The sequence below is a fragment of the Triplophysa dalaica genome, chromosome 21 (assembly GCF_015846415.1).
Source record: "Triplophysa dalaica isolate WHDGS20190420 chromosome 21, ASM1584641v1, whole genome shotgun sequence".
NCBI lineage: Eukaryota > Metazoa > Chordata > Actinopteri > Cypriniformes > Nemacheilidae > Triplophysa > Triplophysa dalaica.
Genome location: NC_079562.1, coordinates 20,122,858 through 20,267,036, shown reverse-complemented (window position 1 = coordinate 20,267,036; position 144,179 = coordinate 20,122,858). Strand labels below are relative to the sequence as shown.

The 144,179-nt window shown below is 41.2% G+C and overlaps 3 protein-coding genes across 11 annotated transcripts; all 3 read right to left on the bottom strand.

The window, feature by feature from the left end:
- Positions 1-26,740: 26,740 nt before the first annotated feature.
- On the bottom strand, positions 26,741-61,006 carry arfgap1 (ADP-ribosylation factor GTPase activating protein 1). 6 transcript variants are annotated; one of them, XM_056734345.1, is made up of 14 exons: positions 60,725-61,006; positions 60,356-60,417; positions 49,272-49,381; positions 42,992-43,163; positions 41,011-41,111; positions 40,850-40,939; positions 40,644-40,755; positions 40,356-40,412; positions 40,180-40,212; positions 40,048-40,077; positions 32,414-32,470; positions 28,176-28,235; positions 27,842-27,918; positions 26,741-27,599 (listed from the first exon to the last, which is right to left on the bottom strand). In XM_056734345.1, the coding sequence occupies exons 2-14, from the start codon at positions 60,413-60,415 to the stop codon at positions 27,368-27,370; spliced, it is 1,191 nt and encodes a 396-aa protein (XP_056590323.1). In that variant the 5' UTR covers positions 60,416-60,417; positions 60,725-61,006; the 3' UTR covers positions 26,741-27,367. The 6 variants fall into 6 exon arrangements, with proteins under 6 accessions (XP_056590323.1, XP_056590325.1, XP_056590326.1 ...); XM_056734347.1 differs by lacking the exon at positions 28,176-28,235; XM_056734348.1 differs by lacking the exon at positions 28,176-28,235 and having other exon boundaries at positions 27,842-27,912.
- A 3,546-nt stretch (positions 61,007-64,552) lies between these two features.
- LOC130410728 (putative nuclease HARBI1) lies at positions 64,553-66,164 on the bottom strand. Its single transcript, XM_056735559.1, has 4 exons — positions 65,427-66,164; positions 65,205-65,317; positions 65,007-65,118; positions 64,553-64,929 (listed from the first exon to the last, which is right to left on the bottom strand). Exons 1-4 carry the CDS (start codon positions 65,863-65,865, stop codon positions 64,553-64,555), a joined length of 1,041 nt encoding a protein of 346 aa, XP_056591537.1. The 5' UTR covers positions 65,866-66,164.
- An 11,444-nt stretch (positions 66,165-77,608) lies between these two features.
- Positions 77,609-120,877, bottom strand: cdk4 (cyclin dependent kinase 4). Of its 4 annotated transcripts, XR_008904968.1 has the most exons (9): positions 120,719-120,877; positions 119,951-120,171; positions 107,518-107,653; positions 107,251-107,418; positions 106,968-107,077; positions 103,754-103,804; positions 103,504-103,639; positions 100,299-100,445; positions 96,609-98,259 (listed from the first exon to the last, which is right to left on the bottom strand). XR_008904968.1 is itself a non-coding variant. In XM_056734353.1 (8 exons), exons 2-8 carry the CDS (start codon positions 120,166-120,168, stop codon positions 78,260-78,262), a joined length of 897 nt encoding a protein of 298 aa, XP_056590331.1. In that variant the 5' UTR covers positions 120,169-120,171; positions 120,722-120,877; the 3' UTR covers positions 77,609-78,259. The 4 variants fall into 4 exon arrangements, 3 of the variants coding, with proteins under 3 accessions (XP_056590331.1, XP_056590330.1, XP_056590332.1); XM_056734353.1 differs by lacking the exons at positions 96,609-98,259; positions 100,299-100,445 and adding an exon at positions 77,609-78,337 and having other exon boundaries at positions 120,722-120,877; XM_056734352.1 differs by lacking the exons at positions 96,609-98,259; positions 100,299-100,445 and adding an exon at positions 77,611-78,337.
- Positions 120,878-144,179: the final 23,302 nt, after the last annotated feature.

Genomic DNA, 144,179 nt, shown 5'->3' with positions numbered 1-144,179 from the left:
TCAACTTTATATTTCCTCGATGCCTCATGAAACCCAGCAGTTTCATCGAATAAAGGATTGCATAGTTGACTTAAAAATGTGGATGAGTAACAATTTTTTACTACTAAACTCGGACAAAACAGAATTGTTACTTACTGGACCGAAAACTGCTATGCGTAACAACCAAGAATACTGCTTAACGATTGACGGATGCTCCATAAAATCCTCGTCATCAGCTAAGAATCTTGGCGTTGTATTTGACAGTACTCTCTCATTTGAAAGCCATGTCGCAAACACCTGTAAAATTGCATTTTTCCATTTTAAGAATATATCTAAATTACGTCATATGCTGTCACTGTCAGATGCAGAGAAATTAATTCATGCATTCATGACATCAAGACTAGATTACTGTAATGCACTTCTAGGTGGTTGCCCTGCGGGCCTATTACAAAAACTGCAACTGGTTCAAAACGCGGCAGCTCGAGTTCTTACACGTACAAAAAAGTATGAGCATATAACCCCGGTTCTGTCAACCTTGCACTGGTTACCTATAAAGCATCGCATTAACTTTAAGATCTTGCTTATTACCTATAAAGCCCTACATGGTCTAGCGCCGCAGTATTTGAATGAACTTCTATTGTATTACAGACCACCACGTACATTACGCTCTAAGGGGTCCTGTCAGTTGGTAATACCTAGAATTTCAAAATCAAGTGCAGGTGGTAGATCCTTTTCTTATCTAGCGCCTAAACTTTGGAATATTCTTCCCTGCACGGTCCGGGAGGCAGACACACTCTGTCAGTTTAAATCTAGACTAAAGACTCATCTTTTTAATCTTGCATACACTACACCTCCATAATATTAATCCTCAGAGGATTTAGGCTGCATTATTTAGATCAACCGGAACCAGGAACACATCCAACAACAAATGATGTACTTGTTGCATCAAAGAGTGCAGAACAGTACTCTACTCTCAGCCAGTCTTGTCTCTTTGTTCCAAGGTTACCGCAGGATGCAGTTCATGCCCAGACCTGATGGCAGAGCTGAGAATGGGAAGCGGTGACCTGACAAGTGCTAAGAGGATAGAGCTGGATAAAGGACGCGACAACTTTGTTTTTTTCTACAACATTTCAAATGCTATTAGATTGTTAATGATAATCTTTAATTTTTATATTTTTATTAAGCCTTGTTGTGCAAGCACTGATGAGCTTGTGCAGAGGCAGCAGCTTTTGCCAGAGGGGAACTGGAATCCCCTGGTTGGGCCTGGGTTCCCCTGAGGTTTTTTTTCTCGATGGGAGTTTTGGGTTCCTCACCACCGTTTGCATATTGTTTTGCACTATCTGCCTGGCCGGGGGGGCTGCTTTAGAATTCATACTTGTATTAAATGTGTCTCATGTACAGCTGCTTTGTAACAATGAAAATTGTAAAAAGCGCTATATAAATAAAGTTGAGTTGAGTTGAGTTATGGGCGTATACTGCCCATATGGTGAATGATGCCCAGGAGGTTGGATTGTTTGCTGCCATACACCTCAGAGTGGACATCGGGTCCTGGTTTAGTCTCTCTGTTTGGCCATTGGACTCTGGGTGGAATCCAGAGGACAGGCTCCTTGTTGTCCCTAACAGTTGACAAAAAGCATGTCAGAAATGGGAGGAAAACTGCAGTCCAATATCCGTGACAATGTCCTGTGGAATTCCAAAGACTTGAAACACATAGTTAACCATCTCAGCCATCTCTTCAGTAGAAAGTAACTTGGGTAGGGGAATAAACATGAATACCTTCAAGAATCTGTCCACAATGACAAGGATGGTGGTGTTACCTTGAGATGGTGGAAGTCCTGTTATAAAGTCCATAGAAAGGTGAGACCAAGCCTTTCGTGGATTGAGTCTTTTGGCTTGTTAGATATACTGCAAGTTCTAATGGTCAGTAGGACTAAAAAAGGGGGTTCAGCCCCCTCAAGCCAATGCCTCCATTATTCGAGAGCCAGCTTAACTGCCATAAATCCCCGGTGTCCTACATCCTAATTCCTCTCAGTGGGTGATAAACCATGGGATAGGAAAGCACATGGGTGTATCTTGTCGTCCTCCCCTCCCTGAGAGAGATTAGCTTCCACACCTATATTTGAGGCATACACCTCAACCACAAAAGGCTTCTCAGGATCTGGGAGAGTCAAATGGGGGCAGAGATGAAGCACGACTTGAGTTCCATTTTCTTTCTCAGAAAAGGCATTTTCTGTCTCAGAGGTCTACAGGAATTTCTTATCCGTTCCCTTAGTGAGAGCCGTAAGTGGAGCTGCTACAGCACTGAAATTGCAAACAAATCTGCGGTAAAAGTTTGAAAATCCTAGGAACCGTTGGACATCCTTGACTGCGGCAGGGATGGGCCAGTCAGTGACAGCTGAACTGTCTTTGGATCCATTAGGATGTTACCCTGGCTAATAATGAATCCTAGAAACTGTACTTAGGATACATGAATTTCACATTTATCAGGTTTAATGAACATCTGGTTATCCAGGAGGCAAAGAAGAATCCTTTGGACATGCCCAGTGTGCTCTTGCAGGGACCCTGAGGAGATCAAAATATCGTCTAGGTAGACAAATACAAACTTGTTAAGCATGTCCCGGAGGACATCATTGATCAAGGCCTGAAACAGGGCCGGGGCGTTGGTGAGGCCAAAATGCATGACAAGGTTTTCATAATGGCCTGTGGGACTATTGAATGCTGTTTTCCATTCATCCCCTTGCCTTATGCGCACTAGATGGTATGCATTGCACAGGTCAAGCTTGGTGAAGATTAAGGCTCCTTGAAGCAATTCAAAAGCTGTGAACATTAGAGGTAATGGGTAGCGGTACCCGACGGTTATCTTGTTAAGGCCCTTTGAAATCTACACATGGTCGCAAGCCAGCATATTTTTTGGTCACAAAGTAAAACCGTGCACCAGCAGGGGAAGGGGAAGGCCGGATGAATCCTGCCGCAAGGGATTTCATGATATAACTGTAAATGGTCAGTCATTCGGGAGGGGATAGGGAGAGAACACGGCCTCTAGGGAAAATGGTACCAGGGAGCAGGTTTATGGTGCACTCATTAGAACGGTGAGGTGGTAATGTGGTAGCTCTAGATTTACTAAAAACTTCCTGAAAGTCATGATACACCTAGGGAACTCGAGAAAGGTCAATCGGTTACTTGAGATTCGGTAGTGTTACAAGTGAAAAATACAAGTGGTGTGTCAAGCAGGTCCCCATTCTAGGACTGTGATAGTGGATCAATTGATCTGGGATTGTACTGAAGGAGCCAAGGGTGACCTAAAATTACAGGGAAGTGAGGGGACTGGATCAGGTTGGAAACTATCTCCTCCTGGTGTTGGAAAGGCGTAGAGGGGATGTTTGATAGGTTACCTTTCTTTGGCCTAAAGGACGTCCATCCAGGGCCATAATAGACCAGGGAGAAGGAAGATACTCACACGGAACATTGAGCTTGGCAAAAGTAAGGAACTGTCCATAAAATTACCGGCTAATCTTGAATCACCCCCTGGCGCAATCAGTGTCGCCATGGAATCTGGAGAAATCAGAGTGGCTCAGCTGGCGCTCATCAGGATCATTACGAAGGGTGAGCAACACCAACGTCATTTACCATGAGCTGTTTAACGGCGTAGAAGGAAATAGATGGCGCCTCACAGGGGATGGTCTATATATAGGAAAAAAGGGGATGGTAGCACAGATTACTCTGACAGAGGAACAAAAACAGTCGTATGAAATGACAGACACAGCTGCACCACACATTTCCATGGCACTGCATCCAGGCCATGAAGCAAGAGAGTTAGGAGGGATGACCAAACGATTGAGAAAAGTTACTGACTGGCAACTAACAGGGTATGACATGGTCTTATATTCACCAACCACAGAATCATATTGGGTTCAGGCGACCACTGAGGACGTAGGTATTTTGACACATAAACAGATCTCTAGGAGCCACAGCAGAGAGCAGACAGATGGCCCGGAGCTGAACAGTTGATTGCAGCACAGCCATCTGACTTGTGGTCTCAGGGACATACAGATGTTGGTCTGTGCCATATGACACCTGTAACATTTCAATTGACTTCCACGGACCCAGTTTGGGTACCTCAATATCGTAGTAAGCCAGAAGCCAATGAAGGTATTGCATCAACTGACCAGGGACTGCTAGAGAGGGGAGTGATCACCCCTTATAGGTCTCCATGGAACACCCCCATTTTTCCAGTACAAACACCAGGCATCAACAAGTACAGACTTGTTCATGACCTCAGACGAATAAACAGTATGGTAGTGACGCCCACGTTAGCGGTTCCTAATCCATATATTACCCTCTCAAATTTGACCCCAGCTCACCAGTGGTTCACATGTATTGACCTGGCAAATGCATTTTTCTGTATACCACTGTCTGAGGACTGTAAGTCATGTCTGGCATTCACCTACAGGGGGCGCCAGTACTCTTATAACAGACTTCCCCAAGGGTTTGTTTTGTCACCAGGAATATTTAACCAGGTTCTGAAGGAACAATTGCAAAATTGTGTACTTCCCAAAGAATGCGTGTTAATAATGAACGTTGATGATTTGTTATTAGCCGCAGAAACAAATGCAGACTGTCTGCAAGCTACAGAAGTAATTTTGCAACAGTTATATATTTCAGGTTTCAAAGTCAGCAAGGAAAAGCTACAAGTCAGTAGGCAATCTGTGACCTTCATGGGAAGACTGATCACACCACAGGGCTCTACTCTCTCCCATCGTCAACGTTACAGCATTCTAACACATTCCAAGCCAACCAATGTAAAGGACAAGCTTTCCTTTCTTGGCCTCACAGGTTTCAGCAGAAATTACATCCATATGTATGATTCCTTAACCACGCCCCTTGAAAAATGTAAAGGCTGAATTAAAATGGACCCCTGAAGCAGAACAGGCTTTTATCACATTGAAAACACAATTGGCACATGCAGCTCATTTTAATTGTGCTGACTACTCTCTAAGTTTCTTCCTAGATGTCTCTGAAACAGGAAGCAGTGCACATGGGGTGCTATTCCAAAAGCAGGCAGGAACGAGGAGGATTTTAATGTATATCATGTCCTCCTGGATAGCATTGAACAACGACAGCCTAGTTGTGCCAGGTTTGCTGCAGGTTTGGCTAAAATCATTGAAAAGACATCTCACATTGTCATGGGCCACCAATTGACGGTTCTCACCACCCACTCCACTATGTCATTTATTAATTCAGCAGCATTCACTTTTTCACCTCTGAGGCAGCGAAAATTAGCAAAATGTCTTGCAGCACCAAACGTCACGTATACACACTAGGGTATTAACATTGAGGACCTCGTAACTGATGGCTTGCCCCATGACTGTGCACCGATCATGGAGTTAGCTTCCCGTGTCAGAGCAGATCTCTCTGCTTCTCCACTGACGAGTCCTCCACCAGTTATGACCCATTTCAAAAATGAACATTTGAAGGTGGTTGAGCAGTCTATGGGTCTCACACATGCTTTCGGTTCTGTCTACCACCCACAATCCCAAGGGAAGGTCGAACGGATGAACCTTACATTGAAACTAAAATTGGCTAAAATCTGTGCACAGACCAAATTGTCCTGGTTATCTGCCCTTCCTCTTGCATTTATGTCTGTACGTTTCTCTGTTAACAGGATTTCTGGCTTTACACCATTTGAATTGCTTACAGGTCGATCATTTCCTTGACCAACCACACCTCTGCGCCCAGATACCATCAAGCCTCTGTCACTTTGTGCCTATTTTGACAAACTAACTGCTCTGATCCAATACTTTTCCCAGCAGGTCGCACCAGGACCAGAACCAGAACCTATTCCACCACCCACGGAATGGGTACGACTGAAGACCTTCCGCAGGAGGTGGAGCGAACCACGGTGGTCCACACTACTGCGTGTCACCTCCCAAACGACCCATTGTGTCCGCCTAGCAGGAAAAGGCGACACATGGTATCATTTGTCTTCTTGTGTTGCTTGTGATCCCCCAGGCAGGTCTCTTGAGCAAACGGCTGTGGACCTGAGTTCTCAGGTCCAAGAGAGGGAAGGTGTTGAGAGTGACGTACAAAAAACTTCAGGGAAACTTCAACTTTTACAGGTCATACACAACAAAGGTGACATTTTTTCAAGTCCACCAGAGGAATCTCTAGCGCACTGTGTGAAGACTGTGCATACGGAGCAGGTATTGCAGTGACATTTAAAAACAGGTATGGGGCGGAGAAAGTGAGACAGCAAAACAAATGAACAGGTGACTGCAGTAACTCACGAGGAGGACGGTAGAACTATTTTTCACCTAATCACAAAAGTAAAATCTACTGATCTCCCCACATACGAACATTTCACCAATAGTTTAAGACACATGAGAGACTGGTGTGTAGAACATAGAGTGAGAAGTTCTTCTGGGGTGTGGTCTGGACAAAATAGATTTCCAAAGAGTCCAGAGCATCTTAAGTGAAGTGTTCACAGGAGTGGACATAGTCATAACCATATATTCATTAAAAGCATTATAAGGGTATTTCATAAGCTTTAGATAGGATTTTTCTACTTTTTCTGCTTGATTTTTCTACTTGATTTTTCTACTTTTCTACAGATTGTTTTAAAAAATATATACTTTTCTACAGATTGTTTAAAAAAAAAAAACTTAACCATGAGGCTGTGGGAAAATTGGCCATGTATGGGATTACTCCTCATCATCACCATCACCATTGTGGGAATAATTTTTGGAACAGAAAAGTCTCAACAAGAATTAAATGTAACTAGGCATAAGAGATCAATCCCCATAGATTCATGTTTGAAGCAATATGGGGGCATGGAATTGAATTTCACTCAGGGGTCTACCACATCATATGCATTTGATTTATGTAGTATAATTGATTGCCAAGGTAACAATGCTAGTTACAGGGGATATGACTTATATCTCTGTTCATTTCCATCCCTACGGACAAGATGTGAGAAAGGAAATAACCCAATGAAATATTGTCCCTCATGGGGTTGGGTGGTAAAGTATACAGGGCCATGGGTCCCCTCAAGCAACTTCTATGGTGCTGATGAAGAAGGATGGAAAAAGGTCTCCATTCAGCGGGATTACAGCACCACCCAAAATCCCATAACATTGTTCATAGGTCACTTAACAAAAAAATTATATAGTAGAAAGAAAACTGTCATGTATATTCCCCTAGGAATGGATGTGACGGGTAAGGTTCCCATAGGACTGATTAAGAAAAATATAGTGCAACCCCCTGTTGTGATAAATAACTTGCAATCACAGCCATCACCTCCGGTGAAATGTGAGTGTGCCCTGCGATGGGTTGGCACTCCATCCAGGGTGTATCCTGCCTTGATGCCCGATGACTCCTGAGATAGGCACAGGCTCCCCGTGACCCGAGGTAGTTCGGATAAGCGGTAGAAAATGGAATGGAATGGAATCTAATGAATCAAAGACAGGCCCATTTACGCCCAGAAAAGATAATTACACCAGCTTTAACTTTACAGTGCAATCCCCGATTATTAATTATGGACAGATTAACGAGGATTGGTGTAACTTTATCATACCTGACAATGGAACATTGATAGGGCCATGGGCAAGAGCAGGACTATATTATTATTGTGGTGACAGACGACTGTTCACTAGAGTACCAAGGAACACGAAAGGCCTTTGTGCTATGGTTAGGCAAAGAGCGCCTCTGACATTAATAGGTGAAAAAGCAATAAGTCTAAACAAAGGAACCATTTCATTAGCTGGGCGCTGATGGCGGCATGTCATTAACAAACAAGCTACTAGTATAGATTTGTCCTAAAATAGTCCCATTTACAGTTGAAAGAAAAAGTATGTGAACCCTTTGGGCTTACTTGGATTTCTTCATAAATTGGTCATAAAATGTGTTCTGATCTTCATCTAAGTCACAACAATAGAGAAACACAGTCTGCTTAAACTAATACCGCACAAACATTATACGTTTTCATGTTTTTATTGAACACAACATGTAAACATTCATAGTGCAGGGTGGAAAAAGTATGTGAACCTTTGGGTTTAATAACTGGTTGACCCTCCTTTGGCAGCAATAACCTCAACCAAACTCAATTCAAGTTTATTTATATAGCGCTTTTCACAATGTGTATTGTTTCAAAGCAGCTTTACAAGGGCAAACAGGAAAAACAGAAAAGTTAAAACACAGCACAGTGCATGGTATTTATACAACGAGTAAGTTCATTCTAATAAATAACATCTAATTTCTAAATAAATAAATAAATAAATGAATGAATGCAGTCTCCCGGTGAGCAGGCCAACACTGCCCTGCTGTGGCGAGGAACCCAAACTCCAATGATTGATTAATGGAGAAAAAAACCTTGGGAGAAACCAGGCTCAACCGGGAGGGCCAGATCCCCTCTGACGTGTCATAGCTGCACTCAGACTGGTGACATGTGATTTTAGTTTAGCATTTAATACCAAATATTGTAACTTCAGCATTAATAAGACAAATAGTCCGTCTTTGCTCTTGGTTGGGGATGTAGTGGTCTGAGCAGGGATGGTCCGATGGTCATATTTCTCTTGGCAGCTGGTGGAATTGCCTTAGATGGAGCTGGGATGGTCAGTCAGTCTGCAGCTGTATCTGGTGTAATCTCACATTGGGGATGGGCATCTGTCGGTCGTCTGGACATGGTGGAACTTCTTCCTACCTCGGGATGGGCATGGGGATGGGCATCTGTCGGTCGTCTGGACATGGTGGAACTTCTTCCTACCTCGGGATGGGCATCCCGAGGCAGAGGCGGAAAGAGAATAAATAGAATAATTAGCGTAGCTGCTGTTCATTAACTATGCATTAAGTGAAAGCTTGGCTGAAAAGATGTGTCTTTAATCTAGATTTAAATTGGGAGAGTGTGTCTGACCCTCGAATAGTATCAGGAAGGCTATTCCAGAGTTTAGGTGCTACGTATGAGAAAGCTCGTCCACCTTTGGTGGATTTTGTTATTCTAGGTATTGTCAAAAGTCCTAAGTTTTGAGATCTTAGAGAGCGTGATGGGTTGTAACGTGATAAAAGCTCGGTTAAGTAAGTAGGTGCTAAACCATTCAGGGCTTTGTAAGTCATTAAAATAATTTTAAAATCAATGCGATACTTAATGGGTAGCCAGTGTAGCGATGATAAAACTGGGGTTATGTGATCGTATTTTCTTGACCTAGTAAGAACTCTGGCAGCTGCATTCTGAACTAACTGTAGTTTGTTTATCGATGATACAGGACAACCACTAAGTAGAGCATTACAATAGTCAAGCCGTGAGGTCACAAATGCATGAATAAGCTTTTCTGCGTCTGCAACACATAAACTATTTCGTAATTTGGCAACATTTCTAAGGTGGAAGAAGGCTGTTTTTGTGATATTTGAGATGTGATTTTTAAATGACAGGTTGCCGTCTAATATAACGCCTAGGTCTTTAACTGTATTTGTGGGAGTAACAGTGCAGCTTTCAATTTGCAGGCTGTAATCGGAGATATTCGGTTTACTTAATTTTGGTGCTATAAGTAATATTTCTGTTTTGCTAGAGTTTAAAAGGAGGAAATTACTAGTCATCCAATGTTTTATGTCCTCGATGCACTCTGCCAGTTTGGATAGCTTAAAGGAATCATCTGGTCTTGATGAGATATATAGCTGAGTATCATCTGCATAACAGTGGAAGCTAATTCCATGTTTTCTAATAATGTTGCCGAGGGGCAGCATGTAATGGAGAAAAGCAAGGGTCCTAAAACCGATCCCTGAGGTAATCCATAATTGACTTGCGTAAGATTTGACGATTTCCCATTTAAATGGACGTATTGATATCGGTCTGTTAAGTAAGATCTGAACCATTGCAGTGCCTGTCCCTGAATACCGATATAATGGTGTAAACGATCTAGTAGTATTTTATGGTCTACACTATCGAAAGCAGCACTAAGGTCAAGCAGGACTAAGAGTGAGATGTTACCTTTATCTAAAGCAATAAGGAGGTCATTTGTAATTCTAACGAGCGCAGTTTCAGTGCTGTGATGCGGTCTAAAGCCAGACTGAAACTTTTCGTTCATGTCATTATTTTGTAGGAAGGTACACAGTTGAGTTGACACTACTTTTTCTAGTTTTTTAGACAAGTACGGTAGATTTGAAATCGGTCTATAGCTTCCAAGTTCATTGGGGTCTAAGTTTGGTTTTTTGATAAGCATCTTAAAGGGCCCTGGGACATGTCCTATATTAATTGACGAGTTGATTATGTTACAAATGGGCTCAATTACAGCAGGTAGTAACTCTTTTAATAAAGTAGTCGGAATGGGGTCTAATAAGCATGTCGTCGGTTTGGATGTTGCAATAATTTTAATTAAATCTTCCTGATTTATAGGAGAAAAACACTCTAGCTTTTCTTTTTGGGTGACGGTTGAAACTAATTCTTCCGACAAACTTGGAGGTTTGGTTTTAGCTATGTTGTCTCGTATTATTTCGATTTTCTCGGTAAAAAATTTCATGAATTCATTGCTACCAAGGTGCGGCGGAATACCCAGGTCAGGTGGAGTCTGTTTGTTTGTTAATTTAGCAATTGTACTAAATAAAAACCTTGGATTGTTTTTGTTATTTTCTATGAGGTTACGGAAGTGCTCGGCTTTTGCTGCTTTTAGTGCCTTTTTGTAACAGCTTGCACTCTCTTTCCATGCAATTTTAAAGACCTCTAATTGGGTTTGTTTCCATTTTCGCTCCAGTTTACGCGTTTCTCTTTTTAAGGCGCGAGTGGTGTTATCATACCATGGTGCTATGTTCTTTTCATTTATCCTTTTTGACTTCATAGGTGCGACCGCTTCTAATGTATTAGAGAAAATAGTGCCCATGTTGCTGGTCATGTCATCGAGCAATTTTATATTCGTTGGAAAGGTTATTAGAGAAGTCAGATCTGGCAAGTTCTTTACGAAACTATCTTTAGTAGTTGAGGTGATTGTTCTACCTTGTCGATAACGAGATATACAACTGATTTCTGCAGTGCGCAGTGTACATATTATAAGATGGTGATCGGAAACATCGTCGCTTTGAGGTATAATATCGATATTGGTTAGATCGGCTCCGTGAGATATAATCAAGTCTAGGGTATGATTAAGGCGATGAGTAGGTCTATTGATGTATTGTGTTACACCACAAGAGTCTAGTAGTTCTTTAAACGCCACAGCTAATGGATCGTTAGCACTGTCTACGTGGATATTAAAATCTCCAACAATCAGTACTTTATCGACGTTAACCAATAGATCCGATAAGAAGTCTGCGAACTCTATCAGAAAATTAGCGTAAGGCCCAGGGGGTCTATACACAGTAACCAATGTAAGAGAGACCAATGATTTTTTACTTTTGTTTGGAACTGTTATGTTCAACGCAAGCATTTCAAATGATTTAAATGTATGCATTGTTCTCCGAGTAACGGTAAGAAAGTCTCTAAAGATTGTTGCGACACCACCACCTCGACCAACCGGACGTGGCTCATGAATATAACCGTAGCTTGGAGGAGTAGACTCATTTAGACCAAAATAATCATTTGGCTTAAGCCAGGTTTCAGTAAGGCATAGTATATCAAAACTGTTGTCTGTGATCATTTCATTTACAAAAACTGCTTTTGGGTTTAGTGATCTAATATTAAGTAGCCCAAACTTTAGGCGTTGGTTTTGCTCATTAAATATATTGTCTTTTGGTTTAATCATGATAAGATTTTTTCTCTGACTTTTAAATAAATTATTATTTGGTTGTATTATTCGGGGGACAGACACAGTCTCTATGCATTTGAAAGCAGTAACATTCTTAACAGTTGGGTGAGAAGAACACAGACTGTAGTTAAAATTTGTACTTACTAGTCAAATGGTGTGTAGCGTCTTTGAGATGTTGTCAGACAGAATTTCCGCTCCAATGCTGCTGGGGTGCAGCCCGTCGGGGCGGAAAAGCCTTGGTCGCTCCCAGAACAGATCAAAATTATTTACAAAGAGCAGCTTCTGTTCAATACACCATGACATTAACCAATTATTAAGCATAAATAGTCTACTGAACTTTTCGTTCCCTCGTCGGTAAGTTGGAAGCGGCCCTGATACGATGATCCTCGCCGTGGGCGATGCGTTGCGAACAGTATCGACCAGACTCCTGAAGTCCCTCTTCAGGATCTCCGACTGCCGCATTCTCACATCATTCACCCCCGCGTGCAGAACTACGGCTCCTACTCTTGCATACTCCTTCAGAATCGCAGTTACCTGCGCAGACACATCGAGAACACGGGCGCCAGGAAAACAGTGAGTGCGCACCTTACCTTCATTGAAGGAGGCGCGTACGTTCCGGACGATTGAGTCTCCGATGACCACAGCGTTGGATTTCGTCTCGCAGAGGGCAGCAAAGCGATTTCTCGTAGAAATCTCGAAGACCGGTCGCGGCGGTGGGGGAGAGGTCATCGCTCCGGTCCTGGATTTCGCCTTCCGCCGTGTGTGTGCAGGTGCAGGAGTGAAGTTCATTTCGACTCGTCGTGATCTTGAAGCCTGGGCTCTGTGCATAGAAACACACGGAGTAGAAGTGATAGGAGTATTACAATCACGTCGAACACTTACCGCAGCTTTGCGAGCGTCAGCCCGGGATGTTTCCATCGCCGTTTTACGTTCTCGCAGACGTGTTTGCCTCTCGAGTAGATCGTGGATCTGCTTCTCCAATACTTCCAGTTCTGACTGAAGTGCGAAGAAAGATTCATCATCTGCACTCAAAGGTAACGTTAAACACATATCTGAATCATTAGCCATTAGTGATGTCATTATGAGAACAGTGAGTTAAGCAGTAAGGGCAATATTCAGAAACTAAAGGCTGGGAATGCTAACAGCCTGAGTGCTAATAGCGAATGATCGTATAAAACAAATCTATCGGTGCGTTATATGACGATATTTGGTATGGGATACACTTAAGGATAGGTTTAACCCTCTGTGAGTTATCAATTTACAATATAAATATTAAGAAATAACAGGAATAAACGATATATTTAGAAAAAGTTTGACGGAGCTCTGTCTCAAACCACGCTCTCTCAGCAAACAGGAAGTGATGAGGTCCAAACGTTTCCTATAGTTGCAGATCAGACCTGCACAACGATCAGGAGAAATTTTGGACCATTCCTCTTTACAAAAGTGTTTCAGTTCAGCAATATTCTTGGGATGTCTGGTGTGAATCACTCTCTTGAGGTCATGCCACAGCATCTCAATCGGTTGAGGTCAGGACTCTGACTGGGCCACTCCAGAAGGCGTATTTTCTTCTGTTGAAGCCATTCTGTTGTTGATTTACTTCTATGCTTTGGGTCGCTGTCCTGTTGGCAGACAGATGGTCTTAAGTTTTCCTGCAAAATGTCTTGATAAACTTTGGAATTCATTTTTCCATCGATGACAGGTCCAGGGCCTGAGGCAGCAAAGCATCCCCAAACCATGATGCCCCCTCCACCATATTTCACAGTTGGGATGAGGTTTTCATGTTGGTGTGCTGTGCCTTTTGTTCTCCACACATAGCGTTGTGTGTTCTTTCCATACAACTCAAATTTGGTTTTATCTGTCCACAGAATGTTTTGCCAGTAGTGCTGTGGAACATCCAGGTGCTCTTTTGCAAACTTCAAACGTGCTGCAATGTTTTTTTTGGACAGCAGTGGCTTCCTCCGTGGTGTCCTCCCATGAAGTCCATTCTTGTTTAATGTTTTCCTTATTGTAGATTTGTCAACAAAAATGTTAGCATGTGCCAGAGATTTCTGTAAGTGTTTAGCTGACACTCTAGGATTCTTCTTCACCTCATTGAGCATTCTGCGCTGTGCTCTTGCAGTCATCTTTACAGGACGACCACGCCCAGGGAGTGTAGCAACAGTGCTGAATTTTCTCCATTTGTAGACAATCTGTCTTACCATGAACACATGGACATCAAGGCTTTTAGATATACTTTTGTAGCCCTTTCCAGCTTTATGTAAGTCAACAATTCTTGATCGTAGGTCTTCTGAGAGCTCTTTTGTGCGAGGCATGGTTCACATCAGACAACGCTTCTTCAGAACAGCAAACTCAAAACTGGTGTGTGTTTTTTATTGGACAGGCCAGCTTTAATCAACACATCCAATCATCACATTGATTGGACCCCAGGTTGGCTGACTCCTGGCTACAATTAGCTCTTGGAGAAGTCATTAGCCTAGGGTTTCACATACTTTTTCCACCCTGCACAATGAATGTTTACATGTTGTGTTCTATAAAAACATGAAAACGTATAATGTTTGTGCGGTATTAGTTTAAGCAGACTGTGTTTCTCTGTTGTTGTGAATTAGATGAAGATCAGAACACATTTTATGACCAATTTATGAAGAAATCCAAGAAAGCCCAAAGGGTTCACATACTTTTTCTTTCAACTGTATATTGATGCTATTGGAGTACCAAGAGGTGTTACGGATTAATTTAAATTTGCTGACCAGATAGCAGCAGGGTTTGAGAACATTCCTATTTTGGCAGCTTTATTTTCAGTAACCCCAAACAAGAATGTTGACAGAATAAATGACGTCCATTACAATGTTATGAGATTGACTAATATGACTAGAGCCGCAGTAGACGGTCTGGCTGAGCCGTTGGCCCCAACATCTCTCATGGCCATACAAAATAGAATGGCACTGGACATGTTGCTGGCAGAGAAAGGAGGTGTATGTCACATGTTTGGACATATGTGCTGTACTTTCATCCCTAATTGTACTGCTCCAAGTGGGTCTGTAACAAAAGCATTAGAAGGTCTGAGAGCCCTGGCCGTGGAAATGAAAGAAAATTCTGGTATAGACAATCACCTTGCAGATTGGTTAGACAGAGTATTAGGTAAATGGAAAGCACTGGTCATGTCAATAGTGATATCTATTGCTGTTTTCTTAGCTATCCTGATTACGTGTGGATGCTGTTGTATTCCATGTATTAGGTCCTTGTGTAACAGATTAATCATTACGGCCATAGAAAAGAAAGATAATACCCCACCTCCTTACTCTATGCTGTTATTAGTGTCAGGGAACATGGTTGATGATGATGATGGAGGACCAAGATTAAAAGGTGACCTCTTTCAGAGGTCAAGAGAGGGATTGAAGGATTTAATCATTTAATCAGTTACGTAATTACATTTAATTAGTTTTGTCTTATTTAGAGGCTAAGTCATAATATTGTGTTTTAATACATGCATTTGATACCCAAGCTATGTGCTGATAATGAAGTGCTTGCAGCAGGGGAATGTGAGTGTGTGGGGGAGAAGGGGCATCTTCGGCTGCAGTTATTTAGAAGGTTGGGGGAGGTATGTGGTATTTTTTTTTAAGGAATGTTTTCCAGGAACCAAAAAGGACACAGCAGGAGTTGATTGGTGGAGAGAGGACAAAGCAGAACTTGATGATTGGTGGAAACAAGGGAGACCCTCGCCCCCTGCAGAAGAGAGATCGTCGAGACATACCATATATTTGTGTCATGATTTTTTTTCTGGGTTGTTCTTTGTGAGACGTTGTGTCTGAGACAACCCAGCGCTGTACTTTGATACTTTCTGACCAATAAACTTCAATACTTGTTAGAGATTGCCTTCCTTCAATTTTTGAACATGCAGGACGCCTTTAAAGTCCAACAGTACATATTTTAATTTGCTAATTGAGGTTTTAGATACTCCAGCAAGAAGTGCATTACAATAATCAATACGTGAGAAAACAAAACAATTTATAAACCTTTCAGTAACTGAGAAGGACATTTACATTTAGACATTTAGCAGACGCTTTTATCCAAAGCGACTTACAAAGAGTTTAGGAGCAATAAGCGAAAGTTCATACAGGAGCCATAATACATTAGGTGCCAATACAAAGTTACTGGTTTCAACAAAAGCTAGACCACTACCTGTTGAGAGAAAGGGTTAGTGTATTTTTTTTTCATTTGTTTGTCAAGTATTCACAGAAGAGATGGTTTTAAGTAGTTTTTTATATGTTGTGAGAGATGTGGTTGAACGGACAGAGTTAGGAAGAATGTTCCACCAGGAAGGAGTTGTGAATGAGAAAGAGCGGGAGAGCGATTTACTGTCCTTATGGGAAGGCAATACAAGCCGCCGCTGGTTTGCTGAAGGCAGGGATCTTGATGGGGTGTAGGAGTGCAGGAGAGAGTGGAAGTAAGCCGGTGCAGATCCAGTGATAGTCCTGTAGGCAAGCATTTGTGACTTGAATCTGATACGGGCTGCAACCGGTAGCCAGTGAAGAGAGATGAAAAGGGGAGTCACGTGAGCCCTTTTGGGCTGTTGGAAGACGAGGCGTGCTGCTGCGTTCTGAACCAGCTGAAGTGGTTTGATAGCCTTTGCAGGAAGACCAGCAAGGAGAGCATTGCAGTAGTCCAACCTTGAGATTACCAGGGCCTGGACAAGGAGTTGTGCCGCATGCTCCGTGAGATATGGTCTGATCTTTCTAATGTTGAATAAGGCATATTGGCATGATCGTGTTGTCTTTGCAATGTGATCATTGAAGGACAGTTGTTCTTCAAATATGACTCCGAGGTTCCTGGCTGTTTTGGAATGGGTGATTGTGGTATTGCCAAGATGGATGTTGAAATCGTGTTGGACCGTAGGGTGTGCCGGAAACACGAGTAGTTCGGTCTTGGCAGGGTCCAGCTGGAGGTGATGGTCTTTCATCCAAGCTGAGATGTCCTCGAGGCAGGCTGTAATGCGAGCTGCTACAGTGGTATCGTCTGGGTGAAACGAGATGTAGATCTGAAGGATCTGTCGGAGAGGTAGGATTTGAACCAGCAGAGGGTAGAGCCTGTGATTCCTAGTGATGACAGGGTTGCTAGCAGTATCTGGTGATTGACAGTTTCAAACGCTGCAGATAGGTCTAGCAGAATCAGGACCGAGGATTTCGATTCCGCCTTGGCTAGCCACAGTGCTTCTGTGACCGATAGCAATGCCGTCTCAGTGGAGTGTCTCAGAGGACGTAAAGGAGCAATATTTCTCAAGTGGAAAAAGGATGTCTTAACAGAGTTCTGAATAAAAGGCTCAAGTGTTAGCGAGGCATCAAAGATGACTCCAATATTTTATAGTTTGCTTTGAAACTCCAGAGCAACACCATCAGTAGACAATAGGGCCGCAGTTGATGGGGAGAGCCGATTAGCATTATTTCAGATTTGGAGCGGTTTACAAAAAATTGTCAGACATCCAGTTCTTGATCATAGTAACACAGTTATGTGTTATGTGCACAGAGATGCACAGTGTCCACATTTTGGCCTGATCTTGAATGAATATAAATCTGTGTGTCATCAGCGTAAAAATGAAGATTAGGCAAGATTGAGCGATTTTAGTAATTCACCAAGTGGATAAATATACATGCTGAAAAGTAGGGGACATTAAGATAAGACCTGAACCAGTCTAGGACTGTCTCTGATAGACCAAATACATATTCAAGGTGATTAAGTAGCACTGCATGGTGAATGGTATCAAATGCTGAGCTAAGATCCAAGAGAATGAGAAGGGATAGAGAGACAGAATCAGAGGCTATTAGTAAATCGTTAGTAACTTTTACCAATGCAGTCTCGGTGCTGTGAGATTTCCAGAACCCAGATTGATGGGGCTCAAGTAGATTATTTTCTATTAGGTGCTTGTTCAGGGCCTCAACTATACACTCTAAGAGTTTAGCCAGAAAAGGAAGACTCGAGATCGGGCGATAGTTGGAAAGAGAGTTCATATCAGTGCTTTGCTTTATTAAAATGGGAGTGACAGCAGCAGTCTTAAGTGCTACAGCCACAACACCAGTTGAAAAAGAATCATTTATTCTAGCAAGCACTGAATGATAAAAATAATCAAAGCATGATTTGAAGAGACTACAGGGCAGAAGGTAGAGTGTGCAGGTGCACATTTCATTCAAGAGACTTGCCTGCAGAGTGTCTCAGATTGTACTGGATTAAATTTAGTAAATGGCCTACCAAAGAAGGTTAATGAATTAACAGTTGAAATGCAGTCTCCCGGTGAGCAGGCCAACACTGCCCTGCTGTGGCGAGGAACCCAAACTCCAATGATGGATTAATGGAGAAAAAAAAACCTCGGGAGAAACCAGGCTCAACCGGGAGGGCCAGATCCCCTCTGACGTGTCATAGCTGCACTCAAACTGGTGACATGTGATTTAAGTTTAGCATTTAATACCAAATATTGTAACTTCAGCATTAATAAGACAAATAATCCGTCTTTTGCTCTTGGTTGGGGATGTAGTGGTCTGAGCTGGAATGGTCTGATGGTCATATTTATCTTGGCTGGTGGTGGAATTGCCTTAGATTGAGCTGGGATGGTCCGTCAGTCTGCAGCTGTAGCTAGCGTAATCTCAAATTGGGGATGGGCATATGTCGGTCGTCTGGACACGGTGGGCATCCCGAGGCAGAGGCGGAAAGAGAATAAAGAGAATAATTAGCGTAGCTGCTGTTCATTAACTATGCATTAAGTGAAAGCTTGGCTGAAAAAATGTGTCTTTAATCTAGATTTAAATTGGGAGAGTGTGTCTGACCCTCGACCCTCGAATAGTATCAGGAAGGCTATTCCAGAGTTTAGGTGCTACGTATGAGAAAGCTCGTCCCCCTTTGGTGGATTTTGTTATTCTAGGTGTTATCAAAAGTCCTAAATTTTGAGATCTTAGGGAGCGTGATGGGTTGTAACGTGATAAAAGCTCGGTTAAGTAAGTAGGTGCTAAACCGTTCAGGGCTTTGAAAGTAATTAAAATAATTTTAAAATCAATACGATACTTAATGGGTAGCCAGTGAAGCGATGATAAAACTGGGGTTATGTGATCGTATTTTCTTGACCTAGTAAGAACTCTGGCAGCTGCATTCTGAACTAACTGTAGTTTGTTTATTGATGATACAGGACAAACACTAAGTAGAGCATTACAATAGTCAAGCCGTGAGGTCACAAATGCATGAATAAGCTTTTCTGCGTCTGCAACACATAAACCATTTCGTAATTTGGCAACATTTCTAAGGTGGAAGAAGGCTGTTTTTGTGATATTTGAGATGTGATTTTTAAATGACAGGTTGCCGTCTAATATAACGCCTAGGTCTTTAACTGTATTTGTTGGAGTAACAGTGCAGCTTTCAATTTGCAGGCTGTAATCGGAGATATTCTGTTTACTTGATTTTGGTGCTATAAGTAATATTTCTGTTTTGCTAGAGTTTAAAAGAAGGAAATTACTAGTCATCCAATGTTTTATGTCCTCGATGCACTCTGCCAGTTTGGATAGCTTAAAGGAATCATCTGGGGCCCGTTCTTCGTACGTCGCTAACTCTGTTAGCTGGATTTGACTGTTGACGATTTGGCATGATCTTGGATTGTTTGGTTCTTCGAAGCTCATCCTAGACTTGCTGTCATAGCAACAGGTCCGTAAGCTTGAACCTGCTCGGGAACAGGCTTACTTCATGTAAACAGGATTAGATTGCGGCTTTATAAGCGGAGGTGATATGGGAAGTCTTCCGCAGCCTTGTCTTGTCCGTTTTTACGTCAGGAATGCGTTGCTGAAGGTATCAGAATAATTCAAAGAGGTTTTCGAATTAATCGCGTTTTGCAATATCGACAGGATCATTTAGCGCTGCGCGATAATCTACTAATGGAGAGATATTGTTTTTCTCGGGAGGGTGTAATCTACATTAGCAACTTGTTGGAGCCACACGTTAAATGTTCGACTTGTCGCAGTCGGGCTTTAACAACTGCACAAACAGTTTGTATAGCTCTGCGATTCTTTGCGAGTGGCACTTTCCTTTACACTATTGGAGATGCAGAAAACTTGTGTAAAAGTGCTGTATGTCGTGCCAATCGCAAAGTTTATCTGTCACTCAAACAGTTTTTAGGGGGCTTTGAGGTATTTCAAAGACATTTAAGGCTGTGAAGCAGATTTATTTTGCCATTGCAGGTATATTTTAATTGTTATGACGATCAATCAATCATGATCATGCCAAAAAGTAGCCTAGGACTCACAGTATTTGTTCCTCAGGCTTCCCACACGTTATTGGTGCCATAGACTGCACACATGTCCCCACCAAGGCCCCACCTGGCCCCAATGAAGGGGATTTTGTGAACCGAAAGGGATTTTACAGCGTAAATGTGCAAGTAAATTACTATTTCGATTATTAATATTCCAGATTAGCAATAAATAAAAAAGTATTGTAATCAAAAAGTATTCAGTTGACTGATTTCAAATGTTTAGATGGTGTGTGACTCCATGTTCCACATCACAAATGTGGAAGCCACATGGCCTGGTTCTGTGCATGACTCCATGATTTTCAGAGAGTCACATTCATGCACATTATTTGAACGTGGTTAAAATGATTTAAAACTCACTGTATTACATAACTTTATTCTGAGCCTAACAAAACTGCATTTTTCAGGTGCTTACGATAGGGTCCTGCTTGGTGACAGGGGCTATGCCTACAGGCAGTACTTCATGACACCATTCCCTGGACCACAAAGCAGTTACAATTCAGCTCTAGCCAGGACAAGGGCACGCATTGAAATGACCTTTGGCCAACTAAACGGAAGATTTCAGTGTCTTAAGGGTCTGAGGGTTGCACCTGACAGGGCCTGTGACATTATTGTTACATTGTGCCATCCTCCATAATATTGCCACCATCAGAAAGGAGAGGACCCCTGTGGTGGAGGTGCAGCCTGATGATGACCTCCAGCCAGTGCACTTGGACCAACCGAGTGGCAGAGCTGCACAGGACAGAATCGTGGAAAACCATTTTTGAATTCTTTTTCACACATAAACCTTCATTAAATTAATAATAGAAGACAAGACAACATGCTTAGTTCATGGAGTTTTATTTAAATTATTGTTTCTCAAGAAAAGCCAGTGATGGTCATCTTTTGCCTGCAATAAGATATATTGTTATCCAAGGGCAGCAATAGTGCTCTTTGTGAAAAATAGGGTTTTTAGCACTTACTCTGAAGTTCCTTTTGAAGCAACTCAATCTCTAGTGCCAGTTTTTTTTCTTCTTTAAGGTGCCAAGTTCAATTTCTCCCCTTAATTTTTGCTTTTTAAGAGCAAAATACTAAATTTTCTGTTGAAGATTCCGTTAATATAGGGTACGGATATCCCCCTGTGCCATTAAAAAAATAAACTCAACACAAGCCTCATGTTAGAGAAAAAGGAAAAGTAGACTGCCCACCTCTGTATCAATTTGTGCTGTAGGCGTTTCCTCCTGAAACTCATATTGCAGTCAGAAATAATATGTCCACACCTATAAATTAAATAAAGTTATTTGTGCACTTACAAGTAATTCCTACAAAGGACAGTCATCTGAGAGGGTTTCTTCACTGTCCTGTGCAAAAGAAAAATGGGTATTACAAAGTGTTGCACTTTCTTTCCTTTTGATGTAAAGTTATAAATGTCCACTTACTGCACATATTTCAGACACCACTTTCTTGGGAACAGGTAAAAGTGTTGGTGTATAATGCAAAACTACACAAAAGAGGAGAACTCAATGGCATTACAATACACTAGGAAAAAAATATGATCAATAACATATTGCAAAATATTTTTACATTTGTTATGCAATTTTCACCATCACAATTCAAAGCAATTGACTAAATATTTATATGTTGAAATGACTGTACCAGCCATTTGGATTATAGACATAATTTAAAGCAGCAACAAATTATTTACAGTGTAGCAAGATGATTTAAAACTCAATTACCTGTAATTAAGGTGTTGCTGTTACTGGTCTCTGGCTTTAGGTCTAAGGAAGAGCCCTTCACAATGGGTCGGTTCTCATTTAGCCCAAGGGCCAGCTCTTCTGCAGGGGTATAATGTGGGGGTGCAGGACCACCACCTGTTTTTTTCTGCTCCGCCTTTTTTTTTTTTGCTGATTATAAACATACAAACACATTATTTAAAATGTTTTTGGTAACAGATACTAAACAGTAGAAGAAGAAAGGATTACCAGTTTGAAGAATATTCTTGTACTTCACTATTACTTCTTCCCATGTTCTAGTGGGTCCTGAGCTGGCTCTGACATTAAGCAATTATTAAATTATTAAAATAAGAATACTGTAATAATAAGTGATATAACCATAACATGGAACACTTACGCATTTAATTTGTCTGCTACTTTTTGCCAGCCCTCTCTCCTGTCTTTTGCACACTTTGAAGTGTTCCCTGGCGTTTTTTTTTTTCAAACTCAGCAAACCCTTCCAGTAATAAGTCTTGCTGTGTTGCGTTGAAAAACTGAGCGCGCTCTTTTGCCATGTGAGCAGCCAATAGCAGCGTTGCTGATCATTGTTTCTACTATTGATACATATCCCCTTATAAACAAGCGCATGAACGCGCAATTATCTCAGATAACTCAATCCAGCGATACTAATCATATCCGGCAGGTGTGTTCGAAGAACACAACTAGCCGGATCATGATTAGCACGATGATATCATCTCGGATGTGTCATTTGATCTCGGATATAATAAGCGACGTACGAAGAACGGGCCCCAGGTCTTGATGAGATATATAGCTGAGTATCATCTGCATAACAGTGGAAGCTAATTCCATGTTTTCTAATAATGTTGCCGAGGGGCAGCATGTATATGGAGAAAAGCAAGGGTCCTAAAACCGATCCCTGAGGTAATCCATAATTTACTTGCGTAAGATCTGATGATTTCCCATTTAAATGGACGTATTGTTATCTGTCTGTTAAGTAAGATCTGAACCATTGTAGTGCCTGTCCCTGAATACAGATATAATTGTGTAAACGATCTAGTAGTATTTTATGGTCTACAGTATCGAAAGCAGCACTAAGGTCAAGCAGGACTAAGAGTTAGATGTTACCTTTATCTGATGTAATAAGGAGGTCATTTGTAATTCTAACGAGCGCTTCAGTGCTGTGATGCGGTCTAAAGCCAGACTGAAACTTTTCGTTCATGTCATTATTTTGTAGGAAGGTACACAGTTGAGTTGACACTACTTTTTCTAGTATTTTAGACAAGTACGGTAGATTTGAAATTGGTCTATAGCTTCCAAGTTCATTGAGGTCTAAGTTTGGTTTTTTGATAAGCATCTTAAAGGGCCCTGGGACATGTCCTATATTAATTGACGAGTTGATTATGTTACAAATGGGCTCAATTACAGCAGGTAGTAACTCTTTTAATAAAGTAGTCGGAATGGGGTCTAATAAGCATGTCGTCGGTTTGGATGTTGCAATTATTTTAATTAAATCTTCTTGATTTATAGGAGAAAAACACTGTAGCTTTTCTTTTTGGGAGAACGGTTGAAACTAATTCTTCCGACACACTTGGAGGTTTGGTTTTAGCTATGTTGTCTCGTATTATTTCGATTTTCTCAGTAAAAAACTTCATGAATTTATTGCTACCAAGGTGCGGCGGAATACCCAGGTCAGGTGGAGTCTGTTTGTTTGTTAGTTTAGCAATTGTACTAAATAAAAACCTTGGATTGTTTTTGTTATTTTCTATGAGGTTACGGAAGTGCTCGGCTTTTGCCGCTTTTTCTTTTGACCGCTTGCACTCTCTTTCCATGCAATTTTAAAGACCTCCAATTGGGTTTGTTTCCATTTGCGCTCCAGTTTACGCGTTTCTCTTTTTAAGGCGCGAGTGGTGTTATTATACCATGGTGCTATAATCTTTTCATTAATCTTTTTTGACTTCATAGGTGCGACCGCTTCTAATGAATTAGAGAAAATGGTGCCCATGTTGCTGGTCATGTCATCGAGCGATTCTATATTAGTTGGAAAGGTTATTAGAGAAGTCAGATCTGGCAAGTTCTTTATGAAACTATCTTTAGTAGTTGAGGTGATTGTTCTACCCTGTCGATAAAGAGATATACAACTGATTTCTGCAGTGCGCAGTGTACATGTTATAAGATGGTGATCGGAAACATCGTCGCTTTGAGGTATAACATCGATATTGGTTAGATCGGCTCCGTGAGATATAGTCAAGTCTAGGGTATGATTAAGGCGATGAGTAGGACTATTGATGTATTGTGTTACACCACAAGAGTCTAGTAGTTCTTTAAACGCCACAGCTAATGGATCGTTAGCAATATCTACGTGGATATTAAAATCTCCAACAATCAGTACTTTATCGACGTTAACCAATAGATCCGATAAGAAGTCTGCGAACTCTATCAGAAAATTAGTGTAAGGCCCAGGGGGTCTATACACAGTAACCAATGTAAGAGAGACCAATGGTTTTTCACTTTTATTTGGAACAGTTATGTTCAACGCAACCACTTCAAATGATTTAAATGTATGCATTGTTCTCCGAGTAACGGTAAGAAAGTCTCTAAAGATTGTTGCGACACCACCATCTCGACCAACCGGACGTGGCTCATGAATATAACCGTAACTTGGTGGAGTAGACTCATTTAGACCGAAGTAATCATTTGGCTTAAGCCAGGTTTCAGTAAGGCAAAGTATATCAAAACTGTTTTCTGTGATCATTTCATTTACAATAACTGCCTTTGGATTTAGTGATCTAATATTAAGTAGCCCAAACTTTAAGCGTTGGTTTTGCTCATTAAATATATTGTCTTTTGGTTTAATCATGCTAAGATTTTTTCTCATACTTTTAAATAAATTATTATTTGGTTGTATTATTCGGGGGACAGACACAGTCTCTATGCATTTGGAAGCAGTAACATTCTTAACAGTTGGGTGATAAGAACACAGACTATGGTTAAAATGTGTACTTGCTAGTCAAATGGTGCGTAGCGTCTTTGAGATGTTGTCAGACAGAATTTCCGCTCCAATGCTGCTGGGGTGCAGGCCGTCGGGGCGGAAGAGCCTTGGTCGCTCCCAGAACAGATCAATATTATTTACAAAGAGCATCTTCTGTTCAATACACCATGACTTTAAGCAATTATTAAGCGTGAATAGTCTACTGAACTTTTCGTTCCCTCGTCGGTAAGTAGGAAGCGGCCCTGATAAGATGATCCTCGCCGTGGGCGATGCGTTGTGAACAGTATCGACCAGGCTCCTGAAATCCCTCTTCAGGATCTCCGACTGCCACATTCTCACATCATTCACCCCCGCGTGCAGAACTACGGCTCCCACTCTTGCATCCTCCTTCAGAATCGCAGTTACCTGCGAAGAGACATCGAGAACACGGGCGCCAGGAAAACAGTGAGTGCGCACCTTACCTTCATTGAAGGAGGCGCGTACATTCCGGACGATTGAGTCTCCGATGACCACAGCGTTGGATTTCGTCTCGCAGAGCGCAGCATACCCAGACCAAAATACCCTTCCTCCACACAACAACAATTTACATTGTAAAGGACTCTGTCCTGGATCTGATCAGGCCACAAATGGGCATTTGCATGAAGACACAACCTCAACAGTGAGGAGAATATCTTAAAGCCTCAAACCTATGTTATGATCTGCTCCACTGCTGTGGATATGAGACCATTGTACCAATCGCACTGAGAGATTTCAAATGATACCAAATATGCATATGAAGATTCTTTGTTCTTATAAGATATGGTATTTGTCAAATCCAGTTCATGGGTGAGCTTTGAATTGCTCTGAGCTCAGTTGGAGAGAGATGAGAGGGGGAGAAGAGAACAGATGTAAAGGTGTGAGTTGGTAATCATCATTCATTGTTATAAGCTGTCTGAGATGGAGATGCAAACTCTGCGGGGAGTTCATTGTATTGGATGAAGTTCTGTGTTTCCCGGGATATGGTGCCCTTTTGGTGCGGACACCTTGGCACCAGCCTTACAGCAGGTGCAGGAGTGAAGTTCATTTCGGCTCGTCGTGATCTTGAAGCCTGGGATCTGTGCATAGAAACACACGGAGTAGAAGTGGTAGGAGTATTACAATCAAGTCGAACACTTACCGCAGCTTTGCGAGCTTCAGCCAGGGATGTTTCCATCGCCATTTTTCGTTCTCGCAGACGTGTTTGCCTCTCGAGTAGATCGTGGATCTGCTTCTCCAATGCTTCCAGTTCTGACTGAAATGTGAAGAAAGATTCATCATCTGCACTCAGAGGTAACGTTAAACACATATCTGAATCATTAGCCATTAGTGGTGTCATAATGAGAACAGTGAGTTAAGCAGTAAGGCAATATTCAGAAACTAAAGGCTGGAAATGCTAACAGCCTGAGTGCTAATAGCGAATGACCGAATAAAACACATTTTTCTCTGCGTTATATGACGATATTTGGTATGTGATACACTTAAGGATAGGTTTAACCCTCTGTGAGTTATCAATTTATAACATAAATATTAAGAAATAACTGGAATAAACGATATATTTAGAAAAAGTTTGACGGAGCTCTGTCTCAAACCACGCTCTCTACATAAGACGTCAATCATTATGAAGCGGGAATTACATTCAAATTGAACGTAACAGCGTTTTAAACTTTCAAAGGCGTCTCAGGATGCGCATTTTTTTAAGCAAACTGTTCTTAAAGTCTCTCCACTTATTTATTGATTGTGAATGAAAACACAGGCCCCTCTCCTTACCCGAGTTGCTCGTTTGGTCCGCTCTAATGATGGTAAAGTTGTCCCGGCTGACCTCTTCATCTGGAACAGAGTTGTTCAGCCATGTCCCAAACTGCGAGCGCAATAATGCAGACGTCTGCAGCTCCAAGCCCGATCAAAACACAGCTGAAGCAGCTCATCCAGGTGTGTGCTAACAGGGTTGGAGATCCCTGTACTAGAGCATCATCCTACTCTTATTTCTAACACACAAACATGCTTCAAGCGCTCATAACTGATAGAAAAATCAAAAGTCAGAGTCAAGTGTCATTGAATAGACTTTATTATAGCATTTATCAGAAGAAGCTGTCACTCATCACAACATGTGTTGTGTTCTGGCTTCACCACGGAACAAGATGGTACAGTCAGTACGTCCAGATGTCTCATCAAATAATACACATCTGGGACACAGAGCATGTCCATGGTATGTAATAATGCCAATATTAAATATCATATAGCCCATCAAGGGTGTATTTTACAATAAAAATACAGCAAACAACCCAAGAGTACTGTTATATAGGGAATAAAAAACGAACTGCTCTTTGCCACATGAGCTCACGGGCCTTTCCATGCTTTGTTCTTGATTTAAATCATGTTTTTATGAGGAGAAGGACTGTGATAGAAACAAAATAAGCCCACCAAAGTAAAAAAAAAACGGATCTAAAAATAAAAAAAAAAAGTCAATACCTCATGCTTATGAACGACTGCTGGTATACTGTGAACAGTGTTAATAAATGAACGGGTTTCCATCAAAAACATGTTTATGAACTCTAGAGGAAAAGCAGGTGAAGATCCACTCAAACTCTGAGCACACTGAAGACGACGTCCAGAGACACAACAAACACACTTCACAAGAGTTACACAAGCATTACACAGCGAGCGTGTTGTTCATCTACCAGCCGCTGTTATCCCAGGTCTCTTCAGCAGGTTTGGAGGGATTCTTGGTGCTCTTGTCCCAGTCGTTGTCCCAGCTCTCCCAGCCGTCTGCACTACTGTTCTTCTGCACAGAGGCGCTGCTGAGAGCAGAGTTACTGCCGAAAGTCTCCCAGAAATCCTGCTTACAACCTCCGGCATCCTGACTACTGCAGGAATCTTTGCTCTGATAACCTTCCTGATATGCAGAACTATAACAAAAAACATTGTTTCTTTCAGATCGATAGCATGAAACATCTAATGTAGCAGGTACAGAGAAGAGGTCGTGGATGCTGAACTACAGGAATGTTGGAGTGAAACAGTGAAAACTAGTTTTGTACAGGACAGGAGAGGGTGAAAAAGCCGTTACAGACAATGAAAGGTTGTGGTGTTTTCTTTACTCTGATGAATGATGCTCAAAAGGAGTAAAGTGGAATTGAATGTATGTATTCACCCATCATCGGCGGCATCTGGTTTTCCACTGAAGAATGACGTCACATCATTCCAGCCCTTCGCACCGGCACCCTGAACCTGATCCAAAAAAGACACACGGCCACTTTACTTACTGCGCACATTGACATCAGCACAGCCGCCGCCGTGTATTACTGTAAAAGATTACTTCTGCATCTTGACTTTACTCACCACCGTAATCACAACGGCAGCACAAACAAAAGAAACAGAAAACAGTGAAGCGAATTCATGTGTAGAAGGGTGAGAGTTCTGAAAGCGTCTGCTGCGAGTCAATCTGATCATCGCATACGCTTTGAGAACCACACACCGACTCGTACCTTTGTGGCCAGACCTGTGATGTTGACGGCCATTTCATCAAATAACTTTCCTTCCTTCACCTGAATGTGATGAGTCACAGCATCAGTAACGGCAGCATCATTGATGTTACGTTCAGACACACACAAACACCAGATGAATCAATTGGTGATGGAATCAGATTGATGGACGTTTTACTCTTAGCAAGAAATTTTGAATGAAAGCTTTGAGATTTTACAGTAAAGGAATCATAAGTCCTGTCATAAAAGAACACAGCAGCTCAGGTCTATTTCTATTTTCAATCTGCATATGTCATCGCTGTGTTGAACTTCATCATTTGCTTGATCTCGTGTCCTCTCAAATGTGCATCAGTTCAGTTCTTCAGCCAAATACAAAGCTACTCTTCTTTGAAGATCCGTCGTTGTGATTTAATGATGGATGTTTGTGCTATGTGCAGCTTCAACATGTTGATCCCCATATCAATTTGTTTGTGTTTCATGAAATTGAGTAAATGATCAGAGAATTATCATATCTATGTAAACTGCCCCTTTCATCCAAAACGTAATTGTGTGTTTTTCCTCTGGGTGTGTCTCAATCAGGTCTCTTGTTCAGTAGTCAGGGCACTCTCATTTACAAAATGCTTCCAGTGCACTAAAAGGTCCATTTCCTTTAAAAAATGTAATGCAATAACCAGGGAGCATCTGTTCCTTTACTGAAAATCGTACAAGACTACTCAATGAACATCATGAACTTTTGAAAAGACAACCGTTTATATTATTTTACATTTAAACACACATTGCAGGGATTTACTAGTTGACCACATCTATTCATTGACATGTAACAGAATAACGAATGTACATAGTGTTCTTTAACTAGTATTATGAAATCAAGTCAGAGTGATTCAGTTGTTCAGTAACATGTAGGCTGAAGCAGTTAGGTCTCAATATATAGTGACCTAGGGTCCTCACCCAGTGCCTGAACCCACGCGCACAATATATGACCTAGAGAGCTGATTGAGACACGAGGTCTAGCTTTGGACAGAGGCATGTTTGTTTATTTTACAGTTATAAAATGAATATTGTCTTAAAGTGCACACTCTCAGCTTTATTTAGAGTATACCACACCCAAACTGGCTGAACAGCTCTTTAAATATGGAGTTGACCCCTTTTTCAAGAGACCAAAAGTAATCTGAGACTATATATATATATATATTTTATATAACACTGTGCTCTGAAAAACTTGATTCTTAATTGGTCAGCCACAAGTTCTGCATTTGGTGAAGTCTGCATTTGGTACAAGTTTTTTTACAAGTTTTTATCATTATTTCGTGTCAAATATTTATGTGATAAGTAATCATGTAATAAGTGGGATAATGTCCAGCCAGGTCCTGTTATCACCCTGTAGGCTGAATTAGGGTTTAAATTTACAGCCATGAAAAACACTGAGAGATCACTCCCCAAATTTTTTTTTCTGAATTTACGGTTTCTAGGTACAATTCCAACAGCAACGAGCCCTCCGTGCACAAGAAGCTGAAGAAATGTGTGATTCACCAGTACGAACGACCCAGGGCTTATGTAGAAGCTGCTCACCAGCACTGACCTCGTCCTTTGTGCAACGAAAGTGTCAGGACAGACCCTGGGTCGCACATTGTGGACACAGACAAATTGCGCTTTGTACCCACCTCACATTATGTTCTAAAATATATTTTATCTTAAAAACAGACTTATAAACATAAACGTTCAAAACAGAGTTAAATTAAACATGCACTATAGCAACACGGATGATGTTAGACCATGAAAGGACAAAAGATTCATTCCATCTCATTTCAACTCAATTGACTCGTTTCCATTCAGGGCGTATTCATTCATTCAGTTATCGTAGCATATAAACCAATTGTGCTTGCATTCACAATGAGTTTAGGAGTATCTCACTTGCAGTCACACGCTTCGCTTTTTCGAATAGCCTGACCACTTTCATGACAACCCGAGGTTAGTTTCACTTTCATTGCTGCTCCGTCATGTTTTCCTGCTTTTGATTAATCCATATTGAGTTTAAATTAAGGCTGCAACGACACGTTGACATATTCAATGAAGTCAACTACGAAATTACATTGATTTGCAGTGAACACTGCTTACATTCAATCATTTGAAATGATGGCAGCTTCAGCTCCAGGACATGCAGACAATCAGGCGTTATACCAAACAGTCAGACCGCGTTCAAAAGTGTGGGAATATTTTAAGCAGAAACCAAATAAAACTGTGTAAAACTGAAATGGCATACCACAGCTGCAAAACATCTATGCATGAACATCTTAAAAGAAAACATCCCTGGGCTCTCCGACCTCAAAATGACGAGACGGCAACGTAAGTATTTGAACTACTACAGTACGGAAAAGAGCAGTGCTGAAATCCCACGGGAAGGGAAACAATACCACTTATAATCATGTGACTAGCATGGGACAGGATAATAAATCAGCAGAAGTGGGCGGGACAAGGGAATTGAATACACAAATATGACTATATATTTTTGAAGTCAATTCTAGTGGCGCTGTCTCTGTACTCTACTGTTTGCTTTGGTGTGGGTAGTTAAGGGAATGACGCTCTCCACATCAGTAACAGTTGGTGGCGGTAATGCACCAAGTCCAGATCCAGACATTGGCTTTGTTCGATCGGGACAGTGAGACTTAATGAACCATTCAAAACGTCTGACTATTTCTTTAGTTTCAATTGAGCAGCTTGTCTACATAACCAAGCTGTACACATCACACGCACTCAGGGATATTTATGTTGATGATCATGCTAACATATCCTCTCATATCTTTATTTAGTGCCAAATGACCTTCAATATAACCCTTCCCATACCACACGCGCTTATGCTCCCACCAAAGTCGTGTGGCATAAAGACCAGAAGATATCAAGAGCAGGTAAATAATAAACATAACACGGGAGTGGGAGTCATTCTTCAGGGATTTGGACGGGACAGGATTCTCCCTCAGTTTATTGTGGGATTGGGATGGGACGGGAAAGCTTTAAAAATCCACTCCCGTATCACCCTTTTGCCCACAGGTAATTGACATATATCTGTAAATGTGTGAACCAAATGGCTTAAGCAATCAGATAATCAATAATCAGGCCTTCTATTATGTCCATTGTAAGTTCTTCAGAGGAGGTCTGGTCACATAAAATGAAAGGTAAAAGGTTGGCATGAGAGCATTGCAACAGGAGAACCAAGCATCACTAACACCTTCGAGAAATTCTTCTCTTCACAAGCAATTTGTCCTGCTCTCTTCATATATCTACTTGCAAGATCTGTTGTGTAGGCACAGTGACCTGGTGCTCCGGCATCTAGACCATTTGAGACATATGATCAACTGGGAAAAGAGCAAGCTTTCCCTAATGCAGTCTCCATGGCTGCCTGCCTTACCAATGAACACACCCAAGCTGGTGCTGAAGAGTCGAAAATATTTCAGACAGAAGCTAGCAGTCCGTCTGAAGCTTTTCAGAAGCTCCTGGGACACATGGCGTCCTCTGCATTGGTAATTCCCCTCAGCACATGAGGCCACTTCAGCACTGTCTGCAGTTCTGAGGAGAGCGAGGGACAGCGACACCCGGCATTTCATCATGCCAGTGGACCGACACACTCTCAGCCCCTGTCCAGACCTGACTTTCATCAGTTACCCCTTAGTGTTGGGTCAATGGACGGGTTCCTGCCTGCAATGGCATTTCAACTGCCTAAAAATGCTGGATGCCTGTGTTCCTGGAGATGCTTCCCAGTAATTTCTTACGGTACCAGGGTGTATTTCTTGAGCTCTTGGAAAAAAGGTCTACCAACTGAGCTACCTAGGTTAAGAGCCCACTCCACCCAAGTAGGACCAGAGGACATCTTGCTCCATACACTGGAAGATTATGATGTTGCATGGTGTTGCCGTCTCTGCTCAACGTCATGATGCGGCTCTGTGCTCATGTTTAAACACCACAATACAAATGTTTTACATGTATTTTAGGATCAGTTCAAAAATGAATATATGACGGAATAAGGCAAATTTTGTATAACTTTCATGCGTCCCTGCGTTCTCTTAGTCTATCACATTGCTGTTGATTGACTTCAAGTTGTTCCTGAGGTTGGTTTCTGTTTAAATGTTTGGATTGACACAATGGAGTGATCTCTTAATGTTTTCTGCGTATGTATATGATGTATAAAGCAGAGTAAATTATATCTCTGAGAGATGTGGACAAATATCAGGGTCACATTTGATCTTTACCTTCTCCTGTGTGGGTTTGATAACAGATTCATTTATTGTTTGACCCAATTCTGCAGCCTGACAGAGAGAAAGAGAGACAGAGAGAATGCATGAATATCAACATCACACATCATGAAAACATTTCAACATGTCAACAACCAACAAAAACACATGCATCTCTTACTGTTGACATTAGGCAGAAAGACACACATTTACACACTCCAGTCGTTCATGACCGGTTCATGACCAAGTGTGATATTATGCACTGTATTGAAAAAGCATTGCACTAGTAGTCATTCTTTTATTATGAGAAAGGGAAATTGCACTTAAAGAGTAAGTAGCATTTGATCATGAAAATTACATTTCATGCAGTGTGTTATGTTGCCGTGTTTGAAAGTAAGCAGTCTGCCAAGTTGTAAGTCCTAAGGTGAATAAATAACACAGTTATTGGCTTGTAAAAAAGGGAGTTGACTCTGAATCACGCAAATGAGATGTGTCTCTAACCGCCATATCTACGTGACTAGACATAGACCCGCCTACGTTTTGCTGAGACTGCCGCGAAAACTTCACTCACTGTAGCTCGTTTGTGATGCGTGTGTCGTCTAAAACCTGTGTTCTACGTTGTGAAACTAAGTGCATCTAATTTAAACTACCAAAGGAAGACCTTCGGAGGAAACAATGGTAGTAAATTCATTTTCATACGACATCAAAGGAGTATAACCCCAGGGTTTTACTGTGCGCGCATCATTTCACCAAAGATTGCTTCAATAATCTTGGCACGTTCACTGCAGGATATGTTAAAAGACTATCATTGAAAAGGGGAAATACCAAGCTTATTTGGAACTGTTAGCTTCACCGAATCACAACCTGTAAGTGTTGCTATTTATTTTTGTCTGAACTTCAAGAAATATTTGTGTACCTTATGTCTGTGTTTAGCTAATGCATATAACGCTAACGTTAACATGTACCGTTATTTCTGGGGTATTACAGTTTGTTTATCTATCTATGAACCCGGCTAATTTAAGTGTTCAATCTTTTATCGTCTATCGTCTTCGAATGTTTCTTCGTCAGATTCGGGCTCAAACTGGTAAAGTGAAATCCCTGCCATCTCTATCTATACACCGTGTATAATATATAACCTGTAAACCGTAATCCAGCAATGATGGTAGGTTTCCATTTGCAACATATGATGAACGCTGTTACAAGTTCAAGGAATGGGAAGAAGGAGGCGGGAACTGGCAAACGTTCAACAACTTTCTATAATAAATAAAAAAAACACAAAATGAAAGTAAAATACCGCCAGATCCCGCACGGTCGACTGCCGGCCACACAAACATAAAACAAAACTTAAAATCCAGGCCTGGTCCTCTCTTTGGTCGCTCGTCCTTTCATGCTTCCGATCTCCTCCAAAGAGGAGATACCCGTGAAACGCGCAGCAGACACTCATTATTATCACTCGCTCTCGTCCCAGCATAGGCTGTGCAACTGTGCGCAAGTGTTTAAGGTGTGAAGGGGCGTGTGTTCTTACACGTACAAAAAAGTATGAGCATATAACCCCGGTTCTGTCAACCTTGCACTGGTTACCTATAAAGAATCGCATTAACTTTAAGATCATGCTTATAACCTATAAAGCCCTACATGGTCTAGCGCCGCAGTATTTAAATGAACTTCTATTGTATTATAGAAGAGACACCTGTTGCACACCTGATTGCATCGCTGCCGGCGGCTAGTTTGTATCCTCTGACACTTGCTTCACATCACATTTGTTCCTGGTCTAAATATTAGTGTATTTTACTATAGTTACCTATCATTGTCGTTGCCGAATTATTTATAACTTTATTTTCAAAATCTATATTAATTGAAGCGTAACGCCGCTAGCATATTAGCGTGTTAGCTTGCCTTCTGTTTACAGTGTGAAATATCATCTCCCCCTATTTGTCTTGTGTGCTAACTGTTTCTCTTTTTAAGCGTATATACTAAGACTCATCAAGCAACCTTGGTAAATTAGGATTGCACTTCATACCGGTGAGTTATGGCTTCTATTCCTATTGTTGTTACTTGCACCCCATGTCATATGTTTAGCTTAGCTTAGGCGAGGGTTTTACATGTGATAAATGCAGGGAAGTAGTTAGGCTGACGGAGAAGATCTTAGAATTAGAGTCTCGCATCCAATCTTTATTTGAGGATAGTAAGAGTGTAAGGACTGTAGAAAACACTTCGGATGCGAGCAATGTTAGCGCACACAGCTCGGTTCCGGTTGAAAATCCCCTGCAGCTGGGAAACTTTGTGACGGTGAGACGGCATAGTCGCAGGACAAAACATCACTCAACCGTTCCGATTAAAGTCTCGAACAGGTTTGCCCCGCTCAGTGACGCACCGACTGAGAAACCTGCTGAAAGTGCCCTAGTGATCGGTGATTATATTGTCCGGAACGTTAATATAGAGGCACCAGCCACAATAGTCAAATGTTTACCGGGAGCCAGAGCGCCTGACATCAAGTCAAATTTAAATGTGCTGGCTAAGGCTAATCGTAAATACAGTAAGATTGTTATTCATGTCGGCACAAATGATGTTAGACTCCGTCAATCGGAGATCACTAAAGATAATATTAAAGAGGTGTGTGAGCTCGCAAAAACGATGTCAGACACTGTAATATTCTCTGGCCCCCTTACTGCTTACCGTGGTGATGAGATTTATAGCAGATTATCATCACTAAATGGCTGGTTGTCTGAGTGGTGCCTGCAGAATAATATAGATTTTATAAATAACTGGAAGAGTTTTGAGGGCAGACCTAACCTGTTGAAACAAGATGGTCTCCATCCCTCCTGGGATGGGGTTTCCCTCCTCTCTAGAAATTTGGCACACAGTCTTAATAATGCTAAAGTCTGACTACCTAGGGCCCAGGTCATGAAGGAGACAGAATGGCTTAACCAACTGAATACACAAAATATACAACATGTAATAATCCCTTCTTACAAACAACATAAAATAGAGACAGTGTCTGTCACCCGGATTAGCAAACATAAGATATTGCGTAAACCTCTTGAAAGTAATTTATTAAATGTTAAACAAATCAAACATGAACAAAATACAGATAATCAACGGTTACGACTCGGATTGCTTAATATTAGATCTCTCTCAAATAAAGCACTTTTTGTTAACGATTTGATAACCGATCATAAAATAGACATGCTCTGTTTGACAGAAACATGGCTAAAGCCAGATGATTATATTACTCTAAATGAATCCGTTCCCCAAGATTATTACTATAAACACGAGCCTCGTCTAAAAGGTAGAGGGGGAGGTGTCGCTGCACTTCACAATAATTCTTTTATCACCTCTCAGAAGTCTAATTTTAAATACAATTCTTTTGAAGTCATGGTACTTCACGTATAGACACATAATACTAAGGACAAAACATTTTTAAAATTTATTCTAGCTATTGTATATAGGCCTCCAGGGCACCACACAGATTTTATTAAAGATTTTGGTGGGTTCTTATCAGAACTAGTACTGGCCGCAGATAGAGTCCTTGTTGTCGGTGACTTTAATATCCATGTAGACAATGATACAGATGCCTTGGGACTGGCTTTCAAAGACACTCTTAACTCCATGGGCGTTAGTCAACATGTGTCAGGACCCACTCACCTTCGTAATCATACTTTAGATTTAATACTTTCTTATGGTATAAATGTGGACGATGTTAAAATCGTTTAGCAGAGTGAAGATATTTCGGATCATTATCTGATATTATGTTTGCTTCAATGGCCTACGGCTGCAAATCAAACTCCTTGTTACAAATATGGTAGAACGATTACTTCAACTACCAAAGATGCTTTTCTCGATAATCTGCCTGAATTGTATAAATTATCTAGCATGAGTAAAAACGTTGACGATTTTGACACTACTATTGAAAATTTTAACTCTACTTTCTTGGAAATATTTGACACAGTTGCTCCTCTGCGTTTAAAGAAAATTAAAAATAGCAGCCCAACACCGTGGTATAATGAACACACTCAGACTCTAAAAAAGCATCCCGTAAAATGGAGCGCAACTTTAAGAAAACGAATTTAGAGGTATTTCGTATAGCATGGAAGGATAGTACTCGAAATTACAGGAATGCCATAAAAACGTCTAGATCCACCTACTTTTCAACACTAATAGAGGAAAACCATCACAACCCTAGGTTCTTATTTAACACCGTGGCTAAATTAACAAAAAATAAGTCGTCATCGACGTCAGATTCTGATTATCAGCATAACAGTGATGAATTTATGAACTACTTCACAAGTAAAATCCAAGATATAAGAGAAAAAATTATAACAACACAACCAGAAGTGAAATCCGCTGAACAAACTAACTACAGCACCCCTAAGGAGAAATTGCAATTATTTTCTACAGTAGATCACGATGAACTGTCTAAAATCATTAGATCATCTAAATCAACAGCATGCATGCTAGACCCTATACCTACAAAACTACTGAAAGAAATGCTCCCAGAAATTATAGATCCTCTTCTTAGTATTATTAACTCATCTCTGACATTAGGACATGTGCCTAAAGCATTTAAGGTGGCTGTTATCAGGCCTCTTTTAAAAAAACCCAAACTCGACCCTAAAGAACTAGGGAATTACAGGCCTATATCGAATTTACCTTTTATATCTAAAGTTCTGGAAAAGTAGTTTCAACTCAATTATGCTCCTTCCTCCAAAGGAATGACATTAATGATGAATTCCAGTCTGGATTCCGAGCATGTCACAGTACAGAGACTGCTTTGATCAGAGTTACAAATGATCTGCTTTTAGCGTCTGACCGTGGCTGTATTTCGTTATTGGTGCTGCTAGACCTCAGTGCTGCATTTGACACCATTGACCACAGCATACTTCTACATAGACTCGAAAATTACGTCGGCATTAACGGAATAGCATTGAAATGGTTTAAGTCTTATTTATCCGACCGTTTTCAATTTGTAGCAATAAACAATGAGGTGTCCCGCAAATCACAAGTCCAGTACGGTGTACCACAGGGCTCAGTCTTGGGGCCTCTGCTCTTCGCATTATACATGCTACCTCTAGGAGATATAATAAAGCGACACGGAATTAGCTTCACTGTTATGCTGATGATACTCAACTTTATATTTCCTCGATGCCTCATGAAACCCAGCAGTTTCATCGAATAAAGGATTGCATAGTTGACTTAAAAATGTGGATGAGTAACAATTTTTTACTACTGAACTCGGACAAAACAGAAGTGTTACTTACTGGACCGAAAACTGCTATGCGTAACAACCAAGAATACTGCTTAACGATTGACGGATGCTCCATAAAATCCTCGTCATCAGCTAAGAATCTTGGCGTTGTATTCGACAGTACTCTCTCATTTGAAAGCCATGTCGCAAACACCTGTAAAATTGCATTTTTCCATCTTAAGAATATATCTAAATTACGTCATCTGCTGTCACTGTCAGATGCAGAGAAATTAATTCATGCATTCATGACATCAAGACTAGATTACTGTAATGCACTTCTAGGTGGTTGCCCTGCGGGCCTATTACAAAAACTGCAACTGGTTCAAAACGCGACAGCTCGAGTTCTTACACGTACAGAAAAGTATGAGCATATAACCCCGGTTCTGTCAACCTTGCACTGGTTACCTATAAAGCATCGCATTAACTTTAAGATCTTGCTTATTACCTATAAAGCCCTACATGGTCTAGCGCCGCAGTATTTGAATGAACTTCTATTGTATTACAGACCTCCACGTACATTACGCTCTAAGGGGTCCTGTCAGTTGGTAATACCTAGAATTTCAAAATCAAGTGCAGGTGGTAGATCCTTTTCTTATCTAGCGCCTAAACTTTGGAATATTCTTCCCTGCACGGTCCGGGAGGCAGACACACTCTGTCAGTTTAAATCTAGACTAAAGACTCATCTTTTTAATCTTGCATACACTACACCTCCATAATATTAATCCTCAGAGCATTTAGGCTGCATTATTTAGATCAACCGGAACCAGGAACACATCCAACAACAAATGATGTACTTGTTGCATCAAAGAGTGCAGAACAGTACTCTACTCTCAGCCAGTCTTGTCTCTTTGTTCCAAGGTTACCGCAGGATGCAGTTCATGCCCAGACCTGATGGAAGAGCTGAGAATGGGAAGCGGTGACCTGACAAGAGCTAAGAGGATAGAGCTGGATAAAGGACGCGACAACTTTGTTTTTCCTACAACATTTCAAATGCTATTAGATTGTTATTGATAATCTTAAATCCTTAATTTTTATATTTTTATTTAGCCTTGTTGTGCAAGCACTGTTGAGCTTGTGCAGAGGCAGCAGCTTTTGCCAGAGGGGAACTGGAATCCCCTGGTTGGGCCTGGGTTCCTCTGATGTTTTTTTTTCTCAATGGGAGTTTTGGGTTCCTCACCACCGTTTGCGTATTGTTTTGCGCTATCTGCCTGGCCGGGGGGGCTGCTTTAGAATTCATACTGGTATTAAATGTGTCTCATGTACAGCTGCTTTGTAACAATGAAAATTGTAAAAAGCGCTATATAAATAAAGTTGAGTTGAGTGTGTCCGGCATTAAGGACACTTGTTGGACGCAAGATTAATGTTACTGTGTGGCGTTGTTTTGCTTGGTAGACTGCGATTCGACAGCTGTGCCATGCCGGGGGATCTAGGCCGGTGTTCTGACATTTTGTGCTACCAATAGAACGTGCTACCCCCACTTACCGACCTTAGGTTTAGGTTGGGGATGTGTTGCTTTTGGTGCTAATAAATAAACGTTTGGTTGAGAATTGGCCGCATCTGATCCCTATCTTTTGTTGGTGGTTAGGTGGCGTTCATAGAAAGGACTGTAAATAACAAAATAGACACGCATCAGAATCGATGTGTCGATTGTGATGATTAATTGGCTGTTTTAGAGCCTTGTCTATAATGGCGATTAATTGACTGTTTTGGTGCCTTGTCGATTGTGACGATTAATTGTCTGTTTTGGGGTCTTGCCGTTTGTGGCGATTAATTGTCTGTTTTAGGACCTTGGTGATTATGACGATGAATTGTCAGTTTTAGGGCTTTGACATTTAATTCTCGTACATTTTTGATTAAGCTTTGAAACAACCATTTTTTCTGAATATAAGAATAAGACATTATTAAAATAAGACATGTTTTTTTGGGGAATTGCATCGGAAAAATGGGTTTAAGCTTTAGCATGTTAAAAATACAACCGCCAAATACTACAGAAATTAATTTAACGTGAACGCGGGACGACGGAAAAAGCCCATTCAGAAGTTCTCAAATATCTGGAGGATGAAAGAGGAGTAAGAAGACCTATAAGATAAGATGGGGCTTGACCACTGAGAGCTTTAAAAACTAACAGCAAGAATTTGAATTGAATTCGATAACAGACAGGGAGCCAATGTATGGTGGCCACGATAGGTGTTATATGATCAGTTCTCTCTATGTGAAATAATTGCAATGAAACCATCATAATGAGACGATTATTTCATTATCGTGACAGACCTACATTTACTCTAATACTTTACACACCACTGCCTCTTCAAGGCTTTTGAGTCCATAATAGAATGATTGGGAAAATGAACACATGATGAACACACACACACGAGAGAGAGGAAAATCAAGCATGCAGGAGTATTACCGGCTCAGGGGGAGGCTTATAACCACGTAACTATCATCCGCAGCATTGAGAGGAGAGGAACGCAGCATATATAACAAACACACTTCACCCATCAGCATTATCATCTCCATTCATGTTAAACATCACACGTACCTTCAGAGTGGCTTGGCCGGCCAGTTTTGAGGTCTGTTTAAGGAGAGAAGGACAAAAGTGAGTTCTAGTTTATAAAAAAAGCTAGTCTGACGGGTGTTGATCTATCATTTCTGTCAGACTTGTCATGTTTTGGTGCACTTTAAAGACATGCAATGGAGCATCAGGAATGTACTCACACTGTCTTTAGCAACAGATGCAAATTTACTGGCTCCAACAGCGAAACTGCTCCAACCCTTCATGACAAAAAAACTGAGTAAATAAAACACAAAGACCCAGACATGACAGTGTATATACACAGGGGATCATGACACGAACATTCTCCTCTCAAGTATGCTCAAGAAAACACTGTTATATAACATACTGTATTCATGTCCCATTCCCAGAATCCTATTTATCAGACAGTGTTGAAATAACCTAAAAGAGGAAAAAGTAACGGGCAAGAACCTAATGGCTGTGATCATTACCGAGTAGATGGAGGACATGGCGTTATTAATGAAGTCCTCATCTTTCTTGGGTGGGTTTGGAGTGTTACCGAAACCCACGTATCGATTCTCCTGCGGCCCACAACCTCCAGCACTGAAATCACACACACAGCCCTTCACATGGAGTCCTGTGTCTCTCATCAGGTTTCACTGCGCAATGGAGTCAACACAAAGACAGATGAACTCACTTTTGATAAGAGTTGACATCATCTGTTAGCCAGTCCTCAAAGGCTTTATCAGTGGAGCGAGCGTTATTCTGAGCCACCCCGCCGCTGGACCTGCAACAACACAACACACATCACTCATAATAGAGACACATCACTACATCCACTGACGGTGTCTGCTGTACCGGTGGGCGGAGCTCAGGCCTGTCTTTGCTTGAGGAGGCGTCCAATCACGAGCAGGGGAATTCTCAATAGACCATTCATTTCCTTCAGCAAGAGTGGCCACCTTCAACACATACAGAACAGAACAACCCATTGATTCATATGTAGCTATGTTCGTCTTCATGTGGCTCTGCGCAGGCTTATCGACGTGTGTGTGCGTGATTGTAAGAAATTTTGACCCGGCACCGTCGCCACATCACATTGAAGTATGTAGCTTTAGGCCCGATTCACATTTCGCGTTCACCCCGTATTTCGGCGCCTGTAAAGCCTGTACATTTAAAATAACAAATATGCGTGCGGAAAAGATGCGAAATGAGAATCGGGCTTAAAGTACCTCCGAGCATTTCCAGAGCAGCTGCAGCAGGCTGTGATGATTGGCCAGACTCACTGATGACATGATTATTCCAACATCTTCACTTCAATTTATACTTAACTCTGTTTTAACTCCGTTCATATAACGGTAACGTGGTATATTGTGTTATTGGTATTTTAATAGAATAGGGCTTCTCTTTACTATTATTTTTGGGCACACAGTCTTAAGCAGCACATGATGTATTCAGGGTTCTTCTTGGCTTAAAATGAGGTGGAGCCATCCTGATCTTGTACACACATAGGTACTACCGTACCTCAAGTGAAGTGACTTTGACATATTAATAGCTCTAATAAAATAAGATAAAAATGACAATTATTACGTTATGTAAAACATTACTTTTATTTAACCAAACAGAAATGTTTTTATTAAACAATAGCCAACTGAAGTAATCAGTCTTAATAAATGATCAAAGTTCATTCTCATCTTGTATTCTCTGTGGTTAACTTTAAATGATCTTGTATATTCACTAGTGACTGGAAAGTTCAAATCTATTAAATTCAAGCAGCATTTCTTGTGAAGACTCCCAACATAATTTTGATGAGTCTCAGGCAGCACGACATTTGACAGAGACGGCCGCCTCCAATTTCTCGATGCAGGAAAAACCTTGGACATATTCAAAATGAATATTTTCAAGCTTATAGTTTTTCATTAATAATGTTTGTTTGTTGGCTTATCTAATCCACTTCTTTCATGACACACAGCAAGTGTCCCTTTTTCTCAGCGTTGCACATACAATGCATTTACTTGGGCCGTCCGCCCAGGTATATTTATAACCGCCAAAGTACCTCCACCCATGCTAATGGCAGTATCTGTGATTGAACAACTGGTGGATAAACAGCGCTTACGCATCTTCTCTCCATCTTTCACTTTCAAAAACTTCTGATTGCATTTCTTTGTAGCTTTCCTGTAGCTCAGTGGTAAGAGCATTGCATTAATAACGCAAGGTCATGGGTTTGATCCCAGTGGATTGCAAGTATAAATGTATAGGATAAAGCAATGTAAGTCGCTTAGGATAAAAGCATCCGCCAAATGCATAAATGTACATTAATATTGAGAAATGAGTATTGTAGTTTTTAAATATGTGCTTAGTTATTGCAACTAATTGCTCTCTGTTTATAATTCAAATAGACTTCAGTTACGCCATGTGTTGGCGCTATGTTTCTCTGGGCTGCCTCCATGCGCAAAGCCACTTACAGTGCACTTATTACAGGGACAATCCCCCTGGAGCAACATGGAGTAAAGTGTCTTGCTCAAGGACACACTGGTGGTGGATGCTGGGATCGAACCAGCAACCTTTTGATTTGACAGTTCAGTGGTTTAACCCACTAGACCACCATCTCCATCACCATCACTGCGAACGCTTTTTTACTAAAAAAACTCTTTTTCTCAACGTTTTCTTGTCAAAAATAGTGCTTACACCAACACGGCGTGATGGCGTCATAAATATGCCAATTAGTTTCTCAAAATCCTGTTGGAAAAACTGTCCCTTGACTGCAAATCAAGACCACCTGTGATTTGCCAGATGATTCATTCATCTGTGTTTAACATCAGTATTCATGATTGGTGTTTACCTTGTCTCTGAAAAGAGCAGCAGCTTTGCTGTTGTATTTTTCCTGTAAATTCCAACTGGGATCATAGTCGCCTTGCAGCTCGAGAAACAAACGAAACTTTCCGTTTCCTCCAGCTTTCATCTTCTCCAGCTCAACGTCCTTCCATTTGTCCATTGAGACTGATCGTACAAAGCTATAGAGAACATGAATAAACCAAGAGAAAGACTTCACAATCAGCTCGCTTCTATCATAAAGCTGACAGTGTTCTTCAATAACTGTGTATTAAATGATATGGAGCACAGACCATATAATCTTCTGTTCATATGAAACCTGTTGTTCTTATATTTTCTTTCAACTTTGCGTATTACGGAAGAGCTTTAGAGAAATGATACTAAAGATTTCAGACCAGTCTAGGGCCCTGAGACAGATCTCTTTTATTTTGTCCCACATTCTGTTTATACCGTTTTCAATTTTCTGGATTCTGTGTTTACAGTTTTTTACTGTACACTACTAATATATTTGCCCTCATGAAAAAATACTTTGGTATACTTTAGTATTCACTTAAAGGGACAGTTCACCCAAAAAAGAAAATTCTGTTACCATTTACTCATCCTCAGCTTGTTCCAAAACTGTTTTTTTTTTGTTCTGCTAAAAACAAAGGAAGATATTTGGAAGAATATCAGGAGGGATGCATCGAAGTGAAAATTCTTGGCAGAAGCCGAATAAAAATGAAACACATAACATGGCTTTTCGCTATTCTTCAATTTATTTATCAAATTTTTCCACTATTGAATGTGCTTTATGTATTAAGTCTTTCTTTCAATATAAAACAAAACCACTTAAAATAAAATTGGGCAAAAAAAGTCTGCTAAATTAAAACAGAGAATGTTGCCCTCTCCCTTCTTGAATAGCCTATTTCAGACCTGTGACTGACTGCTGAAAGACTGTACTCTGTACCCTTACAACAAAACTCTTCATTAAAAGTCTCATTCAACATTATAAGCTAAGGAAAGGAATAAATAAAAATTGTTGTAATATTATAGGCTACACTGTAAAATGATTTGAAGAAAAAAAACACAAGCAAGCAATTCTAACTGAAAATAGACAGGCTCGTAAAAAATCTGTCATAAAATAAAATAACTTAACCCGTCACCATGGTGCAATGTGATATTAAACGCCAAATTAGAATGTTTGTGACGTCATCAAGACCTACATGCCTTCTTTTAACTTGTATCACACGTCATGTTCTGTAAAATTTATTTGGCAATTTCACTTATTCGGCCGAACATGCTGTTTTTGCTATTATTGGACTAATATTTTCGGTTGCTGAACATTCAGTGCATCCCTAAACGTCAGTAACCAAACAGATCTCATCACCCATAGATCTGTTTTGTTACGAACATTCTTCTTGATCACTAAAATTAAATGTAACTTTCAGGAATATTAAAACATACTATACATATTAATGTCACGGTTACATTCTGATGTGTTCTGTTTAGATTCAGTTTCTGTGTTTCTGTTCTCCTCATTTCTAACTTCGATTCAATACCTTAAAAAAATATAGATATTTGATTCCTTCTTCGATACAATGGGGAAAAAATAAGGCCCTACATTTTTACCATCACAAAAACCATCACAACCCTAGGTTTTTATTTAACACAGTGGCTAAATTAACAAAAAATAAGTCGTAAGCGACTTCAGATTCTGATTATTAGCATAACAGTGATGAATTTATGAACTACTTCACTAGTAAAATCCAAGATATTAGAGAAAAAATTATAACAATGCAACCAGAAGTGAAATCCGCTGAACAAACTAACTACAGCACCCCTAAGGAGAAATTGCAATTATTTTCTACAGTAGATCACGATGAACTCTCTAAAATCATTAGATCATCCAAATCAACAACATGCATGCTAGACCCTATACCTACGAAACTACTGAAAGAAATGCTCCCGGAAATTATAGATCCTCTTCTTAGTATTATTATCTCATCTCTGACATTAGGACATGTGCCTAAAGCATTTAAGGTGGCTGTTATAAGGCCTCTTGTCAAAAAACCCAAACTCGACCCTAAAGAACTAGGGAATTACAGGCCTATATCGAATTTACCTTTTATATCTAAAGTTCTGGAAAAAGTAGTTTCAAATCAGTTATGCTTCTTCCTCCAAAGGAATGACATTAATGATGAATTCCAGTCTGGATTTCGAGCATGTCACAGTACAGAGACTGCTTTGATAAGAGTTACAAATGATCTGCTTTTAGCGTCTGACCGTGGCTGTATTTCGTTATTGGTGCTGCTAGACCTCAGTGCTGCATTTGACACCATTGACCACAGCATACTTCTACATAGACTCGGAAATTACGTCGGCATTAACGGAATAGCATTGAAGTCTTATTTATCCGACCGTTTTCAATTTGTAGCAATAAACAATGATGTGTCCTTCAAATCGCAGGTCCAGTACGGTGTACCACAGGGCTCAGTCTTGGGGCCTCTGCTCTTCATATTATATATGCTACCTCTAGGAGATATAATAAAGCGACACGAAATTAGCTTTCACTGTTATGCTGATGATACTCAACTTTATATTTCCTCGAAGCCTCATGAAACCCAGCAGTTCCATCGAATAAAGGATTGCATAGTTGACTTAAAAAACTGGATGAGTAACAATTTTTTACTACTGAACTCGGACAAAACAGAAGTGTTACTTACTGGACCAAAAACTGCTATGCGTAACAACCAAGAATACTGCTTAATGATTGACGGACCATTTTAAGAATATATCTAAATTACGTCATATGCTGTCACTGTCAGATGCAGAGAAATTAATTCATGCATTCATGACATCAAGACTAGATTACTGTAATGCACTTTTAGGTGGTTGCCCTGCAGGCCTATAACAAAAACTCCAACTCGTTCAAAACACGGCAGCTCGAGTTCTTACACATACAAAAAAGTATGAGCATATAACCCCGGTTCTGTCAACCTTGCACTGGTTACCTATAAAGCATCGCATTAACTTTAAGATCTTGCTTATTACCTATAAAGCCCTACATGGTCTAGCGCAGCAGTATTTGAATGAAGTTCTATTGTATTAAAGTCCTCCACGTGCATTACGCTCTCAGGCATCCTGTCAGTTGGTAATACCTAGAATTTCAAAATCAAGTGCAGGTGGTAGATTCTTTTCTTATCTAGCACCTAAACTTTGGAATATTCTTCCCTGCACGGTCCGGGATGCAGACACACTCTGTCAGTTTAAATCTAGACTAAAGACTCATCTTTTTAATCTTGCATACACTACACCTCCATAATATTAATCCTCAGAGGATTTAGGCTGCATTATTTAAATCAACCGGAACCAGGAACACATCCAATAAACAAATGATGTACTTGTTGCATCAAAGAGTGAAGAACAGTACTCTACTCTCAGCCAGTCTTGTCTTTTTCCCAAGGTTACCGCAGGATGCAGTTCATACCCAGACCTGATGGCAGAGCTGAGAATGAGAAGCGGTGACCTGACAAGAGCTGAGATGATAGAGTTGGATAAAGGAACTGGCAACTTGACACGATTTTTCCACAACACTTCAAATGCTATTAGATTGTTAATGATAATCTTAAATCTATAATTTACCTTATTAGTAAGTTTATTTATTTTTTATTTAGCCTTGTTGTGCAAGCACTGTTGAGCTTGTGCAGAGGCAGCATCTTTTGACAGAAGTGAACTGGAATCCCCTGGTTGAGCCTGGTTCTCTTGAGGTATTTTTCTCCTGAGGAGTTTTGGGTTCCTTGCCACCGTTTGCATACTGTTCGGCACTATTTGCCTGGCAGGGGGGGCTGCTTTAGAATTCAGAAGTTTTACATAATTAATATTGCATATAAGAATTTATAGTCCATTTAATATTTGACCTGTGGTTCTCTCTCCTTTATCTCAAATGTGTGCTTTCACTGTGCGTGTGTATGAGTGTGTTTGCGTGTGTGTGTCTATGTCAATGTGTGTAAGTATTTATGCGTACTGTGTGTGACGAGCATTTGTATGTTTGTCTTTTGTTGTTTTCACCTTTTTCTTGTTTTTACAGGTATATGACTTTAGTTGTTTTTCTTGTATTCAATGTGTCTCATGTACAGTGGCCTTGTAACAATGGAAATTGTAAAAAGCGCTAGATAGATAAAGTTGAGTTGACAGTCTGAGTGGTGCCTGCAGAATAATGTAGATTTTATAAATAACTGGAAGAGTTTTGAGGGCAGACCTGACCTGTTGAAACGAGATGGTCTCCATCCCTCCTGGGATGGGGTTTCCCTCCTCTCTAGAAATTTGGCACACAGTCTTAATAATGCTAAAGTCTGACTACCTAGGGCCCAGGTCAGGAAGGAGACAGAATGGCTTAACCACCTGTCTGCTTGCCGTCTCACGTTACAGAATACACAAAATATACAACATGTAATAATCCCTTCTTACAAACAACATAAAATAGAGACAGTGTCTGTCACCCGGATTAGCAAACATAAGATACTGCATAAAGCTCTTGAAAGTAATTTAATAAACGTTAAACAAATCAAACATGAACAAAATACAGATAATCAACGGTTACGACTCGGATTGCTTAATATTAGATCTCTCTCAAATAAAGCACTTTTTGTTAACGATTTGATAACCGATCATAAAATAGACATGCTTTGTTTGACAGAAACATGGCTAAAGCCAGATGATTATATTACTCTAAATGAATCCGTTCCCCAAGATTATTACTATAAACACGAGCCTCGTCTAAAAGGTAGAGGGGGAGGTGTCGCTGCACTTTACAATAATTCTTTTATCACCTCTCAGAAGTCTAAATTGTATTTTAAATACAGTTTGACTTGACGGCGCAATCACGCCAGGCCAGGGTTGGCACATCAGCAAATGCCAAAATGTTAAATGACCATAACGCAAGGAAAGCATAGCATATGTTTATGCCCTGTTTTTAGCATCTTTAATTAATTGATTAATACATGAAGTATTTAAAACACTTTTGGACTGTTCTCTGGGCCTGTGTTAATTTAAGACTAGTCAACAAGTTGGTTTCAAAACTTTAGTTTAAACTTGAGCTGCAAGATTAATCGTTAAAAGATTGTGATCTCGATTCTAACAACCACGCGATCTCATTAATGAAAATCAAATATTCTCGTGTGTCTATTAATTTACACCTCGGACTAAAATCATAATGCTTCAATATGTGCTGGTGCTGCCGAAGAGAAACCATTATTATCATAAGGTATGTGAAGACATCAAAACAGTCTTTTCAACCACACACTATTATTACTTCTGTGTCCAATGATGAAGTAACGTTACTGGGATTAAAGCAGAGAGTTGTCAACTCACGAGACGCGTTTACAAGCTTCTACGCTCCCAAATAATCTCACAACAAATAACAGACCAACATATAAAGTAAATACAGCCTGACAAGAAAACTGCTCTTATGAGTGTCTTACATTGTTCTGATTATGCTTCACATCTCAACTCTACATGTTTGAAACGAAACTAACGATTGCAGTTTGTAGTGCGGACAAATCAGAGTGCGCGCTTATATCTGTCATTATGGTAAAACACGTATGAGTGTGTGCCGTTTATTACTCTATTTACGCTAAAAAAGAAGCTGCGCTATTAGAGCTCTTCATCAAGTTGCAAAGCATTTCATGTTTTCAAGTTATTTTAAACTGAATACTGCTTTGTTATGTTTATCAGTAGTGTCTTTCTTTAAAGACCCCTTCAAGCAGTCTGTAGATATCAGGCAAATGTATAAATCTTACTAAAGACCTGTAATTGCAAGTGTCACATTATGAATTTGTTTTACTGAGAAATATTTCAGTTAAACTTTTGCATGTAAAGGGAAAAAAAGGAAAAAACACTTTAGTTTACTTATGGAATTTGTGGTAAAAAAAATTCTCTTCATCTCCCTCCATATTACATAGATAAATATTTTTTAGATCTAAGAGAACTGAATATTAGGCCTTCTGTTTTAGCTTTGTTAGGTTCGTAATTATCCACAGTTTAATATTGTGCAAGAAACCTGTCAGATAATTTCACATAGGTTTGAAAATGATTCACAAGGATCATGTCTAGAACGACTTAGGCAAAATGGAACTGTACCACTTGCTAGACTGCTTTTCATATGTCATACAATTATAGTGCCCACAACATTCAAAAAGTAAAAAAACATCACAATAACAAGCAGAAACTAACTGGAACTGCATGTTCAATATGATACTTATTGCAATATGATATTTTTCTTCTGTTGTATGGCAGACATGATTCTTTCTTACCTGAGATGGACGCCGAGGCCTCTGTGTTTGCCCGAACATTCCAAACAGATCCAGATACCATACGTAACACTCACCCACTGCGGATTAAATGCACCACACTCGAAACACACCTGTCCACCAAATCACATAAACAAAGATACCTTCAGCAATGAAAACACGGCACAAACAAACACTCTCCCTTAATGCATCTACAAGCAAACTATGTCAAATCAAAGTGGCATAATAATAATTTCACTGGAGCCATGCATAACTATACTTTATTGGCTTCTTTTTGCAGTGATGCGGAAAACGGGGACCGAAGAAGGCATAAAACGAAAAAGTAGATAATGATCTACATTCAGTTATGTCAACAATTCACTTATAATAAATATTAACCAAATTAATATTTCAAATGCATGAAAGACGGATTGACGTTATTTGATGTTTTTTAGGACATGTTCTTTTGTCTTGTTGTCTTAAACCTTAATATTTATTATTCTCAGGCTATGTAAAGTAAGTCAAAACCAACCTAAATATAAGTATTTCAAATACTCACAAACTTAACCCAACCGCGAGCCTTTCTCGCTCATGCTTGACCGACAGTTAACTCAATCATGGGCTTCCCTGGACAAGTTCATCCTTCAAAAGTACATGCACATACAACTTTCCTGTTGCACTCATCCTTCCACAGGTAGCCACACCCATACATTATCATTATCTTGCAACCAGTCCATTATATTCGATACACTGGTTAAGAAATAAGCAAAAAACAACAGACAAGTAGGCAAGGTGATTGCATTTTCTTGACATTAAATAACAGATATGAGGAGAATGAGCTGTAAATGCAGTGAATGCACCTTGAGCACTCTATATAAACTGAGATGCGAATGTCTAGATTCTCAGAATAATGTTTATCACAAAAAAAGCACTTGAATAAACGTGATTGCTTAGTACTGCTATCTGTGTGTCCTTATAGAGTTTGCGCAGATTCCTCAGACGGAGTTATTGTTCTCAAACATTGAGCCGACTTTCATCCGAGCCTAATGCTGGCATTTCCTCAACAAGAACATGCAAAATAATATTAACATCATAATCACATGAGGACTCGAGTGTTTAGCTTATGTATGTTCCATAAATGAGTTAATATGGGCAGTCTGCTTTAATAGGGGCTTGTTCATTCGCTCTGCGCAAGATCAAATGTGTTCTGTAGCTTGTTCTGTACTTTTTGTTCATTTGATTTATTTTCGCTTTTTTGTTGTTTTGCTTTATAAATAATAAAAGATTTTTATTAATTGTTGTTAAATATTTTAAGTTTCATGATTTCAGTGTACTAGACACACTTCTAATTAAATAAAAAAACAATTTGATTACAAAAATTTAATTGAACATTTAGAGTCTGAAAAAACAGACTTAAAGGAGAAAATAAAAAGGATTGTGTCTAGGCTACATATTTGAAGCCCAGACAGAGACCAGGCAAAGCAAACAAATGCTCATCGCGTCACTTCTTGTAGCCGTTAAAACGATCACGTCAGGGTTGGCGCATCAGTAAATGCAGAAATAATACTGATCATAACGTATGGAACGTGGAACACAAGTGCCTGTTTTAGCTACATTAAATATTGGATATAAACAGTTTGATTAATAGCCTATGTTCTTTAGTATTTAAAATTGTTAAACTGTTAAACTTGCATTGTTTAGCCGCTGGATGGCTGTAACCCTAGTATAGAAGTTTAAAAAAAAGCATGTTGAATTAAAACTAATCAAAAGTAAATTCAATCAATTCAATATGGTTGTATAGCTAAGCTGTGAATATTTCAAATTGAAACATTTCAATTTCACAGTTTAAAAATGAAATAATAAAAATCAAATCTTTTATATTTGTGCCTCACAGGAACATGCAAGTATGACTACAAGTCAAGTGCTTGAATTGCTGTCTGATAATGAAATGCAAAAATTTCACTCACTCTATTAACATAATTATGTCTTATAAAGTTTGTTGTGAGATTGGATTTAATTTGTGTCTTTTCAGGTCAATTTGGTAAAAGCAAATTTATTTTAAATAAGCTAACCAGAGACCCGATGCCATATCGGACTTGACCCGTGCCCCAGACGATGGCCGATATGTTTGGCCGATTTTCTTTTTTCCACCTTCATCTCATTAAATCTAATTAAGTTATAAGAAGTGATACAGAATATTGCTTAAATTTAACATTTATTGAAGATATGTCTATTCAAATCAGTGAGAAAGATTGAGTAAGTGTCTATTGCAGGGTAGTAATAGTAATAAAACATTGCTCAAAACGTTTAGGCACCTTCTCTGTTCTGAAGCATGCTTTTTGTTTATGTTTATTGGCAGACATTGCTATTAGTCAAATGGTCATAATCTAAGTGAAAACAAACATAAAATAATCACTCATATTACACCGCTTGCTGCTCATAACTAAGTTAATAGTTATAATTAGATTTTTCTTTTTTATAGGACAGTAGAAAGCCTGACAGGAAAGAAGACGCTCTTGTGCGCGTGTCATGATTCTGCCGCATCATATCATGTTTCTCTTGGTCTAGTGGCAGGATCATGACAGAACCTTAAGTTGAATGTGGAGAGAGACATTTATTGTCCTTATGGCTTGGCATACACTCTCTCCAGTCTCGTCTCGGTTCCCGCCCTTCTTGACTCCTCATTTTTGCTCATGAGTTATTTCATGCCCCGCAGCTGTCCCTCTTGATTTGTTCCCTAACTTAATGCTAGGTATTCACCGAATATTCCCTCAAAGGGCCCCAAAAGGGCCTTTACGGTTTTGGCCCGAAAGACTTTTATCAACGAAACAATACGGCCGAAATGTTGTGATGACGCAAACAGAAACCGCGAACTGCACGTACTTGTGTGAAGCGAAAGTCTGCGGTGTGGACGTATTTCAGTAAATCTCGTAAAAACTCTTATAGAGTGTTCACACAAAATGCTGTGAATCGCGCTATTCGCGTGTAGTTGGACGCTTGAACATTTCGTGTTTGCTCGCATCATTCGCGCGTCAAATTCGCTTCATCACAGACGCGAATTTGCGTCATGGGAGGGGCTTCTGCCACACGCTTACGGCCCTACTAGAGCAAGCTCCTGATTGGTTAATGTGCCGCAAATTTTCGCCAAAGTTCAGATTTTTCAACTCGTGCGAATCACGCGAGTGCTCGATTCGCGTCAATCGCATCGCAAGAAGGTCATCGCGATCCGGGCCGCGATGTATGCCGGGAACCCTCGTGCACACGGAGAAGCGCAAAGCGCAGAAGAAGGAGATCAGAGCGCAGAAAAATATACTTGTCTCTCTGCACCAGATGAGGGACATGCACCCTCATTGTCTCATATGTTCGGTGAAATCCTGCAAGAAAGTGCCTCAAATAATAGGCAGTCTATTCTGTTCTTAGGCTTCTATATGACTATAAGATTGTAGCCATATTTCTGCTAGATATTTTTTTATTTGATAAAAATGTTAATTATGCACTGGCCCTATTTAAATACACTAGCTCAAATCTTTCTAAAATGTCAGGCAAATGACAAGCTCAACCGCTCAACAGCTAAGTCCCCATCCCCAGAAGTGCTGTACATTATTATTTAATGAGTATGGTAAAGTTAAACATTGAAGTTTGAATTTTATTTTATACTGTGCATTGTAGCAATGTGCTAAATAAATATTTGCATAATTTGTAATTGATTTATTCTTTGAAACTTTAATATTAATTTATGCAATTGCAATGCCTTGATTTTAGTAAAGTAAGTACAAGGTCATAGGCATAAATGCAATGTTACTAATAATTGGCATAACTTATTTCGGGGTTTCGGTTTCGGCCTTGGTTTCCTCTTTTTCGGTTTTTGGTTTCAGCCAAGAATTTTCATTTCGGTGCATCCCTACTTAATGCATAAATGTAAAAACAGCTTTCATGTAGCTAAGAGCTTTGCGTTAACAATGCAAGGCTGTGGGTTCGATCCCAGGGGATTGCACATACTTAGAAACAAATGTATAGGATAATGCAATGTAAGTCGCCTTGAATAAAAGCGTCTGCCAAATTCCTAAATGTAAATGCCCCTGTGTCTTCTTTCTTGTGCCGGATCATTTTGTAATGTTGTCCTTGTCACCCGCCTTGTCCTTTATTGCTATGTAAGTCTAGTTTAGTTATTTTTAGTCATGTCTAGTGTTGTATTTTAGTCTGGTCTAATTTAGTGTATTCAGTTTATGTTCCTGTGCACCGTTCTTGTTCCAAGCCTTGCTGTTCTGTTGTTTGACCCCCTCGTGGGTTTTCGTTTCTTGTTTTATATGTATTATTAAATATCCTTGGTAATAACCCCTTACCCACTGTCTGCACTTGGGTCCTCTGTCCTTGTTCCAGCAACACTTTCCTGACAGCACGTGTCACGAAATATATGAGCAGAACCCAGATGCAAGGCAGATGGAGGTAACAAAGACTTTTATTAAATAAAACAAAACCCACGATGGGGCAAAACAGAGACTGGTACTAAACAGAAAACTTTCCACGAGGGGAACAAACAAAACAAGGTAGCGAAAAAGTCCAAAAACACGAAACACACCGACAGAAACCACGGGGAGGAAACTCATACAAAACTTCAAACAGGTAACAGGGTAATCCAAATATCCTCCGGAACATGGGGCAAGGCTAGAAAGACAAATACAATACAATGAACCGAACAAGGTGTGAGGGGAGACAGAGATATTAAATAGGGACATAATAACGAGGGGAGATTGCACAGGGACGGAGAAGGGCAGGTGACAAGACTAAACACTAATGGGAGACAGGTGACGGAGATAACACACTAAGGGAGCCTAACGGAGAAACAAGGGGGCGGAGCTTAACGGAACACAGGATGACACGCGGCGAATTATCCAAACATACCTCCACGTGTCTCCACATAAAACAAAACATACACACAAGACATGATACTGTAGGAAACCTGTCCCAAGGCACGAAATCCAAGAACAGAAAGGACAGGATCGTCACAGTACCCCCGCTCCAAGAGCCGATCACCGAGCGGCCAAAAAAAACAAAAAATCAGCGGGACAAAATAGACAAGAACGAAGACAGACACCACACAGACAAAACACAACAAACTAGGGGCAGGGCCGACATAACTATGAAGGGGTTGGGGTTAGACAATAAGATAAACATCAAAGGGAAGGGAGGGGGGGGAATAGGCAGACCAAACTTGGGAACGCTAGGCATGGGTGGGACATGATGAGGGAACCTAGGAAGACCGGACGAGACCGGTGGGGACTTACAAAAACGGGGCGAGGCTGGTGGGAACTTGGGAGAGCTGGGGTGAGGGGTGTGTCCAAACAAATAAGGAAAAGTACAATGTGCCGGCTGGGCGGCCGGCTCAGAATACGGCGGCTGGGCGGCCGGCTGAGAATCCGGCGGCTGGGCGGCCGGCTGAGAATCCGGCGGCTGGCCGGCCGGCTGAGAATCCGGCGGCTGGCCGGCCGGCTGAGAATCCGGAAGAGAATCCGGAAGAGAATCCGGCTGGCTGAGATTCCGGCTGCGAATCCGGCTGGACCGGACTGGACGCCGGCTGGGACGGACACCACGCCTCTCTCCGTTGCTTCTTCCTTTTAAGGCGGGCCACCGGACTGGTGGTTGGCTGCAACAGTGAGACGAAGGGCACGGCAAGCACCGACCGGGATTCCTCCGACGAGGGCCCCCAAGGCCCTCTCCTCCCATGTCCGCCAAGGAGTCCTGCTGGTGGCGGAGAGGAGTCAGGGGGCAAGGTGACAACCGGTACCCCGACTTGAGAGGGGACGTTCTCTGGGGGAGGTCCCGGCCCCGTGAGAGGCTCCGCCACGAGTAGCGCCCTGGACTCCTCATGATCCATAGCGATCCGGAGCCAGTCCACGAAGCCCAGAGCACTCGTCATGCGCATGTCAGCCTGCACAAATTGTTCATCCAGGCAGCCGTTGAAGATTGCCTTCAACTCTGCCTCCGTGAAATCCGTGCTTTGCGCAATGGACAGGAAGTCTGTGGCGAACTCTCTCACGGGGATACCCCTCTGCCGGAATCCACACAGGATACGAGTCTGGTAAGCACGCATGGAGTCCGTTGCTGCCCGCTGGGTTCCTTTGTTTCGGTTCATTCTGTCACGAAATATATGAGCAGAACCCAGATGCAAGGCAGATGGAGGTAACAAAGACTTTTATTAAATAAAACAAAACCCACGATGGGGCAAAACAGAGACTGATACTAAACAGAAAACTTTCCATGAGGGGAACAAACAAAACAAGGTAGCGAAAAAGTCCAAAAACACGAAACACACCGACAGAAACCACGGGGAGGAAACTCATACAAAACTTCAAACAGGTAACAGGGTAATCCAAATATCCTCCGGAACATGGGGCAAGGCTAGAAAGACAAATACAATACAATGAACCGAACAAGGTGTGAGGGGAGACAGAGATATTAAATAGGGACATAATAACGAGGGGAGATTGCACAGGGACGGAGAAGGGCAGGTGACAAGACTAAACACTAATGGGAGACAGGTGACGTAGATAACACACTAAGGAAGCCTAACGGAGAAACAAGGGGGCGGAGCTTAACGGAGCAAAGGGATGACACGCGGCGAATTATCCAAACATACCGCCACGTGTCTCCACATAAAACAAAACATACACACAAGACATGATACTGTAGCAACCCTGTCCCAAGGCACGAAATCCAAGAACAGAAAGGACAGGATCGTCACAGCACGTTACAGTATTATGTCCAAAGGCTGAAAGCGGTCTTTGTGGCTGTTTAAACACATGTGCTCTTGACAGGGCTGACAGTGTGACATATAACTTTATGTTTTGAGATACAGTTTGTCAAGAGCATTAAAAAGAAACGTGAGTTTGTCGTTGTGCTTGTTTCTATGTGACATTATGGCGCACCACTATTTGATTTAAACTTAAACTAATTTAGGTAAACTAAATGCATCACGCATAATCTGAAGATAGTTTTTTACGTTTGAAATTATTCTTTCTATTTTTTTTATGTTTCTTATTTATATATTTGAATTATATTTCATTTTGAATAAGTATAAGTATTGCTCTTTAATAAAGAAAAGTTATCCGAATACTCTCAAAATTACAGAAATGCAGAAGAGCACTGAATATGAACACAAAGCAATAAATGACACAATAAGAATTTTAGGATGTCCTGCCGTATTTCTATGTCGATTGGATATATTCGTGTCTATGATTTTGCAGTATACTAGAATTTCTAACTTCCATACGATACCTTGAAAAATATCGAAATACTATACAATTTTTCGATACCACAGGTAAAAAACTGCCATAACACTAAAGATCTAACATTTTTTATTATTAAAGGTATTATTTGTTAATCTAATGTCAATTTTACTAATTTGATTTTAAATAGTAAATGTATTGTTAAAATGTATGTTGTATTTGTTAATATTCATGGACCAGAGCTTACACAACCACCTTTTGAAAAAGATAAATAAAAACTTGAACAAATGTATTGCTCATTGTTTGTTAACGTAAATTATTACATTTATGGGATGAACAGATTTTAATTTAGCATTTATTTACATATAATCATGGACCTCAAGTGTGCCTGTGCGTGCATTCCAGCCCAGCATAACAGTTAAACAAACCTCCGTTACTAATTCCAAACCATCACATCTTTCAAATGTGTGCAGTGCGGGTTCAGTGAAGTTATAAGTGAGAAATAATGAGGCAGGATGAGTGTGTAAAGGAAAGAGAGACTGTAAAAGGACACTCAGCGAGAATGCATTATTTCCATTGCACTTTGGCACTTTCCTGTTTTTTATTAAGTAACCATGTGCTTGTTTACAGTAGCAATGTCGGGTCTCAAGCGATGTCTACAATCTACAGTTAAACTTTGCAATGCACGGTGACATTGTGTCTTCGATAAAGCCGCGACGTTATGAAGTGAGGAGCGTCTAGGTGCGAGCTTAGCAGAGACACGTCTTCTTTATACAGTGTGAGCTGGGCAGTTATCAATCAGGCATGTGTCATCTGTAGAGTGCAAGCTTCTCATAAACTCATGCGCGTCTTCTTTATACAACACAAGCTGCGCAGACACACGTCTTCTATATACTGTGCTGTGTTTTACCTTTTCTGTTTTCTTGTTTGCCCCTGTAAAGCTGCTTTGGAACAATGCACATTGTGAAAAGCGCTATATAAATAAACTTGAATTGAATATAAAGTTTTAAAGTCAGGCGGGTCTGCGAAAATTGAGCGTCTTCTTTAAACAGCGCAGGCTGCAAAATTATAAAGTCAAACGCGTCTGATCTGTATTGTGCGAGTTCATATGCCCCTTAAGACATGTCTATATTAGTTTACAGTGCCATTTGTGGCACAGAGCATCAAGAGTCATGTAACCAGGCCCAGTTCATGACAGGTACAAAACAGTGACATAGCAGATATCCTGGATATCCTGGATGGGCACACAGTAATATAGACGCCAAAAAATTAAAAGACCATTTCAAACGTTTTTTCTGATAAGAATGTGTTTTGGTAAAATGATCATTTTTTTATTTCTGTGAACTTCTGACAACATTTCTTCCAAATTTCATATTCAAATGTTGCGTTTTTTACAGAAAAAGAACTGGAGAAAAAACAGGTCAAAGCAACAGAAAAGACGATCTGCGATCGCAAACAAAACTAAACAATTTCATATTTAGATTTAAGAAACACAAAACTAATGAAAAGATATAAAAAAATTATATTTAACCCTGATTTTTTAAATTAGTTTATTATAATGCTCTCAGGCTATCATTTTGCTGACTGTCACTCTTAAGGTTTGCTTCTGTTGGAATTCAACAAACACTGCAATAAATGCAGGATTTAAATGATTTATGATGTTATAAATATAAAAACACACATTCATTACAGAAGACTGAGAAATTAAAACAAATATAATTATTGATGATTATTGCCTTTTACATAGTAATTGTGTGCGTTTGATTTCACTGATGTTTTATGCATTAATAAAACGATTATGTAAACTGGACATAAATAGAAGCCCGTAAAGCGACCCAAGAACATTCCCCATCACTGAATGATCACTGACTTCTGTTTCATTTCACAAAAACTCCTGTTTTAATGAATGAATCTAATTAAACTGCACAATGATTACATCATATATCCTGTTGTTTATGAGGTCTGTGAGCGCGCAACAAAACTCTTTTGAGATGGAGGGAGACAGATTTACTTCTGAAGATGGAGCTTTCAGGCATTACTGATGATCAACAGGTTAAAATCTAGCCTATTACAAGCAAATAATAGCTGTTTGTTAACAACAAAAAATCAGCCCGCAAAAACTCCCGTTATAATACATGAATCAGACTTTACTACACAAATACTTTTACTTGCTGTTCAAAATAAATTCAAAACAAGCGTGCAGTGCACCTTAAATTCCTATGCACAGTATTTTGATGCACCATAGCATGCTTCCGTTACAAACTAAAGGCGCAACGTGAGTGAAGAGTGGCGTTGCCTCCAGCCAATTGAAAAATAATGCAATTCTTGCTGTTATTTTTTATTCTCATTGGGTGGGCAAGACAGAAGTTTAGGTGGGCTCAGCCAACACCGCATGTAATGAAAGTGAAAGAGACCTGGGATCACATCAAACAGAACCCCTTCCCAAGCAGTAAGCAGTGATCTTATCCACTTCTTCCAGTTCACGTCTGACAGTTCAGTGTCTGTTTGCTGTTTTGAGCTAGTGGCATGAGCCGGCAGCAAAACAGCCAATCAGAGCAGAGATCAACATGAATATTCTTGACCCTTTCAAATAAGGTAATAAAAGACCTTTTCATTCTAGGGACAAATCTCGGGGTTGTAAATGGACATGTTAAACCATTTCTGGATAATTTTTGCACTTAATAAAGCCACATACCTTCTATGTAGAAGAGAAGAATATAACATATTGTTTCAATTAATTCTTCTTAAGGCCTGATTCGTCCGAAAATCATAAGCAATGCTTTAACACGGAGCCATCAACCTCCCAGGTTATGTTAAGTCCTGGTCCATTTATCTTGAGATCTTTTAAGTTAAAACTTCAGTTCAGTTAAGCACCAACACTTTTTCAGTAAGTTACCTTTCTTGTAGAATTGTGCTTCAAATAAAGAACTTTATGTTGAGCAGAAGATTGTAAGTTAATCATTTACAAGTCAATTTTGCATATATGGACATTTAAAAAAAAAGCGAACTGGTAAAAACAGTTAAATATTAAATGCGTCAAATGCGATGCAGTCACAAATTTGCGTGCACCTAACTTTTGTGCTGGTGCACCTTAGAAAACTATGAGCGCATGAGGAGGAGATGATGTGACTGCATGGATTACAGGAAATACCACAACTGCACAGCACAATGTAAATAAATAACTCAATATATTTTTCTTCAATAGTGCATGATCATCAAATGTCAATGTCTGGAAATATACCATCAAGCTCTCGCCCAATCGCCTTTCTTTAAGTCCTCATTATCAGTCCTAACTATGTTCTTAACAAAACCGGATTGAAGAAACATTTGTCTTTTACAATTATGTCTACAATTGATCTCAGATGAAGTAAACCGCTAATGAATGATGTAATTTCAATGAGGAGTTAATGATCCGTCTAAATGCTGTAAACATTTAAATGCTGCAGAGACCTTCTGCTTTAATATATTTACAATTATAACAATTATTCATTAGTAACTCTTAGTGTGGCCTTCTGTGCACACGTACACTTTTAGTAAGGATCCTATGCACAGTTTTATAAATGAGACCCATGGACACTAACAATAGTTACGGCTGGCCTTATATCAATAGCAAACATGGGGAGTGAGAACACATTTAGGGGGGGCACAGCAGACACTGGGTAAAACACTTATAAGCAAACTTGACCAATCAGGATCCAAAACAATTATATTGAGACTTCTAATGAAATCTTGGGACAAGTAATGACAAATGTCCTAAGATGGTTAATGTCAAGCCCTGGGTATCCATGGAGATCATTCACTCAACATCACAATCTCATTTTTGACAGATGTGGCTTTAGAGGGATATATGATAAAACACTCCGATATGGACCATTGACTCACATTATTTTCATCTTCTGTGCGCACCTCCTTCAGCACGCGTCTTGTTCTGGGACTGGCCATTGCTGTCAAACACACAACTCAACATATTAAAACACATTATTCATGACTGAACGACACACAAGTTGACAGTGGCTTTGTGTCGTGATACACTGAAATGACCGTATACATACATATATTACAGTAAGAATAGACATTATTAGATGACGTTACAACGATAGCTAGTGTATTGAGAGTAAGTTAATTGTATGTGTCTGTCAATCATAACATCACATGAGTGGATGATAAGGACAAGTCAATACTCCCGTCTGATCTCATGTGATGAATGCACGTGTATATGAAGGTGAACTGATGTGACGTGAAGTCTCTTACCTCGCGTACGTGTGTTTGATCAGTTAACGTTATAATAATAATAATGAAGATTACGATGAGAATGATCTCTAGCCGGATTTCATTGACGTGACACACACAGACTGATGACGTAAAAAAGAGTCACTCCGCGTGTCTAATGTATAACTAACTCATCGGTAATTGATCAGTCTCGTTTACTGTTCATTTCTTTCTCAATAATGTAATGTTACTGCTGATCATTGATCACTGCTGCGCTGGCACACAGCGGCATTCTGGGACATCCGCATACGTCACTGCCGTAGCGTAAGCATTACGTCACGAGTTGTAAGGCGGATACCCCACCCACTCAAGCAGTTGTGAATGTATGGAAAGCTGAAAGATCCAAAAAGGCTGCTAAAGGCTAAGACTGTGGCTGAATCCGAAATGGCATACTTCTTTACTATATAGTAGACAAAAGCAGTAGACGAACACATAGTATATCTAAATCATCAGTTTTCACAAATTACCTCACCCTGGTGCACTATTTGTCGTGTCTACTAATGTTGCGTCCGAATACGCCTTCTAATCTAGTGTGTAGTAGAATGTTGTATGTTAGAGTGAGTGCAGAGTTTGTCCAGTAGGGGGAGGTGATGCATTGGGTTGGTGGATTGTAAGCACTGTTTAAAAGAGCAGAAGAGCTCGTAATGAGGGCGCTTGTGATTGTCATGTTTGCTGTGCTGGGGCCCGTTTCAATAAGGAAGTTCAACCAACACCGAGTTAAAATCTGAACTCTGAGTTGATTTACTCAGAGAATCGCTACTCTGAGTTTTCAGTTTCAGACCAGGTGATTTGAGTTAGTTCAATCAACCCTGAGTAAGTTCACTCTAGGTTACGCACGTGCAGCATGGCTATAAAAAGCCATCATCAATAGGTTGGTTTCACGTGACGTCAAGATGCTGCATCGTGAGAGCGCGAAATTCAGATGGAGGGCAGGAAGTAAAATAGCTGAGGATCTGCCAGTGCCGTCTGAAAAAATGCCAATGTTTTGTGTAGTTTACGGCTGCTCCAATCGTTCAAACAGAGTAAAGGATTTTACAGAGTACCAAAGATTGTCACTCATAAATGTGAGAAATGTAAAAAGTTCACAGAACAACGCCGTAAAAAGTGGATTTTTAACGAACTTCTGCGGTCGGGAGGAGCAGAATCTGTTAATGCCCGTGTGTGCAGCGACCACTTCGTCGGAGGTTATGTTATATAGCCAAATTGTTTTTTGTGTCTGTGTTTATATAGCATTCGGTTTTCGTTAAATGCTCTTTACTTAGTAATTATTATAAAGTTAACAGTATGTTTAATATGCAGTTCATTTGGGCTTTTTTGACTGCCCTAGCGCTTTGGGTGACGTTGAGTCGGTAGATTGGGCTCCGACGGTCAACCTAAGGTCCCCAAAAACTAAACCCAAATCAGAGGCATCTCTCAAACGAGAGCAGAGGATGACGCTCAAGGAAGACCAACAAAGACGGTCGAAATGTGCAGAGGCTATGTTGGATCTCCAACAGACAGATGAGAGCCAGGATTTGACACAGACAGCCGAAAGTTCCGAACCGAAGCAGCGTGACTAGTGACCAGTGGATAAAAGTATTACACTTGTGTAAAACTAGTGACGAGGGCTAGTGATCTAGTCCAATTGTACTGGCTATATGTATTATATGTAATGAAATGGAATCTAATCTGTTATTGCACACCATGTTCTTATTATAACAATTGTTGAAAAATCTTATATTGTAAATAAACCACCATTTATAATTCTGTCTTCTCAATGGCATTTAATGTTTGCATTTATATTAAACAACAGCCAGAACTTACAAAGACCACACTTATAACAATAGTCAAAATGATAGATAGTTGGTGATGTCAACAGCATCCACTGTTGGCAAATCTTCAAGTTCGACATAAAAGTTCAATCATCGACCAACATATCTGTTTACTAACTCCTTGTATATTTTGCTTGAAACTGGTCCTAATTTCATACAATACGGACTCTCCGCAACGGTTTCCTCCATAGACGCATTCTCCATATTTACTTCCTGCCCTCCATCTGAAATCGCCCCGCCTTCGAGCGTCATCATAATCACGTGACTGAAACCCAGCTATTGAGCGAAGATAGCACGATTCACCATGGCAACGGCACGTGACAAACAGCGCTCTGTTTATTTCTCGCCAATGGAATTGGAGGTACTATTACAAGCGTACGGTGAATATGAGCACATATTTAGAAAAAAGAGCAACACAGCCGCAGCAGCAAAAGAAAGAGCGTTGGCGTGGGAGAAAAGTGCTTCACGTGTTAATGCGCAAGTTTAAATGTCAATCACTTTTAAATTCATTTTGTTGAAACTGTCAAAATTGTAATTATATTGAGCTCTAAGAGATTTAGTAGAGCTCAATATAATTTAGTAGAGCTCAATATAATTACAATTTTGACAGTTTCAACAAAATGAATTTAAAAGTATATTATATATATTTATATATATTGTACACACACACAAACATCTACGTTTTTTTCATATAGGTGCAATCCTTCTGCAATTAAAAGAACTTGGCAGCAGCTGAAAATGAAATATAAAAACATCATTCAGTCAGGTGAGTTTAAAGAAATAAAATGCTCTTACTAGTATAGGATGCCTGACTGGGATATGTTTCATCTATTACTTAAACAAGCCTTAAAAGTTATGAGGAGAACCGAGCACTATGGTATTCTAAATAATGTCTGTAAAACAGCTATGCACTGGATTTGATAGTCCGTTAAACCACATCCAATGAAAGTAATCAACAGTTGTAATGGCCTACCAAAGAAAATTCTCTCTGAATATCTTAATTAGAGTAATGACAATAATTTGACTATTTCATGTCTACTCAGCCAATAGAAAGAGGGCAGAGGCACGTAAAACAGGAGGAGGTCCTGCACCACCACCTCTGACGGATGCAGAGGAGATGGCCTTGAGCCTCAACACTGGACGACCAGTGGCTGAGGGAATTCCAGGAGGGAGTTCATCAGAACCTGTTTCTCCCCAGGATACAAGTGCTTATATAATATGTAAAAGGCTTGACTATCTTGGTTTGTACAGGCTCTTATAGTTACCATAATTTCACTTTGGCCTTTTTCTTTGTCTCAGCAGATTCTGATGGTAAGGTTAGCCTTGTGGAACTTCTTGTGACAACAGAACCCCAGGCAGTTGTAAGTAGCCTAACCCATGCTGAAAAATTTCAGGGCATTCTTAAAAGGGAATACTAAACAAAATGCACATCTTCACAGGATTAAGGGGATGAAGAAACCTTATCCGCTGACACAGAGAGGCCTACAGAGATAATGTTCATATCATGTATCTCCAAATCACACACTCCGTAGTAGACCTCTAGAGTGCTAGTAGGTATATGTGCACAAACTGACATGCTTCTCATTTTTTGAACAAAACATGGCAGAACAGGAGGAGGGTCCATCAAATTCTGACACACAAATTAATGCAGTTCAGTAAATGTCATTGTTTGAATCTGCAGAATTTTTTCGAACATCAACATCTAACCTCAGTCTTGTGTTTTTCAGTTGCCAGTTAAGGAGCTATATAAGCTCCATCTAATAAAAAATTACAAAAGACGGATAAAGAACTTGTGTACTTGGACCGTCAGATTCTAAAAACAGATTTGGAAATTGAGCTCCTTAGGCACAAACTAGAGGTGGGTGTACAAAATAATGGAACAGTCTTACAACCTTATAGGGAATTTAACTGTTGCTTTTGTATTTGTAGGACATAAAGAAGACAAAATGAATTGTGAATAAATTGAGTTTATTTAACAGTCCTGTGTTGGTTTGGTTCATTATTTTGCAAAGACATTACGGCATATGAGGTCTCTGACCACCCTTCCATCCTGGAAATCCCCAGTGTGTATGAGGTCTGCTTCAGGATCTTGAGTTTGTAGGGCAGGGTGTTGCTCCCCTCTAATAATGGCAATATTATGAAGAACAACACATGCCACAATAATGTCACAAGCCCTTTCAGGGGTCACCCTGAGGTGGCGCAGGCACTGGAAACGTGATTTCAACAGGCCTATGGTCATCTCCACCCGGGCTCGTGTCCTGTTGTGTGCCATATTGAAGTACTGCTGGGGGCCTGGCTCAGGTTCTGGGTAAGGGGTTATGAGTGTAGGTTGGCATGGGTAACCCCTATCACCCAGCAGAAGGCCATCCATCTCTCCTGTAAGGTCACATTGGTTTAGTTTTTTCCACAAACAGACATGACCATGTGTTCAGTCAGTGCATACATTTACTTACCTTGGCCCATTCTGTTGCTCAGAGATGACTCACGATATATCCGTGAATCATGAACTGAGACTGGCCACTTAGCCTCCACATTTGTAATTATGTGTGCAGCATCACATATGATCTTTACAGTGACAAAAAAAGACATTAGTGTTACTGTACTTGGAAAAAGGCCTTGAGATTAGGAAACATTAGGCCATGTCAGTGTACCTGCACATTAATGCTGTGGATGGACTTCCGATTGACATAATCTGCCTCATTTTGTGAAGGAGCGATGATGGGTATATGAGTGCCATCTAGGCACCCAATCACATTGGGAAATCCTAAAGGGGATTTTAATTATTAGCTTACCTCCAGGGGTGGCAGCAAGATGTTATTAGCAGCACAACATTTATTTGATCAGCCTTATTTAGAAAGATGTAGACCATTCACCTGCAATCATGTGAAACTCCTCTTTGATGGCTGCCACAGGTTTGTGGCCAGGAAACTTAACAAAAATGTGCAAAAAGTGCTTGAGAGCGAGGCACACTTTTCTTACCGCTCTGCATACAGTTGCCTTGCTAACGTGTTCTGCATCCCCGGTGTTATAAAGAAAGCTACCATTAGCAAAGAAACGTAATGCCATACACAAAATCTGCTCAGATGTAAGAGCACGGCCACGACGAGTGAGGTTTGTGATGTAAGGATGAAGCAGAGTGTGTATATATGTTATGGACTGTAAAGAAAATCGGTATCGCTCAAATAAAAAATCCTCCGGATATGATAAAACATCCAAACGGGGCCTCACAATTCTCTCTCGACGTAAATGTAACTCTCTGCGAATTAATGCAGATTCCTCATCTACGGGTTCATGAATAAACGGACATGCCATTTTAAGGTCTGTGTAACTTTATTGAGCGCGATTAGGAACGTGAATGAACAAACAAATGGCGTATGCAATTTCAACACCGCTCGCACTTCGAAATGGGGGTGGAGATTGTAACAAACCCTGGGTTTGCGGAATAAAACCTGCTCCCGACCAGGTTAGGTTCATGGAGTGGGTTACTCTGGTTACTCACTCGGAGTATAAGATACCTCGATTTCTGAAATGGGCTTGAATTACCCCGCGGTCGCGGGTTTGACAGACCTCGCGTTCTGAAACCAAAAACCCTGAGTATTCCGTTTTCTGGGGTTGACTTACTCTGAGTTTGCACTTACCCTGCTTTCTGAAACGGGCCCCTGATGGATCCTAAATAAAGAAGAATCATAACGAAGTTTCGTTCTCTTGGAGTTATTCCATTGTATTTGAGATACAACATAGAAGAAAAGAATTCATGAAGTAGGCGAGAGATTCCTGGGTGTCTTACTGGACAGCTCAGATTTAGAAGTACTCAGCAACAGATAATAGAGATGGGACAGAATACCACGCACAGCCCGCAAAACAGATCTCAGCCGACTTTCATGTACATTTAAACATGTTGTACATTAACATTAACCTTGCTTTGTTCTTAAATTGACCATGTTTTAATTCATAGAATTTAAATACGAAGCATTAATATTGTGCTTATTATGTGCAGTTTATTTACGTTTGTGTTTTATATGTATTTTATATATATGTGCCCTTTACAATGTAATTTTGCTTTAATGTTTTTTTTAACTCACAGATGTATCCAAATACATGATAATTATTCTCAAGATATTTTTAATCAGGAGGTTGTAACGGGTATATATATTCAATTCTTATCACATTTGACGAACAAATAATTACAAAACACAAATAAGCCCTAAACTATTAAATACTAAAATGTTAACTTCAGAACACTTCATACGCGGACAAAACTTATTACAGAAGTTTGAAGGGTTATTTAACCGCAATCATGAGATTTGCGTTTCGTTAGTAGTTACGTTTTGTGCACTTCAATGTCCTTTATGTCCACTTCACAGGGCTTTTACGGGCGAATTGAACAACCTCTGAAGCAGTAAGAGACGCATACAAAATATGCAGAGGAGTCGTGAGGACCAGGATTAAGAACCGGCAGTAGCTCAGCGGCTACCAGTCAAAACATTGTCTCACCTTTAACATGACAAGGCAGAGTGTTCGAGGGTGAGAAAAAGTTTCTGTTGAGAAAGGTCTACAAGAACACTACAAGTTAAATGCAGTGTAATGGTTATCTTTAGCAGTCTTCTCATTTTCTTCTCGCTCATCTTTTCGTAATTTATCAAAAAAAGAAACAGAAAATTGAGTGCACCCGCCATCACAGCATACAAATTAAACCCTTGGTGCAAAAGTCAAGATGCTTCGCACAAAACGTGACATAATTAACGGCCCCCTCAGGCCCCCTTGTTGCTACGCTACTGTTACAGTTTTAGTACAGTATTGCCCAAATCATAGTATGCTGTATACCATTTTTTAAAGACTGTTCTCACCGATACTGATACCTATAACTGATGCCTGTTTAATGTACAATTATGATAATAAACCAGTATCTTACTGGTACATTTTCTTTTTTCTTTTGAAGTACTATTTTTTGATTAAGTTCTATTTTTTATGATAAGTAGCACAATTTTACTAGCACATTTACTGAAGTAAACAATATACTCCATGGTCGAATTATAAATAAATAAACGGGGGTGGTTTGGTAAAATGTGAGTCTATTATAGATGTTCAAGTCAACCAGACTTTTATTTTGATGGGATGCCGCAAATGGTGTTTGTTTATTTGTTTGTGTCTTCGTGAAGTGAATGCAAAATTAGTTTTTTAGACGCAACAGCGCCACTCTGTAAAATAAGAAGAAAACCTATTTAAACAATATCATAATATTTTGTTGCTGTTAGCTATTCAGCGCTAATTTCTTGTTAGGATATAATACATTTGACAGATTAAAGCAAATTCAGTTTTTACATTTACATTTATTCATTTGGCAGACGCTTTTATCCAAAGCGTCTTACAAGTAGTAGGGTGCAGTGGGCAACTATCACTGCAGAGCAGACAGGGGTAAGGTGCCTTGATCAAGGGCACTTCAGTTATGTCCTGGGGCCCGTTTCAATAAGGAAGTTCAACCAACACCGAGTTAAAATCTGAACTCTGAGTTGATTTACTCAGAGAATCGCTACTCTGAGTTTTCAGTTTCAGAACAGCTGATTTGAGTTAGTTCAGTCCACTCTGAGTAAGTTCACTCTAGGTTACGCGCGTGCAGCATGGCGATGAAAAGCCATCATCAATTGAGTGAAGATAGCACGATTCACCATGGCAACGGCACGTGACAAAAAGCGATCTGTTTATTTCTCGCCAATCGAATTGAAGGAACTGTTACAAGCGTACGGTGAATATGAGCTTATATTCATATAAAAGAGCAACACAGCCGCAGCAGCAAAAGAAAGAGAGTTGGCGTGGGAGAAAAGTGTTTCACGTGTTAATGCGCATGTTTATATATCAATCACTTTTATATTTATTTTGTTGAAACTGTGAAAATAAGAATTATATTTAACTCTCTCGCTCTCATGTCGGTGATATCCTTCTGCAATAAAAAGATCTTGGCAGCAGCTGAATATGAAATATACGACGGTGTAAAAAAAAAAAAGATTACGAGAATAAAGTCGAAATGTTACGAGAATAAAGCCGAAATATAAAGTCGAAATGTTACGAGAATAAACTCGTCATATTTTGAGAAAAATCACAGAATTGCTAGAAACAATGGCTGTGGAGGATTTCGTTGAATCCTACTTTAGATTAGGATTTAGCAATAAGGAAATTCTTTGTCTTTTGGCGCATCATCACGGAGTTATAATTAGTAAAAGGACACTGCAGCGGTTATGTAGGAAACTGAATTTATTCAGAAGAAAAAATCTGACATGAACTACGAATTAACTCACGGATTCAGATGACGTGCTTAAACATAACTTAAACTCTTCAAATACAACTTTCACGAAAATAAAATACGTATTACGACGAGTTTCTTCTCGTAACATTTCGACTTTATTCTCGTAATCTTGAATTTATTTTCTTTTTATCATGGCACTAAAACGCCGTCGTAGAAATACAATAACATCATTTATTCAGGAAACTTTAAAGAAATAAAATGGTCTAGCTAGTAGGATGCCTGATTGGGAAATGTTAAATATACTTCTTAAACTGGCCTTAAAAGTTAAGATAAAACGTCCAAACGGGGCCTCACAATTCTCTATCGACATAAATGTAACTCTCTGAGAATTAATGCAGCTTCCTCATCTACGGGTTCCTGAATAAACGAACATGACATTTTAAGTTCTGTGTGACTAAATTGAGCGCGATTTGCAACTCTAATCAATAAACAAATGACGTTTGTAATTTCAACACCGCTCGCGCTTCGAAAAGGGGGCGGAGATTGTAACAAACCCTAGGTTTGTAATAAAACCTGCTCCCGACCAGGTTAGGTTCACGGAGTAGGTTACTCTGGTTACTCATCCGGAGTATAAGATACCTCGATTTCGGAAATGGGCTTGAATTACCCCGCGGTTGCGGGTTTGACATACCTTGCGTTCTGAAACCAAAAACCCTGAGTATTCCGTTTTCTGGGGTTGACTTACTCTGAGTTTGCACTTACCCTGCTTTCTGAAACGGGCCCCTGATGGTACTAAGAATTGAAACAGCGACCTTTTGGATACGCGTCAAACTCTCTAACCACTAGACCACAACTGACCCTAGATTTTATGCCTGGATTCCTGGATTCCATCCGCGTTTTCCACATTGCAGAAACCATAGGGCTCTATGTACGTCACGTGAGGTATCTGTAGTGTATTTCGGGGGAAACTATGAGTTTGATCACAGCAAAAGACGTATAATTAATGATGATTAATTATACCTGTTTTATACACTTTATCGGATTCGGCAGACCTGATAATAGCGACAAACTAAATTTACACGTCCAGCGAGTGATCAGCAGATCGTATATCACATCTAAGAAATATTACTTTCCTGGCCTTGGAAACATAACACTCTTACTGTATGTAGTACAGTACCGCTCCAGAAATTATAACTAAATCAAGCAGTTTAAGTGACATTAATATGTGATAAAGAAACACAGCAACAATTCGAGTGTGCAGACAAATGCAGGTTTATTGACCACACAAAAGGGAAAACAAACCGACTAACTAAGAAATAACAAACAAACATGAAACGTAAAAGCAGTAAAGAAATGGAAGAAATAGACAAAGCAAAGAGTGGCAGTATTACAAACAACTATTCACATCTGCATGAACCATCGAGGACAGTCTCCTTAGTTAAAAGGGCTTAAACGCACCTATTTAGGATATAGTTGGTACTTGCATTGGTTTCCTTTTGAGTGTGCTTGGACAAGGTTTTGTGTCCGTGGAAAAGTGTTCTCAAAGTCCTGATGGTTTCAAAGCAAGCGGGTGAGTCCGTCTACTTCTTTCTTAGAGCCGGGATTGGCTGACGAAGTTAGCCGAAGTAATTCTGCCGAAAGGAAAAACTGTCTCCGAAGAGAGAGACAGGTCTCAGGAGGTGTTCTTGAACTGGAACGCGCGAACACACGGAAGAGCTGAGCATCGTTTGCTCAGTTTACAGAAGGTTTAAGCTTGGGCTTCATGCCCCTCTAAAGTGAGTGATCCAATGTGATGAGCTGATTTTTGGGGCGAGATCAAGTTTCTTTGTTCCGCTTATTGGCTCATTTGCATTTAGGATTACTTAGGAGTTTGGTGCTGTAAAACTCTTAGAATTACATAAAATGAGTAGGGTAGGAAACACCTTACTGTGCTATACATCATCTTTCAAGGAATGAAAAGAGAAACATTTAGATATAAAACATGCCAGTGTTTTAAGTACAATGACCTGAAGTTTGTACCAGAATGAAAATATAAACAGAATACAATTCAATTCAATTCAAGTTTATTTAAAAAGCGCTTTTCACAATGTGTATTGTTTCAAAGCAGCTATACAGGGGCAAACAGGAAAAACAGATAAGTTAGAACACAGCACAGTGCATGGTGTTTATACAACGAGTAAGATCATTCTAATAAATAATATCTAATTTATAAATAAATAAATGAATGAATGCAGTCTCCCGGTGAGCAGGCCAACACTGCCCTGCTGTTTCACAACTAAACACACATGCTTTTGAGGTTATAGGCGAGGCCGAATAACATGGGGACAAACATACAATGTGGAGATATAGAGGTATATCCATTTAGAACATTCTTTTGTGGATAAGGAGAAAAGACAGACAATTTCCAGAGGAGATGAAACCTAGGCCACATTCCTTTTAGAGCAAATGGTCCATCTTTGGAGAAGCACCCCATCCTCCCCGTTGGGACTTCTTTGAAGTCCAAGGGAGGTGTTAGAAACTATCCTGACCAAATGACGGATGCTTAAGAGAGAGGAGTTGGATCAGACTTGCTGGCACCGGTTAGACCCCTACAGAGAGGTCGTAGTATTTTACGACGACAAATGGTCACCTTTGATCCGGCCAAGATCCTACATATCGGTCTTGGTATCGTAGTGTCATTACGAGTACGAGTACATGAGCTTGGTATCGGGCGGATAGTGGTATCAGTGCATCCCTAGAAAATAGTATACCAAAAAATTGCCGGATGGTCTTCTACTTCCGCTAGAAATTTGAAGTGCAGAATAATGCACAATCTGACAGCTGATATTACCCATAACTCACCGCGAGTAGGGGGAGTTTAGTCATACTCCACTGCATTAGTAAATTATATAACTGATGGGTCACTAAATTAACAAATGTAAGTATACAGTAAACAGTACATACAAAATAATGAATGAATAAATAGCCTACAGACCACCAAACACAGAGATCTATCAACAAACAAAATGACAGACAACTTCCATTGTCTGAGAAGAAATAATCTATTATAAGAAATAATATTTATGGAGAGCCAACTTTTGATGTTGTTTGGGGTGTGTGTGTGTGTCGTGATTTATAAGGATAGAAAGCAAACTGGGGAGTATTGCACTAAATTAGAATTAAGAAAGCCAGGATAACAGAAAAGGCGGTGCTTGACATAGTTTAATCAGTGCATCCTGGAATAGTCCGTTGCACGTTTGCTGAGTCAGGATGAGAATGTGCAGCTATGTCAAGCCAGGAATAGAGAGTTGGGATAAGTGCACGTTCACAGCATTCTTAAACAGACCCCGAGATCGATCACAGAATCAATGCAAAATTGGATAAAAAAAGTCTCAGTGAAATTAAAAATTACAATGACTCAATTTTGCAGAGTTTATTGTAAACAGTTCATTAATGTGAGTCATTCCCCATTTCATTAGCTCACAATATCAATATATGAGTGTAATACAAGCAGATACATAACAGATGTGCCTGATGTGGTCTCTTATACACTTTATTTTGTGCCAGTTAAGGCTTAGAAATAACGGTGAAGACAAAAACTATTTCTACATAAACTAATCTATTTATATGAATATAATGTGTATTTTCTGGAGGTATAAAATGATTGTATAACATAACTGTGTTATAAACGTATTGACTTGAAATGAATTGGACTATCAAATTTGTGTTAATCAATTATTTGGTCATAATAGGCAGAAGGGGCAATATTATTTTTCTTAAACTGGAAAGTGACTGGGCTTAACTGGCAAGAGGGCAGTGAATGTGCTTGTGTAACTTGGTTTATATGGCTGTCAAAATATTGCGTCAAGATTCAAACCACTTACTTAACCACTCAGGCAGAAGCAAGGCTTCAAATGTCATCTATGACATCAGTGATCTAAAGCGAAGCAAGCCTCGATTCGCGTTTAACTGAAAGTTTCTGGGAATTCTCGACACGCCCCAAAGCCTAGGCACAGAAAGTAACATCTTTAGTTAATCCAGAATCCCAGACCAACAATGGATCCATCAGATTTTGTACCCCCAGGAGCTTCTTTACTAATGCTATGCCAGAGCTGTCACTCCCTTGAGGTCACACACACGATTTCTTGGACCAAGCCCAACAGACTCACTTTCCAGATAAGTCACTCATAGCTTTTTACCTTTGCAGTCTCAAAGAACCTTTTAGAACTCAATTTATCAGTTGTGATCCTCAAAGGAGATTTATGAATTTTGTTGAGCAGGCCTCTGATGGACGCTATGGAGTTCCCTTCCTGGTCCAAGATGGAGGGTTCTGAGTTCCCTGTCTCAGCGCCTCCGTGCCTTCCGTCTCTGCCAGCGCCTCCGTGCCTTCCGTCTCTGCCAGCGCCTCCGTGCCTTCCGTCTCTGCCAGCGCCTCCGTGCCTTCCGTCTCTGCCAGCGCCTCCGTGCCTTCCGTCTCTGCCAGCGCCTCCGTGCCTTCCGTCTCTGCCAGCGCCTCCGTGCCTTCCGTCTCTGCCAGCGCCTCCGTGCCTTCCGTCTCTGCCAGCGCATCCGTGCCTTCCGGCTCTGCCAGCGCCTCCGTGCCTTCCAGCCCTGCCTGCCACGCACAGGCTTCAACCCCAGCCTGCACCTCCCTGGCCGCCATGCGCGCCCAAGTCCGCCTCTTAAGAGGAGTCCCAAACTACAATGAACGTGTGACCTGTCTTAACCCAAAGTAACTTTCCCAGAAATATCATAAAATAACCCCACCGCGGTCCAGGTCCTGTTCCCGTTCACAGACCTGGCCCTCCATCCTACCCCCTGTTCCGCCTAAGCTCCTCTGCCCTCCTGGACTGTTGTTTTTGGCCGTCTGGAATCCTCCATTAGAGGGGGGGCTCTGTCACGATCCAGTCTGTGTTTGCCAGGTGTATTGTGGATTTACACCTGTTTTTCTCTTGCTAGTTATCTGGGATCGTAGATCTGTAAATATGTTATTTTGTTGTTTCTTTGTACCTGTGCTATTTTGGTTTTATTAAATATATTATCTGCATTTGGATTCAGCTCTCCAGTCTCATTGTTACACTGCCAGGTGGATCTTGCGGCGCCACAACTAGTTGAATAAGCCTAATGGCTCGTTTTAAACATCCAATGAAATCGCAGAGAAAGACAAAAGCCACGCCCACTTTTTTACAGGGTGACAAAATGCAGTAGGGAAAACGATCGCAACTTCCAGTTCACAGGGAGTTGAACAATTTGCCTTATATATGACCAGTGGACATGCATGTTACTCAGGAAATGTATCATGAATATTAAATTGAACCACTTATTAGTACATTTACAGTTGCTTTGCTGTAGCTCAGTGGTAAAAGCATCCACGCTATCCGCGCAATGAACGACAAAGCCATGGGTTTGATCCCAGGGGATTGCACATACTTAGAAACAAAATGTAAAGAATAATGCAATGCAAGTCGCTTTGGATAATAGCGTCTGTCAAATGCTGAAATGTAAATATGCATCTATTTTATCTACTTAGTTTTCGTCTATGAAAGATGTCTCTTCTATTTTTTCTATCTAATTGATTTGATCTCTTTATGAACTAATAATTAGATCTATCTTATCGATTCAAACTGTCCCGTCCCAACTTAAGTAAGGATCGACTTGTGTGAAGATTGACAAGTTCTCGTGATGAATATAGCCTTAGGCCCAGTTTCACCGACACTTAGATGCTGGAAGGGTGTTAAGAATTAAACAATAAATAAATAAATATCTCTATTATCTACCTATACGTCTTAAAGAACAATTTTGTCTGGCCTAAAAAGTCAAGATTAAGTAAAAGGACATTTTTCAGGCTGGTAATTGACTTGATTAATTGACTCCTTTTTTTTTTACAAATTATGTTAATAGTGTCTGCTATCTTTTTTTACGGTCTTTACTGATTTTAGCATTTAAAAATAAGGCTTGTGTATCTGGCACAGGTGGTGACCCTCCAACCCAAGACTTCACCACAGCAGAGGAGCTGGCCCTAGAGATGAATAAAGGGAAGCCAGTGATGGAAGGGATCCAGGGAGGGACATCAACTGACTCTGGCCCAGCAGGAGAAACTGGCCACTTCATACAAGGTACATTATTACCATACCATCGCACGTGGAAAACAATAAAATATTTAGATTTTCTTATAGTGACTGTCTTTGCCATACCTTGCAGTGTCTGGACCGATGGTGGTTACTCTTCCCTGACAGAGGGTGGGAAGGGAGCTTTTCGCACGTAGCCGGTGCCGGGGTCTTATGATAACATGAGAGTCTTTAGGCCTGAACTCTAGGCAGTGGACACGGAGAATGCTTGTAGGTTCCCTACGCTCTTGATGGAGGCGAGCGCCACCAGCAGAGCCGTCTTCATTGTTCGAAAGGGGGCCTCTGGAGGAGCCAGACATGGAGGTTCCAGAGGTCTGGTCTTGGATGCCACAACGTTTCCTTCCCCTGTGAAAGAATGTCTGCCTGTAGGTAGCCCTCCGATGCTCCCAGCGACACCTCATCTTCATTCCGAATACATGGCTTAGAAACAAGATGGGAACGTCTCTTGGGGAATGGTCAGATAAGCGAGGCATGGCGTAAGTGGTCCGCGAGCCTGTGGCTGACGGATCAACGCTGACGGTAATCCCCACATTACCCACGCGTTCCACCGTGGTGGATGGCAGGGCCGAAGCCACTGCTATCACGTGACGGGCATCGTCTGGATCATCATCTGCCAGGAGTGCAGGCAGGACGCATTAACGAATGTTGCCTCAGAGTGCCGAAAGATTTGAGGCAGACGTTGTGTCCCTCCCCCTCCTCTATGAGAGTGTTGCACCCATGGGAACAGCGGGCCATGAAGGATAAATTTGCTTAGAAAACACATCTGGAACTGCCAAGACGCCCAGAGGAAGTCACTGACGAAGATGCACAATCCGCTACACCAGCAACTTTTTTCCAGTATATTACATGCGATGCAAAGTCTCCGAAGAACAAAAGGTGTTCCAGGTTCGACACAACGTCGAGAGACCGACAGAAATGGAACTATCAACAAAAGTTATTTTGAATATGGCAGAAGGAAGGCACATCTGCAGCAGTGGAGTGCACTTCTGCCGATGGTGAGACTGTCACTGTCTCCAGAAGGCTAAAGGTATCATGTCAATTTTGTTGAAATAGCCAAATCTTTGAGTCCATAATGGATATGAAGTCAGCGATGTGGTACTACTGGAAAATATCATATTTGCAACATGATCTAGACACTGTTCAGCCTGAAGAAGCCTGGTAACATAGTGAGTATAACCTAAAGTAAATCTATATTATGAATGAACCTGGCAGTGCTAATTGATAGGTCTATTACAGAAATTCACAAACTGTCAGACATCTATACACAATGCATCTCAGATAGACAGATAGAGCTGGTAGAAGTCAAGATCCTAGTGAAGAAGACACAGCAGCAGGACAATGACCTTGACATGGAAATTAAACGCAAGTCACTGAGGAAATTGAACTTGGAAATCCAGTAACTAGAAAGAGAAGTGATTTCAGTTTACACTCTCACCACGACTGTACCACAATGTATAAATCATTGTTATTCGTATTCTCTTCAAAGCTCCAAGCTGACAAGAGATGACAGCAAAATAGTAAAATAATCCAAAAACGTTGTGGTCATGCATATCCACATAGCTATTATTCAAGTGAAGTGGAATGAGAATTTTGGAAGATAACCAGTGTGTGCTACCCATGCCAATTAAAATGTACCCATGAAAGAGTCACATACATTATACTCTTTCCCTGCCAGCCTTTAAAAAAACATTGCCAGCCAGCGCCAGCACTTTTAACATTTCCACTAAATTTTGATGGCTCACAATAATTTTTTTGTATCTATTTTTTTGCTCTTTTTTTATTCACCCCTTAGGTGTGGGTAGGTTTCTTAAAAATTCTTCACTTTGATAATATAGCTGAGATAATTAAAATATTTTGGTCAAAGACTCCACCCAGATTACACGCAGAACAATCATTAAAAATAGATTAAATATATACGTTCTAGGTTCAGAGATTCTGTACTTTTCCCAAAGGTGTGTAACAGCAACACCTGCTGTACAACAGTACAAACACCGATTGCCGTAATAACTCGTCTTTGGCGGGTAACGGTTTTTTTTTAAATAAAATTGTCAATGGCGGAGAAAGAGTTAAAGGATATGTTAAATCAAAACCAAAAGAACTGAAATTATTTGCTATGATTCGTTCTCAGTCTACCATTTATGTCATCTAGGAAGATGGTAGAATTATCCCAGTCAATATGCAAAGCAACTCTGGGAGCACTTTCTTTTCTTAGACTTGCAATATAATGCAACACTGTGCAGGCAACACTCGCATCACAGGCCCGGTCTGTGGAGAACCTCACTTGGTGCAGGCACAGAAATAGTGATTTCGGGAGACAGGAGGTAATTTCATTTTGAGCCCTTGTTCTGGCATGGGCATGATTATAAGCCTGCTGTGCTGGGGCTTGGGGATCTGCAAGGGGAGTCAATAGGAACGTCTCCTAGCAGCACTCCAGAGAACTCACCTGAGAATACAAAACATATTTCTTAATTCTTAAAATTCTACTGGCCCGAAAAACTTGAGAGTCATGGACTGTGCCAGGCCATTTACTTTCTAGCCAGTTAACATCACAGATAATCTGTACCAATAATCTGTAGACTATAAAGGTCCCTTAATACACATAATTAATTTATGGAGCTGATATGAAACATGAATCGGGACCGGCCCGAACCAAGAGCTCACCCTCCAGGTATTGCAGGAGTAAGTGGGCTAGAGGAGAGGAGCCAGGGTGGTGGTAGGATGCAGAAGACTTGTAGAGATAAACTGGAGGTAGGCTGAGAGGGTTTGGTAGTGGTTGGATTGGGGACTGGATCTGGAAAATGTAGATAAAGTGAACTCTCCTGGTCTTATCCATCTTGCTTTGCTATATGAAGATTGACACTCGTTCGTGAGCGTTCGTGGATCGACTTGTCGAGACTGTTTTTCAAGATGGCGGATGTCTGTATATGCGTAATGTACTGTCTTTATAAAGCATCTTCTTATTAAACTGTTTGTACACTTACAAAGTACCCAATGCTTCGGTTTGCATGTAGGGACCCTCCTTATGCTACCGTGTTAGTGTGAGGCTATTTTGAGCCTTGTTAGTGGTATTAACTAACGATTTCATTTTACTTACTCTGTGCTCCATATACTAGTGCTATGAGATAATCTGTTTTAAGAGATAAATCTCTACATTCGTTTCAAACTCTTTACCCCTAGGTTCATTTTTCACCGGAGGTGTCCTTTAAGGTAAGAGATGACTAAAGTGATGGCATGGAGGGAAAACTTGGGAAGGGATTAAAGCTCCTCCATGCGGTGAAGTAGGATTTTTAGTTCCTGGGGGAGACGGCTTGGATGATGGAGTTGAGGGAGGATTCTAGGAGGGTTTGTAGTGGGTGATTTATTTGAAGAGCAGCTCTGAATAGAGAGATACAGGTCTTGGCAGGGGGTGTGCGTCAGATGCCAGCAGCTTGAATTTCTGGAAGGCAAAACGGGAAAGAGCATCAACTATCTGTTTTTTATACCCTTGGACGTGTTTAGCCGTTAAAATTAATTGTTCACAAGCTGATATCCAGAAGAGGCGTCTGAGAAAAGGCAGGAGAGTGGGAACATCTTTTATTAATGCAGTACGCAGTTGCTTCATTGTCGCAATGTACAATGATGCTGGAGGCAGACCATTCTTTTCCCCACATGGAGGCCGCGACGACTACTAGGTAAAGCTTGGACAGGGCTAAGGATGCAATAGACTGAGGTAATTCTATGAGCTGGGGAGGCAGGATAAATGCGAACCAGCAGCTTTGGAAAAAACAGATGGGTGTCGACGGGAAGATAGGCCATGTCTCTGTAGAAAAAGTACAGGCCGTTCCATTGCCTTAGCAATTTGATCCATAAGCTGAGCTCAGTGCAGCATGAGCTAGTTAGGGATATCGCATCCTCTCAGGCATCGTTTCCCAACCCAGTCCTATGTGGCACTTCGACAGAATTTATTAGATATCTCCCAATATATAACACCTCTTTTAACTCATCAGCCTGTTAGTGTGTTCATTAGAGAGACATTTCAAACATTCTGAGGTAAGGTGATGAGTTAAATCAGGTGTTTCATATTGGGCGAGATCTAAAACATTCTGTCAGGGGTGCCATGTAGCACCTGTCTGGGGAACACTGCTCTACGGCGTGAGCGGAGGATGCGAGGAAAAGGATGTACAAGATTAATTGCCGGCCTTGCGGGATGTTGCGCATCGTGAAATTCAGGTGACCGAGAACGGATAAAAGCTTAGAACAACAGGGTTGGTTATAAGAGAGGAAGCAACCAATATACTATCCTATCCTATCCTGTCGATTTTTATTCCCTTGCTCGGCCCCAAGGTTTTTTCTTGTGCGCCCCGCTGAGCTTTGCGAAAACTTCTTGCACTATCGAAAGGTTCATGGCTGGGACAGAGTCAGGAGGTGAGGTATTAAAAGTCGTCTAATAGATGAAAGAGGTAAGGAATTGCGTAGTTGTTAGAGAGGGTCATGCGGCCGAAAGACAGGCGGAAGGAGAAGTAGAATTTCTCGCGCCAGTGTATGCCGAATAGAATAGAATATGCTAGAAGTAGTGGTGGGCCGTTAACGGCGTTAACGCAGTGAGACTCTTATCGCGCGATAAAAAAATGTCGCCGTTAATCTATTCTCAAAGTTGGGTTGGGAGCTGGGTCTATACTACGCAAGCTATGATGACTTTCACCTTGATATTTTAGCGCGGATGTATACCAGCTTAACTGCACTGTACGGGGCGAGAACGAGATTTTTCAACTCGCGTCATTCGCGGAAGCAGAAGCCTCCTCATCATCTCATAACCAGGGCTTCATTCGCGCGATTTGCGCAGCAAGTAGGTCTATTGGCTCTTTGCATTAACATATAAATCACTCGCGCTTGACACGCCATTCGCGTTTGGTCTGAACACAACATAACTTTACTGTGAAATTACCACATCAAACGTGACGTGCTAACATGGATCCAGTTATGAAGCCGCCGGGTTTGCTTCAGGGAATATTAATTTTTAAGAAGCTTCCCAATAGAAACATCGACAAGACTAATGTTGTTTGCACCTTGTGCAATGCGGAATTGGTTTAAAAAAAACACTTTCTCTCAACAGGTAGTGGTCTAGCTTTAGTTGAAACCAGTAACTTTGTATTGAGATCTAATGTATTATGGCTCCTGTATGACACATCTCTTGTTGCTCCCTCACTCTTTGTAAGTCGCTTTGGATAAAAGCGTCTGCTAAATGACTAAATGTAAATGTACTGTAGGAGCTCTTCCAGTCTCAAGTACCACCTAAACGCAAATCATCCCTTAGCTAATGCGGAAGTAAACACAAGTTCATCTTATTGAACATAATTTAATTTTCATCACCAATTATCATAGTAGAACAGCTTTCTCAAGCAGTTTGTGATGCATTTTGGAAACAGGAGATTTGCCCCTGGTCTAATGCGCCACCTGGCTTGAGAAACCCGTTCTCAAAGACTTACTTTTAGTCATTATTTGGGTAGCACACATATTCTGAATGCCTTCGGCAGAATTCAAATGAGCCATTTTAATCTAGATTAAAATAATTAATCTATGCCCACCACTAGCTAGAAGTCTGGGTGAATGGGCATGACTTTAAATTCAGAGGTGATTTCGAGGTTAGCCAAAAAATCTTTGGAGGCAGCTGTTGTTACAGGGTGTCGGGGTCTTTGACATGCTGAAGACTTGTAGAGAAAATGCAGGTAAGACAGCTCGTCTGTTTTTGGGAAAGCTCGCTTGAGCTGATAGGGTACATGCAGTGATTGCTGATTACAGATCAGCCGGGCTGATTATGTACTCCTGCTCCGCCCGAACTTTGTAAACGAAACATCATTAAGTGATTGGAGGCTGACAAGTGAATGAATTTGCTTAAATTTATATTGACAAGCCACAATCCTTCCAGGAGAATGTTATTTGGACAGATGAGTCAAAACTGAAGCTTTTTGGCAAGTCACATTAGCTCTATTTTCACAGATAAAAAAAAAAAAATCAAGCTTTCAAAGAAGTGAACACCATACCTACAGTGAAACATGGAGGAGGCATGGTTATGTTTTGGGGCTGCTTTGCTGACGCTTTTATCCAAAGAACCTTACAGAGAGTTCAGTGAGCCATAATCGATATGTCATACAGGATCAATAATACAATAGGTGGCAAAACAAAGTTACTGGTTTCAACAAAAGCTAGACCAATACCTGTTGAGAGAAAGAGAGGTCCTGGTCCTGGCCTGTTATTGGATATTAACAAAAGTTTGTTCTTTCACTAAGAGTCTTAAATGTGCTGTTGTGATGCCATATCCTAAAAAAACTAATCTGGATCCTTGTTCACTTTCCAATTTTCGTCCTATTTCTAATCTACCCCTTTTCACAAAGATTCTTGAAAAATCATATCAACTCAATTACAATCTTATTTGGCTGATAATTCTGTTCAAGCTTTACACAGTGCTGAATCTGCCCTTTTTATGAGTCTCGATTGATATTTTTACAGAAACTAATTCTGGGAAATCAATGGCTTTAGTTTTATTAGATTTGACTGCTTCCTTTGATTTGGCTGACCATGAGGTCCTGTTGAGACATTTGGAGATCTGTGGGCCTTTATGGAACAGTCTTACAGTGGTTTCGTTCTTATCTGGTTAACAGATGTTTTAGTGTTCATATTGGTCATCAGACCTCCTCTTCATTTTGGAGTTCAACAGGGATCAATGCTTGGACCGGTGTTGTTCACACTGTTCATGCAACCTCTGGCTTCCATTTTTAACAAATATAAAGTATCCTTTCATCTATATGCTGATGATGCTCAGATTTGTTTTCCTTTAAAGTATAATGAAAAAAAATGGCATACAGCCAATGATTGCCTGTTTAGAAGAACTTAAGCTTTGGCTCTCAAGTAATTTTCTAAATTTAAGTGAAAATAAAACTGAAATAATTCTAATTGAGCAAAATTGTGTGTAAGATGCTGACTGTGGCCCCATATGAAACTCAATGGGCGAGAAATCTGGGCATTCTGTTTGACTGTTACTTCAAATTTGACAAACAGATCAGTGCTGTTCATGCTTCTTCCATCTCCGTCAACTTTCTAAAGTGAAACCCTTCCTATCAAGGAGTAACTTTCAAAGAACGATCCATGCTTTTTACAACTCATTTAGATTATTGTAATTCACTTTATTACAGTGTTTCTCAGTCTTCCCTCTCCCGTCTAAAGCTAGTGGAAAATGCAGCTTCTAGACTACTTTCTGAGAATCGCAAGTATGATGTGGCAACTTCTATTTTATCTGCACTGCACTGGTTACCCATCAAATACAGATTTGACCAAAAAATTATATAATTTGTGTACAAAGCCCTCAATAATTTGTCCCCTCAGTATCTGATAGACCAGCTTCATCCGTAAACCCCTTCTAGAACATTGAGATCCAGTTTTCTCAGTCTACTCATCGCACCTAGATCTAGACTTTAAAAACGAGGTGATCGCACTTTTGCAACTGCAGGTCCGAAACTCTGGAACAGTCTACCTCTTCATATTACATTAGCCCCCTCTATTTCTGGTCTAAAGACGTAACTATTTTCTCTAGCTTTTAAACCCCTTTAATCATCTGTTTAATTGTCGTTTTGTTATAGTAATGTTTTAAATTCAATAGTTTTGTTTTATTTATTTTATTTCCCCGTTTTTATTCTACTCTGTACAGAACTTTGGTCAACTTGGTTGTTTTCAAATGTGCTTTGCAAATAAATAAATATTGTATTTTATTGTCCCATTGCATTTATGAATTTGGTTACCATCTCTGTTGCAACCGTTTCATGGACCTTTTCTGTTCCAGACTGACTGTGTGCAAGTCATTTGTGTTGGTTGAAGTGTTCCGTCGGAACAGGCGGGGGAAAACACGGGGCGAATAATTTTATCACATTCCTAAGGTCCCAGAATCCCAGATAGATGATTAAAAAAGACACATGAGAGAAGCACGCGCCTAGTTCCACTGTGCAATCGCAGTGGGCCCCTAACACAACCCTACTGTGTCTGACCACCACCTATGGCTTCAATGGAGGGTCATATAGTTTATTGCGAATGTTAAACTTGCAAGATCAGTGATTTAGCTATGTTTGCTACAAACAAGGACAGCTAGAGTTCACGCGGGACGGGACGGAGAGGCCCGGGAGTGCCGGACGGGACCGGCCGGAGAGGCCCGGGAGTGCCGGACGGGACGGGCTGGAGAGGCCCGGGAGTGCCGGACGGGACGGGCTGGAGAGGCCCGGGAGTGCCGGACGGGCCGGGCTGGAGTGGCCCGGGAGTGCCGGACGGGACCGGCTGGAGAGGCCCCGGAGTGCCGGACGGGACCGGCTGGAGAGGCCCCGGAGTGCCGGACGGGACCGGCTGGAGAGGCCCCGGAGTGCCGGACGGGACCGGCTGGAGAGGCCCGGGAGTGCCGGACGGGACCGGCTGGAGAGGCCCGGGAGTGCCGGACGGGACCGGCTGGAGAGGCCCGGGAGTGCCGGACGGGAATGGTTCTGAGAGCAGGTCCACTTCCAACCGCTCAGGTTGCTGGGTGGTGGAGGAGTGAGGTGTGCATCCGGGATGAGCCGGAACGAACCCTCCGTCAACGACTGGAGCTGGATGACCATCGCCTATGTCCCCATCAGCCAACCCGACGCAGAGTTCTGAGCCATCCGCTTGAAGGACTTGATTTATTAAGTCCTCCAGCAGATACTCTTCTGCGCCGGGGAGCATGATGAGGACGAGCAGATCGTCATCCAGACCGGTCAAAAATACACGGTTAAGTATGGGGTCGCTCCAACTCACCCGGCTACACACCTCAATAAACTCCTCCACGTAGCTCTCCAGAGGCCGTCCGTCCTGCCTCAAGTCCATAAGGATGACCTCTTGAGAAAAAGTATAGTAATCCATTTTTTGTTGGTCTAGTATTCTGTCACGGAATGACTGTATTCTAAATCAACACTCTAAGTAAAATCCAAACATATAACTTTAATCACATCCAGGGAAACACACAAGGGCTGACACACGGTGACATTAACATTAATAATACTAGACAAAGAACTAAGGAACACACAGGGCTTAAATACAAAAGGAAGACACTCAGGGAAAACAGGATCAGGTGCGGGACTAATTAACAAAGATGACGGACAGGTGAAAACAATGAACTAATAATGAAACAAGTGAAAACAGGCAAGGAAACAATTAACTAATAATGAGACAATTCAGGGGAGGAAAAAACCAAACATAACATACACCAACTGTGACAACAGTACCAAAATTTCAGTAGTCGGTACCAATACCAACAAAATTTTACTGTTCTCCATACCAATTTCGGTACCAAAGCAAAAACAAAAGTATGCCAATTGAAGAACAACGTTTTTTTTTTAATAAAGTTAAACAAAAATATAATGTTCAAATACCAATGCCATTCTTTATACTCACTTAAAATTGTGTTTCAAATGTTTCCACAAGTAATAAAACTATCACAAGCAACAATATGCCATAAAAGTCTTCTTATTAATAAACTGAATATAAATAAAACAGAACATGCCAATAATGCTTTTTAATAAACATAATTTTATAAACCTAAATATTATCATAAATTAGACCGAAACAATGGCATAATTCCAGTATTTCATAAATGTAAACATTTTAGTAATTAAACTACAAGCTTTGAAAAGAAAAAATAAACATTATGTAAACAAGTTTTACTTTATGCTTAAAATTTTACACAAAACAAGAATAGCCCACAGTTAGGCTATTTGAAGTTTGATATGAACCTTCCTGAATTTACTTTTGATATTTTCAGATTTTCGGAAAGTCATCATGACTGAGACATTCAAATATCTTCCAAAGAGACTGAGGACAGGGTGGTATGTTTTTGCCCACTTATAGCATCTGTAAATGGACTGAGTGGCTTAAGAACTGCTTTAACAGTTTCTAAAACTGTACTGTTCCAGTTTTTCGGCATCAGATACCATTTTTTCCTGTCTTCAGCCAGCACGGCACAGATAACCTGCTGCTGCTCGAAGGAAAGTTTCATCTTTTCGTATGAATAATTCCAGCGAGTGGGTTCATCGTGTATCAGTTTATGGGTCTGGAGAGGACAAATCTTTCTGTTTTTTGGCAAGCTGGCGTGAAAGTTTTTGTGATCTGGTGAAGGCAGAAATGCTTTTCGAAGCCTTGACTGTGCTGCGGACACCCTGTTGACCTCCAACGACTTATGTACAGCAAGGTGAAGAATGTGTCCAAAACAAGGAATCCAGATGTAGTCCTCGAAGGTCCTTTTGTTGTTTATGGCATTATTTCTTGTTATGCCTGCCATTTTTACAACGTCTAGCTCCAGTCTTTAAGTTTCTCTTCAAAGTCCTCCTTCAAACTTTCAGCAGTGTGATCTGTGTTGAGAGACCACAACTACCATGAATTGGTAATGTACTGAAGAGTTACAGAGATCCGTTGTGCAGCTGGTTTGTCTCGGAGACGTTTGATTGTGAGGTCTCTGGTGTAGATGCGGGGAATTTCAGTGTACATAAAACAATTCTGGCCTGGAAGCTGGTGTTTTGGGTTGAAGTGTTTAAATGTGCACTTGATCCATACATATAAATTCTTGCCTCAGGTGAGTTTTTGTCATATTTCTGCTGCCTTTGAAATGCATCTGTCATTATTGTCTATTTTTGAGCTTGCTTGGGTGTTTCATGATCTTCTTCAGCTTGCAGCTTTAAAATAAAATAAAATATACCAAAGTAAATCAATGGGCTAAGTTTGACCGAATGCAATACCATATGATTGAAAGACACCATCTAAATTACAACTTTTCAGTAGCAAATTTCAACCTTTATAATACATTTAGACGAGATTACATATATTGAGTGTATATTGGTGTATTGGTAATATAAATAGAATATCATAAAAAAAGTGATTTATTTCACTAATTCTATTCAAAAAGTGAAACTTGTATAATGTATACATTCATTCCACACAGACTGATATATTTCAAGTGTTTATTTCTTTTAATTTTGATGATTAGATTAGATTAGATTAGATTCAAGTTTATTGTCATTACACATATACACGTACAGTGTAACAAAATGTAGTTTAGGTCTAACCAGAAGTGCAATCAGCAAGTGCAGGATATACAGTGTGAATAAATACAGAATACAATATTAGGAAAATACTATACAATGGGCATGTACTGTGAAAATATGACAGTCGGTATGTCCTATGAACAATATAAACAGAAGGCTATATACTGTGAACATTAATGTACAGGTGGTTATGAACAGATAACAATATAGACTATATAATAGTGCAAGTGACTTGAGTGTGCATTAGTTACAGACATTAGCTATTAAAGTTACAGTGCAGTAGATGAGTTGATGCGGTTATTAAAGGTACAGTGCAGTACATGAGTTATTGAAGTTATAGTGCAATACATGAGTAGATGCAGTTATACATTTACAGTGCAGTAGATGAGTTAGTGCAGTTATTGAAGTTACAGTGCAGTAGATGAGTTAATGCAGTTATTGAAGTTACAGTGCAGTAGATGAGTTAATGCAGTTATTGAAGTTATAGTGCAGTAGATGAGTTAATGCAGTTATTGAAGTTACAGTGCAGTAGATGTGTTAATGCAGTTATTGAAGTTACAGTGCAGTAGATGCGTTAATGCAGTTATTGAAGTTATAGTGCAATAGATGAGTTAATGCAGTTATTGAAGTTACAGTGCAGTAGATGAGTTAATGCAGTTATTGAAGTTACAGTGCAGTAGATGAGTTAATGCAGTTATTGAAGTTACAGTGCAGTAGATGTGTTAATGCAGTTATTGAAGTTACAGTGCAGTAGATGAGTTAATGTAGTTATTGAAGTTATAGTGCAGTAGATGAGTTAATGCAGTTATTGAAGTTACAGTGCAGTAGATGAGTTAATGCAGTTATTGAAGTTACAGTGCAGTAGATGAGTTAATGCAGTTATTGAAGTTACAGTGCAGTAGATGAGTTAATGCAGTTATTGAAGTTACAGTGCAGTAGATGAGTTAATGCAGTTATTGAAGTTATAGTGCAGTAGATGAGTTAATGCAGTTATTGAAGTTACAGTGCAGTAGATGAGTTAATGCAGTTATTGAAGTTACAGTGCAGTAGATGAGTTAATGCAGTTATTGAAGTTACAGTGCAGTAGATGTGTTAATGCAGTTATTGAAGTTATAGTGCAGTAGATGAGTTAATGCAGTTATTGAAGTTACAGTGCAGTAGATGAGTTAATGCAGTTATTGAAGTTACAGTGCAGTAGATGTGTTAATGCAGTTATTGAAGTTATAGTGCAGTAGATGAGTTAATGCAGTTATTGAAGTTACAGTGCAGTAGATGAGTTAATGCAGTTATTGAAGTTACAGTCCAGTAGATGAGTTAATGCAGTTATTGAAGTTACAGTGCAGTAGATAAGTTAATGCAGTTATTGAAGTTATAGTGCAATACATGAGTAGATGCAGTTATACACTTACAGTGCAGTGGATGAGTTAATGCAGTTATTGAAGTTACAGTGCAGTAGATGCGTTAATGCAGTTATTAAGGTCACAGTGCAATAGATGAGTTAATGCAGTTATTGAATTTATAGTGCAGTAGATGGGTAGATGCAGTTATTGAAGTTATAGTGCAATAGATGAGTAGATGCAGTTATTGAAGTTATAGTGCAATAGATGAGTTAATGCAGTTATTGAAGTTACAGTGCAGTAGATGCGTTAATGCAGTTATTGAAGTTATAGTGCAATAGATGAGTTAATGCAGTTATTGAAGTTACAGTGCAGTAGATGAGTTAATGCAGTTATTGAAGTTACAGTGCAGTAGATGAGTAGATGCAGTTATTGAAGTTATAGTGCAATAGATGAGTTAATGCAGTTATTGAAGTTATAGTGCAATAGATGAGTTAATGCAGTTATTGAAGTTGCAGTGCAGTAGATGCGTTATGCAGTTATTGAAGTTATAGTGCAATAGATGAGTAGACGCAGTTATTGAAGTTACAGTGCAGTAGATGCGTTAATGCGGTTATTAAGGTCACAGTGCAGTAGATGAGTTAATGCAGTTATTGAAGTTATAGTGAAATAGATGAGAAGATGCAGTTATTGAAGTTATAGTGCACTAGATGAGTAGATGCAGTTAGTTATGCAATAGATGCAGTAATGCAATAGATGAGGTAATGCAGTTATGAAAGTTACAGTGCAGTAGATGAGGTAATGCAGTTATGAAAGTTACAGTGCAGTCGATGAGGTAATGCAGTTATGAAAGTTACAGTGCAGTAGAAAGTTACAGTGCACTAGATGAGGTTATGCAGTTATAAGAGTAGTACATTAGTGCAAATGAGCGTTCAGTGTAATATTCCTGGTGTGCAAGTGAGCAGTATAGAGTGCAAATGATGCTATGTGTGTGTAAACAGTCCGATAGAGCAGATACATGAAGTACTGGTGTGTACAGTTCAGTCATGAATGGCAGCCCTGTAGTGCAATGTAAACAATGTAATAGCAGCATTGAAGTTAAAGTTATGAGGGGTGGTGGAATCAGTGGGGGACAGAGTTCAATAATGAAACAGCTCTGGGGAAAAAAGCTGTTTCCTAGTCTGCTGGTTCTTGTCCGGAGGCACCTGAAGCGCCTGCCGGAAGGCAGGAGAATAAACAGTCTATGAGCGGGGTGAGAGGAGTCCTTGAGAATGCTGCGAGCTCGACGCAGACAGCGTTTCTTTTGGATGTCCTCAATGGAAGAGAGTGTAGTCCCTGTGATGCGCTGGGCTGTTTTCACAACCCGCTGCAGTGCCTTGCGCTAAGCAACAGAACAGTTCACGTACCAGACTGTGACACAGTTGGTCAGGATGCTCTCTATCGTGCAGCGATAGAAGTTCACCAGGATAGTTGAAGACAGTTGGTTCTTCTTCAGTGTCCTCAGAAAGAAGAGACGCTGGTGAGCCTTCTTGACCTGGCATGAGGTGTTGGTGGTCCAGGACAGGTCCTCCGAAATATGGGTCCCCAGGAACTTAAAACTGGAAACACGTTCAACAGCCGTCCCGTTAATGTGGATGGGGTCGTGTGTGCCTCCTTTCGCCTTCCTGAAGTCCACAATGATCTCCTTTGTCTTGGAGGTGTTAAGGAGCAGGTTGTTGTTTGAGCACCATGTGGCCATGTGCCGAACTTCCACCCTGTAAGCAGTCTGATCGTTGTTTCTGATGAGACCAATCACTGTTGTATCGTCTGCGAACTTGATGAAGGAGTTAGGTCCATTCACAGGTCTGCAGTCGAGTGTGAAAAGGGAGTAGAGAAAGGGGCTCAGTACGCAGCCCTGTGGTACACCAGTGTTGAGGGTGATGGTGGTGGAGCAGATGTGGCCTAACCTAACAAGCTGAGGCCTGTTTGTCAGGAAGTCCATAATCCAGTTGCAGGTTGAATTGTTAATGCATTATTACTGACAACTAACGAAAACCCGAAATTCAGGATCTCAGAAAATTTGAATATTAGACCAATACAAAGAAAAGATTTTTTTGAAATATTGGCCAACTGAAAAGTATGAGCATGTACAGCGCTCAATACTCATTTGGGGCTGCTTTTGTCTGAATTACTGCAGCAATGTGGCGTGGCATGGAGTCGATCAGTCTGTGGCACTGCTCAAGTGTTATGAGAGCCCAGGTTGCTCTGATAGTGGCCTTCAGGTCTTCTGCATTGTTGGGTCTGGCATATCGGATCTTCCTCTTCACCACACTCATAGATTTTCTATGGGGTTAAGGTCAGGCGAGTTTGCTGGCCAATTAAGAACAGGGATACCATGGTCCTTAAACCAGTTACTGGTAGCTTTGGCACTGTGTGCAGGTGCCAAATCCTGTTGGAAAATGAAATCTGCATCTTCATAAAGTTGGTCATCAGCAGGAAGCATGAAGTGCCCTAAAACTTCCTGGTATACGGCTGTGTTGACCTTGGACCTCAGAAAACACAGTGGACCAACACCAGCAGATGACATGTTACCCCAAACCATCACTGACTGTGGAAACTTTACAATGGACCTCAAGCAACGTGTATTATGTGCCTCTCTTCCTCCAGACTCTGGGACCCTGATTTCCAAAGGAAATGCAAAATTTACTATCATCAGAGAACATAACTTTGGACCACTCAGCAGCAGTCCAGTCCTTTTTGTCTTTAGCCCAGGCGAGACGCTTCTGACGCTGTCTGTTGTTCAAGATTGGCTTGACACAGGAAATGCGACAGCTGAAACCCATGTCTGTGCGTAGTGGTTCTTGAAGCACTGACTCCCGCTGCAGTCCACTCTTCCCCACATTTTTTAATGGGTTTTGTTTCAGAATCCTCTCCAGGGTGCAGTTATCCCTATTGCTTGTACACTTTTTTCTACCACATATTTTCCTTCCCTTCGCCTCTCTATTAACGTGCTTGGACACAGAGCTCAGTAAATGACTCAGTAAATGAAAAGAAGGCATGGTGAAGACAGGTACAACACGAAACAATACACAATCAGTGACACACCTATATCTGCGTTAACTGATGTTAAACTATGCGCAAAACAGATAGTGTGTCAGGATATTAGTGTGAAAAAGTGTCTGTATCTATGCATTTTCGCAGACCAGTGTAATAAGAGTCTTCTCCAAAATAAAAGTCTCTAGTCACAGATCCTCACTGTGATAATTACGTTTGTTAAATAACATATGATAACATGACCTCACTGTTAGTTGATGTTAGATAATGCAAAAGTAAAGTAATGTTAATGTAGGGTATCTTGTTGTATAGTTTGGTAACACTTTACATCAAAAGATAAAAACGTCTTTTGTTTGATTGTATTTTTCTTTAATCCAACTTTTAAACTGAGTTCATATTTTATTTTAAACAGCTTTTAAACCTGCTAGAGTTGCCCAGACAAGAATTAGCAAAACTGCTTTTCTGACAGACTGATATTCAAGACGTATTGCTAATGCTAACCATACATTTGTACATTTTGTAACACACATATTTTGGATTTGGATACACAGGTCATCTTAAATACTCTGGTGTACGAAAGTAATAACTCCTATTTATGTCATCCTGCGGTATTTTTACCCTTATAAATGTTACATGAGCATTTATGGGTTAATAAATAGACTTCATTGTGTTAAGTTAATGTTAGCCACGCTAATGCTAACAATGTTTAACTAAGCAAATGCCAATGTGTATTTCAAACCGACATTTAAATGAAATATATTATATTTAAGGTGTTTTATTAAGTAAGATGTGTTTCCTCCTTTGAGAGAAAACTTCGATGATATTTTTGCAGATTGTTTTTGATGATCTCTGATGTTCCCCTTATTATCAGCCTCAAATCCCAGATATTTTTCCATGTGTGGTTCTTTCCTCCTTTCTTGTCAAGGAGGGGATTTAGAGCCATCGCATCAGAACCATGTCTCAGTTATTTTATGAACAGGACGCAAATGCGCATCTTTCGAATAGCACGTAAAGAACCGGGCTGACCGGGTCCTCGGTACCTCCGGTGCCTAAGAAAATATTGTACTGTAACGTTGTTGATTTTTTTAGTACCGACTTGGTACCGAGGTACCGGGACTTTTGACAACACTACTAATGTTTTCCTTGGTTGTTTTAGTCATATTTTGGTTTTCTATGGTATTTTCTTATTATATATACTTTTTTTGTTTGCATATATTATTTTTTCCATCGCTTGTTTTTCCACATTCTGCGCTTGCTTTTTCAAATGCTGCAGTTAGAGTTTCATGAAATTAGGGGGCGGCTTTAGCATCACCATTGGTACACTAGTTCTAGATTGACAGCTCCTCCTCTAGCCATCATTTTACATTTATTCATTTGGCAGACGCTTTTATCCAAAGGGACTTAAAAGTAGGAGAGCATATAAACATTTAGTCACCAGACTAAATAGTACAGTTAGTTCACAAGGGCTTGCTATTAGGAGGATTAAAGCTGGGGTCAGCAAGGTTTTTTTTTTTGACAGACAGACAGACAGACATAGTTATTGGTTAGCTGGTTAGTCAAATAAATGCTAAAAATGTCCAGACCTGAAGCAGTGAGTTGAGGAAAATGGGCAAATTTCTCATGCTTTACTGGGTGAAGGTAACCCTTACCCTAACCATCAAGAAATGTAGAGCTGGGCTTTGCATTGTATACTACTTTTAAAATTTGCTAACTCACAGGCTATCCAAGATATTACTTTCCTCATCAGAACAGCAACAAATAGCTCCGTCTAATTAAAGTGCATGGCCATCAATTTAAGATGGTCAAAAACACATGTTCACATGTTCATTCTTGATCTCATCAGCGTGAAGGTGTAATTTGGAAGCGATTTCTCAGCAGGCACCATCAGGAGGAAATTGCCTGTTTAACTGTTCTTGTAAGAGCCGTCAATGTACGTTATTGAACACAGCGATTTTTACCGGCAGATCAATTCAGTGTCACAGTACAATTTTGCTGAGCTTGATAATTGTAAACTGCGCGTTAAGGCATATGACTTGGTAACTGGCACGTTGTGGTGAACTATGGTACTTGGCGACTTGGCGTCCGTGCGCTTGTGGATCTTTAATCTTGATAAAAGATGACTGAAAGGAGGAGGATTACGAAGACAAAGCGATCCTCACTCCGACTCTCTCCAGGAACTCACCAGCCCAGGTGAATGACAAAGCAATTCGAGGTAGTAACTTGTTATTGGTAATGCTAGACCTTAGTGCTGCATTTGACACCATTGACCACAGCATACTCCTACACAGACTCGAAAATTACGTCGGCATTAATGGAATAGCATTGAAATGGTTTAAGTCTTATTTATCCGACCGTTTTCAATTTGTAGCAATAAACAATGAGGTGTCCCGCAAATCACAAGTCCAGTACGGTGTACCACAGGGCTCAGTCTTGGGGCCTCTGCTCTTCGCATTATACATGCTACCTCTAGGAGATATAATAAAGCGACACAGAATTAGTTTTCACTGTAATGCTGATGGTACTTTATATTTCCTCAAAGCCTCATGAAACACAGCAGTTCCATTGAATAATGGAATGCATAGTCGATATAAAAAACTGGATGAGTAACAATTTTTTACTACTGAACTTGGACAAAACAGAAGTGTTACGTATTGGACTGAAAACCGCCATACGTAACGACCAAGAATACTGCTTAACTATTGACGGATGCTCCATAAAACCCAGCCAAGAATCTTGGCCTTTTACTCAATAGAATTCTGTAATTTGAGAGCCATGTCGCCATCACTTCTAAAATTATATGAATTAATATTACATATAGTTATTTATAGTCTCTTTAATATTTGGCCTGTGTTTCTCTCTCCCTTATCTTGTGTGCTGTAAATGTTATGCTTATAATCAATATCAATAAAGTTTTACGTAGAGCTGCTTTGTAACAATGAAAATTGTAAAAAATGCTATATATATATTACCACAATAATAAGCACCACAGAATTGTACTAGAACTATAAAAAGGTCGGGCGAAACAAGAATTTGTTACACTGTGTTTTTTATTGAAGAGTTGAGTTTATATTCAGAAAAAAATCGATATAATGTGCTATAAAAATCAATGTATGTTTGAAACAAAACTTGGACATTGGAACCAAACGGACTTCAGCAAACACACATGACCATATACATTCACACACGCCGCTCAACATTAAGAATGATCACGGCCCCAGTTCTGTTAAAGGGATACTTTACTCTCGTTCGAGTTGTTCCAAATGTGTACAAATGTCTGCTCTGATGAACACAGAGAAAGACATTATAGTGGGAAAAATTACTTTATCTTTTTCTTTTGAACATAAAAGAAGACATTTTGAAGAATTTAGGACAGCAAATCGATTTCAGGCACAAAATCTGTCTGGTTATAAGCATTCGTCCAAATACCTTTCTCTGTGTTCATCAGAAAAAAGACATGTATACACATTTGGAGGAACTCGAAGGAGAGTAAATGATGACAGAATTTTCATTTTTGGGTGAAATATCCCTTTAAGACAAGGGAATGATTCTGTGACTAGTTTAAGAACAACTGTTACAAATCAACACAGACACATGAGAAACACAGCACAAGGCAACAGAATGTCATGAGCTCAATGGACAGTATATAATGCAACAACACAACACAGATGATACTGGGATCCAACATAAGTGGTGCACACTGAATACAGAAATATAAGCATTCACCAAACACTCATCAGTGGTCAGTAACAACATTGTTCCACTTCAACTGTAGGTATGACACAAGTAACAATGAAGGAATACATTTTTTGTGGAACTCATGATTGGAAAACTGTCTCGATTTATTTGCAAAAGTTGAATACAATTTTGTATCCTACTTATACCAAAAACTTGGCTGGAATGGCATAGCTTTCATTCAGATTATTTACAGATAGGAAAACAACTGCAAACCCTTGATCTGGATGACACATGGGGTCTGATCTTCATCCATGTCATCTTATAGAGAAATAATAATAACATATTTGATTGAAAATATGGAGTCATCTTGTACATTGCAGTGTACGATAAGATTTGTACTCAAGTCAAGAACAGAACACACTGTTTTCTGTGAACTGATGACAAACTCTGTTTGCATTATCATTGCCTTATGTACGACAGTTCTTTCTGGTTCTTGAATCTGACTAGCTGATAGCAATGCGTTATTCCAAACTGCTTCACCATTTATAATACTCTGTCTATAAGCGAAGACGGACCTGTGAACAAATAAAACACACACACATTTGGCACACTTAAAGCAAGCAATCCAGAGCGCTCAGAAATGGAGATTAACATCACGGATATTGCTGTGTTATCTTGCTACTGTTGGTGCACCTGAACAAGTTGGTTTCGAGCCTCCATATAAAAAGAGAGAGAGAGAGCACTTCAGTGATCAGGGTATAAGTAGCCCATCTGTTGAATATCTGCCAACCCTTTACTATGATGCTCCCTCAAAAGACATTCAACTGCCTAGAAATGTCTATAAGTAACATTGCATTGACTTTGCTTCAAGTAACCTTAACCTAACAGTCTGTTAATACTATAAAGAGAGTAAGTCAAATGACTAAAGGGGACATCTTCACAATGCAGATCTTGAGCTGCGCTGTAAATAAATACTGAATAAAAGCAGTTGTGCATTAGTGGAGTCGCCATTATTAGTTGTGTTAGCATGTACAGTTGAAAGAAAAAGTATGTGAACCCTTTGGGCTTACTTGGATTTCTTCATAAATTGGTCATAAAATGTGTTCTGATCTTCATCTAAGTCACAACAATAGAGAAACACAGTCTGCTTAAACTAATACCGCACAAACATTATACGTTTTCATGTTTTTATAGAACACAACATGTAAACATTCATAGTGGAGGGTGGATAAAGTATGTGAAACCCTAGGCTAATGACTTCTCCAAGAGCTTATTGGAGCCAGGAGTCAGCCAACCTGGGGTCCAATCAATGTGATGAGATTGGATGTGTTGATTAAAGCTGGCCTGTCCAATAAAAAACACACACCAGTTTTGAGTTTGCTGTTCTGAAGAAGCGTTGTCTGATGTGAACCATGCCTCGCACAAAAGAGCTCTCAGAAGACCTACGATCAAGAGTTGTTGACTTACATAAAGCTGGAAAGGGCTACAAAAGTATATCTAAAAGCCTTGATGTCCATGTGTCCACAGTAAAACAGATTGTCTACAAATGGAGAAAGTTCAGCACTGTTGCTACACTCCCTAGACGTGGTCGTCCTGTAAAGATGACTGCAAGAGCACAGCGCAGAATGCTCAATGAGGTGAAGAAGAATCCTAGAGTGTCAGCTAAACACTTACAGAAATCTCTGGCACATGCTAACATTTTTGTTGACAAATCTACAATAAGGAAAACATTAAACAAGAATAGACTTCATGGGAGGACACCACGGAGGAAGCCACTGCTGTCCAAAAAAAACATTGCAGCACGTTTGCAGTTTGCAAAAGAGCACCTGAATGTTCCACAGCACTACTGGCAAAACATTCTGTGGACAGATGAAACCAAAATTGAGTTGTTTGGAAAGAACACACAACGCTATGTGTGGAGAACAAAAGGCACAGCACACCAACATCAAAACCTCATCCCAACTGTGAAATATGGTGGAGGGGGCATCGTGGTTTGGGGCTGCTTTGCTGCCTCAGGCCCTAGACGGATTACTGTCATCGATGGAAAAATGAATTCCAAAGTTTATCAAGACATTTTGCAGGAAAACTTAAGACCATCTGTCCGCCAACTGAAGCTTAACAGAGGATGGACGATGCAACAGGACAACGACCCAAAGCATAGAAGTAAATCAACAACAGAATGGCTTCAACAGAAGAAAATACGCCTTCTGGAGTGGCCCAGTCAGAGTCCTGACCTCAACCCGATTGAGATGCTGTGGCATGACCTCAAGAGAGCGATTCACACCAGACATCCCAAGAATATTGCTGAACTGAAACACTTTTGTAAAGAGGAATTGTCAAAAATTTCTCCTGACCGTTGTGCAGGTCTGATCTGCAACTATAGGAAACGTTTGGTTGAGGTTATTGCTGCCAAAGGAGGGTCAACCAGTTATTAAACCCAAAGGTTCACATACTTTTTCCACCCTGCACTATGAATGTTCACATGTTGGGTTCAATAAAAACATGAAAACGTATAATGTTTGTGCGGTATTAGTTTAAGCAGACTGTGTTTCTCTATTGTTGTGACTTAGATGAAGATCAGAACACATTTTATGACCAATTTATGAAGAAATCCAAGTAAGCCCAAAGGGTTCACATACTTTTTCTTTCAACTGTATACTGACTTCGATCAGGACTAGTCAACTCAGTGCCCTACAAGAGTTCAGTGTCAACCCTTATCAAACACACATGACCAAGTGTTCCCTCACTAGACTTCAGAGGCAGCGGTTGCACATGAAGGCACCTCAGGAAAGCAGTTTCGGACAGGCTTCAAATAAGCCGAGTAAGGGAATAGTACTTGAAATAATAAACGAGAGCATCTTGTTGATTACCTATTGAATATTTAAAAACTAAAAGATTAATTTCATGCCAGAAATGCATTTTAGAGAATTAGATAGTGAAAAGGAAACCTCTGAAGCATTTCACAGCTTTCTGCAGTGGTGGCTGGTCAATAGAGGGCGCAGAGAACAACACTGTTCAAAATATTGGCAGTTAAAAAATTAACAGATTTATTCACACTATATTTGCCTGCTTGTTGTGTAAGTATTCATTGAAAGTATTATTTAAACCGTTTGCTAAACATCTGATGCATATGCCACACTTTCTGGAAACACTTCATCGAGTTCAAAGTCGTCATATGAGACGTGCATGTTGCATCTGCCTGAAAACAACACGAAGCTATCTGATCGAAGTAGTAAGCTGTTGTGTTTACATGTAATAAGAGTTCTATTGACTAAACGGCAAAAAAAAATAAAAGATAAAAAACCCAGATTCATTCTCAAAAGTATGCGAGGTTCACGACATAAACTCGTAAATGTTGTTGCACTTAACTTTGAAATGTTTGTGAATGCTTTTGAAATTGTGAACACCAGTCTGTTACTGTCGGACATTTCCACGTCTCTAAACATGACAGCGCAAAAGGAAAGCGATTTGTTGCTTGACTTGTCAATCATATGACCTCTTGATTTGGGCCAAAGTTACTAGACCTTCATTAAGGAGCGGGTACACTTGACTTGACTGCAACAATGATGGAGGACGAGCTTTACTTGACAAGTGTTTACAATGCTCATTTGATTACAGAAGAGATGCGTGACCAACTAAAACACTGCACAGAGTTTTCCGAACACTCCATACACTTGTACAAAATTTACAATGATATGGTTAAAAACATTGTAGTGCCTAGGAATTTTACTACAGTTTACTATAATAAATAATAAAGTATACTGCAATATTTGTTTTTATTTGGACTGGCACCTTATTATTGTTAATAAACACCATTACATGCTTTGATAGTTAAACCTGATTTTTCAGCTGAGCGGTGATGATAAACTGTCATCACATGTCAAATGGCTTGTTGTGTGCACCGGCCACCACTGGCTTCCAGACTTAGGAAAAATGATTGACTGGTGTGATGGATAAGGGTTGAATCTAAATCCACAGGACTGCGGAGGTAACCAGCCAGGTCTTAGAGTGATGCTAAGCTTCATCATACGGTATGACACTTCAAAGTTCAAGTCAAAAAACAAATGTGAACAATGATCAATACTCCAAAGGCACTGTAACTAAACTCAAGCAAACATTCAGTCGGTTGTATGTGGTCCCATCAGCATGAATGCTGGGAAATTTGGTGCTCATTCAGTGAAGAATGGGTGCTCTAACGCGCTCAATGCAGAGATTCTTCTTGACTGATCAAACGTGAGCATCTCCTGTTAAGACAGAAAAAGATAAAAAGCATAACAAAATTGAATAAAGAAAATTAAAATGAACCAAAATGGTTCTGTTTTTGAAAATGAACTCTTCACATTTACTTCAAGGTGCTACATTCACACAAACAGTTTACAGTCACAGCTCTAATCTAAACATGAACTGTCAAACTCATAAAGTTACACTATTTGCACAGCACGCCTGTAACCATAGTGAAGGGTTTAATTTAGATTTTTACACAAGAGGTTGCATTGTAACAACAACGTTAGGTACGATACTATCAGCAATGATGTACTAAAAACCAAACGCAATACTCACATACATACAGTATGCTGCACAAGATATCACATTACACTGTAACGCAGCTGTATATAGATCGGCTGTGCAAAACATTACGAAGCAGTTTGACATCAGCTCTGTGCTTTTATTATCACATTTAACGTTACGGCGAGTGACGGATGATGTGACATACAACTAGTTGTCCAGTACCATTCCTTTTACACATGAGGGCTTGATGTGACGTGATAGCGATGCTGTTGCAGTGTGTTAACGCACATACCCCATGTTATGTTTATTGGGTTTGTTCCATTCCTTTCAAGGCAAACAAACCAGAAATGCGCAGTCGATTTGCTGCGTAATTCGACAACATCTACTATTGATTCATGAGTGGAGTATCATTCAAAACATAACCCGCAAACTGGCTAGTGATTTGACATAGTTACCAAACCACATGGACATGATTCTCATAATTTTATTCACTGCGACCGCATCCAAAGATTAATAGACCCCCGTCAGTCCCCATTTTCAAAAACTCATAGGATCTACACAAATCACAACCCCGGTTTGATCTACGGGTTAGTAAAACAGCAGACATTCACAGGATCATTTTGCGCTTTCCTCCTCATTTCTTTTGTTCATAACAGACATCACTTCATTTTTAAAACGTGTCTCCCCCATCTTGCCCAATATTTGAAAAAATTTTAATGGAAGATGGCAGCAGGCATAGACGTCAGTATAGTCTCCACTACTTTTTGTGGGGCAAACAATATCTACGGCCGAAACTTTCGGCTAGAATTTCTTACAAGAAGCCTTACAACTGAGTTTCTTCACTCACACAAAGTACCGGAGGAGATAGCGAGGAGTCCTGGTTGCCCATGGATTACCATCCCCGCGGGTAGGAGGCGGATGTGCCCCAGGGAGAGGAAACAAAGGCGAGGCTGCAGGGCCGGCACCCTAGCGAGGCTAAGATGGCAGGCACATCTTTGCAAGCCAAGAAGTCTGCCATAACATTCAAACCCCCTGCTCTGTACCGGACCTCAAATTTAGAAGGTTGAAGGGACAAATACCAACGCGTTATTCTAGCATTAGTGTCTCTTATTCTATTGAGCCATTGCAAAGCTCTATGATCTGTTTCAAGTACAAAGTCTTTGCCAATCATATAGTCATTCAGCGTGTGTAAGGCCCATTTGATGGCTAGAGCCTCTTTCTCAATAGTAGAGTACTTAGTCTCTCGGGGAGAAAGCTTTCTGCTAATGTACTGTACAGGATGGCAATTTTCTCCTTCACCCTGTAATAGTACAGCACCTAGTCCTTGTTCATAAGCGTCCGTTTGCACCAGAAAAGGAAGATCAAAGTTTGGTCTCGGATCCGTACACAAACCGGAATTAAGGTCCTGAAAAGCTTGATCACATTCAACAGTCCATTTAACTTTGGAGGAACTACTTTTCTTTGTGAGATCGGTTAAGGGCTCTGCTGGGAAAGAGATCACCGCATGGTGATCTCGTAATTTGTGGAACTTAGCTGTTGAAGCAGTTCGTATGGTCCTTTCCACTTAGCCAAAAGTGAACATTCAGATGTAGGAAGTAACAAAAGCACTTTCTGACCTACAGTCAGCGTTCTCTTCCTACTCGACTGATCATACCACATTTTTTTTTGTTGTTGGGCTGTTGTCATATTAGCCTTCACCGACCTGTCATTACATTGAACTTTTCTCACATCTTCATTACATATGACAATATGTTTGTTTGCTCATGTGCATTACCTCCTTCCCATGCCTCCTTTAGCACATCCAATGGACCTCGAACTTGTCGTCCATAGAGCAATTCAAATGGCCAGAAACCAGTTGAAGACTGGGGAGCCTCTCGGTATGCGAACATCAAATATGGTAACCACTGGTCCCAATCTGAACCTGAATCAGACACAAACTTGCGTAGTATTGACTTCAATGTCTAATTAAATCTCTCCACCATACCGTCGGTCTGAGGGTGGAAAGGGGTGGTCTGTTTCGCATGTATACGTAACATTGAGAAAACTTGTTTCATCAACCTGGAGGTAAAGTTTGTCCCTTGGTCCGTAATTACTTCCCTCGGCAAACCTACTCTAGAGAACAGTTGAATCAATGCATTCACAACCCGTCTTGTCTTAATGTTTCGGAGAGGAAAAACTTCAGGGTAACGAATGGCATAATCAGCAACGACCAAAATATACCTATTACCAGATCTACTCATTTCCTACAATATTCATTACAATGTGAGAAAAGGGTATGTCAATAATAGGTAAACTTACTAAGGGTACTCTGTCACTCTTTATAGATGGTTTAACCATCTGACATTCTGGGCATGATTTACAAAAATTGAGAAATAGCTTTCACAAACAGTGGTTTAAGGGTTTAATCTTGCCTTTACAACTTTACAGTATCATGTGGAATTCGTTCGAGATCATCCGGGACCGGTTTGTGTAAAATTTCAATTACTTGTGTACCTACCATTTTATCATAACGTCTTTACCTCTTAGACTTTCAGTCTTTTGACACATTACACGGTAAGTTTTGCAAATATTGCTTATTGCCCTCTTCCTGCTGTGCCTCTGCTCGAGTTACAACCATCGCCTCAGCGACATCCTTCTCATTTTGTAACAAATCCACTAACACATGTACATCTCTGCCCAGTATCACCGGATAAGGTGCCTTGTCGACAACACCGACCATCAAAGTGTAGGCTTGGCCTCTAATTTCATTCACCTTTCGGGTACTCTTTTTCATCACCATATATGCAACATACTGTCAACTTGCCGTACTAAAGCATATTCAACCTTCTCAAACATTCAGACTTGAACCAGAATCGATCAATGCTTTAACCAACTTGCTTCCTATCTTCACATCAATTACTGTGTCGGAAATGATATCTCATTTAATTTAAATGATGATCTTATCTCATAACTCAAGCGTGTATTAGTCCCAGCTTTTGCTAGAGGGGAACTGGAATCCCCTGGTTGGGCCTGGGGATATTGCATATAGGAATTTATAGTCCGTTTAATATTTGACCTGAGGTTCTCTCTGCTTTATCTCAAATGTGTGCTTTCACTGTGCGTGTGTGCAAGTATGTAAGTATGTATGCATATTGTGTGTGTGGAGTTGTATGTATGCATTATGTTTGTCTTTTGTGTTTTCACCTTTTTCTTGTTTTTACAGGTATATGCCTTTAGTTGTTTTTCTTGTATTCAATGTGTCTCATGTACAGCGGCTTTGTAACAATGAAAATTTTAAAAAGCGCTAGATAAATAAAGTTGAGTCATGTTTTGCCCCTGGCAATCAGCGTTATTATGCCCTGTTTGTTGCGCGTGTCTGTGCGTGCGCGTGTCTGTGCGTGCGCGTGTCTGTGCGTGCGCGTGTCTGTGCGTGCGCGTGTCTGTGCGTGCGCGTGTCTGTGCGTGCGCGTGTCTGTGCGTGCGCGTGTCTGTGCGTGCGCGTGTCTGTGCGTGCGCGTGTCTGTGCGTGCGCGTGTCTGTGCGTGCGCGTGCGCGTGCCTGTTCGTGCGCGTGCCTGTGCGTGCGCGTGCGCGTGCCTGTTCGTGCGCGTGCCTGTGCGCGTGTCTGTGCGTGCGCGTGCCTGTGCGCATGCCTGTGCGCGTGTCTGTGCGCGTGTCTGTGCGTGCCTGTGCGTGCGCGTGCCTGTTCGTGCGCGCGCGTGCATGTGCGCGTGTCTGTGCGTGCGTGTGTCTGTGCATGTGCGCGTGCATGTGCGCGTGGATGTGCGCGTGGATGTGCGCGTGGATGTGCGCGTGGATGTGCGCGTGTCTGTGTGCGCGTGCCTGTGCGCGTGCCTGTGCGCGTGTCTGTGCGTACATGTGCCTGTACACAGAGGTGAATGCTGAATAGGATTCCATGCAACCAGCACGAACTTGCAGGTATGTGCTTTAAAACATCAGGCCGTTCCTGTCGGAGCATGCCTCTCAGCTGCTTATCCAAGCTATGGTCATTTCAAGACTGGACTACTGCAATTCTCTACGGGTCAGCCTTCCAACCGATGCAGTCAAGCCCTTGTAAATGATCCAGAATGCAGCTGCACGTCTAGTTTTCAATGAGCCTAAAAGAACCCATGTAATGCCCCTCCTGATTTCACTTCACTGGCTGCCAGTTACCACCAGCATCAAGTTCAAATCTCTGACACTGGCCTTTAGAAAGATAACGGCAAATTTGGCCATTTACCTCAACCCACTGCTTCAGGTCTACATCCCCTCACGTCATCTTCGGTCTGAAGCAACGCCAGTAATTCAAGACTCTTCTTCTGGCCTACAAGGCCACCACTGGTTCAGCACCCCCTTATCTTCACTTGCTAATAAAAGACGTATGTACACGTCTTGTGGTGTCATCCCAAAAAGGAAAAATATCACTCGAAATACCTTCTGTGGATCTGTTTCACAATTATGGAATGATCTGCCTGCTGCAACAAGATTAGTAGATTCTGCAGCCATCTTTAAGTATTTTCTGAAACACATTTCATGTGTCAACACCTGATCCATCAGTTCTGACTGATCTCTTTTCAAATTTTTCAAATTTTTTGGCTTTTTTGCCGCACAAAGACTCTCTGCGCCGTGTTTCTTATATTTATCAAGCGGTTAAAATGCTAGATTGTGCACTGATAACAAGGCGTCTGTGGATGTGCTTCTGAAACAAAGATTTTCATTCGGATTGGACTTTAAAAGCCATGCTCCATGTAAAGGCAGCCAGTGAAGGGGTTGATGACTCAATCATAGCCAGTAAGAGAAACGCTACCTCCTAAAGGATCTCTTTCAGAAGGTGTTACTTTTGTTAATGTTGTTCACACTAATCAATGTCATTTGACATGATATCGCTTTCATATCATTTAAATGGAGGAGGTACTGCCTCTTGGAGGAAACGCCCCTGCTCCATCTGGTGTTTTTACACACACGCCTCTGATGTATGATGTGATGTCGATGTTAACGTACCAATAAGAGCTTTGTTGCCATCTCACTGATCTCTGGAACACAGTCTGTGATTGACTGAGGCTTCTGAGGGCTGAAGTTCTGGCGGGACAGAGTGACATCAGATGGCCACTCCGCTTCAGACGGCAGACCTATCACACTGTGTGCAGAAACAATCCAAACACTTTTCAATACGATTCAATGATGATGGACACAATCTGTTCTAAGTAACAGCACACAGTCAGATCTCAATGATGCGGTTAAATCCACATACGCGAAAATCTTGGCCAGCTGGTCCACCTCTGAATCTCCACAGAAGAGAGGTCTGAAACACAAGACATCAGAGAGATAAGTCAAGATCGTTAACAACACCTCGAAGTAAATCAGTCCTCATTGAGCCGTGTGTGATTATGCCAATGTCATCTAGAAATACACCGGAGGTCTGATGTTCTATTTCAAATCTGCAGCTGAAAGATCTGGAGCTCAGTGGTACGAGCGTGGCGCTAGCAATGCCAAAGTCAGGGGTTCCATCCCAGGGATGCACATAGTCAGAGACAAATGTGCGTTGTGTAGTATAATGCAATACAAATGGCTTCGGATGAAAGTGTCTGCCAAATGCAGAAATGATCATTCTCAGAATTCTATGAAATGTTTTGACATGCAATACGAATTTATTTTACAGAAGACTAATGCCTCATTTCAGTTTAACATTCAGAATAAGCTTCAGAAAAACTGCTACATTTGATAAGAGTCCAATCTTATTTGTATAGGCCTGTGCCATCACTTTGTGTCATTGGCATCTTGTAACCATTAAAAGAGAGAATACTAAAACATATTATAAGTAGAACAGTATTTTTATTTCAAAAATTTGTCTAGCAAAACGATTGATCATTTTCCTAGAAAACTAAAAAAGTCTAAAATACATTTTAAACACAAATACACGGCTTGCACTGCCACTGCGCTGCGTGTCCACGTCTTCTGTATGACGCAATCATGTTTGAACAGTCATGCATGACGTAGATTTCAAAAGATTTCAACATCCCTCATCAACCACACAAACTGACCATTTTAAACAATTATCTTGCACAAATAACGTGTCATTCAACATCCAAGAACTTTTGAACGTTCTTCTTTCTCCACACTCATACACACTCATACACACTGGGTTCAGTTATTTTTCAATTTTATTAAGGGTTTATTCGTTTTGGTTTAATGATATATCTATTAATGATATTTTTTAGACGGCTCATTTGAATGCTTGATTGCTTGATTCCTAACCCTTTGTGACTTTTGAACGTCGTTTCTTACTTTAAAACTGAAAGTTAAAAGCTTTTCCTCACGGAAGGTCTGCATTCAATAAGAATGAGCTAATAAAGTAATTCAAATTCACATTTCATGTCCAGTTTTTTTTCTCATGTGGCAAGTAGCCGTGTTATAAGCGGGATAATATTGACATGTGTCAATAAGTTAAAAACCTTGCTTCACTCCAACTCTTTCAGTTTGAACTTGACAAAAACAGAAGTTTTACTTGAAGGTCCTCCAACTGTAACAAAAAACACAACTTACTCCCCTAAAATTGACCTTGAAGCTACATCAATTTTTCCAACTGCCACTGTTAAAAACTTGGGTATCATTTTTGACTCGTCACTAAATCTAGACATTTATTTTAGCAAACTCTCATAAGCTGCATTCTTACAACTTGGACGTATTGCCAAACTCTGTCCCTTCATGAGCCCAAACGATACGGAATCACTAGTACATGCATTTATTACATCTCGCCTTGACTACTGTAACACTCTTGTTTTCTGGTTTACCAGCACGCTCCATCTCCCATTTGGGAGATTTTCAAATATTCAAAACTCTGCTGCAAGAATGTTAATGTACACCAAACGGTCTGCTCATATCACTCCTATTCTTTTTAACCTTCACTGGCTACCCGTGTCCTCTCGTATCATTTATAAAATTCATCTGCTTACCTTTAAGTCACTTCAAGGTCTTGCACCTACTTATCTCTCTGACCTACTTTCTCCATATACTCCTTCTCGTTTACTTCGATCATTTTGAGGGGAACTTCTTTGTGTTCCTAGATATCGCCTTTCATCAATGGGAGGGAGATCTTTCTCTGTTATGGCCCCGAAACTTTGGAACTCATTGCCCTTGTGTCTCCGGTCAATAACCAAACTACACAAATTTAAGTCCAAACTCAAAACATATCTGTTTAACCAATATTATCGGTCATCACCTGTTTCTTCTTAAACTGCTGTGGTGTAATGCTGTATCTGATTGTTTGTTGTACTTGACTATCTTTATTACTACTATGGTTCAAAACTGCGACCGCATGTCCTGGACGTGGCAAATTTCTACTGTCCATCTTTGTATTGATTGATTACTTATATTGTTTGTCATTGTGAAGTGCCCTTGAGCTTGGGAAATGTGCTATTCAAATTAAACTTATTATTATTATTATAATGTACAAGCAGCCAGCTGTTATAAACAGATTTAATTTACAAATCTAAAAAAACTCTTATTCATATAAAGGCTTTTAAACTATTAAGGTGTGATTTGAAATGGTTGTATTCACACGTCAGTATAGATTGACAGCTTGTGGCTGTAGAACACGGCTCAACGCAACGACACAGAGGTCAAATCTGGTGTAAAGCTGCGTCAGAATCTGTCAGACAGCACAGCACCAGTATTAACAAAAGTACATTTTGTCTATTTTCGCAACCACAATCTTAAACAAATGAAATAAAGTATTTTATGAAGAGTAGTGAAAATAGGAAGCACAGTCATATCTGCAGGTCAGATCAGAGTCAGAGTGGCAGTTCTTAAACCTAGTGTTGTGACTCCTGTCACTCATGTTCATCAAAGAATAAAAAAGTAAAGACGAAATCAATGTAATTTTGTAGCTTTGATGAGGATTCTTCTGTATTTCATGTATTCAGTAGTAAAGACTGTAAGTTGTTTGAGAACTTTATTTTTTTCTGTAAATTTCCTACCGGTCAGACCGACTCTGGTAGGAAGGGCACACTTATTGTAATGCGTTTGATTAGAAGAAAATATATATATATATTAAATAAAGACATCAGTTGCAAAGCCAACGATGTTAGAATGTTGGCTTTCATTCATAAAATGATGCTGTTAAAGAAATGTGTTATAGTTTCTTTATTCAATTGGAGATAAAATTTGAAATTATTAGAATGTAAAAGTATGTTTAAAAACATAAAAGCTGTGTGTTATTTTTTTAATCGATTGACAGCACTAAAATAAACATGTTAAACAAAATAAATAGTGTGTAAATAGCGTTAGCTCATCATTATTTAAAGAGACCGGTCACTGTGAACAGAGGGTTTTGTCCGTGTTGTTTTACACAACCATTTTATGCAATGGTTTAAGTATGTATGTATGTAACCGTATGTAACCGACATCATACCAACTCGTGAAAAATGTCCGCTATAATTTATTTTAACAACATTTCTTCTACTCACTTGCGTCTAAACAACTCAGCAAAGATGCATCCAGTGCTCCAGATGTCTACAGGTGTGGCGTAAGAGGTCTGAAGCAAAACTTCAGGTGAGCGGTACCACAACGTGACAACCTGAACGGAAAGCAATTGAAATGAGTCAATCTCAAGTTGTGCGTCATGTGTGCCATGATGAATGAGAAATGAAAGGCATACACTTGCAACACCGTTCTTTTGATAGAAAAATCACACAACAAATACTGCTGCTGGAAAACGTACTCCTTTATAATCAGTTTTTGTGTTCTTACCACTGGGCTGAGCGCCATGTGAAAGCTGTAGATTCGTGCCAAACCAAAGTCTGCCAGTTTCACCTGCCCTCTGCTGGTCACCAGGATGTTCTCTGGCTTCAGGTCTCGATGAAGAACTCGATTCGTGTGCAGAAACGCTAAACCACACAACAGCTGCTGCATCAAGTCCTGTGTAACACAAGATCACGAGACCATAACTCACACCGAATCATGTGTGGTGCGTTCAGTGAAGAGCGGATGAGGATGACTGATGTTGAATGATCTTACTCTGATCTGGCTGATGGGCAGTCCAGGCGCAGGAGCTTTCTCCAGATACGTCCTGAGGTCCTGATCCACATGTTCAAACACCAGAGTCACTTTAGTTTCATGCTCTGTTCTCAGTGTGGCACACACGTCCATCAATCTGCACACATTCATGAAGACATAAATCACAGCCGAAATCAATGTTTGCACCCAAAGAGCACCCTGTGCTGCCTTCTGTATGTGATAACTAGGACTGTTGAATGCAATCGTTTTATGATGGATTGGATGATGATGTGAATGATTCTGCCTCCACGCATAAAGAAATCATTTGCTATTTAAAAAGTTCAATTAAATATCATGGTACAGTTTTTTGTCCTATTGTCATTTGAAAATGTTGCTTGACCAGCACGAGCAGCGCAGGTGTATAGAGTCTGTATAGAGTGAGTGCCTCTGAAGCTTCATTTTAATGCGGGGCAACTGTCAAAGTATGAGGGAGACAGACATGTGCAGTAATATCACAAAGTGTTACAATATCATATTGAGTCGTTGGAATCATAATGGTTGTCAAATTCAAACCTCTGCTGACAAAAGACAAAGAATTTGATGTCTGATTTGACTTTAATACCCAGCACACAGTGGCATGGAAAGAAAACTAATCATATTGTTAAAGTAAATGAAGTCAAAGTCAGATGTAGCTTCAGAAAAGCCTCATTCATCTATCCTCAACACAAAACCCAGGAAAGCTCAACAGCTTAACATGGCTGCCACAAGGGCAAGTAGGAAAATATTACAGCAAGTCTCAGAACTTCATCCAGTCTTGCAACATTTTTTGGCATAAAACAGTGTTGTCACTAGATAAAGCAACTTTTCCGACCACTTTAGCCAATGATTTATTTAGAAAAATCTGCCATACTGGGAACAACCATGACTTTCATTAAGTGGGAAAATGTTACCTGGACGGCCCTGTTAGTGTGAGGTCTCCCCTTCCTGGGCAGAAGTTATCCCCGCGGCTCCTGACAACATAATGTATTATGAAGCGAATTGATTGCCCTCTAAAATAATTTTTCCTAACCCCGTATTTAACAAATTTGACTGGTTGTACCAGAGAGGTTGATGGCTCCGTGTCATAGCATTGCTTATGATTTTTGGACGGATCAGGCCTTAACGTAACATTATTCACGAAAAAGTTTTAGATCGTTCTTTTCATCTTCTCTTATCATCCCCTGCTACATCCACTCTGTTTAACTGATGTCCCTAGGCTACACACCTCTCTCTGTCTGACTGCAGCACACAAATTTTCAAACGTACACACCAGTGGTTGCGCTAGACTTTTTAATTGTGCATCATTTTGACTGACAGGCTCGTAAAAAATCTGTCATAATCTATTATTACCCGTCACTATGGTGCAAGGTGGCGTTAGGTGGTAATTAGTATGTTTGTGACCCCATCATGCTGTACTTGTCTCTTGGAACTTGTTGTATTTTAATACAACTGAATGCCCAATAAAGCCGTTGTTGTTTATATTAATTTGTAGAGTGCAATAAATGAAGAGACAAGAGACGAAGATGCGTCGAGTAAGCTTTACTCTCCACTTTAATATATCACGCACTGAACAGGAGGTGAGGTCAAAAACAGCCACGCACATCTAAAACCGGAACAGATCAAAAACTAATTCCTCCCTAAAGGTACTGAACCTTGGTGAATGTCTCCTTCAGTATTACCTACGTAATTACCTACTGTGGTTAGCTAAACAGGACCCCCCAAAATTCACCCCTAAAAACAAGCCAGACCGAATAGGTACCCCAAATAAAACATAGGTCTCTCTTTATATTTGCAAAACAGAACAAATTTTACCTTGTTAGAAAAGTCAACGTATGGGGGGGCGGATCAGGTGGCCATAACGGCTTTGCTTAATAGGAGAGGGGCGAAGGGCCAGGGGCAGGGGCCGTGGGGAAGCAGGGGGGCGCCCTCGCCGTGGAGGTTGGACCAGCTGAAGTGGTTTACCAATATCCTCATGAGAATGAGAATTAGCGCCAGCTGTGCGCACACCTGGCTCGAATCACGTAGGAGATTGGGAGCATAATAGAACGAGCGACCGGACCGTCGAGGAGAGAGGACCGGGCCCGGACACATGTTAAGTTTATATTTGTATTTGTATTCATGTTTTGTTCGCCGGCGGTCGGCCGTGAGAATAAATTACTTTATTTTAAATGTCTGACGGTTCCCGCCTCCTTCCTTCCTTTTAATGAACCTTGTTACAATGGTGCCGAAACCCGGGAGGAAGGAGAGACGTGCTTTTTGGAGAGTCCTCGTCACCGAGTGGCCTCGCGTTGCCGGAGAGTTCGGGGAGCACGGAATTCGCTGCCCGAAGCGGTGGCTCTGGGGAACGGAAGTGCACAGTGCGGCCACCGTCAGAGCTTCGGTGGAACGGCGACCTTTGCTGCCGCACCCCTGGGTCGAGGTGGGGTGGCTTTCGTCCAAGCGGGAGCGGGGGAGTTGCCGCAGTCCGCCAGAGGCCGGAGCCTGCGTCCGGAGGAGCCTGCGTCCGTCCACCCAAGGGGGAGGAGCAGGGAACGGGGAACCCGCCCCGACTCCCAGATAAAGGAGGAGCCACCGCCGGCCGCCAGGGGGCGGACGGACGAGCCGTCCACCGAAGCCCCAGGGCCACCGCAAGGCACCGCGAAGGAGAGTACTACGGCTGGTTGAGGACCGAGCGTCAGCATGTCGGGGAACCGGAGTATAATTTTTTTTTTCCCTCTCTCCCCTTTCTCTTTACGGTCACTCCGAGGGCTCCCGTCTCCGTTGTCTTGTCTCGTCGCTGCATACCCCCCACCCCCCCCGAGGGAGGGGGAGGGAGCATGCACAGTCTCGGGGGTACCCCCCGGCCTGTGAGGGGTGATGGGGGTATGTAGTGGAGTAGGTGGGGCGAGACCGTGGTTCGAGATCGGTGAGTAATTGTGAATGAGCGCCAGCTGTGCGCACACCGGGCTCGAATCACGTAGGAGATTGGGAGCATATAAGAGAACGAGCAACCGGACCGTCGAGGAGAGAGGACCGGGCCCGGACACATGTTAAGTTTATATTTGTATTTATGTTTTGTTCGCCGGCGGTCGGCCGTGAGGGGCCGCCAGCAGTTATTATTTATATTAAATCTTTATTTTTAATGTCTGCCGGTTCCCGCCTCCTTCCTTCCTTTTAATGAACCTTACGTGCCCTACACCTCCAGCCAGGATGTAGCGTAGGGCACGGTTAGCCAGTGAAGACATTGCAGAGGAGTGTAGCATTGGCAGTGTCAAAAACCACATCCTCCATGACCAGCGCAGTGGGGGACGTGCTATAGGCTTGCACCTCAACCTCCGCGGTCTGATCCACAGCCATAGTCATAGTAGCATAGTCAAGGCCCAAGTGGACGGACCCAGCAACAACCCGGGAGAGGCAGTTGGCAACGAAATTGTCTTTAATGGCCACGTGCTGAATGTCAGTAGTGAACTCGGAGATGGCAAGTGGGGTGGTCGGAGACCGGTGCGCCAGCAGAGCAGCGTTGGCCAGCGCGATTTTGCCAGCATCAAATGCATCAGTCACCTCTGGGGACCAATCCAACATGTCCGCCGGACATGTTGGGAATGGTGCAACAATCTTATGTAAGTAAAACATTTTTTAACTTTGTTAGAGATCGCTTGATGTGCCCCGAGCACTATTCACTTGAGATTAGTATTACCTGAGGACCTCTAGTCATTTGTATTAATTGCAGAAGTTGTCTGTGATCTTTAGCTCATTCAAATCGGCATCTCTGTGATTAAGTGGGCTTATATATAATTTTTCAAGGTTTTATCCACCGTTTGTGAATAATGGTGGCTGTTTTGAAGTGTTTGGGTTATATCCATAAATTACTGGGAGTCTTCCGTTTGTTTATTTATCATGGAAACTCTTGTAACATTTGAGACCCGCGATCGCAGTGATCTTTTGTCCGCTTCGGGATCACTGGTCTCAAATGCTGACAGGTACGGTCATATATCATTAAACACCATACAACTATAGCCAATACAAACTATACGCAAAGCCTTGCCGTCACATCCGTGAAATAAGTCAGTAAAGTTGAGTAAAATCATCCTGTGTGAATGCGTCACATGAAATACTGACGTGAGGAGATTATAAATCACAGGAGGTCTCCAGATAATACTGATGACCTGCGAAAACTGTGAATGGTGTTAATGTGTAACCTAAAGTTACGTCTCTAAGCAAATTCACAGAAGGTTCCAACTACACAAACTGTTATCCAATCAAAGCAGTGAGATTCAAGTAGGGCTGCACGATTTGAAGAAAAAATCGAATTGTGATTTTTCTGACCAAAATTGCGATTTGCGATTTAAATGCGATTTGACTACTATTAAAAAAAAGAGCTAGGTTTTGTTGTGTTGGTTTTAACAGCATGCATCAAAGAAAGACCAAGCAAAATCACAAACTATTGAAACGTTATCCCACTGTTTATTTAAAACCACTTACACTGTGGTCATTTTTTTAAATAAAGTTGTCATGCAAAAATGTCATGACAAATTAAGAGAATAACAGCAGTATCTTAAATACCTAAATTAACAAGTAGAAATAAAACCTTAAACTTAAGATCCCAAACACACTGTAAACAATTACAGTTATGTATGGCGTCTGTTATTTTGGCCTACCATTGTGAAAATATGTCGTAGAGTGTGCTAATTTCAAACGCGTGAGCAATCGTGTCGCGAGGTCGACACGGACTATCAAAATAATTCCAAACATGAGCGTTGCTTTTTCTTTTAGGTACCAAGTCGTCTGCTGATGCAGGACTTTGCGCTTCAGCAGACATAACGTTACTTTGTTGCGAATTTGAACTGCTGCTCCCGGTCGCGCTCATCTTTCCCAAACGATGTTCTTTGCTAATTCAAAGCATGTACAGTAGAGATGCGCGGATAAGCTAAAATGTCACCCGCACCCGCTGCTTCGATAAATTATCCACCCGCACGCACGCACATATAGTTTTCTCTGATATAGATATCCAGACCCGATCGTTACTTTAATTACTCAGCACATTTTCTAGCACTGTCTTAGTCTGTAAATGCTTAAATCTAATCTTTCGAGTGATGTACCATATAAGAGGTACCAGTCTTATGGCTTTCATATACATACAGTGTCTCACTGTCGTTGCATATTACATACCCAGCACTTGATTCGTTAAACCACTTCGCTGAAACGCTCCCACACGGTACTTATCTTTCCTACCTTTTGTTTTGTTTTTAATTCTCCCTTTTTAAATTTCTCTCGGATCCGTTTTGCATCCATTTCTGTTTTAAGAAATAGACCGTCATCTACCGCCACCACGCGCGCATTTGTTTTAAATTACTGCAAATTAGCGCCTGATTAAAAATGCATTTAAAACATGTTCGTATTTTTTGAGAAATTTTGTTAATATTGTATATGATATCATACACCCGCGACCCACCCGCAATTAATCAGAATGTTTTTTTTATTATCCGACCGGCGGATCATCCATCCACAGCGCCCACGGATATAACCGCCATCCGCGCATCACTAAAGTGTTAAAACGCTACCTGTTGGATAAACGTAACATTGCTGTCAAATACTACGTAGGTGCATTATCTTATTTATAGCCCTTTTAATCGAAATAATCGCAACTTTTGCGATTTGAACATCGCACTCCTTCAAATTGCGATTTTGGTTTAATAACGATTAATCGTGCAGGCCTAGATTCAAGACCTGTTCATTACACCTTTAAATTGTTGACTGACTGGCAAATTAAATAGGGCCACATTTTATTTGCTTCCAAAAAATTGATTTCCATTTGCAAGAGATGGCAGGGTCTGAATCATTTGTTTTTTGCTAGTTTCAGTCTAATTCAGTTCTCATTTTCACATCATGTTTATATAGCAAATGCATTTCCGCCCATTGGGGTGCTGGCCTGAAAATAAGGGGTTCTATTTTAACGATCTATGCGCATGGTCTAAAGCGCAGGGTGCAAGTGCACTTAAGGCGTGTCCGTTTCCCTTTTGCTAGTTCAAAGACGGCAAACGAAGTGCCAGGCGTGTGGTCTAAAAGGGTTCTCCCTATTCTCTTAATGGGTCATGGGTGTGTTTTGGGCAAAACATGCTGTAAACCAATCTGATCCTCATCTCCCATTCCCTTAAAGAGCCAGATGGCGCATTCACTATTTACACAGCAAAATTGCAAGAGCAGAGACTGGATGCTTCTCTGAGGTTAAAGTCACCATGTCATCAAACAGGAAAATTCTAAGTGTCTTACACAGTGTTGCAGTCAGGAGCATAATTCCCACTGGGGACAAGGGGGACATGTCCCACTCACTTTTCAAAATCCTGTTAGTCCCCCCAAAAAAATATTTGTTATGCTTTTTAACCGTACTCCTCGCCACAGAGCAGTAGTACCGAGCAGTCTGCCTGTTACGATGCGGGTTTCGCAGGTACACTCTGAAAATAACCTTTCAGTGAGCTATTTTTAATCACGTGGACGGCAGCAAGTGATTTTCTCCAGAGGAATTCACTGTGACAGACTCAAATACTTATGTCAAACGACCTGAACAACGACCAGGGGTGCTTTTCCCAAAAGCATCGTTACCTGACTATGGTCGCAAGTTCCATCGTTCCAGCACAGTTCAACGATTTAAGTGATTCCCAAAACCATCATTCCAACGATCAATTGTGTTGATCGCAAAATTGTGCCATTAAAGTTGTGTGAAAATGTTAAAAAACGCTGGAATAGGCTGGCAACTTTTTTCATAAGTCTGGCTGGGAAGGAGTTAAGTCAGTGCTAGTCAACTGGCGGCCCGTGGGCCAAATGCGGCCCGCCAATCACCTTTACCTGGCCCGCCTTAACATTTCAAATAAGTGGAGAGACTTTGCGAATGGTGTGCTTTAAGAAATGCGCGTCATGAGACTACGTCCAAAAAGGTTGCTACATTCAATACAAAAGTAATTCCCATGGCTCGATTGACGTATTATAAAGCAATTTGATCTGTCTGTCCAAGAAACCTAATGTTATTTGCAATGTTATAATCGGCAATCCACAACCACAGGCAGTCAGTTTGCAACTTTGCGCACGTGATAGGTCACGTTCCAAAACTCGTCTTGTACTCTTGAAAGTAACTGCAGGAAGAGTATTACACCACATGAACTGTTGCCTCATATCAGGAATAAACAATGTTGTTTTTATTACTGCATTCATTATGTTTGATTTAAACAGCTATATTTACTAAAGAAGCTGTTCACCTCCCTCCGGTATTTACACTTCAAAGAATCTTTCCTTATACAGTAACGGCCATAAATATTGGGACATCGACACAATTCTAACATTTTTTGCCGGTGTGTGGGTGAAACACTCCAAGGCCAGACCTCCTTCACGATCCAACTTTTGACTGTGGGAGGCGGCGCAACGCAACGCGAAAGCGGCCCCATCTGAAGTTTACAGTCATGGGCTAAAGGCTGCGTCAGTGAATCAGGGTCAGACAGGACAGCATCAGTATAAATTTCTCTTTCGTGAATGAAATATAACACACAAGATTATGCCAGAAAGCCTGTTTTGTCTAGTATTTTTGTAAGCAAAGATTTCCACATGCTAAATAAAATCCTAAATGAATGTAAAGAGTTGTGAAAATGGGAAAGGCATCCGATCTGCGTAGAGTGGCAGCACTTAAACTTGCTGCAGTGACTCCTGTCACTAATGTTCATCAAAGAATAAAAGAAAAGAGCAATTCAGTGTATTTTGTAGCTTTAATTCTGTATTTAATTTAGAACAAAGCATTAAAGACTGTAAAGTGCTTGAGAATTTCATTCAATTTCTATATATTTCCTAACTGTTAGACGTGAGAGCTCTCACTTATACTGTTGAATGGCTATAATTAATGTTAAAGTGAAAAAAAAAATAATAATAATGGAGACATCTGTTGCGGTACTACTATCAGAATTTTGGCTTTCATTCATATACTGATGTTGTAAAGAAATTTGATGTTACAACATTAATTTGGAGATTAAATGTGAAATTATTAGAATGTAAAAGTTTATTTAAAAACATTACTTTTATGTGCGATTAATCACAGAAAAACTGTGATTAATCAGATCATTTTTTTTAACCGATTAACAGCACTAATATAAACACAATCTTCCAAACAGCCTTTCTCTAAACATTTGCACCAAATAAGCCTGTCAGGTGTTGCATCAGCCTCAGAAACGAATGTCATTATTATGAATCCACACTGCTCCAAGATCACTTTCAATGAGATCACCAGACCTCTGTTTGTGTTCAAGCGCATAGAACCCTTTTGAATGTCTTTAATGTTTCATTCTGTTGTTCTTCTCTTATTTACAGTCCCTGTGTACTAATACACTGCTATACAATGCAATGAATGCGCAATGACAACGTTTCCCGGCGATATTCTCCTTAAACACATGATCATATCTAGAGCGTCTCTGAGAGAACAACTTTTAGATTTTAAGCATTTAAATAGAAAAAAAACTGTTGAATACACACCGACACTTCACTTCACTTCACTTACTACTACTGCTACAATAATTCAAAGAGATTATAAAAGAAATATACTGTATTATTTATTTTACAATATATTGTACCTTATGATTAATGAGTTATATTGGGAATTTTTATATTATCACTAATCAAATAATAATAATACAAATTGTTTAAACATCATTTTTATTGGAATATAATTTTGTTTCCAAAACATTTTAAAGGATTAATAGTTTGTTAAAGTTGTAGGCATTGATCAGATATTATAATTTGAATTATACATTTGTGTTATTTAAAAAAAAAACCATTGTATAAGGCATTTGTTTAGGAGATGTACAGCTTTATTTTTATGTGTTTAAAACTCTTCTTTCTTTAAGGGTCATTGTAACTCAACTTTATTTATATAGCGCTTTTTACAATTTTCATTGTTACAAAGCAGCTGTACATGAGACACATTGAATACAAGTATGAATTCTAAAGCATGTATTAGCATGTAACTGATGCTAATATAAATAATTTCATGAAACAGAGCAGTGTGAAACCGGCAAACTCTGAAATTTTCTGAGAGGGTTTTGATTCTCACAACCCCGTATGGATGTTACAAGCCTGAGATAAAAAAAATACCATATTGTTTAGACGATTCAGAGTCGACGCTTTATTTTGAGATACAATATCGTCGTTTACGGTGGACTTTGCAGATTGTTAACATTGAAGGAAAGCTATGCATTAAAGGTACAGTGTGTAGGATTTTGAAGGATTTATTCACCAAAATGTAATATATAATACAAAACTATGTTGTGAGTGGTGAAGAAATACCTTACAAAATGAAAAGAAATGTTTATATTACCTTACAATGATCGATTTTATGTATATACACCGCGGGCACACCCTTACATGTAATTTATCAATTTGCACAGCCATGTTTCTATAGTAGCACTACACGTACAAACTAAGCGCGTTTCGTAAAACGAAGGATGCACGGGACTATGTTCGTCTTCTTCAGCTGTGTTTTGCAAAGGCAGCTTGCAAAGCCACTACATAGAAGGATTAGCAGAAGAAGATGAAGAACAATAACAACATTTTCTTGTCGTGTTTTTTATTAGAAATAGAAACGGTTCTTTGTTGCAATTAGAAGTGAAATTTGCGCTAATGGCGGACCACACATACTCTGCACAAGAATCGATAGAGCGTCAATCTGTGTCGTCAAAAAAGAGAAAATACGATGCAGAAAGGCCAAGTCGAGACAAAAAACGGCAGAAAACCAGAATAAACATTGGCGTGGTTCTTTTCAAAAAGGAGGGCATTGAAGCAGGACAAGGGTTGGCTAAGCGACGCCAAAGTTGCCAGCTTTCTGCTGGACCGGTAAATTTGTCTAATTTCCACAATATAAGTGAACTGTTTGTTTGATAGCTTTAGCTAATAGATGAGCTGATCATCAAGTGAAGTAGCGTTTTTCCTTGTAAATTTTTAGCACTTTGGAATTGTATCATAAGTCCTTGTTGCATGGCCGTGTGGAAATCAAGTTAGAAATCATGTTTATAATCATAATTTGCATAAATCGGGTGTAAGTTATATTATAATACTGCTTAGCTTTCACATCCTCTCTTGTGCGGTCCTCCCGGGTAACGTTAGCTCCTCTGCCTCTCCTCGCCCTGCCTGCATCTCCAACACCCCTAACCTCTCCGCCCTCTTCCTCTCCCTCTTACTACCAGTGTTAAGTCCTCTGATTGACTCTGTGATGATGAGAATAACGTCTGCTAAGACTTTCGCGGTTAGATCACACGGCTTTAGCATTAGCAAGCCGTTTCAAAAAATGCTATGCAAAATAAGCGAATAAATCACAGACACAATGTTAACAAGTACAGTTGAAAGAAAAAGTATGTGAACCCTTTGGGCTTACTTGGATTTCTTCATAAATTGGTCATAAAATGTGTTCTGATCTTCATCTAAGTCACAACAATAGAGAAACACAGTCTGCTTAAACTAATACCGCACAAACATTATACGTTTTCATGTTTTTATTGAACACAACATGTAAACATTCATAGTGCAGGGTGGAAAAAGTATGTGAACCTTTGGGTTTAATAACTGGTTGACCCTCCTTTGGCAGCAATAACCTCAAGCAAACGTTTCCTATAGTTGCAGATCAGACCTGCACAACGGTCAGGAGAAATTTTGGACCATTCCTCTTTACAAAAGTGTTTCAGTTCAGCAATATTCTTGGGATGTCTGGTGTGAATCGCTCTCTTGAGGTCATGCCACAGCATCTCAATCGGGTTGAGGTCAGGACTCTGACTGGGCCACTCCAGAAGACGTATTTTCTTCTGTTGAAGCCATTCTGTTGTTGATTTACTTCTATGCTTTGGGTCGTTGTCCTGTTGCATCGTCCATCCTCTGTTAAGCTTCAGTTGGCGGACAGATGGTCTTAAGTTTTCCTGCAAAATGTCTTGATAAACTTTGGAATTCATTTTTCCATCGATGACAGTAATCCGTCTAGGGCCTGAGGCAGCAAAGCAGCCCCAAACCATGATGCCCCCTCCACCCTATTACACAGTTGGGATGAGGTTTTGATGTTGGTGTGCTGTGCCTTTTGTTCTCCACACATAGCGTTGTGTGTTCTTTCCAAACAACTCAATTTTGGTTTCATCTGTCCTCATAATGTTTTGCCAGTAGTGCTGTGGAACATCCAGGTGCTCTTTTGCAAACTTCAAACATGCTGCAATGTTATTTTTGGACAGCAGTGGCTTCCTCCGTGGTGTCCTCCCATGAAGTCCATTCTTGTTTAATGTTTTCCTTATTGTAGATTTGTCAACAAAAATGTTAGCATGTGCCAGAGATTTCTGTAAGTGTTTAGCTGACACTCTAGGATTCTTCTTCACCTCATTGAGCATTCTGCGCTGTGCTCTTGCAGTCATCTTTACAGGACGACCACGCCTAGGGAGTGTAGCAACAGTGCTGAACTTTCTCCATTTGTAGACAATCTGTCTTACCGTGGACACATGGACATCAAGGCTTTTAGATATACTTTTGTAGGCCTTTCCAGCTTTATGTAAGTCAACAATTCTTTATCTTAGGTCTTCTGAGAGCTCTTTTGTGCGAGGCATGGTTCACATCAGACAACGCTTCTTCAGGACAGCAAACTCAAAACTGGTGTGTGTTTTTTATTGGACAGGCCAGCTTTAATCAACATATCCAATCTCATCACATTGATTGGACCCCAGGTTGGCTGACTCCTGGCTCCAATAAGCTCTTGGAGAAGTCATTAGCCTAGGGATTCACATACTTTATCCACCCTGCACTATGAATGTTTACATGTTGTGTTCAATAAAAACATGAAAACGTATAATGTTTGTGCGGTATTAGTTTAAGCAGACTGTGTTTCTCTATTGTTGTGACTTAGATGAAGATCAGAACACATTTTAAGACCAATTTATGAAGAAATCCATGTAAGCCCAAAGGGTTCACATACTTTTTCTTTCAACTGTAACTATAAAATTCACTATAACGATTAGCGTAAATTTAATTTATTTATTTTTCTTTGTAAATAAACCTCGTCACTTGACTTGCAAAGGTTACTCTCTGCTGTCTCAGACGACGATATCTCTGTCCTGTGTCCGTAGCTTCGGTCTGTTGTTCGCCTGTGAGACTTAGATTGCAATTAATAAACACCACTGATAATGGCCGCTATCACTTACGGAACCCTTTTGTCCTGTGACGCCAACCGTAGCTTCTCTAATGGGAGGGGGAGGGGGGTATCGGAGCTGTAGGATGCAATTTCCTACATCGCCAATAGTGGCCTCTGAAACTTACACACAGAACCTTTAACGCAATAAAGATGATTTAAGGAAATCCTAGTGAAATATCTTTGGTTTTTCACAGAAGAATGTTGCTAAGCATTGGGCATAGCATGTTTTAACAGAATACGTTTGCTTACCTGACGATGTTAGGATGGTCGAATTGCTCGAGTCGTCTGAGCAGAGCAACCTCTCGAACCGTGGACTGAGGAAGTCCATTCTGATTGGTCTGAACTCTCACACTCTTCAAAGCCACAAACTGTCCGCTGTCTTTGTCTCGAGCTTTGTAAACTGTGCCGTGAGCACCACCACCGATCTCAGCGACAGGCTCGTACTGCACCATGCTCTCCTGCGCCATCTCCTGCACAAAACAAACACACACTGTACTGTAGGACATTTCACTACACAACTGTGAAGATAGTGACAATAGTTCATTTATAAAAAAAACAAGGACAGTAACAACACTTTTTAGATCTGTAGTTCATTTATATTCACTCAGCACATTTAGACTCTTGTGTAGCCTTGTCTCTTGCATCACTTTGCTATCACTTATCAATATCACAAAGTCATTATGTAAAAATATTCGTGACTTTATCAGTTGCTGCATGATTACTGTATTTGTGTAATACGAAGGGTACAGAATACCGTGGTATCACAATAATCGTTCAGCAGAGACAGTAATGCACAAATGCAGGGTTGAAATTTACAAACGATCAGCATCAGATTAAAGTGTTAAATACTGTGAAGAACACATGCCACTCATGTACAGACTCTGACACGCGCAAATATAGACTACATACGTCACGTAACGTTACACAGTGAATAACACTTCATCACTTCCGCTTAACTTTATGACATATAAATCGCGATTATTGATCAAGTAAACGCATAATTTTTGAGAAACTCACCACCTTTCTTGTCGACGTGTAATGTTAGTTCAGCTAAAGCACGTGTCTCATGTCTCTCGTGCGCTGTTCGTTCTGTCTGACAGAATTTACTCGTATTGTCTGTTGTTTAACTTTATTTTAAAAGTGTAGCTGTAGTGCGACGTGTCTGAACTCACTTCCTGTGTGTCTGATATCGGGGCGGAGCAACGATCAGAGCGCTCGCTCATTTGACCAAATCACATAAAAAAACTCTACACAAGTCATTTTCAACTTTGATCTTCTTTATCATTTATTTCTTCTTATGTGTTTGTTATACTTACTGTATGATATGTAAACGTATAATGCGCAAGGCTCAATGACATATAAGGTGGCCAATAAAAAAATTATATCAATTGCAATTATTTAAATGTGGTGAAGGGATAAATGCAGATCTTTTTTATTAAATGATTTTCGTCTGTTTTTTTTCACGAATTGGCCATATAATGTGGTTCTACTGAGGTTCGCTTTAAATTAATTCATTACTTATATTCATATCTGGCCCCAGTAATATATATGGGTCTGGTAAAGTTGCCAGCACTGTCTGACTACTGGAATGGGTCCAGACTTTACAGTATGGCTTTCCTACCACTGTAATGTCGAGCAGGAAGCTCATATATCTGCCATATCTGCAGCACTTTATCTAAGTGACCCTAAGGTGGATGCTGAAAATATGAGGAAGAAATGGACCCCTCAGTCTGATCGGCTTGGGAAACTGAAGCCAGTGTATCAGAAGATACAGGATGACTGCAAGACCTTCCACCATCCACATCAACACATAGATGAAAGGATGAAGGCATCAAGGCAAGAATCAGTATAAAACAATACTACAAAGACAAGCCAATAAAGTGTGGCTACAAACTCTTTGTTTTAGCCGACTCCCTCCAAGCCTATGCGTGGATTTTTTGGATTTTTTTTGATGAGGGGATGCTGGGAAGTGGCTGTATGTAGATAATTTCTACACCAGTCCGCCACTGTTCCGGGACCTACGCAAGAAGGGCATTTGGGCCTGTGTGACTATTTGGAGCAACCGGATGGGCTTCCCAAAAACGATCATCAACAGGCTGGCCCGAAATGCCCCCCGGGGGAGTATGTGCTGGCTTCGGAAGAAGGATTTGTTTTCTGTCGAAAGGAAGGACACCAGAGAAGTTCTCATGTGCTCTTCCTACCACTCTGCAAATGGAGATCGTACCGTCCAAAGAAGAGTAAAATCAAGAGACGGAGAATGGACGGAAGTGAAAGTTCCCATCCCTTCTGTAGTGTCCGACTACAACAAGTAAGTTTAATTTATGGAGTGGTTTTGTGTAAAAAAAGTGCAAATGTGTTCATCTTGTATTTACTTTGTCCTATTATTTTCCACACAGGAACATGGGAGGAGTGGACATCTCCAAAGCCCTCATCAGATACTGCAATGCCCTTTGCAAGACAAGAAAATGGTACAGGTCTCTGTTATACCACTTTGTGGATATCGGAGTGGTGAATGCACTCATCCTTCATCGACAGATGACTGAAATATGGAACCAGAGGCCAAAAACCCAAAAGCAATTCCAGGAAGCGTTGGTCCTGGAACGTGTGGACTGGGTGCCTCACAATGACACCTGCTCCTGTTCTGCTCCTCCTCCAGATCCACACAAGAGGCCAACAGCTGGACAACACATGCCAAAGCACATCCCCCAGTCAAGGAGAAGATGCAAAGGGTGCCATCAAAAAAACAAAGTTTTCTGCCAAGACTGTGATCAGTTTTTATATTTTCTGGCAACACGAGATTGCTTCAACTCCTTTCACGATGATAATTTGTTGTAAATAGTTGTACATAGATTTATAATACTTGTGAAGTTTTATAAAGATGTATATAGTTTCATTTTTCTCATACATGTTTCAGTTTTGGAATATGATTTTTGTTTCTTTTTCCTATTTATATGTTCCTTTTACGATATGTTTGCGTTTTATTCATTGAGTTTATGCATGAGAAAGTAAAAAATGAGTTAAAAATGCTTCTCAGCATCTTTTGTGGTGTTTAGCAAGTATTGACGAATTCATTTCCCCCAAGTGGACATTTGCGGTACAGCAGCTTAAAGTGTTATACAGATTTCAGATTTTTTCAAAACAAGTTAAAATTCAGTACACAACTTAGTTACACTTGTGGCTTTGAATTTCAAGCATTTTTGGGCCGGAACAAATATGAATTTACATTTAATTTACATATATTTATAAATACATAGGCTATATATAAATATTAATTTTCATAACCATCACATTTAACTTACAATAACTTAAAATATTTCATTTTTATTTAAGTGATTCCACTTTAGAAATATTCGACTAAATGTCTTCTTTCAAACAAGACATATTTTAGGTCTGTACTCCAAAGCATTCAGGATGCTCAAAAAGGGCTATGAAACTGAACAGGTGAAACGTAACACTTGTTAAGAAATGTTTAGAGTGTTTGGAAACAAATGATTAGCATTTCTTTGAGTTCTGATATGATCTCATGTTTTTGTATATAATTGTCTACTAAAATGTAGTAAACAACCCAGCAAACACACAACGTTCCCCTAACATTAGTTTTTCAGTTCTTTTCAGGTTTTATTTTTTGCAACCAGAAAAAAGCCTTCACAGAACGTTGCAGGCTGGGTTTTTTAAATAACATTTCCCAGTGATGTAATTTTTGTTTATTTTTTGTGCGACCAGAAAATAACGTTCCCTGATGGCTTTTTTATTTCGTTTTAGCTGGTAAACGTCAGTAACATGTGCAATACAGAAATTAAGATCAGATTTACATATTAACATCATATGAGCTGAGGGCTGAGGCAGATCGTTTTGTTCTTGATGATTGTTCTTTGAATGAAACATGGAAAGCAATACCACAACAGAGCTTGTAGGCCTATGTCCTAAATGTAATTAACTTTGTTTATAAAAAAAAGTTTTGAAAGAAATCTTAATGATCATTTTTAAGATAGCAGTGCTGTCAAACAGAGATTCTATGACAAAGATTCAGAGGATGCACGTGTAGTTAGATTTTTTTAAACAACAACACAAAACAATAAAAGAACAAAGAAACAAGGAACTAAAATAATCTAAATATAATCCAGATGGCACTGCGTAAAGACACTGGGAACAGGACCAAACATACTAGACAAAGGAAACACTGGGGTTAGTTAGAAACTAACAAGATAACAAGACTCACCTGGAGGAACTAATGAACACTAAAATGTCAAGATACCACAGACACATACCACAGTCACCCTATAGTAGTAATCGATAAAATTTCTCACCCTCATCTCAATGACAAAAATACTGGCCAAACCTACACTAATGGAATGACAGAAGTGTAGATCAGTTAAGGATCATGAAATTACAAAATGACCAATGTCACAGTTTCCACTTGGTTGTCATCATCACCGTTGTTTTACATTAATATGGTCCTACATTAAAAGAGATAATAAAAGGAAAAGAGTTACAAAAATAGAGAAATATATATAAACACGGAAATACTCAGGGCCACTTGCCATCAGCATGGGGTTAGCCAACATCAGTGTGCGGCCTGCAGGCTTCTGTGATTGGCCTGGCTCCCAGACCCACTCCCCCCTCCCCCAAAATGTTTATGTGGAGAGTCCTCTTCTGCCTCCCCCACAGTGAAAAAGGACCCCACACCGAAAAGGGCATGTTCAAAAAAAAAATGTATGTACCTTGAGGACCACACCAGGTTAAGTGACCTTGTAGAGGGTGATTGAGTCTGCAACAGAAAAAGTCTATTAACATAAAATCCTGGAGCTTGGTAGAATTGGAAGTGTCCAAGAAGTCCTTAATATGGCCCAAGAGGGAACGAGCACCCTTACACAGACAAACAAGGAAAACTGCTAGATCGATTACGGTTAATTGTTCTGTTACAATGGTGAGAAAAACAAAGCTGAGAAGCCAATCCAAATGCAGTTATTTAACTTTAATATAAAAACAAAACAAAATATATATTTATATATACATTATATATATATATATATATTATATATATATATATATAGGATAATATTATAACAAGACACTTCTGGGGTGTATTCCAGAAAGCAGGGTTAACTTACCGTCAGCAAAAGACTCAACTCTCGGTTGATTAACCGTAACCTGCTTACTCGAGGTTTGTCAGTTCAAAAACACCTGCGAAGAGTTAGTTTAACCAACCTACTAAAAAATACCGGAATTAATGAGTGCTCACAGACACAACATGAAGACATTGTCAATGGATCGCAGATTTCACCAGTCACCATGGTAACGGCCGGGAAGTTTAAAGTTTTTGACTCTAAAACCACGTCAGAGTCATAAACGTCTCGATTACGTTGTGTCGAGAACGACAGATGGGGTTCGCCCTAGAGAACCAATCAACTCTGACTACTATAGAAAAGGCCAATGAAATTTGGCAAATGAAATTTGCATGCCGGTCTCCACCCCCGAATATCCGGTATAAAAGGAAGACAGCGTGCAGCATTCATTTACCTTTTGTTCTGAAGAGCCTTAGAGCCTCTCACGACTACAGCAGAATACGATACATGTTGTGGCATAAGGGACATCAGACGTAACCCAGACATTCCCTTTCTGTCGGTCTCCCGGCGTTCTGTCGAGCCGACAGATGGGGTTCCTATGGAAAACGCCACAACACAGTACCGTGACACAATCTCTAGCGAAACGATGGTAACAAGCCTGGGCGTGTCAGCACGAGGCTTTCGCAAACCTGTAAACTTCCAGTGTGATGGATGGATCCATGATCCAGTGCGCCAGTCTCTGTTTGGACTTTCCCCTACTGGTGTCCTCCAAAACAGACAAAGAGCTGGTCAGACCTGAAGCTCTGCGTGTGGTTCAAGTAGAGGCGCAGTGTGCGTACTGGACACAACACGGATAGGGTTGGGTCTTACTCCCCAATTGGGAGCGCCTGCAAGTTCACCACTTGGTCCCGAAAGGGCCAGGGGGGAGTCTTTACCCGGAGCATCAGCTCTGAGAAGCAAGTTGGCCCAAGCGGCGCAACCAATAACACTTGGTGCTCCTCTTCCCTGACCATAAACAGTGTCTGTGCAATGAGGCTCATTGGGGGGAAGATCTACTTCCGCTTGTCCCGCGGACAGCTATGCGCAAGGGCATCCGTGCCGAGGGGGACCTCGGACAGGGAGTACCAAGCGGGAAATGGGTGGTGTCACGGGAGGCGAACAGGGGTCCCTGGGCCTGCCCGAACAGCTGACAAGAAAGCGTGTCGGCTGTCTGGTTCTGGTTGCCTGGGATGTGTCTAGCCCGCAGGGAGCGGATCACCTGTTGACTCCACCGGAGTAGGCGTCAGGCAAGTCGTGTTAGCTGCCATGAGCGTAAACCACCCTGACGATAGATGTACGCCACGGCTGTAGTGCTGCGGTCAGCACATGTGTGTCCTGCACGAAAGGCCATAGCCTCCTCAGTGCACTGGTCGGGCCTGGGTTCTCCTGAGTTTTTTTTTCTCGATTGGAGTTTTGGGTTCCTCGCCACTGTTTGCATATTGTTTTGCACTATTTGCCTGGCCGGGGGGGTCTGCTTTAGAATTTAGAAGTTAGACATAATTAAAATCGCATATAAGAATTTATAGTCCGTTTAATATTTGAACAGTGGTTCTCTCTCCTTTATCTCAAATGTGTGCTTTCACTGTGCGTGTGTATGAGTGTGTTTGCGTGTGTGTGTCTATGTCTGTGTTTGTAAGTATGTATGCATATTGTGTGTATGGAGCATTTGTCTCTCTTTTGTTGTTTTCACCTTTTTCTTGTTTTTACAGGTGTATGACTTTAGTTGTTCTTCTTGTATTCAATGTCTCGTGTACAGCTGCTTTGTAACAATGACAATTGTAAAAAGCGGTATATAAATAAAGTTGAGTTGAGTGCAAGTAGCACAGCCCACAACTCCGCTGCTGTGTTGCCGTTGCACACTGCACCCCCATCCCTGCAGGGAGGCGTCAGTCGTCACCACAACGTGGCTCGACCTGCCCCAGTGGCAAGACGAGGGGGTTAGGGTGCGTCATCACCATGCGCCTGCTGCCGGTGTGCCATACTCTCCTCGGAACTCGACTCTGTAGCCCGTGTTGGAGCGGTCTCATGTGCATCAACCCAAGGAGTATTACCCCCGCCGAGGATGCCATGTGTCCAAGGAGCCTCTGAAAACTGTTTCAGGGGGACCGCTGGCTGTCTGAAGTGTTCCAGGAAGTTCAACACCGACTGGTCGCGCCAACATGGTGACAGAGTTGAGTTCCATGCCGAGAAAGAGGATTCTCTGCACCGGGGAGAGCTTGCTCCTTTCTCGGTTGACCTGTAGTCCCAATCGATCTAGGTCCTGGAGCACCAGGTCCCTTTGCGTACACAACAGATCTTGCGAGTGTGCCAGTCGTCGAGATAGTTCAGTACCCGCACACCTTCCTCCCCTCAGGGAGAAAGGGCGGCTTCCACGATCTTAGTTAAGACCCTTGGGGACAGATCGAAAGGGAGGACTCGATCCGAAGGAACGGCCGGTGTTGAGGGAGGATTGAGACATGAAAGTAAGCGTCCTTCAGGTCGATTGCCACGAACCAATCCTGACACCTGATGATTGTCAGGATGCGCCTCTGCGTGATCGTCCTGAACGGCAGCTTGTGAAGGTGCTTGTTCAGGGTACGCAGATCTAGAACGGAGTTAATGCATTATACCCGGGTCGGCCTTACCGTCGTGGAGCTCCCTTAACGCCTTGGCCTGGTGGACCTGCAGGATGGCCATGGCATGAAGAGCGCAGGAACAACGTATCCAGCCGCGAGCATTGGGGAGGTGGCAGTGCTGTGCACTGCAACCCAATTCTCGTGGCTGCCCAGGTTAGCATGGCTGACATCTCCACCTCTGCTTCCTCCTGAGCTCGACCCCCTTGGTCGGGGTCGGATGCCAGCAAGTTTCCCTCCGATGCTGTGAGCGACATCTCATCTTCGTCACGCATTGTTCCGAATGCGTGCCTGAGGATCTGAACAGTTTGCCACCGCCGGTTGGGGAGCGGTCGGAAGAGCGAGTCTGGGTGCGAGCGGCCCGTGAGCACTTGGCTGGCAGGTTTACGCTCGCAGAGGTCCTCATATCACTAACGCTGCTAGCAGTGGCGGACATCGGGGCCTTAGCCACCGACGTCACAGCACTGGTAACAGACGAAATGGTGGCTGGTTCCCGCAGGAAGACAGCCACCTGTGACCGCAACTTCTGGATGTCCATCTGCCCGAAGTGCGGGCAAGATGTGTCAACGAAAGCAGCTTTAGCGTGATGGACGCCCAGACACCGGATGCAGCTATCATGTCCGTACCCAAGAGAACAGCGGGACATGCCGCGCTGTAGAATGCTCAGTCCTGAAAGGACTTTTTAGAAAAATCTCGAACACCTCTGGAACCGCCGAGACGCCCAGGGGAAGGTCGCTGCAGGTTGGGACGATCCGCTGCTCTATGTCGTAGATCCGGCAATGTAGTTTTTAAAGTATTAAGCTTGTTTGTAATCATGAGCGATGGCTCTGAAGAACAAAAGGTAAATGAATGCTGCTCGCCCTCTTCCTTTTATACCGGATATCCAGGGCCGGAGACCGGCATGCAAATTTCATTAGCCAAATTTCATTGGCCTTATTTATAGTAGTCAGAGTTGATAGCTTCTCAAGGGCGAACCCCATCTGTTGGCTCGACACAACGTCGAGAGACCGACAGAAAGGGAATCAGAGTTGCATCAGTGTATAAACTAGGGGATAAAAATCATAAAATTAAACTATTTAGGTTACGTGTTTATAAAACTATAAACGCTATACATTATTTATTTAAATAAATATATCATTATTTTAAGTATATGCACTATTTTTTTACTATAGTAATTTAAATATATACTCATGTGGAGAAATGTAGAGAATATGTGCTGATCCGTTTAAAAACGCAGAAAGCCCCCAAATATTTATTTTTGAATGGCAACAGCGATATAGAGACTCCCTGAGTAGACCTAAAGACGAAGAAGTGTGAGCTGACTCTTTTAATTCTAGAAACTTGGTCATAATTTTTGAAAAAATTTGTGTAATGCTTTTCAGTACACTACACATATAGTGTCTGACTACACATACATAAATGTATGATAATGATTTGCAGCAGAGGATGAAGGTCTGCTGTGACAGGTAGATGTTTAAAATGTTAGGCCCAGTCATATGTACATAATAATCATGCAGCCTTTATACAGTATATCCCTTTCAAATAGACATATATTTTTATTTCTTTGTTTCTTTGTTTCTTTGTTTCTTTTGACTTTGTTTGCTAAAAGGCCACGGCTTTCAAAATGTTAAAAGAGGAGGAAACGGCCTATCCTGAAAGGCTAATTGCAATTTGGAGAAAGGCCTTTCAATACTAAACTGTATGAGGAGGCTGAGGATCAGAAATACATTTTTTAGGAATACAGTCAGTTTGAAAAACCTTAAGTCTAAGGTTTTTATGTATTTTTTTATGTAAATGGATTTAAAAGATGTGAACAATATGCCATGGTGATCCCATTGGGGGGTCACCGCATAAAGCCTTGGAAACCTGCCAGCCTGGGATTCAAACTTGCAACCTTGCAAACTTGCAAAACTAGCAAACAACTATCTATGACCCAATGCATCAAGTATTGCCTAATAAGTGGTCAAGAGTGATGATTTGCTTTTTTTTTACTTTATTACATTGACATCATGTAAGTGTCAGAACTGAAAACACCTTGTTACTGAGATGATATCTGTTATTGACACCAGGCCCAGCGAAGGGCAGGTTCTGGAATGCACCTATCTATGACCACATTGATAGGTTGAACACCACCTCCATAGAAAAATATCAACTACTACTTGTCTAGCCCCGCCCACTGGTTCCCGCATGACAATTCTGAAGTGGCGCGGAACCAGATAGAGCGAGCAAGCAATAAACAAACATGTTAAAAATAGCTAAATATTGTGCCACCCCTGGTTGTGGAAGAATACAGTCGCTGCATATCCTTCCTTCAGATTCCGATATTAGTAATGCAGGGTTAAAGTTTATTTTTAGAGAAGTTCCAGCTTATGTGGGAAAAACAGAGAGCATTTGTTCATTTAATTTCTCTGAGGATTCCTTCGTGAACAAGGTAGAGATCGACACTGCTTTTTAATTTTAGTCATTCCACAAATTCAGAGCTGTATCGTGAATATTGGATCCGATAGGAATGGTGCAGCAACCTTATGCGAGATAAACATTTCTGTACTTTGCGTCACTATTGCTTTGTTAGAGATCTCTTGATGTGCCCTGAGCACTATTCACTCGAGGTTAGTGTCACCTGAGGACCTCTAGTCATTTGTAATATTTGCAGAGGTTATCTGTGATCTTAAGCCCGTGCGAATCAGCATCTCTGTGATTTGGTGTTGTGAAGTGTTTTGGTATTATAGCCATGTGAATATTAATGCAGTAACTGTTTACTTTTGATTATGTGTAACTAAGTGCCTTTATTCGTTTATTTGTTTTCGTGTTAATCTTGACTCTTTGTTTTGTTTAATTTGTTATTTGATTTGTTTCTTGTATGTACAGTAGATTTTGATTGGTTTTATATATTTTGGTTAACTCATGTTTGTAAGGTGGAAGACGTGGGTAGATGTGTCCACAAATTGCAGTGCTTGATATTTTGCCATTTTTCACAAATGTTGTGTATTGAGTGTGTGGAGAAAAAGGAGGGACCCCTGCTGGCTGTCTCCCATTATGGATATGCGAGTTTAATTGTTTAATTGTAATTTCTTTGTTTTTGTTTAAGTTTGTGAAAAATACCTTGTGAAGCTATCTTTTAATAGATATTGTTTATAATAAAGATTTTATATGTTTTTTTTATATAATTTTTGTTCTTGTTCATGCTCACTCCTCCCTTGACAATAAACCTGTGTCTTACTGATGATTTCCTGGTGTATCCCAAGTGGCGTAGTTGAGTAACTTAGGCTTAGTTCATCTGTTTTTCCAGTCCATCATCCTTGCCGCCCACTTTACCTCAATTAGTTATATGAGTAAAAACAAAAAAAGGTACAGAATACAAACAAGCACACAGGTTCATACAAACCCTTTAAATTGCAAGGATCATGATCTTGTCTGTCGTCTAAAGCAAGAGGTGTGTTCAACATCATTCAGCACTGCACATACCGATTGGCATATGAAACTTGGGCCACCAGGAATCGGCCCCCTTGGGGTACTGACATGAGCATGTACTTCCTGTCAGTAGTTTCCTAGTTCTGCGGACAGGGTCGTGACAGTACCACGCCTTTTGTGTATGTTATGTTATGTGTGGAGACATGTGGCCATTTTTTTACTTTTTGCCCTTGTGGGTAAATTCTATTGTTTGTTTGACTGTTATGACCATTGTGCTTACTATCTTGGATTTACGTTTATTGGATAACTGTTTTTGACCTGTTTTCTTGGGGTGTATTCCAGAAAGGAGGTTAAACAGACTCTGAGATGAACCCTAACCTCTGGGTTAACAAACCCTGAAATATGAAACTCTGAGTGTAAGGTTCCATTTCAGCTGTTCTGAGTTAGTTTAATTAACTAAACGTAAACGCTCGTCATATTTCACACCCTTGGAACCGGACATGAGCACATTTTTGCAAAAAAAAGCAGCACAGCTGCCTCTGCTAAGGCAAGACAGGCAGTATGGGTGTCAACTGCTGCCCGAATCAATGTGTAAGAATAAAATGAACTTATGTTTATAAATGTACATTGCTTATACAGTACGAGACAAAAAGCCTTATCAAAAGTCTAAGCAGAATATCGTTGTAAAAGGCTATTTAGGCTATTTACACCTATAAACTTTTCTTATTGGAACTTCCAAAAGTGATGTACTGTTAAGACAATTGCTGTAGAACATGCAGAACTTTGTAGTGCAATGCAGTTTTTTTCTGTACAATATAAATAAGATTTCCTGCACAGAGCTAATACTACTTCAAAACTGCTGTTTCATGTGACATGTGATATCAGCCTACAGGTGGTGTTATACACTTGTTTTGTTTAAAAACCACCCCTTGCTGCTCTATGCTAATACAATTTAATTATTTATGTTAAGTGAACTCAAGAAAGCATTTCATGTTTTTATAAAAACATGTATTTTTTCAGGAAATAGTTTATAAGTTCGACTTCAAATGTGAGGAGATACATTGTTGACATTACTGATAAAAACAACAACTTTTACCTGTACATTAATGCTATGAAAAGACTTTCTATTCACATAGTCTTCTTCATTTTGCAGACGGAGCCGTTATGGGAATCTGGGTACCATCAATGCAGCCTTAGGAAACCCTGAAAATAGGGTCACGAGTAAAATCCATACAGAGGTTGCAACAGAATGAGTAATACAATCATTTACAAAATGTATAGTAACAATGGATGAAACACTGACCTGCAATTCTGTAGAATTCCTCTTTACTGACATTTACAGGTTTGTGCCCGGGGGAACACACACAAATATGTAGCAGATATTTAAGTGCAAGGCACACTTTCCTTCACAGCTTCGCAAACTTTTGCTTTGCCTACGTTTTCTGCATCGATTTGATTTCAGTGCATGTCTACAGTGATGGATATTGCCAATGTGGAGGATACTATTAAGGTATGTAAGTGATTGTGAAGAAAATCAATATCTCTCTATTAGATATTCATCTGGGAGTGAAAGTATATCTACACGGGGTCGCAAAACCCTCTCTCGACGTAAAGCTGCACAAATTAGTTGTGCCTCGATATCAATTGGATTTTTAATGAAAGGACACCACATGTTCTTAAATGAAGTCCAAAAAGTGTGTAAGAACTTTAGAGAAACACCAACCAGCTCCTTCTCTTTAAAGGACCCAAATGCAAATTAACTTGTTTTTTTACAGCAACGACATCACAGCTTTTCCAATAATTTTAGCTGTCCGGCAGGAGTGCAGAGATATCTGGAAACCCAGGGTTTGTTTTAACAAAACCTGCTACAGAGTAGGTTATGTTCACTGAGTAAGTTCCTATGGTAAATTACCAAGAGATTAAGTTTTGTCTTTTATTGGAATCGAAAACCCTCGATTTCCATTTTCTGGGGTTAACAAACTCTTGAGTTTCCAACAAAACCCGCTTTCTGGAATACACCCAAGGGGCCCATTCTTCGTACCTCCCTAACTCAGTTAGCTGGACTTTATTGTTGACGATTTCACATGATCTTGGATTGTTCGATTCTTCAACGCATTTCCTGGACTTGTTGTCTTAGCAACAGGTCCGTTAGCTTAAACCTGCTTGGTACACTGCTCCTAGTCCGGTGTTGGAGGCATCGGTCTGGAGGACGAAGGGGCAGCTGAAGTCCGGGGCATGTAGTATCGGGCATGACGATAGTGCCTTCTTCAGGGTCTGGAACGCCTGTTCCGTTTCTTCACTCCATTTTACCCTCTCTGCCCCCCCCCTTCCTGCTTGTTGTGGCCGTAACAAAATGTCCATCATTCGTTGGAAGGTAGAAGGTGCCTCATGGAGTCCGAAGGGCAGCAACCGGTAGTGTCCGGTCGAGGTGCTGAAGTCAGTCTTCTCCCGGGACGTTGGAGCAAGGGGCACTTGCAAGTATCCCTTTGTTAGGTCCAGTGTGGAGATATATCGAGCCTTCCCTAACCGGTCCAGGAGTTCATCCACTCGGGGCATTGGATATCCATCGAAACTGGAGACCTTGTTGAGTCGACGGAAGTCATTACAAAAGTGGAGAGTGCCGTCCGGTTTCAGGACCATCATAATAGGACTGGACCAGGGGCTGCGTGATGGCTCTATTACCCCAAGTGCTTTCATCTGTGAGATTTCCTCCTCTATAGCCAGCCGACGAGTCTCTGGTACCCGGTAAGGCCGCTGTCTGACGACGACTCCAGGTGGTGTCCGTACCTCATGATGTACAATCCGAGTCTGCCCGTGTTTTTCCGAGAATACGTCTCAGAACTGACTGACCAGGGTCTGAAGATCTTTTTTCTGGAGGGGCACAGCGGTTCTCCCATCGGGACAACCGGTGGCTCTTCCGTGGCGAACGCTGCCATCTGGGCGGGGGCGGCAATCCACTTCTTTAGTAGGTTCAGGTTGTACAGCTGTTCCTCCCGCCGTCGTCCCGGCTGGCGGATACGGTAGTGGACCGGCCCGACCTTCTCAACCACCATGTACGGTCCTTTCCAGGATGCCAAGAACTTGGAGGTGCCGGTGGGGGTTAGTAATAGGACTCTATCGCCTGGCTGAAATTTACACGGCTGGGCCGGCCAGTCATACCACCGTTGCTGGGAGTGCTGGGCCTCGACGAGGTGCTCCTTGACTATGGGCATCACCCGATCTATTCGGGACCTCATCTGCTGGACATGTTCAATCAGACTGCGATGGGGGGTGGGCTGTTGTTCCCACTCGTCACGGGCGACATCAAGTAGGCCGCGTGGTTGTCGGCCAAACAGGAGCTTGAGCGGTGTAAAGCCAGTGGACGCTTGGGGTATGCCAAAGAGCACATATGGCATTAGAAGGTCCCAGTCACGCCCATCCTCTGCCACCACTCGCCGGAGAATTCTCTTCAGGGTCTGGTTAAACCTCTCCACCAGGCCGTCGGTTTGGGGGTGGTAGACGGATGTCCGGAGTTGGTTCACTTTAAGTAGGCGGCAGAGGTCCGCCATCAGCCGGGACATAAACAGGGTCCCCTGGTCAGTCAGGATTTCCGTCGGAATGCCTACCCGGCTAAACATCAGGAACAACTCCTTGGCGATCGCTTTGGATGTAGCTTTTCTTAAGGGTTGGGCTTCTGGGTACCGGGTAGCATAATCCATAACCACCAGAATCTACTCTTGTCCCCGGGCAGACTTCGGCAGCGGTCCTACCAGGTCCATCCAAATGCGTTCGAAGGGCACTCCGATCACTGTTAGAGGGATTAGCGGGCTGGGGGGAGGTTTGGTGGGGAGACGTCTGCTGGCATGTCGGGCAGGCTTGGCAAAACCTCTTTACCTCTCCTTCCAGGCCGGGCCAGTGAAAACGGTCCCGGATACGCTGAATAGTGTTCGCGGCCGCCAGGTGTCCTGCCATGGGGTGAGTATGGGCCAATTCCAGGACCGTCGCCGGTACCACCAGCAGCAGTTTCTCCTCCCCCCGCCTCAAGGCAGCACAGTACAATAGCCCTTTCTCTATACGGAAGTGTGGGAGAGAATGCGGTACTGGCTGGCAATCTTCCCCGTCCACGACTCTAACCTCATCCCAGCAATTCCGTATTCGCGCATCCTCCCGTCCAAATGAACCACCCCCGGTCAACTGTTGGACAGATCGGAAAAGAGACTAGGGTCTGGACACTCACCCTCTCTCACGCTTTCAGTGGCCTTTAGGACGGGTCGGTGGTTTCTCTCCCTTTGCTCGCCGGTTCCTCCATTGTCGTACCCCGCAGCTGGGTTCAAGTCAGCAGCTGGTTGAAACCTGGACAGTCCCATCCCAGCAACATTGGTACCGGCAGATCATCCACAATCCCGATCTCCAGCGTCCACGTCCCCGGGCGGGCAGCCACTGTTACCTGGCACGCCGGTACTTTGCGGGTATCCCCGGGGACACGGGTGATTGGGATGGAGGACTTCCCACGGGCCCTGGGTCATACTATGCCAGGCTGGACCATGGTGATCGAACTGCCTGAATCTAGTGTGGCGATCACGGGTCGACCATCCACCCGAACCGTTCACAGGGGAGCTCTGGACGGCACGGCCTGATGCACCGTACAGCCCGCCAACCAAGCAAGAGGTCCGGCAGAGATCGGCTCGGTAGGCATCGGTTCGTCCGGGGGTGTGGTGGGTTGGGGTCTTTGTACTGGCCTCGAAGTGCCCTCCTGTGGTCGCCAATTGGGGCTTCCCCTTCGGGGCCATGTTGGCGCTCTCTCTCTGGCATCTCTGGCTGCCAAGGCCTCAGCCAACTCCACTGCCTCCATGATCTCGCGGAGAGTAGAGGGACCTCGCATGCTGACCGCTGTTCGGAAGCGCCGGGGCAGCGCTCTCAGCAACCGGTCCACGACTAACCGCTCGGCCACTTGAGAGGCGGAGGGTTCTCCCACTAGCATCCACAGGTGTCCCAGCCGAGATAGTTGGGCGACTTGGGTTCTTAATGGTACGCTGTGCTGCACTGAGTGGAGAGAGACCGACCCGGGAAGAATTTCCCGTTTGATAGCTTCGTTGTCCTCGCTGGCGGGTGGTTGTAACACGTAGTAGGCTCGTTGAGCCTCACCTGTTAGAAATGGGGCCAGGATTCTTGCCCACTCCGCTTTCTCCCAGGTCTCTCTTGTGGCCACGACTTCGAAAGTGTGGAGATACGCTCCAATATCGTCCTGGACTGAATGTTTAGTAAACAACTGGAGGGCTTTAGGCCTTGCATCTGCCAATGGAACCCGGGCCGCCATACCCTCCCTCAGCATTCCAATCGCTTGGCCTGTTTACTCTTGTTGGGAAAAATGCTGTTGGCGCACCACTATTTTGGCCAAACGGCGTACGACGTCATTCATCTTAGAGAGAGAGAGAGAAGCGATCGTCCTGAAATCTAAAACAAACAAAAAAATATTAATGGGGTGTCGTTGCGTCGTTGCTACTCCCGCATTCTCCACCAAATGTTACAAGTAAAGCAATCACACATACGCAAGAGTAATAATCAAATGGCCCCTGAGGGTACTTTTATTATTCTCCCGATTGGGAGACGGAGGAAAAGCATGAAGTTTTAGGGATTCCGTCGAGCCTCGGCGGATCTTCCTTCCAGATAGGCACTTTGTGGATCTATGTGTTGCTGGTCAGCCAAGATCTGGTCTGCAGCGTCTTTCTTCCACGTGCGAGGGTTTGCTGGTTCGTCTTATTCCTCGGAGCTTGCTGATTCGTCTTTTTCCTTGGAGCCTTAAAACACAAATGAGGCAGGTTAGATTTGGCTTTGGTTGAGGCAAACTGGCTCATTCTCCTCGGTCTTCTTTCTCCTTTTATGTCCGATGTGAGGGTGTCCTTTAATGATCGGCAGGTGTGTCTCGTTAATTTCCTCCGTCTCCATGGCGACGCTGATAGTGCATTGGGTGACTCGTCACATATGTAAACAGGATTAGATTGTGGCTGTGGCAAGGGGGGCGTGGTTCAGCATGGTCTGTGCGGAGAGAGACGGGAGAAGAACGGTGAGTAAGCAGATCAACGACATATTGAAAAGATCCGCTTCTCATTGTAGTAATTGGCGAGGAGACGCTTTAAAAACCAGCGGAGGAGATGGAAGAGCAGAGAGAGACCGGCTGGGAAACGGACCACGAAAGAAGCCTCGAGACGCTGCCTCCAGGATTATCCGAAGGAATCTTACTCGACAGAGAGTTGTATGAAGTGATTGTGTATACAGGAAGTTGTAAACCCTGACTTGATTGTAATAAAAGAATCTTACGTTTCCCAGCCACGCCGACCCAGCCTCCTTTCTTGCTTGCATTGCGAACTTTGTTACAGTGGCCATGATGCAGTCAAGTCAGCTTTGTCCGTATGAAACCAATTGTTGCGCAAGTTAACATAAAGAGCTTTGCAAATTTAACAATTAATGTGATGTTTTGCTTTTAGAACAATATTTATTATAATTGTAATACTCTCGTTTGTCACTTGCCTGGTTTTCCCTGTATTTGCCTGGTTTTCCCCAGTTTTTGCCCATGGACGTTCATTTGTACACACTACGTATGGGGAAATAGTCAAAGTATAAGGGGCCATCTGAGCAGGGGCGACTCCACCAGTACTGGACTTGGTTCCAATTGACCGCTCCGCCCGGTCTGTTACCAGAATTGCCAATGCTTAGTGATGGAGGGAATGCCTATGCCCTAAGGGGGGGGAAGTAGGGAGGCTAAAAAAGCGCGCTAGACTGGCCAGTAGAGGGGAGAAGACGCTTTCACAGGCGTACTACCAACCGAGTTGCCAACCTTACACCGGTGGTACTGGGCACAGGCCAACCCGCAGCACTACATATATCTGCCAGAGAGGTACCCTAAGCCAGTGCCCCAAGGAGGCCATACGCAAGTGGAGTGGGCTCTCCCCTCCATCGGGCACAAGCAATCTTGGGACCTGTATCCAAAAGCAGTGACATCCTCAATCCAGTGTGCCAATCTCTGTTTGGAGAAAGACCTCCCCTTGTGCCATCCATCAAAACAGACAAAAAGCTGCTCAAAGCTTCTAAGGCTCTGCGTAAAGTCCAAAAACCCTGATAACCAGGTCATGTTGGCTGAAGGACTTGTGATGAGCGCCAATAGCGGCTACATGCACTTTCAGCGTGGACGGGGAGAGGTTGCTCTCAAGTCTCTCCTGTAGGAAGGCCAATGCTGACCTGATCGGGCAACTCCGTGGGTTCTCCCCTAGGGGAGAACACCAGGACAAGAAAGCCGGTACTTATTAGCATATAAACACCTAGTGGCGGGGCTGTAGCCTGCAGGACGGTCTCCACCGGAGGCAAAACCCTCAAGGACTCCTCGTCTTGTCCAGGGGCCAGACGTGGAAATTCCAGAGGCCTGGCTTGGGGTGCCACACAGTGCACGAGTAAGGCGCAACTAACAATACTTGGTGTCCCTCTACTCTGACCTTGCACATGAGCCTCACTTGGGGGAAGGCATACTTCCGTTTGTTCCGCAGCCAGCTGTGTGCTAAGGCATCCGTGCTGAGGGGTCCCTCGGTCAGGAAGTATCAAAGTTCCTAACGGTGTAAAAGCCCTCTCCCATTGGGCTCTGCATCTCTGGCGAGCTGTCGCATGAAAGGCCCCAGTACCAGAGGGGCCACCACAGGGGGGCTGGGCTACTGGGGGGCAGGCTACACACAGGAACTTGACGACCGTTAGGCATATTCCATGTCTTTGTGAGCTCCTCAATCACCTCCAGTTCAGCCTTGAGCACGAGCAAGCATGCCTGTCATCTCTGCGTTGCCTCATCTTGGGCTCTATCGCCTGGGGGTAGGAGCTCCAAGGGGTCTCAGCATATGATGCCAGGAGGAAGCTGTCCGACCTTATGACAGAAATTTTGTTCCCATCCCAAAGCTGCCGCCCTTTCCACAAGCTCGAGAGTGCTTGCACAACAAGGCTAAATAAAAAAAAGAAACTTACTTATAAGGTAAATTATAGATTTAAGATTATCATTAATGATCTAATAGCATTTGAAATTATGTAGTGAATTCGTGTCAAGTCGCCGCGTCCTTCTTTATCCAGCTCTATTATCTCAGCTCTTGTCAGGTCACCGATTCCCATTCTCCGCTCTGCCATCATGCCTGGGCATGAACTGCATCATGCTCGCTGTGGTAACCTTGGAACAATGAGACAAGACTGTCTGAGTGTAGAGGTTCTGCACTCTTTGATGCAACAAGTACATCATTTGTTGTTGGAAATATTCCTGGTTCCGGTTGATTTAAATAATGCAGCCTAAACCCTCAGAGGATTTATATTATCGAAGGGTAAAGTATTGAAGATTAAAAAGATCTGTCTTTAGTCTAGATTTAAACTGACAGAGTGTGTCTGCCTCCCGGACAGTGCAGGGAAGACTATTCCAACGTTTAGGCGCTAGATAAGAAAAGGATCTAGCACCTGGACTTGATTTTAAAAAATTAGGTAGTACCAAATAATCCAAGAGAAAGCTCAGACCACTACATCCCCAACCAAGAGCAAAGACGGACTATTTGTCTTATTAATGCTGAAGTTACAATATTTGGTATTAAATGCTAAACTAAAATCACATGTCACCAGTTTGAGTGCAGCTATGACACGTCAGAGGGGATCTGGCCCTCCCGGTTGAGCCTGGTTTCTCCCGAGGTTTTTTTCTCCAATCATTGGAGTTTGGGTTCCACGCCACAGCAGGGCAGTGTTGGCCTGCTCACCGGGAGACTGCATTCATTCATTTATTTATTTATTTAGAAATTAGATATTATTTATTAGAATGATCTTACTCGTTGTATAAACACCATGCACTGTGCTGTGTTTTAACTTTTCTGTTTTATCCTGTTTGCCCCTGTAAAGCTGCTTTGAAACAAAACACATTGTGAAAGAGCTATATAAATAAACTTGAATTGAATTGAATTGAACCCAATAACAGGACGCCTGAGAGCGTAATACACATGGAGGACTGTAATACAATAGAAGTTCACTCAAATACTGCAGAGCTAAACAATGTAGGGATTTATAGGTCATAAGCAAGATCTTAAAGTTAATGCGATGCTTTGCAACCAGTGCAAGGTTGACGGAACCGAGCTAATATGCTCATAATTTTTTGTACGTCTAAGAAGTCGAGCTGCGACACTCGACAGTGACAGCATATGATGTAGTTTAGATATATTCTTAAAATGGAAAAACACAATTTTACAGGTGTTGGCAACATGGCTCTCAAATGACAGATTACTATCGAATAGAACGCCATGATTCATAGCTGACGACGAGGGTTTTATGGAGCATCCATCAATAGTTAAGCAGTATTCTTGGTTGCTACGTATGGCAGTTTCAGGTCCAATAAGTAACGCTTCTGTTTTGTCCGAGTTCAGTAATAAAAGTTGTTCCTCATCCAGTTTTTTAAATCAACTATGCATTCCATTATTCGATGGAACTGCTGTGTTTCATGAGGCTTTGAGGAAATATAAAGTTGTGTATCATCAGCCTAACAGTGAAAGCTAACTCTGTGTTGCTTTATTATATCTCCTAGAGGTAAATAAGACCATTTCAAGGCTATACCGTTAATGCAGACGTACTTTTCGAGTCTGTGTAGGAGTATGCTGTGGTCAATGGTGTCAAATGCAGCACTGAGGTCTAGCAGCACCAATAACGAAATACAGCCACGGTCAGACGCTAAAAGCAGATCATTTGTAACTCTGATCAAAGCAGTCTCTGTACTGTGACATGCTCGAAATCCAGACTGGAATTCATCATTAATGTCATTCCTTTGGAGGAAGGAGCATAACTGAGTTGAAACTACTTTTTCCAGAACTTTAGATATGAAAGGTAGATTTGATTTAGGCATGTACTTCCCTAGTTCTCTAGGGTCGAGTTGTTGTTTTTTTGACAAGGGGCCTTGTCTTCAAAGGGGGAAATACCAACTTTATATGGACCTCTTAGCTCCACCGAATCACAACCTGTAAATTTGACTTTTTATTTTTGTCTTAACTTCAAGAAATATTTGTGTACCTTATGTCTGTGTTTAGCTACTGCAAATTACGCTAACGTTAACATGTACCGTTATTTCTGGGGTATTAAAGTTTATCTAGTTATGAACTCGGCTAATTTAAGTGTTCAATCTATTATCGTCTATCTGTTATCTTCGGATGTTTCTTCGTCAGACTCCTGCTCAAACTGGTAAGGTAATACCCCCACCATTTCTATCTATACACTATATATAATATCCAACCACCTGTAAACTGTAATCCAGTAATGATGATAGGCATTCTATTTGCGGCACATGATGAACGTGTTTGACCAGTCACAACAGACTACATCATTTGACCAATCACATGATACTAGGCTAACGGATAGAAGGGGATTAGACAGATGAATTTGGGAGTCAGTCAAGAAGTAAGGTTAGAATAACTGCCTATTATTACGTGTAACCCGAATAAGGGTACTGGAGTGCAACTCTCTACTCTGACTGAGGGTGGCGCATACACCCCAGGAAATTTTCTAAATGAGTAAATCAACACATCTTTTCGCCAGAAAAGACTCTGTTAGAAAGCATCAAGGACTGGTTGAAAGCTGTGTAGGAACAACTGTGAAGAATTGGTAAGCCGCATTGACACTGCGAACCCCTTAAGATACCTCCGATTGGTTTTAAGAGAGGGATAGATCATCTGAATCTGACCCTGGGGGTCAGGGGCGAGCCAACCGCAGAAGTCAGAGAATGGACGAAGAGCCTGGTGTGGCCAGCCGTGGCATCTTTGGAACCATCATCATCCCGTGCCTTCATTTGAAATACCGATAAGAACACACGCAACCCTACCCGGGTAGTGAAAAGAACAAACATATTCCAAGAAAAACACACACACACCAAGAACTTTCATGGACTCTTTCTTTGTTTGGCGTTGGTTATTTTGGGTTTTATTGTGCGCTTGTGCACTCAGGAAGCTGGTTTAGGTAGGCAGGGATTGTATATAACTGTCTTTAATTTTGTGTAATACACTTCTAAAACTTACCTGTTTTGTGGTATTTGTTGTTTGACTTTTTACTTCTTCAGGCTCCGTAGTCGTATCTAGAATTTTCTGATTTTAGCCAAGTTTCAATTTATAGCTAATTCAATTAGTTATCGGTTTCACTAAAGTGAGCTGAGGGTTACATACGTCATAATAGTGTTTTTACACCTATTTACATAAACTTGTTGTTGGAGAGTCCATAAACCAAAGCAGGGCCTTAAAAATCATATGTCACTTACTGTTTAAGTAAAAAAAATAACACAAACATGCTAAGGCCCACATGCATTTTATTTTTAGATAATAGGCAGGTATCAGATGCAGGTATTATGTGGAGATGGTGGTCTAGTGGGTTACACCACTGAACTGGTGAATCAAAAGGTTGCTGGTTCGATCCCAGCATCCACCACCAGTGTGTCCTTGAGCAAGACACTTTACTCCATGTTGCTCCAGGGGGATTGTCCCTGTAATAAGTGCACTGTAAGTCGCTTTGGATAAAAGCGTCTGCCAAATGCCTAAATGTAAATGTAAATCTATCAGTGTCATTGACCTGCAGTATGAGTCAAGAATTTTAAGTCAGCAAACAATATAGAAATACTTTCTTAATCTGCAATCGTTTTAAAACTAAATCTCCAGTTTCAGGTTTCTGTTCTTTATATTGTCAAGGTCAATGTATTGAAGTTTTTGCTTTTGAATTTGTGTATATATACCATTATAGACTTTAAATATTGTATATGTAGCCTGTCTGGACTGGTCACACACACACAGAAACCACACGGCCACTCGTTGTTGAGATTCAGCAGTTACTTTTACTTAATCTGTAATAAGGAGAAATACACAGTGGATCAACAGGCTACAGCTTCTCCCTCTCTGGCACACAGTTGTAGTGTATTTCGGGGGAAACTATGAGTTTGATCACGGTAAAAGACGTATAATTAATGATGATTAACTATACCTGTTTTATACACTTTATCGGATTCGGCAGACCTGATAATCGCGACAAACTAAATTTACTCGTCCAGCGAGTGATCAGCAGATCGTATATCACATCTAAGAAATATTACTTTCCTGGCCTTGGAAACATAACACTCTTACTGTATGTAGTACAGTACCGCTCCAGAAATTATAACTAAATCAAGCAGTTTGATCTCTGGATTTTGCAAATATTCCACCATGTTGGTCCACAACTGTTAAATATATGACACTTATGACAGCCTTCTTCCACCTTAGAAATGTTGCCAAATTACGAAATAGTTTATGTGTTGCAGACGCAGAAAAGCTTATTCATGCATTTGTGACCTCACGGCTTGACTATTGTAATGCTCTACTTAGTGTTTGTCCTGTATCATCGATAATCAAACTACAGTTAGTTCAGAATGCAGCTGCCAGAGTTCTTACCAGGTCAAGAAAATACGATCACATAACCCCAGTTTTATCATCGCTTCACTGGCTACCCAGTAAGTATCGTATTGATTTTAAAATTCTTTTAAGTACTTTCAAAGCCCTGAACGGTTTAGCACCTACTTACTTAACCGAGCTTTTATCACGTTACAACCCATCACGCTCTCTAAGATCTCAAAACTTAGGACTTTTGATAACACCTAGAATAACAAAATCCACCAAAGGTGGACGAGCTTTCTCATACGTAGCACCTAAACTCTGGAATAGCCTTCCTGATACTATTCGAGGGTCAGACACACACTCCCAATTTAAATCTAGATTAAAGACACATCTTTTCAGCCAAGCTTTCACTTAATGCATAGTTAATGAACAGCAGCTACGCTAATTATTCTCTTTATTCTCTTTCCGCCTCTGCCTCGGGATGCCCATCCCGAGGTAGGAAGAAGTTCCACCATGTCCAGACGACCGACATATGCCCATCCCCAATTTGAGACTTCGCCAGCTACAGCTGCAGACTGACTGACCATCCCAGCTCCATCTAAGGCAATTCCACCACCAGCCAAGAGAAATATGACCATCGGACCATCCCAGCTCAGACCACTACATCCCCAACCAAGAGCAAAGACGGACTATTTGTCTTATTAATGCTGAAGTTACAATATTTGGTATTAAATGCTAAACTAAAATCACATGTCACCAGTTTGAGTGCAGCTATGACACGTCAGAGGGGATCTGGCCCTCCCGGTTGAGCCTGGTTTCTCCCGAGGTTTTTTTTCTCCATTAATCAATCATTGGAGTTTGGGTTCCTCGCCAAAGCAGGGCAGTGTTGGCCTGCTCACCGGGAGACTGCATTCATTCATTTATTTATTTATTTATTTAGAAATTAGATGTTATTTATTAGAATGAACTTACTCGTTGT

Coding starts and splice junctions, on each gene's coding strand:
- arfgap1 (XM_056734345.1), bottom strand. CDS start 60,415: ATGGCCAGTCCCAGAACAAGACGCGTGCTGAAGGAGGTGCGCACAGAA. Junction 32,471..40,047: donor ATAAGCCTCCCCCTGAGCCG/GTAATACTCCTG, acceptor TCTCTCTGTCAG/GCTGCAGAATTGGGTCAAAC. Junction 27,919..28,175: donor TCACAGGTCTGGCCACAAAG/GTACGAGTCGGT, acceptor TTTTTGGATCAG/GTTCAGGGTGCCGGTGCGAA.
- LOC130410728 (XM_056735559.1), bottom strand. CDS start 65,865: ATGGCATGTCCGTTTATTCATGAACCCGTAGATGAGGAATCTGCATTA. Junction 65,318..65,426: donor GGAGTTTCACATGATTGCAG/GTGAATGGTCTA, acceptor AATCCCCTTTAG/GATTTCCCAATGTGATTGGG. Junction 65,119..65,204: donor TCCACAGCATTAATGTGCAG/GTACACTGACAT, acceptor GTCACTGTAAAG/ATCATATGTGATGCTGCACA.
- cdk4 (XM_056734353.1), bottom strand. CDS start 120,168: ATGGCGCAGGAGAGCATGGTGCAGTACGAGCCTGTCGCTGAGATCGGT. Junction 107,419..107,517: donor TGCCCATCAGCCAGATCAGA/GTAAGATCATTC, acceptor TGTGTTACACAG/GACTTGATGCAGCAGCTGTT. Junction 103,640..103,753: donor CAGCTGGCCAAGATTTTCGC/GTATGTGGATTT, acceptor TTCTGCACACAG/TGTGATAGGTCTGCCGTCTG.